The 119,777-nt window shown below is 43.1% G+C and overlaps 1 protein-coding gene and 2 long non-coding RNA genes across 8 annotated transcripts; all 3 read right to left on the bottom strand.

Annotated features, from left to right (window-relative positions):
* Positions 1–1,464: 1,464 nt before the first annotated feature.
* Positions 1,465–48,757, bottom strand: ARHGEF26 (Rho guanine nucleotide exchange factor 26). Its single transcript, XM_068692894.1, has 14 exons — positions 47,242–48,757; positions 45,798–45,837; positions 44,274–44,419; positions 38,729–38,785; positions 34,971–35,131; positions 21,090–21,242; positions 20,471–20,600; positions 19,331–19,405; positions 17,786–17,875; positions 11,972–12,126; positions 7,522–7,731; positions 2,921–2,988; positions 2,355–2,459; positions 1,465–2,048 (listed from the first exon to the last, which is right to left on the bottom strand). Exons 1-14 carry the CDS (start codon positions 48,238–48,240, stop codon positions 1,906–1,908), a joined length of 2,532 nt encoding a protein of 843 aa, XP_068548995.1. The 5' UTR covers positions 48,241–48,757; the 3' UTR covers positions 1,465–1,905.
* A 17,977-nt stretch (positions 48,758–66,734) lies between these two features.
* Positions 66,735–101,533, bottom strand: LOC137861451 (uncharacterized). 6 transcript variants are annotated; one of them, XR_011099610.1, is made up of 10 exons: positions 101,402–101,533; positions 98,423–98,560; positions 91,975–92,022; positions 83,148–83,253; positions 82,417–82,710; positions 79,938–80,263; positions 72,700–72,799; positions 71,595–72,220; positions 68,511–68,632; positions 66,735–66,988 (listed from the first exon to the last, which is right to left on the bottom strand). It is a non-coding gene; the product is annotated as an uncharacterized lncRNA (long non-coding RNA). The 6 variants fall into 6 exon arrangements; XR_011099613.1 differs by lacking the exon at positions 91,975–92,022 and having other exon boundaries at positions 66,735–66,991; XR_011099608.1 differs by lacking the exon at positions 91,975–92,022.
* Positions 101,534–109,976: 8,443 nt separating this feature from the next.
* On the bottom strand, positions 109,977–116,343 carry LOC137861452 (uncharacterized). The gene is made up of 4 exons (XR_011099614.1): positions 115,559–116,343; positions 115,255–115,345; positions 113,146–113,394; positions 109,977–113,039 (listed from the first exon to the last, which is right to left on the bottom strand). It is a non-coding gene; the product is annotated as an uncharacterized lncRNA (long non-coding RNA).
* Between the last annotated feature and the right edge of the window lie 3,434 nt (positions 116,344–119,777).

The following is a 119,777-nucleotide window of genomic DNA, read 5'->3' as shown; positions in this document are numbered from 1 at the left end:
AATGATGCACTGAACCTTACTTCATTTTTAGTGCATTTTCTTCACACACTATTTAGTGGTTGTTTGTTTTTTTTTTCTGTGAAATTCCAAAGCTAAACTGCAGCTGCAAAAATCTAGGTGGTGCAGGTAGTGCAATGGTGAGAGGGCTTCTCGGGAGCTGAGAAGCGTGTGGCAGCACCCAGCTGGGCACCCCTCGGGTGGCAGTCAGGAAGGTGCTGACAGGACACCAGGCTATAACTCCGTTACCCCAGGGGCTGAGCTCTCAGCTCCCACGTCCTTCCTCAGTGGTGCTCTTACCTCGTACAGCGGAGATGAGCAGAGACCTGGCCGCTTAGGTCCCTACAGGTCTTACAGCTCCCTCTTTTTGTGCGTGTGGCTTCAACACGCTGACAAATGCTAAAGAGGAAGGTCAGTAAACTGAAGTTCAGTTGAACTTTTTGCCTCCACAGAAGGAAATAATCAATCTCCTCTAGCACAGAAGACCAAAAAGGAAGAAAAAAAATAAACAGAAGAATGTACTTCATGTTTTCTGCAGTCTCCATCAAAACCCTTGCTCTACAGCAATAACTTAATAGAAAGACCTAGCAAAACACCTGGAGAAAACTGAAACAAAATGGACACATTTCCAGCAGTTATACAGTCCTTTAAAAAAATCAAAAAAATCCTGTGAGTCCAGACACCTGAATTCTGAACCAGAGCAGTGGCATTTAAGACTCACAGTGATGATGCTAGTGGGAAAAAACACATTGTGTTATGCAGAGGGCTACTTTTCTGCAGCTTGAAATTACTTTGTATTGAAAATAAGGTTTAAGCTTTAAAGGTGCAACCTACTGCAAGGTACTGGAAAAGCAACCATGCTGCCAAGAAGGCATTCAGAGGTAAAAGAGCCGTCAGAGTAGAGGACAGACAGCAGACACGAGACAGAAAGGTTTGTTCATTTGGCAAAGCCCATGAGCTTTAAAAAAAATTACTGGAAGAAACACCACAAGATACACCTGCCAGGGGGAGCTAAGAGAGCTAACAACTGCTCCCATCAAGGCTGTTCTTAATGAAAACAAGCCCAAGTTGAGGCTGATAGTTGTGATAAAATGGATCTGAGAACAAGACCCTCAGCGTCACTATGTACTTGGTACAGTTTGGTACTTCTTGCTTGCTTTCAGAAATCTCAACACCAAAGCACCAAAACGCCTGAGCTGCGTGACTGAGTACCCACGCCCAGTACTGGAGGCCACCACCACAAGCAGCACGTCTCTGGCTCTTACCTTGTGTCAGCTTCGCCCATGGAGATTGCAGCGATCTCATTCACTCTTAGCAAATCTGGCTCCTCCCTGGCTTTGTGCTGGAGAGGTAAGCCCTTCTGAATTACATGAAACAAAGATTCTGACACAGCTGGGAAGCATCCCCTTAAATCCCCAGTCCTGCACTGGGAGCTTACGGCTGCAGTTCCAAGGAACAGGAACTCCCCCCCACTGTTATGCTCCTGTTCACCTCCAGCTCAGCATACAGATGTGGTGAGTTTCTGGTGCTCGGTCTGCTACAGCAAGGCCCAATTTTGAAAGAAAGGAGTCAAAATGATCAAGAAAGAGTGGCAGAAGAGTAAGTAAAGAGCAGGGGTGAAGGAACTGAAGTTGAAAGGGAAAACAGGGAAAAAGAAATGCAAAGCTGATCTCCAGTGCCTAAGAAACTACTTCTAGTTGAAATCTGCTACAGTTCAAGCCAGGCATCAGTTCAGAGCTCTCAAAATGCAAACCGAAATGGGCTATCTGAAACATCAGTGCTCTGTTACCAGATTTTACACATCTGTGACCCACGTCTTCCATGTGAGAGCTGTAGTGCATGCAGCCATTCCCCGCTGACAGCAGTTAGTGCAAATCCTCTAGTACAATATGAAGAAGCAAAAACCATCTACACATTTGTTTCAAGTCCAAGTAAGCGTCCCATCCGCTCCATGTTCTTGTCGATCGTGGCACGACACGTGATTTCCTTAGCACACTCCATGGGAAACCAGCCTCTTTCACCATCCCGCAGTCGTTCTCCTTCATACCAGCCTGCAGGCGTGAACAGACAGGGAGCAATAAACCTCTTCAAGTAATTCTAAAGGCACTTTGTCAGAAGTTCTGAGTCAGTGTCACCACATACATGATTTATCTATATAATTTATGACTGGTGATGAGTTACTTTAAACAGCTGTTGCATAAACAGAGGCTGTCCTCAGAAACTTGAACCTAAATGCTCAAGTTTTTCCTGGAAGCTTAGCCTTTATTCATCATATGGCCAACTCTATTAGGAAACAAATCCTTCTAGCTGGATTCATCTGCAGTGGTAAGAGAGGGTTGCTAACAACACATACTCACCATCATTCACCTTTTGATAAACCAGAACAACATCAGCAACTTGGAGAGACAGCTCGTCCGACTGCTTTGCTGTGTAAGTTCTGATGATCTCTACCTGAGTCAAAGCTGGGGAAGGAAAATAAAAGAAAGGCTGAATTACAATATTTCCATTTCAAATCTTCTATTCAAACATGTGTATAATTGATTTGAAGAAATCAGTGTGTCTTAGCACATGCCCTGCCCCACCCCACCCACCACGCAGGTGGCAGCAAATGATGCAGATGGCTTCCCACCTGAGCAACTGCACACAAATTTGGGTTAAACACGAAGAAAGGAGCTTTGCTCTTGGTAACAGATGGAAACAACTGACCAGTGTTAATGAACGCAAACAGAAATAACTGGGCAAAACAAAACTCCTCCAAGAAGGAAGCGATGACAGCTTCATGTATATTAAAGTAACACAGCCCAGGAAAAGAAAGGTGACATTTTTAACGATAGAGCCTGTGTTTGCTCAAATCCCCGCTAAGGGGCAGTGCACTTCTATTCTCATGTCAGAGTGCTCAAAAATCTCAGTACTTGCAACTTACTTGTTCTGTCAGTCTTCTGCCCATCTCTGTCTTGCCCAAGCACCGTAATCCAGCGAGCTCTTTCACTTCTGCAAACAGCAAAAACAAAATTCAGTTTCCCAACTCATGCTCTTGAACAATGATCAAGACTACTCCCTTTTCAAGGTTCTGTATTTAAATTCTTCCTCTTATTGTGAAAGAAAAACTAAACATAACCTCCTTTCTCCTCCTCTCAAAACATGGCCAGGTGTGATACTACTTCTTGTAATAACACTCTTCAAACACAAACATTTTAAGCATGTTAGAGTAGAAAAAATGCCTATACACACATGGTTCTTACTGGCATCACATCTTACATACCCTTATTTTAATTATTTTTTAAGTAATGCAGGTAAACTTCTCTACTAGTGTCTGAGACTAATACTTATGACTAATCTAAACAAAATTAAATAATCCACTTGAATTTTCTTCTTCAAAATTTTGTCTTTAGATAACTTGAGTTTTTAACTAAAAATAGTAACATCTGTCGTCTGCAGTTGTCCATTTTTTGAAAATCTGAAACCAGTGCTAAACTTGTGTCTCAACCACAGTAAGAAAACATATACAATTTTGCACAACCTTAATTTTGTTCTTATTTTTAGAAACATGCTATTTGCAGATTCGTATTTTCCCATAACCAGTCTTAATAAGAAAATTACATTTCCTTTCAAACAACTCTTAAAAAATGGGATAATACCAGGCTGCCTTCCTATCTAAGTATGTGTTTCTTCATAAATTCACGTACACCAGATAGTTGGTGAACACAAAACAACTTTACTCCCACTGAAGTCACCCTCTCTCCAGCAGGCAGTGTTAGAGCATATGAAAAATCCAGTCCAAAAAAACACAGCTCTCAGCCAGACTAGGGAATCACAGAATTGTCTAGGTTGGAAGACACCTCAAGATCCTCGAGTCCAACCTCTGACCAAAAAAGCCTTTGTCCTTCCATAGCTTTCCGTGTATTTTTCAAGGGAATCGATGTTACTTGTGTAAACAGACAGACCGGGAGACAAACACAAAAAGATGCCAGCGCCAGTGGATCATCTAATGCTAAGTGACCCTGTAATCTAACCCTCCGCCTCCAGCAGCAGGCACAATTACAGCTGCTCCAGAGCTGTAATTCAGTGGGAACAGGCCACGAAGGACACATGAGGTTTGTGAGGAGCCTTCCCCTGATGCCACCCTCAGCTGCCGGCCATGAGCTGCTGCTGGAGCTGCAACGCCACCGCCCTCGCTCACCGGCACTGCAACGCTCCGGACCCTGCGCTTCTACTACCTGGGAGTACTTCTACTACACGAGCCACACAAAGTGACACAACGTGATCAAACTGCGCTGGAAATCATAGTCACCACAAACATTTCACTTTGAACATGCATCGCTCCGATCAGTGAGTGCTCTGAAGCGTCCAGCTGGGCCCTCCTCCTGCCGCTGCCCTCCCCATCGCGCTCGCCTCAAGTTACAAAAAGTTGGGAGTGTCGGAGCCCTGAGCACACCACACACGGTAACGCTCTATTAAAAGTTTTCAAATCAAGGAGGTATTGTCAGAGACTTTTTCCCTTGAAAGATAATCTGATGGACTGCTATTTATATCACAAACCTTATATAGGCAAGCAGTAATATTCTGTAGAACAAAATGTCTTTTTATAAAAAGCCCAGACAACTAAAAATGTGCTTCATTTTTTTCCCAATAAAATCGCATTTCCAAGCAAGTCTGAATCATCTGCTTACTTTATAATAAGATCTTTAATAGGAATCATTAACGATCTATAGTTTCTTTCAGAGTTATTCTAAACTTTGAAAGCAAACCTAAAAGTGTAAGTTTTTCCAGGCTGGGATGCGTCTGGAGCGTTCTGTTTCATGTCTTGTGTCCCGCCCCCAGCCCCCGCGGAACAGATACCATCTTTCACTTCTGTGAAGGGCTGTGTGGATGTTAATGGCACCACACAGAAGCGATGGCCTCTCCGAGACTCGCACCCCAAAGAACAAGACGCTGCTTGTTGCCCTTTTCTAAAGCAGAGCACTCCAGCACTGCCCCAGGAGAACAAGGACCACCTCTATCCAGTGCAGCTTCCCTGCGGCAGTGCCAAACTCCTCCTCCATCCCATCCTGTAGTTTCCGCTCTGGTACAGGATTCACAAAGCTGCCCCGGGACAGCACCGCTCAGCACCGGACCCAACGCACTCCGTTCAGTGTTTGCTGCCACCTGCAGTGGTAACTCCTGGTCAGACAGCTGCACATCCAAGCGCACCGCAGAAGGCAGGTGTACAGACTGCTTGCAACCACAGGACACTCGTTGCTCTTCAGGCACTTACCCCCTGGCCCCAGTGATTATTTGAGGGAAGTTCTCTGCTAACAGGCAAGCGAGGCAGAAAACCCACGTCTCAACTTCCAGCACTCAGAAGAAAATATTAGGGAAGTATTTGACCTACCACATACTTATGCTACAACAACCAACAGCGATAACTCGGCCCCATTTGTAGTTCAAGTGGAAGCAGAACCACAGAGCATCCCAAGTTGGAAGGGACCCAAGAAGGATCACCGAGCCCAGCTCCTGGTGCACACAGGGCCACCCAAAGCCCCAGCCACATCTCAGAGCATTGTCATGTTTGTAGTATTTGGGTAACTAACCTTCATTGTCCACAGTCGTCTCTGGGATCTCAACAATGATCCAGAGACTTAGAGAAGCTCAAATGAAACTGCTCCAGAAACTGAGCACTTCACAGTTTAAACTGGGAGTGTATGCAGGCAACGCAGGTCAGAAACGTTACGCAGAGAAGTTGAGCTATGCCACACACAAGTCACGTAGCTACAGAGGTATTGTGATGCTTAATAAAGACAGCACCTTAACACCAAGAGTGCCCAAGACCCGGAGCTGTGCCAGGCAGGGGGCACTCAGACCCTCTCCATAAGCTCCAAAGACAGCCGGGTCCTGAGGGTGCCTGGGAGCCTCTGAACCTCACACGGGAAAAATGCATCCAGGGCAAGGTGAAAGGTTAATGGCAGCTACACTGCTTACTCTGTCTTTAAAGTAATTTTAAACTACATTACCCGCCACTAAAGCCTGAGGTCATCCTACTGTAAGCAGCAAATAGAACAATAATTAACTTTCACTAGATTTGGCTTAATTAGAATGAGCTAATTATCTTGACGCTAAGCGAGGACTGCAAATGAGAGCACTGACAGCCTGTAGTCTGCTCTTTGCCCGAATCAGAAGGGTTGCATTTTAAGCTCAGTTTGGAAAACACCACCTTTAATTTTGTACATACAAGCTTCTCCCCACGCTCCCCCCTCCAATCCCCCGTAAATCCCTGTCCTGCAGCCCTGGCATGTTTGCCTCACCAATAACCACCAGAAGGGATTCAGAAATCCAGCATTATTATTATCTTCAGCCTGGATTACCCTTCAGATACTCTGCTGTCTTCAGCAACATTACACTGACTTACACACCTTCCCTCTGATGAAAACCCTCTCCAACTAACATGCAACAAAAAGTCTTTACTGTTTAGGAATGGTCATGTCAGTTCTCCTTTTTTTTTTTTTTTTTTCAAAAATAAGAAGTGTTAAACCTAAGATTTTTGGTTCCTGTTTATGAGAAGCATTTTTACGCAAAGCTATCACAGATAATCTTTCAGCACCTTGAAGCAATGCACGACTGTAGTTCACTGTACCTTGCATCACCATGGACTCCCTCTGCATTACCTCAATGCATTTTTTAGTTCCTTTTTTTGTTCCTTGCTGCGTTACTTGGGGAAAAAAACAGCACCACCACCTTTGTACTTATCCATTTGGCTGCAGGTTTGGAAGAGGCAGCAAAATGTTTGCAGAAAGTCAGACATGGCTTTGTGATGAGAACTCTATTTCAGACCACACCGTACAACATACAAGTGGAGCTTTGTCATCTCTCCTTTCTATTCTACCCTCTAATGGGCCCTCAATTTACTTATCCTAATGGTATTAATGTAACACACTGCAAGGCATGGCCATGCCATTACTCACTGGCTAGGGAGCTGGCAGTCTCTGAGGCAGAAGCACAGTTAATTCTTGGTATGAAGACCCAAAACAATAGCACCTAGTAACAGATACTTCAGTTTACATAATTTTAGCATGTGTACTCAATTTGCTATTATCCCTACAACATGACATCAAGAAAAGGGAATGCCAGTAACATGACAGGGACTTCAAACCCCTGAGCCCTCTCATGACACTATTATCCATAAGAAACTGAACCAGGTTTGGAGAGGCTCTATTTTATTCCAGTAAATATTTATTCCTCTATCTACGATCTTATACAAGCTGCACATTCTTCTCTGTCAATCACTAAAAAAACAGAAAGGCTTGTTCTGTTACCTTGCCTAGCTTTGGAAGTGCACACTTAATGGAATAAAAACAGTGCAAATCACAGCAGTCAGCAGGTGGAACAACAAACGCTCCAGCGTTGCTGAACAGGACGCCAGCGTGGCCCGTGATAAATACGGGGTCATTTTTAACTTAATCCTTCCTTGGTCACTGCTGATCAGATATCAACAACAACCTGTTGAGATGATCGGGTGAAAAATTACAGAAGTTATAACTATTTACTTACTGAGTGTCTGTTCCCAAGAGCATCTCCACCTTCTCTCCTGCGTGGTTACTGAGGACTGCCAATCTGAAGAGGTACACTGTAGTGCTCTGCCGCGAGTACAGCATAGCTGAAGTGTTCTTTACAGGAGAAGAGGTCAGGTCCTCACTGTCACACTGTTGTACCACGAGCTGATCCCTTAAAGAATAATCTGTGACGTTGTAACTCTCTTCACTGCAAAACAAAGGAGAAAAAGAAAAACACAACATTAAAATGCTTAGTTTTCCACCAGGTGCGTGATTTCCCCTTCCTTGTTTGTTTTTAAGAAGTCAGTTCCGTTTTTAAACAACTTTCACGCAGCAATTGCTGCCTAGCCAAGGACAGAACTAGCAAAACCAGCCAGGGATGCTGTAGTCATTGGGATCCTGAACCTAAAAAGAAAGAAAAGTAGTGCATACATTTGCATAGTAAATAACGAATGCATTCCTTACTAATTAATCACCTGAGATAAACCTCTACAAATTCCTCTTATCTCCATTCAACAGAACAGCCTGCTTTGAACTCCTGAGGAGTCTTTATCTTTCTACCCCTGTGCTCTCCGGGAGGCCCACAGACTTCTCCTGACCAGCAGCACACCGGTACGGCTGGCTGAGGGCTGGAGGCACCGCAGCCAGAGCAAGCAGATGGATGTAAATGGGGATGAAATCTTCCCACCAGGCAGTGCAGTAACAGGAGGGACATTTAACACATTTTTTAAAACGACAGTAATCAGCTAACACAGACGCACCGAAGTGCACCTTCAGTTTATGGCTGAACTTTTTGCCAAACTCTTCTTTTGACTCAGAACACAGAGCAACAGGGCTATTTTATATCCCCTCGCAAGGAAGGCCTGCACATCGTGGAGGCACTTTTATGAAGACCAGACACCAGTTCTAGGCCACCTTTTCTTTATCAGAAAGCATGTGGTGATTCTCCCTATTTTCTTTATCGCATGTATATAAAAAAAAAAAAAAAAAAAAAGCAGTAAATGTCCTTTATAAATCTTCAGCAATTTTTAATCATTTTTTTAGCATGATTACTTTAGTTACAAAATCATTCCTGGCATCGTGGCTAAAAAAGCATATTTTTTCAAGCAGCTGTGAACAGGTAACATTCCCAAGTAGTATTTAACCTTTGGGTGATTTCCAGTGCATGAGGTCCAGCTGCATTCCAATGTCAAGGCAATCTCAGGAGCTGACAAGCCATAGAGCCATGAAAACAGATGGGGTTCTAGCGGTGTCCTTAGGGGATATTATGGGAGAGAAGAGTATTCAATAAACGTATCCTCATACAAAAATATACATCTCTTTGCAATTGATCCTCTCTGAAATCTTCTAAAAGATCTCAGGACGTTGCTGGTAGCTGTTACGAGTAGCTCAGTGAGCAGTGTTGCTTTAGTTGGACACAACAGGATTTCATTAATTCTGGAGCTCCCTTGAGCTCCGCAGCATGCAGAGCCAGCTCACAGACAACTCAGCATTACTATCCAGAACATGCAACCACCTCTTCAAAAGGGCGTGCTGGAAAAAAGGAAGAACCTGACTTTTGTATAGTTCAGAGCTACCCGTGTGTCCCCTTTTTAGCAGAGTATTGTTACAGCGTAAGCTTCCAGGTCTGCCTGAGGTACCAGGGAATCACCTCCTCTGTAGCCCCGTCTCCTCTTCCCCAGGGCAGTTGCAAAGTGCCCGCTGTGGAAGCTCCACCACGCCTGGCAGCAGGCAAATGGGTATCTAAACCCAGCAGTTACGCTCGTCAGCTATGCAGGGGATGGATGATATTTTTGTCTGTGGTTTGGGATTTAGAAGAGGAAAGCTGAAAAATCATTCTGAAGGATATACAAACCTAGAAGCAGTATGCATAAAGTAAATAACCCATATTTAACAAGACAGTAATGTCATCGTACCCTGCAGTGTGAAAGCATTTCTTCACTAGCTCAAGAGAAAGCAAGTTTCCCAAAGGTGACACAAATAACAAGAATTGTAGTGTCGTCCATGTGAATCATGGGGCAGACAGAAAGAACTCTCAAGATGTGAGTTATATTGCCTGCTACTCCTCGTGGCAGAATATTACCTTCAGTGTCCATTAAAAAGGAAGAAATTGTGGTAGCTAAATGCCACTTAACCTACTGAATGGGGCAGAGAACACAGCACAACCTTGCAATTTCAACCAAAAGGTGAAATTGCAGCTGAGAAGATTATGATGAATAAAGCATCATTAAAGTTAAAGCATAAGACCTCTGGAGCACTGTAAGTATACAACACACCCTTTATCTTTTTCGTAGCTAAAATGTCATAATTCTCATTATAAAAAGGTTTTGGGAACCCTTGCTCACTCAGTATTCAAAATGCAGTTCTCGCAGCGCTGATTCTGACGCATGGAAATCGTTCCTGAAAGCAGCCCGTGAGCAGGGATGCGCCGAGCCTCGCTGCACTGGGGCTGCTGACCCTTGTCCTAGACCTGCTGACCCTGTCTGGCTGCGGGCTGGGCAGGCAGCGCCGGGCCCCGAGGAGCTGGGAGGCACAGCAAGGAGCTGGGAGGCACAGCAAGGAGCTGGGAGGCACAGCGAGGAGCTGGGAGGCACAGCAAGGAGCTGGGAGGCACAGCGAGGAGCTGGGAGGCACAGCAAGGAGCTGGGAGGCACAGCGTGCTGCTTCGACTTATACGGCAAACTGCTCCCCGGGACGGCCGGGGATTCACTTTGGGAGAAAGGATTAAGCAGCGTGACTGCAGCACTAAGTAATTAGTATTTTTAGCACAGTCGAGTGATTTTTTGTGTGTGCAATGCTAAGAATCTTTTGAGAAAGCAACTCCTCAGCTAAAACACAAGCATAGAAAGCTCAACTGTCAACAAGTGTTGCTGTCCACTGCCGTGGTGTCCACAGCAACGCCGTGGGCAGGAGAACAGATCACCAAAAGCTCAAATACTATGTATAAGCTCATCCACTCAGGTCAAGTGTAAGCTTCGTGCTCGGAATGTTTGGGATGTTCACACAAACCAATCCTTTTCCATCCTACCTAATTTGCTTGGGGGTGTTCTTCAGGTGAACAGATAAATCTGATCATTAACATCAAGTTTTCCTTAATTTTGGCTTCTGGGCCCAGTTATGACATTTCAATTTCAACAGCTGGAAGTTATTATAAATCCAAAGACTGAATAAAATATTTTGCTATAAAAATCTGTTTTATAATCTGGACAAGAAGCCATCACATAGGAAACCAATAAACACTGTAACAACACAGATAATAGCTTTTCATTGTTTTCCTAACTCGGACATTTACTTAGCTACCAACACAGCAATACGTTGAGAGCCATCCCGTGAGAAAACAAACGCGCAGTTTAAAAACATGAGGCATAACTCTGATCTGCTGCCAGGGATTTAGCAAGGGACTTTCAAAGAAACATTGCAGCGTGAACTTTGATAAACACTGAATCTCAGAGATGTGCTCCCAGCATTACGATAGCTGGGGAAAACTCTATTCGCCTTTCTGTTCATCTGCATAAAAATTCTTTGATTTAAATATACTTTTCCTTCGTTTTTATCTTTCTATTTGATTAAATAGAATATTAAATCTGGGAAGAGAATGTGACCATCTCATTCCTCAATTTCTGATTTAAATTAAGAAGTTTCACACAACGCTATCTTTTAAAAATAGCTGGTATTTGGTTCAACTGATCAATGCAAATGCAAAACTATTCTTCAAAACGGTTTTCAGCCTCAGGAAGAAAGTTTATCTATCAAATATTATTTAACAGCAATAGCAGAGGATGTCAATTCCGTTAAATGATTTTAAGCCTCCCCTCAAATCTAGAGATAAAATAGAAGTGGAGACTACTAGAAGCGATTTCCCATCAATCTCTCTCAAGAACAATCCAACATGGTAAAGCACAGAGGGGAAAGAATATCACTTTACCCTCCCACAAAAAATCTCTCTTTCTTAAGGCACCAAGGATAACCTTTGAAATTCTGACTTGTCAAACAAATTTAAATCGAGTTTGCAAAAACTAAATCCCATTTAACAAGCAGTTACTTGTAATTTCTAAATGCAGTCTGATGGAGCAACGTTAGAAACTCAAATACCTTCATAATTCATTTCCTTTCTCAGACACAGTGTATTGAAACACACAAAACGTTTCACAAATTTTGACTGTAATTAACACAAGTTTAATCCATATTTCCTCCCATTTTACGCTGCAAATGTACCAGATCTCTTTGAATCTCATTCATTCTTTCAAAAAAGCAGATGGTAGCAAACATGCAAAAATGCTGCGGATGCAATAAAGTTCGGCTGTGCAAAGCCAGGAAGTTTTGGCTCTCATTTCCCGTGTGGTGAGGCACACACAAAAGTCATGAAAATTTAACAGATAACTTAGATGCTCTCTTCGTGACGCAAGGAGTTGAACAGAAAGACGATTTTACATTGGTGAAGCTCTTACCTCTTCTTCTTGGTGATAATGAGGACATCGTTAAAAAGGAAAAAGTACACCTGCTGTTTAGAAGTCCTTTTAGAAAAAAGTCCAGTGTCTTCTACGTATGCTGTTAATTCACCCCTTTTCACTAGCCATCGTGAAGAAGAAACCAATGGAAAGGGCTACAAAGAAAAAATAACATTTTATTCTTGTATAAGTAGAATTAAAAAAAAATAATCAAGTAATAGTCTGAAATATTTGGAAAAACTGCTCAGATAAACTCAGAGCTCAGAGATTATGGGTACAAGCACAAAATAGGGATCCCAAGATTTAAGGTGTCTTTATCATTCATATAACCCACAAGTAATAGCCTGCAAATACTTGAAAATTGCTCATGTTCATGACCTAATTACTCATCTAAGACAAAAATGAACAGACTTGGCTGGTCATATGCTTCAGGATGGACCAAACTACGTGAGATCTCCAAAGGAGATTAAAATTACTGTCTCTGGGGATTATTTCAGCTTTCACAGAGTAAGCAGTCATTCTCTGAACACTTGATTTTTTCTCACAGCTTTTCTGCATAAACAGTTGGAAGGAAAAGCTTCAGCACTTCATCTCAAACACATGGGCTACAGCATCTTACACTGCTTTTCAGCACATTTCTAAAGTTAAAATGATGCTGTAACATGCCTAAACAATATAGTTTGTTCGTGTCATCATAAATCTACCAATGGTTTGAAAAATGTCTGAATCTACAGGATCTTAAGGTATGCACTTATGAAAGGCCATGTTAAGTGTCCTTCCCAAGGATGAATTTCATCTTTCCTTTTCTCTGCTCCCATTCCGTCAGGGAGGTACCTGTACGTGACCACAACCCCTTTGTAACTTGCTGCTGCAGCTGCAGGGGCAGGCAGGCCGGGCTGCTCCCGCATGCTGCTGTAACGAGGTACACGTCAGAGCATCCTCTCAGGCCAGCCTTGATAGCTCACTGTGTGCGTAGAAACAGGCAGGCTTGCACAAACCTTCAGCCCTCAATTTATGAGAAGAGAATCACCCTCCCAAGGCACTCAGCGTGCAGAATAACCTATGTTTCTTCCTTTGATAGCATGAAGTTTTCCAAGTGCTTCCTATTCTCATTAGCAGCTCCTGAAATACTGTACAATTACCAGTCCGCTGCCATAGCTTTATCAGAGATGGATAACCAAAGATATCATAAGCTCCTCTTTATCTAGCTGATGTAACTGAACCCTAAAAGTCCTCTGGAGCAGGAGCTCTATTTCTCTGGGTTAGGGTGAGGACCAACATCTCAAGTAGGTGACTCAAGCCAAAGAGGATACTAGCTGTCTAATGTAAAGGCCAGGCTTTATTGACCCAAACTATTCCCAACTGCTGGAGAAGTCGATACCACAGAAGGACCTTTTGTTTCTCTGGGTCATGAACGTGAATGGAGATGTGAGCCTGCATGCCCCGTCATAGAGAACAGATCCTCTCTGAAGCTGTACGTTGACGTGATGCCTGGAACACAAAGGTCCCTTGCAGCGCTGCCAGCACTGCAACATCTCCCAGGGGCCAAGATTCCTCCGTCAGTGATCTCACTGACAGTCAGCACTGAGCTGACCAGACCCAGTATGTGGGTTCATACAGGTTTCAGTGCCACAAAGTGGAAATGTTTCTTCTTTGCTTAGAACAGTGGCTGTTGATAAAGGTACCCCTTTCTAAGTCCCACCCATCATCTCTGGGATGACCTATTTTGGTCCTAATTTCAAAACTGAAGATGTTGACAGTGTCGTGTCTATGCACCTCCAGGTAGAGCATGCGTGCTGGATGGAGCACCTGAAGATGTCTGGCACCAAAACAGAAGACTCACGGGGTGACTTCTGCAGGCAAAGCCCAAGCTGCACGCCCTGTACCTTGCAGACCCTCCAACAGCAGGTCCACACCTGGAGAAGTGGCATCCACTTTGCCCGTGTTTATTAATGTTTGTACCTAAAACCCACAGCAGTAAAAGGGCACTTAACTGTTAACTTATGTACATTTTTCCTCACCCCATGGGAAATAACCAAATTTTTGTTTCTACTTTACACATAACAGGCTTTCAGCTTATCAAAAACATGTACATTCTCTGCTCTTGCTCAAATTCGTTATGTCTGTAATGATTAGACTAACGAAGACAACTGCTTCTTTTCCATTTAAAATATCTTTCACGTGCTTGTATAAGTACTTCTTCATTCAGCTTGTCAGCTGTCTTCATCATTCTGCTTAGACTGTCTTTTTGTATCTAATCACTCAGCTGCCCTTTAGTGAACTAATTCAGCTTGTCAATACTCGCCCTGGAGCACGATGCCAAAACCAAACCGGTGCTTTGACTGCGATTATGCTGTTGGAACAAAACTTTAACCTCCCTAATTTGTTGTGAATTTTGAGGAATGATTTTGTAGTGACTTTGAAATGGTACATGATAAAGAAATCATTCAAAAGGTTTTATTTTATTTATTTATTTATTTAGCACCGTGCAGTACCACACTCAGCACAAAAAGCAGGACCAAGCTCCTGGAAGCCTGTTCCTTGTGCTTTCTGTTAGGAGACAGCACATGGATGACAGATGAACCTTGCTCAAAATGGCAAAATTACAGACAAAATACCTGTACTGAATTTTGGTCAAATTCCCCTTAGATACTTCTTCCCAATTAACTTCAGATCACACATTGTTTTAATTTATACAATTTTTTTGCACATTTCTAGTTTTGTATTAGCCATTAGTCTACTAAATGCATTTTCTACTGTATTCTCCAGTCTGGAAATGCAGAACTGTTTCAAATCCATATTTCCTAAATGGATTTTTATCCAAGTCTCTGTTATGAGTTAGAGTAGAACAATCTGGTTACAAATCTCTTTAATTTCATTAACTGACACCGTCACTTATCTTGTATCAGCGGCTAACATCAATCCAACATTATTACTTTCTCCAAGGATTGTACCATACCATTTTTCTTATGGATGGTCATTTTATTAATACACATTATTAAACCACACAGGTTACAAAAGGCCAATTCAGCTCGGTACCCATATGTGGCAATCAGAAGAACTCCCAAATTCCATGATTGAAATCTAAGTAATTTCTGAAGTTTTATATAAACAGTCTGCTTTTTTTTTCCTCCCCTTTTTATTAAAAAAAAAAAGTCTTACTCTGAATCTAAACTCTACTGGTATGAAAATCAATTCTTGAAACAAAACAGCTCCAGTTATTTACACTTTCTGAATTGCAGTAATGGTTCCAAGTGATGGTACATGAATGCGAAACATTGGGCCATAGCCCTAAGGTTATACCATCACAGTTCTTGTGACTTTACAAATTGAAACATTGGGCTAGATGGTCCCTGAACATAGAAAATACAGAAGAGTTTGGTTCTTGAACTCAAATGCCTGTTTGCAGAAAAAAAGCTTTTCTGGTGCTAAAGTTGAAAATTTTAAGAATAAAACCTTTTGAATCTTAATTAAAAGAAATTCTACAGATGAGCTGTTTACAAAAATGACCTACATTTAGTAGCTTCTCTTGTAACTCCTATGTAATTGCTCTACAGTCACACCTAACAAAATAAAACATCCCAAAACACCAGATGAGGAAAGAACAGAATGAGCTTACCTAATTCATAATGGTTATAAAGCAGCATTATAACACCATGACGATGGTATTGCAGACTAAAACATCTTCACGATTTTCTATGAGCATGAACTAAAAATCCCTTTAATCTCTACTCCAAATGAGTTCATTTTCCTAACTGACTATATTCCAGAGGCACCTTATTTTTTCTTTAGTATTAATTTTCCTGCAATTACCAAAAGAGTACAACACGTATATCACCACCTTTTTATATAAAATAAGCCATTAGAACATAAAATGTACTGAGACTTGGCCAAAGCAGTTTGGCAAGCACTCCAGCTGGCAAGCTCTCAAACCACAGATAAGGTCTAAAACCACTAAGTGGTTATATTTAAGATGCACAGAGGAGGGAAGAAAAAAAAAAAACTTGCATAAAGAATACAGAAAAGAAAATAAAGTTGCTATTATTCCCATGAAACTAGCGAGAGTTGCTAGTCACAGCACGTCCTCTGGAAGAATTATACAGGGCCTCTTGCTTCTGCATCCTCTTCCAATAGGGAAAGTAACAGACTAAAAGTCCTTTACGGAACTCAATACATTTTAAAACTGTCAGGTACTTCTGTAGATTTGAAAATTATGAATGAATGAGGGGAGAAGGTCACCCAAAGTTTTCAGGCTATCCAAAACTTCACTTCAGAATATCCCAAATACCTGAGACTATTATCCAGCCTCGTTAGCAAATGTAGTGATGTCACTTGTTAATGAGAGTTTATTTTATTGCTGTTGCTTTAAGTAACTATTATTATTCTCAGTTTTTAGTCAAAGCATGTAAATAAAAATCCTTTGGACAAGTTGGAAACAGGATTTCCTCAGAGCAAGACTGAGGAAGATCCTTTAATAACTGTCTTTTCAAAAACATAAACCTCTACTTACTTCAAACACAATGATGATAATTCATTCATCATTCAGACATTCTGTGTTTGAACAGGAGCATTCCAGCGGAAGATTACAACATTCATTTTGAAAACTAAGACAGTATAGAATTCAATTTCATCTGCATATACAAATATGCTTGCTATTCTTGTGGTTGAAAAGTAAGCTAAGAAGTTACCTGCACTGGTTTAATACAGGACGCTTAGCTCTTACTACTTCAAAGCCCTGCCTGCACCGTCGCACAGACACAGGCAGCTTTAAGTACAACCATACTCTGCACTAGCAAAACAAAATTTGCTGACAAATGACAAAAACAAACTGCATTAGCAAAGTTTATCTTAAGTAATTTCACCTACGCCAAAGTCTCCTGTTGCACAGCCTGCTGTTCCGGGCTGGCACCTCACTCTGTGTTTGCGTATCCTACGCTGCCAGAAGTGCTGCCGTAGCTGAATTCGGTAACTCCTGCCCGCAGGTGTGACCAAGGAGCAGGCACACAAACCTACCAGGAAACCCAGCTGGGCTGATTTATTTCACACCTGCCTCCTTGAATTCAGCAGCATGCAGCACACACCACTGTCTTTCTGATTTCTATCGCCTCCCAGGTAAAGGGGAACTGGTGGAAGTGACATGTTTTTACAGCAGAACTACCAGAATCTTGTACAAATACATCGTAATTTAAAGAAACACATCTTGAGGTGGCTGGAACCACACCTTGTTTTTGATATTGTGCTGCCGTAATCCAGACAGTCACACACTGTTGGATTTATCTCATTGTCAAGTAGTAGGTCAGCCCCTCTTTTAATGGTAAAAACTTGACAGCAATTTGTCTAGCGCATCAAAGCCAGCTCACACTCACTCCGTGGAGTTAATTCATCTTACAGCTTGACAGAAATAGTGTGCTGAATCTCACTCATGATGTTTTCAGAAAATAAAATGCTAGGGTGCTAAGATTTGGTCAATTTTTATTGTTTTATTTCAGCTGCAATAGATAAATAGTCCCTTTCGTTCTTATTAAAAAGTAAATAAGTTTCCTATACTCTTTCCCTGAAAAGCCTCAGCCTGAAGCTTAATCAATCTTGGTTAAGACACAACAGTCCTCAGTTACCCTCTGAGTTTCCAAAGCTTCAGCTACCCCACAATATGAACTTGTCTTTCTTGACTGAAAGTCATGCCAGTGTTACAGCCTATGCTAATGTACTTTATGCTGGCAGTGAAGCTATCAAAATTTAACATGTAGTCAAAGCCATAGCGTGTGGTCAAAGCTAATCGTATGCTAAATGGTTTACCATCAGAAATAGCCATACCTTGATTTTAAATTCCAGCTGGGAGTTAATTGTGTACATCATTTCTGTCCTTTCCATCTTCCGAGCACCTTCATTGCACAAACGCACCAACTAGAAACAAGACACGTATTTAGCACATTTAACGTACCCAAGACTTGTAACACTAACTCTTGCTCCTTTATAAAATACACATCTGTGGAAGCGTAGAATTTATAAAGCACCTGACATTTTCCTGTTCAGCCACACCCATGATGTTTTCAAGACCAGACTGAATGCATCTCTGAGTGACCTGTTCAGACCCAACAGCTGGTTCTGCTTTGAGAAAGAGGCTGGACTGGATGACATCCTGAGGTCCCTTTCAACCTGGATTACCCAACACTATAATAACTATTTATTCTTCAGCAAAGCCCAGGTGGTACAAAGTTACAGCCAGACAATCTGACTGAAAAGGGTTATACTCTCTGATCCAAGTTCATGATCAGCCCCACAAAAACCAACATTCTGGGCTGACAAATCCATGTTGCACACTGTCCTGTCCACCACACACCTGCAACTCATTTAGAGAAGAAAGTCCCAGCACAAACATTGCAGCACCACCTTGTTAAACTAAGGCAAACAGTATCTTTGAGAAAGTTTCATTGCAGCTGACCTTTAGAATGCAATCCTAAAGCATCCTGCAGTCTGTCAGAAGTCTGTGCATGGGAAGAAGAGGAGTGTACAACAACAGGGCTCAAGACAGGCAGGAAAATGCATTCCCCTTAACCTCACAAACATCATGCAGCATTTCCCAACCATTAATAAGCCTTTTCTCCTTTCATAATCTAACACTTCACAAATCATATATATCTTCTACAGAAAAAAAATAATGATTGTTTTGGCAGCAGTATAGTGTTCCTGAATTTAGGGTATTTTCCTAAGTAACAGGCAAAAATTTCGCAATAAAACCAATCCCTAGTGGTCTTTCTTAAATAAGACAACTTACAGTTTTTATCTTTCACTGCTCTTCCCTTACATAAGGAATGTTCAAAGCCCAAGGCATTGTCTAGCCCCAACATGTAGGGAAAGGTTTTGTTTTGTTTAAATAAAGAGCATCCAATACAACACATTTAATGACAGTTTATGATGAGCTGCAGCTTCTGAAATTCTGAGATCTCGGAGGCATAAACCAGACAGTTCTTAGATCATTAAATTTTCTTTTCAAACCACAACATTCTGTTTTACAGTCTTCTATTTCCAGAATATATATATATATATATGCATATACATATTGTATGTGTGTGTGAATATGAATCGATGAACTAGAATTTCCCCATTTAAAAAGGAGAATCTGCTCAGTTTCACATAAAATGGAACTGGAATTTATTCTGAAAGTGCTGATGTATTTTACAATCTATGCAAGGAAATGGACCTCTGCTCTTCTTCTGTCATTGATTCTGATGATTACACAGTAAGACAAGAACAACTGAACAACTGAGTGCAGCAGATATCATTAACCAGCAATAAAAGCAGAAAGCATGGCTTTCTTAGTTTCAGACTTTTTTTTCCCTCTGTACCATCAGGACATACCTTGCTCACTTCTTTCAGAGCTTGCTTGCAGTTCTCGTATTTTGGTGAATCTTTAGGAGTTTTCTGGCAAATAGTCTGAAATAAAATACCAGTTACTTCAGAGGACTGAGAAGCACAAATCGTAACAAATACAGAATTTTACAAACGTATTAATGGAAATCAAAGAGGTGAAATCCCAGCTGAGTACTGGGATAAATGAGAGAACACTAGGTCACTTCTCCAGAGGCCTTGGTGACACTAAGGAATGCCTCTCTTGAGAACTTTTTGGAGGAGTGTGATGTTTTCCATCTCTGGCCAGTCTTCACCTGTGGCAATATAGTGGAAGAGGGAGGCCATATCCTTCCAGAAAAGAGAAAGGCTCTGCAGTCTCCACTCTACCTTTCTGCAAACTACAGTGAAAACCCATTGCAGCTGTACACAAATAGGTTCTTCCAATTTTAAATACATTAAGCTTTTTCTGGAAGTCAAAATATCCACTTGTGTGCAACTGTACAAGCTATAAGAAAACTGTGCCAGACTACTCTGATTGACCTCTTTGTAGGAGGTAATCATTTCCAAAGGATTAAATGAGAAAGGCTCTTAAGGCTACACACACTGTTATGTATACCATGATAAAAGATAAATAACCATATTATTAGAAAAAAAAAAAAAAAAGGAAGGCTGCTGCAGCATATGTAAACACCGGAAAGTAAAGATGAGTAAATCTGATCTATGACTTACACATGAGAGACTGAGTTTATTCTCATGAATTGGAGGTAAAAATGAATTCCTATCTATAGGAATTATAGATAATACAATAAGTAAACATTTATTGCAAAAGGATCCTTATCTAATCTATATGCTAGGAAGTCTTGTTTGTTTAAGCTGTAAGGTTTAATTTTAATCCTAACACTGTGCATTTTCTGTGCTAGGTTCTTCCTTGTCTTCTGAATCAATTATTTTTATCCTTTACAAACCTTTTGATTAGAACTTGTAAATTTTTAATTTCTGACTGCACAAGTGAGCATATGCTACTGTTCATAGTCAACAGACAAGTCAGTATCTATAGCCTTCTCTGGAATGAACTGGGAATTGAACGCAAGAGTGCTAACATTCAAAAAATATTCATAAAGGAAAAAATAGAAAAATAACTGTTCTCACATCCATTAATAAGGGAAGACGAGTTACTCTCTGCATGGGAAGAATGAGGAAAGAGATCATTGGTAAATTCCTGCAGTCTTCATGGGACTCAATCCGTGATAACACCTCTTTAAACGCTGGATTTGTAGCTCTGGTAGGAAAAAGAAGGAGGGAATTAAACAGAATGTTTTACCAAAGAATTGTGAAAGTTGCTAGACTATTAATAAAACATTTTAATAGCAAGGAAAGTACAGCTTGAAAGATTCGTATCACTTAAGCCTTCAGCTTTATTTATTTAGATATGCAAGACCAGCATCAACATTTAGGTATCTCCTCCCACAGATGAACGCGAGTGCAGACTCATATGTAACATGCAAGTAAACCATGGCTTTGACAAATCTATAAAGAGAAAATTTATCAAAGAAAAGGGAACGTAACATAGGGCAACAAATAGGATTGGACTATGCAGCCAGGCATATTTTCACTCTCAATTACTTCAAAGGAAGTTGTGCATTAAGAAAAGCTAAGCATGTAAGTACATGCTTTGCTGTAAGCCATAGGTTTTGCACCAAATACCATAGCCTTTGACTCTAGCTACAAAGGGGGGTGATTTTGCAGTCATTTTAAAATTAGCTCTTACAGCAATTTCTGAAGCGTTCGTTGCTGATAGACTTCATTAGTGCAATATTTTACATATGGATCAAACGTTGAAGCACTATGCTTTTCCACTATATCGCTAATATCATCAATAAAGATGTTGTTCTGATGTCTTGCTTCAAGTTCTTTGAAGAACCTGTGAAAAAAAGCAAAGGAATTACTCATTCTACCCCAAAATAGTAGACTTTTCTTGCAACATTTTATACTTCACCTGATACAACCCATGGCTTTTATTACCTAATGACAATTTGAATGGTTTGTTTGAGGGTGAGATCATTCCTCCTTTTGGCAAAAGAGTGTGGGACGTCTTTATATTATACATGTCAAAGGGTGGTGGTGTCACCTGGCAGAGCTCAGCAAAAGCAATGCTGGCAAATTACTTCCCATACTCTAGCTGCCAAAACCGAAAAAAGCCTTACTGGTCTGGTTGGACTGGAATTTCCAGAAACAGGGTTGAAAAGAAATGGAACAACTCCAAGCACAACATTAACACAGCACTTCCTCTTGTAATAAGGGAAGTGCAATACCAGAAATGTTCAAGCAAACAAAGTTAAGTGTGAACTGTTAAACTAGAGACAAAAACACACAGCGGGCTGAGCTTAAACAAGGTAGTCATGTACCATCAACTTTGATCCACCAATAAAACCAAACACAGACTGGGAACAGTGAAAAGGGAAACAGAAACTAAAATCCTCTTCTCTGTTGTTTGTCTTCTGCTCCATATCGAGTCCCTTTGGCCTCTGAAAGCTTCTCACTCGTTCTTGCCCTTCTAATTTTACCAGGAAACAAATGCCTTTATTTCAATGCTGCTTATTAGAAACACTTTGACTCTCCGGGGTATAAGAGCTCAAATCGGCATTAGAGCTGTTGCAGGTCATTAAAATTACCTGCACTAACAGTCTGACATCAGTGCAATCGCTAAAAAAAAAAAAAAGTTGATGAAAAATCTCTCTGATATCAGTCTTGTCTGAAGCCTTTACAAGATGCTTCACTAGAAGTATCCCAAACTCACCAGGGAAAACCAGCTAACAAAAACCTGCCACATAACACAGCAAAATAAAGGAGATACTTGGAACACACAATCTCGCATTAAGCTAAAATGTTTTGAAACATTTTCATTTTAACCCTTTATCACATTTTCTCTTTACTAACACTGGTTGTTTAGCAACACAGGTTCACTAAATTTTTGTCCAGTGGGCTTAGAAAAAGACTGAACTGAATGATTGCCAGATTCCCAAATGGTCAGTCACACAATCAAATGAGTATCTTTTTTTTGTTGTTTCTTTTTGTTTTGTGGGTGTTTTGGTTTATTTTTCCTGACACACGCACTGCAGATTTATGGACTGATGCTTATGTGTTGACATTTAATGACAACCTGGACGTTGCCTGCAAAGAGATATGACGCTGTCTGCTCTGGTTTATGGCTTTCTCCTCCCTTTTCCACTTAAAGAGGTACAGCAGTGTTTTTAATAGCACTGCCACTTTTGGAAGGCATAGTCCTGCAGAATCCTATCCTCCACCCATTTCATTTCAAAGCATGAGCTGTTTCAAGTTGTCACTAACTTGCAATATGCTACGTGCTTTTGTAGTGCCTAAGAGAGCAGTCCTAACTGGCAGAGCATACCAGCTGCAGTGAGATCTCCTGCAATCCATGGACAGGGACTGCAAGCTAACAGTCAGCTTCAAATTTCCACCCAGCCTACAATTTCCCATGAACCACAATAGTCAGATCTCAACAGCTGACCACCATGAGCTGCAGACGACTGGAATTCATTTCCACTCTGCTCAGACATGTTTATAGCTGGAAGAATTTCGTCGCACACTGCCAGCTTTACTTTGCTCAGGAAATACAGCGTTTCTCCCTCCTGTATGCATGGCACACTGACAAAGTGTTTGACCATGCTGGACCAAGAACTTACACTTCTAAAATTTATCTGGCTGTTCATCAATGACATCAGTCACAGTCATTTTAGGGAACAGTACAAGTCTTGCACACTATGAGATACTAAAAAGAAAAAGAAAAAAAAAAAAAAACAGGCCAGAGAGAAGCAGCGTCGCCAAGTCCCATCCCCCCAGAACACATCATGAGAACTATTAACTCTGGAAATCATGCGTAGAAGTTTGATTCAAAGGTTATCTTTTTGGGCATCCAAACATGGAAAAACAGACACAAAACCTTTTACTTAAAAGGTTAGAACTGATTCTTTCATAAAGATTGGTACTGAACAATTTAGTGTCAATTTAACCAACTACAAATTAATTGTACTCTGTGATTTTTATTTTTTGCTTAGGACCAGAAAAATTTGTTTCAAGCATTTGTTTCTGTTAAATACAGAACATTTTCTGGTTAGATCCAATTAAGTGAAAGTCAAACAGAATCAGAGAGAAAATGATTTCCTCTGTCCTGCCTGCGTTGTTTAGAAGAAATGTCCAAGTTGAAATACCCTCAAACTCTTCCTCTCCTGACGACTACGTGCCAAATTTAGAAATACAGATGCAATTAATTTCCTGTTTGTTTCTCTTTCTAGTTCAAGATCTAGAAACACTGAAGCACACACCAGTACAGGAGTTTGTCCTGTCCCTACGACAGGAGCTTCCCCCTCAGTGATCTGGAGGCTTGAGGTAAGGCTCTGCCCCTGTCTTCCAGCAGATGTTAACAAGCTGGTGATCATCACGTGGAGCAACATCCTAATACTTGCTCAGGCAGTTTCTTAAGCTAGCTTTTCCTACTCTTAGGCAGAGATTAAAGCAGTGCCAGGTATCCACAACTTCCTTAAAAACCCTAGTTAATTCAGCTGCGAGCACAGCGGTGTAAGCACAAGACTGCCTATTATTCCACACAAATCACCTTTGTAATTCACCCTGTCCATGTCCCTCTGCACAGCCTCCATACCTTGCTGAAGTCTCGGGTAAAAACGTAGTCTCCCTGACCCATCCCTGTCCAGTAACAGAAAAAAAAGTCACTGGAGTGAAATCAAACTGCAATTCCTCTTCTTCCACTTAGAGAGGAGCAATGATCAATTTCAAAAACAATGATCAATTTCAAAGAATTTCAGGTAACAGTAATAAAAATTTCCAATTTTTGCCTCTGCAAATGTGGATCTTCTCATCAGGGACAGATACTTAGCATCCACATCACAGATTAATTATTCAGAGAGAAGAATTTTGAATAGCAAAAAATGGAAAAAATACAGCCTTATTTCCATAGCATTTTCATGATGAATCACAATCAGAGCTTTTAGAAACAAAATGGCTGAAAAGGAGAGTAACTAAAGTGAGAGACTGCATCCACAGGTGTTTGAAATGAATCAGTTTGTGGGATTGCCACAACCTAAATAATGGAAAACAGTATGTATAGAGACATATTTATAAACCCCAAAGACTGCAAAGCTAACAGCCCACAAAAATGCCTTTTATCAGGCAATATCCACCAAGCACATAAAAGGCCAAACAACAACGAAAAGATCCTGCCAACCTATTTTTCATTCTGCAGCAAGCGAACAACTTGCAGCAGGCCTACCCATGAGTAACTGTACTAATGGTAATCCTCTTGCCTTTTCAACTATTTACAGTATTCTGGCAGAAATCCAGAGCAATAAAAACGCCATGGCAACCCTGTCAATATATTCTGTTATAGGGAGATTCCTGAGATAGCAGTGAAGTGCTCATAGCATCTCATTCAATGGTATGCATTTTAAGAAAAACTATTCAATCAATTAATACCCACTGACAAATGAGCCCACAAAGAACACGCTGTGGCACTAGAAATGTAAATCTTTTTAATAAATTACGAAGACATCACAACAAGAGTCCTCATTTTAAAAACCTTTCCCATGCTGGACAAAGTCGGGCTCCCTGTCCTCAGAAGCAGCAGTGTGTATCTGCATGGCCCTGGGCCTGAAGAGTCAGCCGCTCATTTACCACGGAACAAAATGATTTCTTTGATGTCACAAACAAAGAATTTATATGTCTTTTTGTGAAACTTTCTAACCACAGGAATGAAGCTGTTCCCATGTAACACTTGCTAAAATGGCACTGCTAACACACACAGCAAGCGAAGGCCTTGGATCGCCTGCCTGGTCCCTCCTTGGGCTCTAAGCACCTGGGTTGCCACCTGCGATCCCCAGCTGGACAACATCCAGCCACCAGCACTCACAACTACTGCCTCTGTTGCCATAAGCAAGCAAGCTAACCAGTCCTTAAATTCGGGAAGAAACATTTGTTAATATAAAAACATGAACTGTACAGAAACATAAATTAACCGCTGCTTAGTCTGCAGGGAAGTGCCTCAGCCAGGGAACTCCACCACAGCCTGGAGGTGACGGTGATGTAGGGAGTGCCCAGGAGACTCTGCAGAGGAAGGTCTGGGATCTGTCACTGTCACCTCCCCATCGGCCCAGCCACCCTCCTGCCCGGAGCACAGCGTTGGCCTGCACCGGAGGGAGACCACAAACACTCCCAGGTTTACGTTTCTCACAAGGGCACCCATGCTGAGCTGGCGACGGGCTCAGAGCTGGCAGAGAGTGGGTCTGAGGTGCGTGGTGCCAGGCAGTGCCGCTCTCAGCACCACACAGGCACTGCTCAGGAGCAGCGGTGCTGGCCACAGAAGAGGCTGAGGGCACAACAGCCGCAGGCGCAGCCAGCAAGGCCCGGCTCACGGGGGCTGCCTTGCTGGCTCGCCATGGCCTTGTCTTCACGCCTTCAGAGCACCAGCCGCTTTCCTAGAGAGCAGCAGGTGATATTACCCACAGCTGCAAACTATCATGAGTGCTTAACAGGAGGAAGAAAGTTGCAGGTTTTGATACTCCTGCACATAAAGCTGCTCTTGCTATAAAAAGCAAGGATAAATGTCTGCATCCATCATTGTCACGTTGAGACGGCCCCAGTGGAAGCTGTGGTTGATATGTGGTACCATGCTGTGGCAGCCGAGGCTTCCCAGGTACAGCCACCACACAGACCAACCTCAGGCATCCACATCTGTGGGGAGCAACACCACGGAACTCGTCCGTCTGCACTGAAGGCTTTCATCTCGCCAATTTAGTCCCGTAAAAGACTGCAGAGCTTTAAAGCCTCATCTAAACAAAGCACACTGACCCGACGAGGCATGAGAGGAGCCAAGGGAACACGCATACATCCTCCTGCTTTGACAGGCTTGCTAAACACGGCTATTTCTAGGCTTACTAACAACTTGGTGCCTTTTCAAAGCTACGCATTCTTCTTACACAAAAAGGGCGACGGCAGTTCTCTGGAACTAGGCTGACCACTGGAGTAGTTACTTCTTTCCCAGCCCCAACTAGCAGACTGCTTCTTCACCCCTTATCAGTCTTTCCATAGGGAAAGCAGAGGGCAAGCTCAAATACCTGTCGAACATAACAAACTTCACTACCAAAATTATGCAGATAAATAGTTTTCTTCTTCTGTGCTTCCTGCAGCAACGGCAAATCTGAAAATCGGAGCAAGATTCATAAGCTGCCACCAGCACAAGCCCTGCGGGACCCAGCAACACAGGCAGAGAGGATCTGTGCAGGTAGTGAGGCTCACGTGAGTGGGGCTGTAATGCTCTGCAGGAAAGGCTGCCTAACCACGGACTGGATAGATAGGGTTTGGCTACAGCTGGAAGGCTTTAAAATTTTAAGTACTGCTGCTCTACACAACAACTGTCTCTAAACACAAATATTCACATAAATAGCTCTCCCTGCAGAACTCAGGCCACAAAAGAAGAGCCAGAGGTTGCAAGAATTCAACCAGGAATGCTGCTGCTGGCACTATCTTTTTTAAACAGAGAATATGTTCACATAATACAGTGATGGGTTTCGGTACAAACAAATATCATGGTCGATGGGAGCTTCCTGCCATAGATCTGGTGATGCCAGCTGCCACGGATCTTTCCTAACTTTTTTTTTTGTTCCTACCATGCTCTTTCAGATACATCACCACAAATGCCATCTCAAAATAAGGTATTTTTTATTAGATGCCAAAACTTTCAGTTGCTGTAGAACACAAACTATCTTAGGTCACTGGTGGAGGGAAGATTTGGATTGTGTGTGTAGTAGGCTATGTGTTTTTTTTTTTCCTTTTATGAAAAGAAGCCATAGAGTTTGTTAAAATGTCATTAACTGAGCAGGAGGTAGAGAAGTATGAGTTCTTAGGCTGAGAATCTCAGCGGGAGAAATAAGAAAAAAGTATCTCCAGAAGTACTTAATGATAGAAACAAGAAAAACTGGACACAAAGTCCTAGACAACAGACTGTCAGAAGAGTTCTGACAAGTAACTTAATTACAATAGGAAGAGTTCCAAGGGGACCTTACAGTGAACCTCTCCTTATAAAACTCTGGGACACTGAGTTATGTACCATCTGTGCTGCATTTCCACAGGGAATATAAATTGACAGTATGGTTCTTCAAAGACAGTTTTTTCGGAAAAGGACACAAGGAAAATTAATTTGTCAAAATAATTTTCACAGCAAAACACATGAAGAATACTGAGAGGACAGAGCTCAGATGAAGTTCTGAATGCAAGTGCAGATAGGCTAAAAAAATTACTAACATTCTCTTTAAAGAGTTAACATAAAATAAGATTTTAATGGCCACTATTCGAGAATACTGACTGCTTTTGTTAAGTCAAAAAAGAAATTGAATTACCTTTCATCTGACCAACACTGTTAATATCATCAAGCTTTAGCCACCACCACAACAAATCGATAAACATGCACACATACAATCACGCAGTTGAGATGATATGGCAATTTAGCTGACATTTTGAAGGAGAATCATCTTTTGCTGATGAGGAAAAAAAAAAAGAACCAGAGATAGTATCACATGGGAGAGACTGCACAGACCTTAAAAGAAAACACGAAGTAACCCAGAGAACAGGTGAGTGGTTACAGGCACAGCCTGGGTCTTCACCTTTCCAGGTGAACCCAACCCTGCTGCAGAGGGGGCTGAGCAGGGCTGTTCAATGCCTTCCCTGGGCATGTAAATTCTCAAGCAAATTGAATCACATTATTTCGGGGAAGACGGGGCAGGGAGGGGTGGGGGGAAGAATTCATTGACAAAACATCCCGAATTACTCCAGAAAACTCACGAATAAAACTCATTACAAGAATGAGTTCCCCCTATACTTCAGTCAGTACTGGAGTTTCTAACGAGGGGACTTTCATCTCTTACTCTTGACCTTGGCAAGTGGTGGTCTCTTATCATGTGGTGAAAAGATGATAAATACAGGGTACATCTACACTGCCAAATAAAAAGCCCTAAAACCCAAACAAGATATTCAACGTACTGCTTCAGCATGCAATCATTCAGAAACAATCCCCTGAAGAGCCTACTCTGAGTAAAGCAGGAGGTGGTAGCTCCAAGCACGTGGAAAACAGGCAAATCAGCTGCCTTCATTTTCTTCACTTTTTTTTTTTTAAACAAAATGCTTCTACACAGTCTGTACTTTAACTACCAAAATGAGTAAACACAATCACTGAAATGATCTGAAGGTCTCCTTAAAATATTGCACAAACTATTACCATTTTAAAGGGATTAAGCTGTGTCTGTGCAAAGCTTAATAAGCATTTCAAGATCTGTTGGGTAAAATACCATGGAGACAGGATGTTAGAAAGAAACAGGAAAACAATTACATTGTCAGCATTTAAATGACATCACAAATTACCTCTGGGATATATCAGATTTTGAGTGAATACAAATTTTATGCAACTAATATTTGAATTTCACTTATGCAGCACTGGAAAAAAAAGAACAAGAAGTACACAACCAAAGGCAGTATAAGCTACATGTTGATGTTTCTTGAAGATATCGCACAATCCATCTGAGAGAAAACACAAGTTTATTCTGGCTTCTAGTCCCATCTGGTTTTTGCAACTGACTCCATACCCAGGCTCAGTTGACCAGTAAGATAAATGGCTGCAAATGCCATACACAAGGCCAGTTTCTGTTAAAAGTGAACAGCACCAACACTCGTGAACCGTACACGGTGTTCCTGCAGACCCTCAGGAAGCCCCTTTGGAAACGACCTTTCACACAGCACCTCAGCACGGGTGAAGGCACAGATCAGGCTGCCAGCAGAGAAACCTTGCAACCTAACACGAGAACTATATTGAATTTCACAGAGGACCACAAGTCAGGCAGAAAGGAACCTCAGAGGCATCCAGTTTTCTTTACTTTTAGCTGCATTCTTTCAGACATATCTGAACCAGAGACCGCAATGGGCAGCTTGAAAGGGATTTTACACAGAACATGAGGGAATATACTGAAAAACACTTTGTTTATCTTTTTCACTGTAAACAAATATTAGAGTAAAATGCTACTTAATATATATAATAAAACGCTATAACTGTCCACTATTTTAAGAGTGGAAATAACCCATCCTATTGGCAACCCCTGCAGAGATCACTATCAACAGTAAATATCTCGGGCTGAGAACATTTTCCATAGGTACCAGCCAAAAATTGCCTCCTTACATTGGTCACAACTGTTACTGCAGGTGCCACGTCAGAGCCACTGGAGAGGAAAGCTTTGATCAGTCAGGGTTACCAAGGGCAATTTGGAAGCAGGAGGAAGAGCACACTCGAACACCAACGAGGGCAGTGTCACCACTCTCCAGCCACTGTACAACTACCTTGCTGCCGTTTTGTTCTCCTACATCTGGCAACAGCTGGCCGCGGTTTAGAGACACTATGAAGGTGATGGATGGCACCTGTGAACTTGGGGTATTCCTTTATATTTAGATATTTAAGTGAGCAATTTGAACTTACAGGCATTTCGTATTTTCTGGAAAACCAGATATTTTCTCAAGGAACTTTTTGCATAGGTAATTGCTAGATACTTACTAAATTGTTATTTTATATACAAGTATAGAAATTTCTAAAGTCATTTAAAAGAGCATTTGCTCTCAAATTCTGTTCATCCAAGCTGAGGGAAATATGATTCTGTCCAGACTGGCAGTTCCCAAATATCAAAATCTTCTATCTAAACCTGTCTCAAATAATGAAGGTAAAAGAAAAACCACTGGGTCAGGCATCCAAGCACCAGCTGCATATCATTTTCAAGTTACTGTTTTCCTGCACTGCTAGTCATTTGCAAAGAACCATAGCACAGGTCAACCCAGTGAGTTTTCTCAGCTGCAGAAAGAACTCTCCAAACAAATAAGCCCTGGATATTAAAGCTGAAGAGTTCAGCAATTAGCGCTGATGTCTGAACCATGAGGGAGGCAACCTGAGGAAATACAAAAATAAACGAACTGTCCCAAGCCATCAATATGACACAAATGCCTATATGTGTTCTGTCAGCAACTGAAATTTAGAGAAAAACAAGTGGTGTTTTGGACTCACTGCTCTACAGTATGTCCTCTGGACTCCTTGGAGTCTCCTGACAATCAAAAACGGCCCCATCAGCAGCGCAAGGCAGGGAGAAAGGCAAAAATCACAATTCATAAACTTAGCAGTGCTCTACATGTTGAAAAAAGTCAGGTGTGCCATGTGGTCTCAGTGGTCACCAGCACCTGCTGGGGGTCAGTGAAATGCCCCGTCTTCTGCACATCACAGTTTGCCCGTTCCACCCAGCGTCTAATCTTAGTGTTTACATTTTTTCCTCCCAGTCTCACAAAGAAGCTAAGTAACAAAATTCTGCATTCTCTTTAAGCAAAGCTTCTAACGCCTGGTTAATGCTATATAATGCACTAATGCTCAGTGCAAACACTTCTTAAATGCAGACCAGGACCATATTATCCCATGGGGAAAGATGAAGGTACATTACACATAAAGATGCCAGAAAGAGGTGAAGCATTAAGGTAATTTACAGAAAAGTGATATGAAAAAGCTTACCTGGATCCTGACATGCCCACACACACAGAGTTAAGATGCTCAGATGAGGTGTTAAGCGACCTCACAAACCCACACAGGCACCTCTATTGGAATCAACATGCAGAGTTTGAATAGTCTGAACCTGTCCAAATGTGCTTTGTTCTTGCTTTTTTTCTGCTAGTGCTAACCTTTTGATATTCCCTAAGCTTTTTGCCTTTTGCTAGCCTAATGGCAGAGAGAGAAACAAAAGCTAAAGCTCTCTGTCCCCCTATAAATTTGCTGATTTGGCCTGTCAGACCAATTGTTCTCCAAGACATTTCTCTCATCTCCCTGCTACTCCCCGTTCCCAAGGCACGCTCTTGGGAAACTGACCTCTTTTGCACCACGTATTGAGACTGCAGAGTTTTTCTGCCTCGTGAGATGGATCGTGCAGTATTCTCAGACTACACAAGCTTTTATTTCTGAATAAGCTGACCTCTGGCATACCGACCAGTTCACATCTCAATTTAACAGCTCTCACTGGCTCTGGATGCCAGTCGTGTGATTTCTGTGCTCTATCAGTTACGAGCTCTCACACTACACTTACAGGCAAGTAGGCAAATACACAATTAAAGGCTTCCTGAAGCCACCTTTCAGGATGTTTTAATACGCAAACACGATATAAGCTGCACGGGCTATTCAGACTCACTGTCAGAAACATTCCAGTGACCTCCCGAAAGCAGAGACCGTCCTTACTGTCTGTGTTCAGCTTCTAACAAAGGCAGCTTTGTTCCATTAGAAACGGCCTTGCCATGCACTACGAGCCTATCTTGGGGTTTCTGGAGAGCATCCATTAAACATGTTCTGAGTCAAAGTTCCTAGATACAACTTCTAAGCAGTTGTGACTGAAGATGACATTTTTATCAGTTCATGCTCTTCAACTCCCGAAACCTTCGTCCGAGCAACCAAATCCACTGATAACTACACCCGTAACCTCAGAGTTATTTTGTCTTTTTAAAAAAGCTAAAGGCTGCTTAAAATACAGCACATGTGATAAATGTCCAAGTTTAGGACACTTTTGTAACAAAATGATGAGTTTTGCTACCTTAGAAGAGCTTGAAAATGAGAAGTGGCAGTTAGCTTGGAGGTATTTATTGATAAAGAGGCTTTTGTTTGAAAGCCACTCGCACTGTTTACACAAATGAAGCTGTAGAAAGTGAGCACTAAGTTTTGTTATAGCTTAACAGTATTGCATAACTCAGGAAACAAAATATGCTTTCATTTAAGTTTAAAAAGGAGTTACGAATTCTGTTTTTACTCCAAGTTATACAAAAACAAGTTCTTAAGCCACTACGCTTCCCAGACAAAAAAGAATAAGATTATAATGTTAGGCTAGTGTGGTATTTTCCATTCTTTCCTTTTTCCCCTCTCACTGCCTTTGAAGACTATTAATCAAAAGGGTTTTAAAGAATTCCCCTAAAAATACTGCTATCCCCTCCACCTCAGCTTTAAATATTTTAAGTGAGAAATTTAAAAGTAGGTTTAATGGGTTTGAAGGCTCATTCACTGAAAACACAGGAAAAAACAAATACCTATTTGCACACATAATTATACTAATATGTTCAGCTGTGTCTTCGAACCATCCCGAAGGAGCAGCAAAGTCTCCAGGCTCATTAACGTTTAGTGTCTATTAAGCTATCCAAAAAGATGGCAATTACCCCCTAACACATGATGTGGATGTAACACCAGTATTTGTCTAGCAAAAAATGGGCTCACAATAGTTTACTTTTTCCAGTCACATTTCAGGTAAACAGAGGCTTTAAAAAAGTATTATTCCTTGAAAAGATGGACTTGGGTAACCTGTACTCCCTGACAACACCACTGTCGTGTAATTCTCCGTCCTGGGGTGGGAATTACAAGCTGGGAAAATACCCAGCCTCTGTCTGAAGGCCTTAGTTACAGGAAAAGGAGAGAAGTCAAAAGGAATGTAGGGATGCTGAAATGTAGGGATACCCAGTAACTCCAGATGTACACCCATTATACAGCTCCTACCTTAGGTTTGTGCTTCACACAACACATCAGACTCCCTAAATGCAGGTTTAATGCTAAAGAGTTCAGAAGTTCATGATTTCTACAGGGAAAGAAACGGGATGAAAGAAAGATTAAAAGGTGGAGAAGACTGACTCCAGAAATATTCCTAGCCTGACAGCCTCCTTATCCAACCCCTAGCCCCATTTCTGAAAAGAGGCTGGTACTTTTTGTTCCATAGAGACAAAGCAAGGCACATGTCAAGTTGTACGATGCCAAGAAGATCAAACAATATCTTAACGAGGCCAAGTGCATCCTTAAGCCTCATGCTTTACTTCAAACTGGATATAAGGTACAAGAAAACAAGCATGAACATTTTTATTTTTTAGTTATGTCAGCCATAGGAGTTCTCCTTCCAGCACTGCTGTAGATCACACCAAGGCACCAAGCAAATGATAACTAAACCAAACCTCATTGAACAACTTTTTGAAGAGTTTAAGGTTTTCATAACCCTGAAGTATGCTGTGAGTGCACACACATCTGCACAAGAAATTTTAAACAATCCCAGCAATAATTATTAATGATAACAAAAGAGGCTTCTCCGCATTTGTGTTGTGCAAGATCTGCCAACATTTCCTTTCCATTAGGCCCCATTTGTACTGTATCAATTTCTCTCATTATTGACTTCACACCGAAGAAATTAAAAAACCAAACAAACCACAGCGCAGCTCTGAGCATAAGACACGTTTCCTTCAAAAAGAAACCCAAGTCCCTGCTGCCAGGTGCTATGGCATGCGCAGCACTGTTCACAAGCAGCAGAACTCCTATGCTGTTTACATAAAAGATACCAAAGTCACACACTATGCTGCACATTGAGTACTCAGGAGAAAGTAAACAGTGATTCAACTGATTAAGTTAAACACTGGCAAGTCAGTTCCTAAGGGCAAGTATGCAACTCTTGCTCAATTGTTAACAGTTTAATAGGGGCAGAGTAAGCTTAATTTCATAGACTGTAGAGACTAAGCACAACTGCTTCATGTATCAGCATCTAGCTTTGGAACTGTTCGGATGTGAAGGATGCTTACTCCTACTGAAATACACCATGTTCTTTCCATCCCTACCAATTTTCAGATAAATTAATAGCACATCTATCTCATGAAACGAGAGCTCAAACACAGGAACAAGGTGTGTCTGTCAGTCTGTCAAACTCACGTGCATTCTCACCATTATTTGTGTTTTACTTCTTCAAACGGGCATGACAGTTTTGGAAGAGATGGTTACCACTTTAAAATCATCTGAGATTCAAATAAGAAACTCACTTTTATGTTCACCTAGTATCATGTTAAGTGGACATCTCTAGTTCAGCCTACCTGTAAGCTCTCCTTACTAAACCAGTACAGCCAGAAAACAAACAAACAAAACCAAAAATAAACACAAACGGTCAACTTTAAAAATAGAGAGTATTCTAATGAGAAAAGCTAAATTTTTCCAAATAAGAGCAATATGACTCTTGGAACGCGAACATAGGAGAGGCACGGCCTGAGTCTGCAATACTACCATACATCATAAATAGTACTCAAAGCTCTGCTGTCCAAGGAGCTGGTTGGCTCCTCAGGTATAACAGGAAAATATAATCCAAATATAATCCAAATAAACAGAGACCTAATCATATCACAAAACCAGAATCTACGGTCAGTAAAATCAAAACCTTGGCTTTTGGATTATGTTAAGGAAATTCTCAGCACATAGATGTGAAGCACATAGATTACAGTGAGAGAGAGCCAAATTCCATTCCAATTCAATGACAGGCCATAGAAAGCCAAAGATTCTGAATATTCAACAAGTGTAACATTTGACTTCTCATTCTTAAAGCGTTAGGCATACACCTTTTACTGAAGTTTCAACCTTGTGGCTGTTGCTCTATTTTGTGATAACACAAAAAACACAATTTTGTATACAACATCTTATTACATGCTTGAAAGAAATTCTGACTACTATTAGTAATCGTCAGGGATAATTAATAAAATGTTTTTGCGTTTCTACACTTACTTTTTACTTGCTTCGTAAACATCCGTGATATTGGAGAAAAGGTGATGGCTCTCCGTTTTGGTCATGGTGAGGCTCAGTTCTCTGGAATTTTTAAACATCCGGATCAGAATCTCCAGGCTCAGCAAGTAAGAATGCTCAGAAGATATCACTTCAAATATTGCCTGCAAAGTGGAAGGGCGAAAGAAAAGACTTACTATTGACTAGGTGGGGGTAGGTTTTGTTTGGTTTGTTTTAAGGAAAATGTGTGGAAGGGATGCAGAGAGAAGTTGTTGCATGTAAACTAGAAATTGTAATGCAAGCTTTCATTTCCATGAGAGTTTTATCATTTACCTTTGGAAATTAATGATTTCATGCTTGGAAAAAAAGTGTGTATTGAAAAGACTTTTCACTACAACTGCAAACAGTGTTCGAGGACAACAACTTAACACCAGCTGTGATCACTCCCTATTCATACCCATGAGAGTTTGTTTTGTTTTAAATTTACAAACATGTCCATTTCTGCGGTCTGCCTGGAAGCTTCACATTGTAATACTGCTGCTCACCAGCCAGAATTAGCTTTTGCTCTCTTAAAAGAGAAGCTGAAAAGTTATTTACTTAAAAAGTACTTGCTTCCCCAAGCATCTGCAGAACAGCAAAATTCCAGCTTTAGTCATCTATCAACACTGATGCCGTGGAGACTTAACACATGAAGTTAGGAGCAGGCACACGAGAAGCTGAGATATCTGCGGCTGGAATAGGAGCCTGGAGGCCGAGCAGCCAGGAGGGGTGGCAGCCTCCATCTGCTTTAGTGATTAGTGAGCAGACAGCAGGCAGCTAAGGCTGAGGGGCAGACCTCCAGTACTTCCCCTCACCTCCCCCTGAGGACTTTCTCTCCAGTTTATCACCCCACCACTTAAGGACCAAAGGCACTGTAACTTCCATCAGCTGGCTGGCACACAAAGCAAACTTCTAGCAGACTCCTGGACTTTGAAATCCACATACTTGTTCCAGTGGAAATTTTATTCTCTGACATAGAAACCCCTCCAGCTTTTAAGCATCTTTTACCTCTCTAGGCTTGATTTGCTGTTAGTCCGCTGGAGTTCTTGTACATACAGAGTGGGAGAAAAATAAAACTCCGAGACCACTTTTGTCATAAGCTCCACAAGCCACATTTTGTCATCACGTTACTAACACAAAATACCATCCACAGAGACAATACAACTTTGCTCCCATTATTACCTGCATGTATAATTTCATCGGTTATTTACAATTAACTTCTCCAGGCATCCTTAAACCAAAGAAGAAGTACTCTGGATGCACTACTGCAGATCTGAGTACCTAGCGATAATGCCCACGGCTCTGCGGAGGGGGACAGAGTGTCTGCAGGTGACAGCCTACAAGAGGAGTTCACTTGGACGTCTGATGCACATGCTCTAGAGAAACCCTGATCTCCCCCAGTCAGGTATAAAACCAGAAGAGACCACAGGCATGCTGAAGGCAGTCCTCCTGAATAATCCCATCTGCCTCTCACGCTTCTCTCTGCTGTGCCCACAGAGAAAGGATTTGCCTCGAGAGCGGTGCAGTGCTTTGACTGCTTTCCATCCAGGCAGCTTTCAACACAGGAAGAACATACAGACTCCCATTGTTTTTTGGAGGGGTTTTGTTTATGCTTCTACTGAGGGCCCTCATAGACTTCGTCCAGTTTGGTGACAGAAAGTCATTAGCACAGTCAGAAATAAATGGGACATTTTCTTCCGATGTCCTAGGATGGGAGAGGATATCCTCTTACCCGTGACCCAAACATTTCAGAGGATAAAAAAGGATTAAGAAACGATCAACTTTGACATATATAACCGCACCACGATCACAGGCTGTGGTGGTATTTACCAGCTGCTTGCTAACAGTGTCTGAGTGACACATGAAATTATGTTGTGGTTAACTTGGTTTTTATCAGCACGAGCAGATACTTGAATTCTGATGGACACTCTACAGAACTTAAGAGACCAGAAGCACACTGGAGTTTGTACACATGCATAAGGTTAGAATTTCCAGCGTGCAAGAAAACTGGAGTATCTATGGAAAATTATTTCAGTCCACATCAGTCTATACATATATGATGCATTTTCTTTAGGTGAAAGATGCAGAGATCCAAGTCAGTGATGTTTGGTGAAAGATGGGGTGCCTATGAATGCTGGACACTGACATTTAATTGAGGTATAAACAAATCCACTTTTCTGCAGTGACAATATATTACGATAGCCAAAATAATGCAAGAGTAAAAAGCAATTTAAATAGATAATAAAATAATTGATAAAAGGCAATTTAAAAGAAATAAAGCAAAAACACAATAGCACAATTAAGTCTTAAGAATATTTCTTTGGGTTCTCTCTGAAAGGATGGGCCTCTAATATTCAAATTAAAAAAAAAAAAAGCCAAGCTGGAAACATTTCTGATAACATTACAGACCTCATATTTAAAAGGCATCTAAAGAACTTGTTTTCTCTGAAGAGATGTAAATCTGGCTCCAGGAAATGTTGACTAAAGGCTTCTAAAGGCTACGACTGAAATAAATGCCTTGTGTTTCAAAGCTTTTCAGCAGGAGGAGACAGAAAAGCAGAACACATAGCCTGAACTGCTGCACAGCTGACAGCCCCCAAAAGCAGAAAATAGTCAAGAAAATGTAGGATTACTACAAACAAACCAACCCCTACTGTCTCATCATGTATATGCAATATGTGTCTGTATTGGGGTGGATGGGGCTTTGGGCAACCTGGGCTGGCGGGAGGTGTCCCCTGTGGCAGGGGGATGGAACTGGATGATCTTCCAACCCAAACCCTTCTGTGATTTTATGATTCATGGAAAACCCCAGCTGGATCTCATCTGGCTACATTCACTGAGGTATGTCCTGAAGGAAATTTTGGAGCAAATTACCATGGCAGGTAATTCTACAGTGCTGCTATTAAAAAACAAAACAAACAAAACAAAAACTAAGAAAAGAAAAAAAAAAACACCGCCTTTTTTTCCCCCTATTAAAGGACATACCTCAAGAAATGCAGGTATCTAATAGCGGGCTAGGTCAGGCTATTCTTTTCAACACCTCTCATTCATTGTGACATAGCCCCTGTAAGTAAGGAAAGAGGGGAAAGCAGATAAAGAGGACAAAAGGTGCAAAAAAGAAACAGAGAGGGACAGAGACAGAAAGGGACAGAGAGAAAAGATAACTGTATCAGTTACTGCTGCTGGTTTCTGTATTGTTGATAGCACGGATGCTCCTACTTCATTTCAGTGTGAAAGACATACATTAGTTACACCAGGTGCACACTACTCATGTTCAGAATTGTTGACAGGATTAGTTACAACTCAAGGGCACTGCAAAAAGTTGTTTTATCTGCCACCTCCTACCCTCTGTGAATGCAAGTGTAATTTTACACCTTCCCAGTCCAGCACAGAACAGGGTTGCTTCTGTCTACTACTGAGTAGCCATGAGCCAGGCTACACCCGCTGCAGTGAGCGTACCCAGGAACCACTCCAGCAAGACCTGCAGGTGTTGGCAGGAGACATGCAGCAGGGATCTGTGCACATCAGCAAGAGACAGGTTTCATTTCTTTATTCTCCCTTGAGAAGACAGCATGCTTCACCCTAGGACAGGAAGCAGTGTGTTCAACTTGCCTCCTTACGAACAAATACTGAGTATTAAATCAGGCGTGTGTGACAAAACAAAAAGTTAACAATAGAAAAAGTTATCAACAAAAAAAGAACGCGTTACTTCAAAAAAGTACCTCTTGTCTTTTTCTTTCTTCCTGGCTGATTGTTTCCAATAACCCATTCTTTTTCACCTAAAAAAAATAATAATTTTTAACACATTTTGTAGAAAACATATAAAGTAAACAAAACCAAACATGGAGAACTATTAAAACACTTCACAAAGAAACAACAATTTCAGTACTGAACTAAAAATTCAGATAAAGAATCCATCCACTTCTGAAGACAACGAACCATGAGAAATAAATTTTTAAACAGCTGGATGTTTATAGTATTTATCCAAAGAACAAAAAAGTCATTAAGAATTACTACAGCAACAGCTCTCACAGCTGAATCACTGATGTCCTGCACAGCCTTCCTGGATTTCACACACACATTGAAGCATGAAAATTGTTTTTTCCTTTTAAGACAGATGTCTTGATTGATACACATTTATCATAAGGTTTATTTTCTGGTTTGCCTGAAACATCTTAGCATCTTCATTTGTGGAACAAACACACCTAAAGGTCTTTCAGGCAGGTAGTTTGTTGACCAAGAATTATTCTGGAGAAGCTCCATCTTTACGCTAAAGGGATATGCAAAGTCCTAAGTAAATACCTCTGTGTTTTTACCATCCCCAGCCCTACAATGATATTTCTGCTCCCTCTGCATCCTACAGCCAAATCAGCCAAGATGTTTGCCCCAGCTCCCCACACAGGACCGTCACAAACACCAGCCTGAGCTGCACACCCTGCCGCTCGAGGCCAGGTGCTCGGCTACCGCACACCACGCCACAGACTTGCTAAGTTCATCTCCTCCCAGGGTGATTCATCCCTTCCCAGGGTGAATCGAGGGCATCATGCCATTTAGCAGAACATTAAAAAGCACAGGAGGGTGAACAACAGGGGAGGACTGGCTCTGTGCATTTCCTAGAGGACCGATTGATCAGCACAAGACACCAACCAGGCGGTGGGGAAGAGGCCAGGACACAGCACCACGCGCAGAGCAGCAGCGTGGCACAGGACAGGGAACTCAGGCACTCATCAGACTTAACAGATGCTCTTCCATTCTCCCGTTTCCCTTTTGGATTTCTCCAAAAGCTCCTGACGTACTATCATCAACAGCTGCTTCTTCTTCCTCCGCTCGCTCCTTGGATTTTAAAGGATATATGATTTGTAATTTTATTCTTGCATACCAGCCACCACAAACCTGGATAGCAGGCTCAGCAGTAAGATGGCATAACATTAAGGGTGCTGCACTCCAGTTTGCAGGCACGTTGCTTGGTAATACACACTTACAAAGACAATGTAAATATCCCAATGTATTTGAGCAATTGCTCTTTTGAATATGTTACAGGTTCCCATGCTCACCACGAGCATACACTTCTGAATACCAAGCCAGAACTAGTTAGCTGACTTTCTGCTAAACTACCTTTCAGTCAACAGCCTGAAAGCTTTAAAGCACTCATGAGGAAATAAAATGTCTTTTTTGGATGCCATGGAGGACTTTTCTAAAAATATGCTGACACAGGAAATACCTATGAAGATATCCAAGAGATTACAAAGCTTCCTGTTAATATAGCAATTGTAAATTTCCAGTGAGAACAATGTGGCAACTGCTAAATTTATGTTCCAAAAACATAAGCTGTGTTTGTGATTATCATCTAGTCATACATGTGTGCATGCATTCAAGGTGCACGTATAAGTTAGTTGTAGAAGCAAATGGCTCTAGTTTATGCACTGAATTAACTGCAAAGCTTCCAAAAAGGAGGAGGCCCAAATACAGAGACTGCTTCTGGAATACTCTAAGAAAAAAAAATCAATTCCTATTTTTAAAGTGCCCAAAGTGTATTAGCTGAAAGACTAAAAAAAAAAAAATCATATTTGTGATGCTATGCCATCAACAATGACTTAATATAAGCTAAGAAGATAGCAAGAAAAAAAAAAAAAAAAAAAAACTCAGAGGGACAACACTCCAGCTACTACTGCTGTCTCCCCATCAGGCTGGACAGCTTTCTTCCAGAGGCTCAGACATGACTGATTCAACTATGGCAAGGAGGAGGAGGAAATGATGAAAAGAATGAGGGGTTAACTCTGCAGTTACTTACAAGAACTTCCTCTGAAATAAATAGCTACACAGAGGGGAAAAAAGAACTTACAAGAAATATTTTAGAAATATGCTGGAGTGGCTACACCATAAACCAAAATGAACATAAGCCTTTTGACACTGAAGGTCAAGGGAGCCCTGAAGATCCTTGACAGTAAAAACACATAGTTTTGTTTGATACCACAGAGGAGAAGCAGCCGTGGAAAGGTCACAGAGCGGCTCAGAAAAGCAACCTGCAGCAGCTTTTTGAGCGGCAGAGAAAAATCTCCATCATACTTGTTGCACACCAGAGAAAAAAGATCAGAAAATGAAATATGATGAGTATTTGTGAGAACCTGAGCAGCATGGGCAGTCAAATGAAAAGCAAACATGCTCCATACTCTCCGGGCTCAGAGGTAAGGATCTGGCAGGACAGGCATTTACATTCCCAGTCCAGGCAGACGTGGTGGAAGCCCCCAGAGCAGCCTGTGGACATACGCAAAACCTGAGCAGCCACAGCCTGGGACAGCTGATCCCAAGCTACATCCCTTCCAGCCCGAGCCTGTTGCTCTCTGCATGTGAAGTACACACCGTTATTATCCCGAACAGACTGCTGCATTTTTTGGGAAATAAATACATTTAACCTGACACACAAGGTAGTACCAGTGCATTTGATCTGCAGTGAATTCCAACAACACACTGCAAGAAGCTTTTGGAATATACTTTGTAAATACTGTTTATCCTTCCCAAATTAAATTTTTAAATGAACAGATGAAAGCTGGAAGGTGCAGAGACAGCAGGTAAGCTGGCCCTTAAACTGGTCACCTGCTCAGCCCCTGCCTGCTGCCCGATCTGCCGCAGGAACCCAAATAGGAAGAGGGGTCAAGAGAGCGATTTGAAAGGAACCGGGTGTAAACACCACCCTACTTCAGAGTCCTTAAATGTTCTCTGAACAGCTCAGTTTTACTTTCACAGGTGTCTGCATGCTGCAAGAGGTGAGGAACAGCTTTTTTAACATAGTCTAAAGGCTTTGACAACTCCATACACGAAGGCTTCACAACCCCTCACCCCCTCCAGTAGCAAGCCTAGTCAGAGCTGCACCAGCTGTCAGGCCTGGGCTGCCCAAGGAACCACCCGCAGAGATGGGGGAGTCGCTCTCTTGTCCTTCCCCCCGATTTCCTAGCGTATTCACTGCTAACAAGTACCATAAACCCACCATGCTTCTTCCCTACCACACGCTGAAACCCAGCACTTGGACATTCCCCAGCAGCCTCCTGCCACAATTCAGCACCCACGTTTAACACGCGATGACAACACATAACTTTTCCAGAGAGTTGTAAACAGAGACGCCGGGAGCTCTGCAGGTTCCCACACTATTTTCACAGTGCACTACCTTTTCCCATATACTTCCCACTTCGAGCCTTGTAAATCAAGTAAGGACACTAAACAAGTTTGCCACATTCGAAATGGGAAAGAACAAGTCTGGTTCGTGTAACCGTAAGCATGACACACCAATGGTCCTCTGACTGAGCCAGTCTGTGTACTGCTTTGGTCTCAAGACTAATTAGTGTTTTCACAATTATTATTATTACTGAATATCATTCTTTCCAGCTCTTGAGTATTTAACTGCTAGTTTGCCTAGAAGGCAGAAGAATACTAATTTGACTTCATAAGAAACAAACTTTTTTGTAGTATTAAGCAAAATTAACTGTATTTCAAATACTCAATTTGTTGAAAGAAAATTCAAAGCAAGTATTTTTAAAACCACTTTGTTTTGGCTTCTTTATAGTTATTGAATCAATGAGGTATTCATATTTCAATACCTTGAACTGTCAACATCTCTCAGACAGCTCTGCTAAACAGTCTAAATAGCCTGCAGAGCTTATTCAGCATTAGTTACTCGTTTATTAGGGTATACACAGCTAATGGCCCCAGCTGTCAAATACTTTAGGTGATCATGTGGTATGATAGCAATCCTTTCCTATGTCATATATAGAGATGAGAGGTTCTACATTCTACAGGTTACAAAAAATAAGTTTATGGCTATCCCCAGAAACCACAGAAATGATCAAAAGATAAAATTAACCATAGAAACACAGAATTTTTACTCTTTGGTCTCAAAAATATGCATACTAGGAAAGCCTGCAGAATTATCACTTAGTATCATTGATTTTCCAGCTTAGCAGCAGGGATGCTAGCAAGATCACAGTAATGATTAAAAGAGCTCAATGCTACTTTGTTTAACAATGCTAAGAAAAACCCGCTGCATGTGCTAAATAGGCTTTGCTAACAAAAGCAGAATGCTACCATCTGAATAGCTTTTTTAAATGCTTTCCATTACATATATGCAGTCAATGAATTTAGAGTTGGCTTGTAGCAACTGCGAGCATTTCAGCAGAAACTTGTTTGTAACTAATTAAAGCCTTTAACAGGATTCACATTTTTAGTGAATTATGGTGTTTTCTTACTTGTTTTTTTGTTTGTTTTGTTGTTGGTTTTTTTTTTTAAAAAAAAAGAATTGCTAAATTTGTGTCTTAGCAAGCAATGCAATTGAGAAAGTTCATTTTATAGTCTTGTTTGTAAAACAAAGACCAATAACTGATCAGGACTTTCATGTTGTTCTTGTAAGATTGCTACTTAAGGTTTGATCCCTACCACTCCCAACTTGTTGAAAGGAACCATAAAGCACATATTCCACTTCAAGTTTACATGCTGTTAGAAGTTAAATCTACTTTTTAAGGCTTTCTGGTGGTGGCTCATTCAGAACAGCCCGATGCAGTGATACACATTAGCCTAAGTCCTAGCTTTTCTAGGACCTGCACTGGCATGGCTGCCACCACTATCAGGCATGGCCTAAGCCACCATTTCTGGGGACTGTGGAAAGTAGAAAGGCTTATACTGAACATGCAAACAAAAGAGGTGTGCTTGATTATTCCATCCCGCACATATTAAAAAAAAAAAAAATGTATCTTAAAGGCTAAGATTATGAAATGCAAAGGAATTTGGGTTTCAAAGTTCAATTTAATTTCACTGTAAACTACATTGACATTTTTTCTTGTTAATTTCAACTCAGATCCTCTAACCAGTCTGCTGCCTGGCCACATGAGCCTACAAACACTTGTGCCAGCAAATGAAAATGGGAGATGTCAGGGAACCAGGGAAAACGATTCTGGCAGGAACATGAGTCTACACCTACTAAAACTGATGGAGAAAACATGACTTATGCATTTTTAAGCTGCTGGAGTTACTTTACACAAAACCCCAGTAAAAGCTAAACTGAGAGCCCAAGATTTTGATTGGTAACATTTGAGCAGTTGCAAATCTGTTGCTAAAAGAATATCCAGAATACCTTGTGTTGGTAAGAGAACCACCTTGTATTTTGCAAGGGGAAAAAAAGAAGAAAAACTCCAGCTGAATATTCCAGTAGCAAGTAAAAAGACTTGTTTCAGTACAGTCTCAGACACTGTTTGGCTGGCTGTGCAATGACTTAATACTCACAACTGACAGCTGACTCCACGTTGATCTCAGGGGCTTATAGTGAAAAACAACCTTTTCATCTGATTTCTGCTCTCGGGGCTCAGACTCTTCATCAGAATCTATATCCAGCGCTTTTTCTTTATAGTTCTGATATAACACATTGTTTTCTATAAAACAACAACAGCATGTCATTAATTGCTAGAAAGTTAGCTTAGTTGCTTTCAAAAAAAAAAATAAGTAACATTTAAACAATGAAAGAAACGAAAACGTCAATGTGCTGTTCACAAACTCCAAAAGACAAAGATAGTATCTTATTTAGGATGGACAATGGTGCAGTACAGTAACAATGGATCACTGTACCACTACCAAAAAAGATCCACACTGACTGAATTAAAGAACAGATGTGTCCTTTGTCAAGAAAAAACAGACAACAATTTTTTCTTCCTTGGTTTGCTGTACAATGTTTCATAATTAGCCAGCAATTTAAGAACGGAACAAGCGTGTCAGTAGAGCAGTCACTAATCCGGAGGTCTGGCTATTTTAATCGGAAGGACCATTGTAAGTCCAATACACGTCTACTTTTATTGCCAGCTTTAAAGCCTCTCTTCGCACTTCACTAAGTGAACAGAATAGCCCAAACTTCAGAAATCTCAAGTCAGAACTATTCAAAACAGAAACTTCAAAGTTTGCTTGAATAAGCATGGGGCCTATGAATCTGAAAATGAAACGTGCTTTTCACCTGTTCCAGTACTGCCAGCATTAAGTCCGTTACAACAATGGCAGAGACAGAGATGTGAAGCGTTCCCTTCCCATTTCTCATGAGGGTGAACCTGCCATCACACATCTATGGACTTACTGCCAGGCAAGTGTTTTTTTTGTGCTGAATTACTGGGAAAAGCAGCGAACTTGACAAAGCTCTGAATTAATGAATAGCATGAAAGGGCGGATACATGGGCAGTGTTCCTCTGACACCTGAACTTGAAGGCTAGGTAGCAAGAAAAGTAAAGGATTAAGGAGTCAAGGAATTCACTCCAGCGGTCCCAGCATTTTTGCTTATGACAAAGAGGGAGAAAAAGCTGCATTAACCATGAACTTTGAGAGAAACAGTTCAGGGATCTGCTGCAGGGGATGACCCTCAACCTCTACGCTGATCCACAAAAGCTGTCTCACACCTGGCAGGAGTCACAGGAAACAGGCAGGAAGACAGTCCCAACCGGAGGGCAAGCCTTACCTATGTAATTCCATAGAGCCGTAAGGGCTGAGATAGACACATCAACCAATTCTTTTAAGAGGAACAGGAGTCTAATTTGAGAAGATACCCTTCAAGCAAAAGCATGTTTGTAACCTGCCATTCCATATTCATCAAAATATTCATTGAAATATATCCAGTGCCAAAACTATGGTTCCATATTATAATCAATTCAAGTACCTAAAAACAAGGTACTTAGTCTTTGACCCAATATTAAAGAATTGTGCAAAATGGTATTTAAGTTCACTTCTCTTGTGATTGAGCATCCCATCAAGTCTGTACAGAAAAGGGCTTACCTTCCCCATCAAATGTCCCTTGTCCTTTCAGCGTTTTCTTCTAACAAATTTAAGAGGAAAGAGATATACACATTAAAAGAAGAAAGCAAAATAATCAACAATAACAACAACTTCCACTTTATTCCAAATTAAAGGCCCTAATCTATAAACCTTTTATGTTGGAGAAGTATTTGTGGAAACAACTGTTTCATCAGAGAAACTGAAAAGCTACCACAGATTTTTCTATGCATATGTTGTTTATATATTTGTCCTGAATGTTTTATTGTTTTTATGCTTTCAAAAGCATAACACATACTAACTTTACAAGAGCTCAGCGAACTTGTAACTCATTTCACTGTCTCTGGGCTTTGCTGCAAGGCTCTAAGGTGATCTGAGGGGATCTGAGTAGCTGTCTAAAGCATTCCACACACTCTGCAAAGAACAACCACATTAGGCATTTTGTAAATGAATGTTTACAAAATGAGCAAGACAAACCTTTGAAATGCAACAGTTGTTTTGGTGCAACAATCTGGGTCTATGTAGTCAATTTCAAAAGTGCTACTGGCAGAAAGATTTTTGTGTGTAAAGACAGGGCAATATCACAGCAGCCTACTTTAAACAGCTTCTTGCTGTTACTGATAAAAGTCTACTACCAAAACAATTCCAAAAAAGCTCCTTTCTCAGTAGTTCACAATTTGATCTATTGCTATTTCACCACTTGTCCCATTTTCACAAAAACTTCTGTAATTTTTAGTTTGGCTAAAAACTGTCAAAAAGCTGATAATTATTTTAACAGGTACAGCATTAGCCCTTTGCCTGGAGTACTTTATAACACATTTCCAAAACACTCTTCGGAAATTTACCAGGATGTTTACAAAAAAGTAACTTGCAGGTGTTGGAATTAAGCCACAAAAAAAGATAATCAAAGTGGCTTTGTCAATTTAAAAACCACACTCTGATTTTTTTTTAAGTACTTTTACAGTAATGTCTCAGCCAGCGTAGGGTGTAAGTTTATTTTTCTGTCAGTCCATTTTCTCTTACAGCCAGGACATAATAAACTCAATTTGACTCTTTTTTTTTTTTTTTCCTGTTTCTACTTTCTGGGGAACAGGTTTTATAATATCAATTTGATTGTGAAACTAAACCTAAACGTGCTGGGGAATCCAGCAGGAAATGCAAGCGTGAGGCTGCTATTACCACATTTTTGAGCTGCCTAGATTTCAACAGAACTGTGTCCCTGAGGTCTCTGCCACTTCACTTTGGAAGCACCACTCCTATAAGTCATCTGTGGGACTCGTCAATGACTGCAAAAAGGCTGTTGCTAGCAAAAAAAAAAAAAAAAAAAAAAAAAAAGGACAAAGGACTAAAAACAAGCACTTATGGACAACTAGAGATTGCACCCTGTTCTAGCATGCAGTCTACAACACTCAAAGCGATCCGTCACTCACTGCTCAGCACAACTTACCTTTGTCCTCCCCAAGCTTGAGAATTTCTCTTTATCTTCAACCACCGCTTTAAGGATGGGCTGCGACATCCTGTTCTTTTTCTTGAAGTTGGACGAGCTGTCGAAGTCGATGCCGCTCACTACGGCCCTGCGGTACGAGGTGGAGCGCAAGCCGCGTCTCAGCGCCCCCGGGCTGTCCACGTCCCCCTCGGCCTCCTCCTCGGCGTCGGCTACCAGGGGCACGCTGAGGCTCTCCACCATGCTGCGGACCTTGAGCACCCTCCTGTTGGCCTCCGCATTGTGGCCGCCGCTTTTGCTCGTCACCTTGATGTCGGACGCCAAGCTCTTGGGGATGATCTGCTGCGTGCCCACTTTGAGCGCGGCGGGGCTGTTGGTGCTCAGGACGACGGCTGGCTGCTCCGGGAGCTGCCCCTCGGGGGCCGGGCCCTGAGGAGTTAAGTCTTGCTCCGGGGAAATCGCCCGGGAGACGGCGGCGGGCCCCGCTGGCACTTGCTCGGGGTTCTTATAAGGCTGCCCGTGCTGCCCGCCGCTCGGGGGGCGCTCATTTCCAGCGGCCGGGAGCTGCGGGCCGGGGCTCGCTGCGCTCCGCTGCCGGGGGCTGGGAGCCCTCCGGGACCCCCGAGCCGGCTGCCGGCCCTGCAGGGCGGCCGTGCCGTTCTCCGCGAGCCCGAGGGGGCCGGCGGGGCCCGGCGACGGGAGGCGAGGGGGCTGCTCGGGGCAGCCGGGGGGCCGCAGGGTCCCGTTGGGCGCCGGGGCCGGCTCGGAGCCGAAGCAGGGGGGCGCCGTCCGTGGCGGGCGGGTGCAGATGGTTTCAGCGGGCTGGGTGACGGTGAAGGCGCACCTGTCCTCCACCGGGAAGTCGGTGACGAGCACCCCGCTGGGGCTCTGGTACGACTGCGGCCGCGGCTTGCCCCGGCCGTGCTGCCGCGGCGTCGCCCTCCTCTTCCACAGCGGCGCCGCGCTGCTGCCGCCCAGCTCGGCCTCGCTGCCCCCGTCCATCGCCGGCTCCGGCTCCTCGCCGCCGCCTCCAGGAGGAAGCAGCCCCGCGGCTCGGCTCGGCTCAGCGCACCGCCACAACCCCGCACGGCGGGCGCCGGGCCAGCGGAGGAGGGGACGGCCCGGCACGGGCAGGAGCTGCCCCGGCTCGCCCGCACCCCCGGGGCCGCGCTCCCCGCCGCCGGGCTCCGCTCCCACCTGCGAGCGCCCCGCTGCCGCCCCGGTCCCCCCCCACACCCCCCCTCGGCGGCTTCACCTCATCGCGGCGCCCCCCCCGGCCTTTGGAGGTGGTGGTGGTGGAGGGGGGGGGGTTACGGCGGCCGCCTCCCGCCCCACCTGCGGCTCGGTCCCGGCCTTTCCGCAGCCCTTTGCGGGCTGTCCCGGCTCGGCTCGGCCCCGCCGCGCGGCTCCTCCCCTGCCCTCCGCCCTCGGGCCTGCGCCCAGCAGGTACCGGCGGCTCCCCGGGAGCTCACCGCAGGGCCCCGGGGGGCCTCACCGTGAATAAACGGCGTCGCACCTCACCAAAACACGAATTAATTCACCATGGTGTTAATATAAATAGGGGTGTCCCCTGGGCTGCCAGGTCCACAGAGTTCAGTGGGGAGAGGGCAGCACCCAGACCAGTTGGGATGGGTGGCAGGGCTGGCCAGCCCGCAGGTGCTCCAGGCCTTTCCTCAAAGCTTATTACTTGTGGTAATCCTGCGAGGAATGCACCAGGACTCATCTCTCGTGCTGTGGGCAGCCCTGGTGTCACCCTGCCACCCCCTCGGCCCCCGGGGGACACCAGATTTTCGCCTGGCCGCTCCTGCCACAGCTTCACTGGGTGCTCAGGTGCTGGGCAAAGCTGGGAGCAGCTTTCTGGTACGAAAATGGGAAATGAACAGTGAAATTTACTGGCAGTTCTGGCAAATGACAGCAAAACCTGTGCTAATAGGTAACTTAGAAGAACCAAGTGGGATTTAAGAAGAAAAGCTGTGCACGTGCTTTGTGTGGGGGCAGCGTGTGCTCGGCCCCTCGCCTGCAGGCAGGACCCTGATAAGGCCCCAAGGTCAGGACACCCACGGGTTGTGGGGAGCACCCAGGACACGGTGCTGACTGCCCCAGCACCGCTCTGACCAGGGCAGGAGGCTCGGGGCAGGCAGGGTCCCAGCTGGCAATCTGTTTTACAAGCTATCACGTCACAGTATGCAGAGCATTCAGCACAAGAGTTTATTTAGTTCCAGGATTACTTGTCAAAATAACAATTTAGGATTGTTGCTTTCCTAGCCTTAAACCTCAAAACTGCGTTACTTGTTGGGCTTCCCTCAGACGCAGGGAAGCTGGAATCCAGGTCTGATTTCCATCCCTGTGCAATGCATCTGGCCAGGGACGGCAGAACAGAAATACCCTGAATACCTGAGGATGCTTGGATCCTGGCCTGGGATAGTCTCCAACCCAGAGTGTTGGAGGTGGGAAAATCAGGCACTGAAGAACGTGTGGTGCATACCTATGGCTGTTCATCTTGGCCTTCACCCTCAGCCTTTCTGCCACCCACAGCTGTGAGGCACTCCGGCCATTTACATCCCACTGAGCTCCAGGAAACAGCCAAGTAGCTCAGGCCAGCGGATGCTTTGTTACGCTGAGCACCTTTCCTCCCACCTGGCTGCCGGGGCTGCCATCACCTCCAAGATGCAAACTTGATTTCTCCCCAGATTTCAGCCTAAAAAAAGTAGCACACAAAGCTTTCATGTGGAGACCTGGGCCTATGGCCGATCTGTTTTACAGCACACAACAGAAACACCGCATGGTGAACGCTTTGCTGGCGGAGCTCTGCCACCCAGCAACCACCTTGGGGCTTTCTTTAGGGCCCCAGGCTCAGGGGTTTGTAGCAGGGAGTCCTGGGGCCATGGGGAGAGGGATGCAGGGACGGGTGTGCTACGCAGCTGTGGCACAGACGGTCCCTGTACGGGCGCACAAATTTTCCAATGCCAGTCAGCAAAACCACTTGCTTATTTAAAGATGGGCACCTGCTTGAGTTCCTGGCTGTACTTCAAGGGAGAAAAGCCAAAAGAAAAAAATAAATTGTTAGAATTTCAATTGCTCTTTTCTCCAGACTTCAAGAGTTCGTGTATCAATGAATTGGAAAAAAAAAATAGAGTAGATTAAAATTGCTTTATTACTCATCCAACGACATGTACACATGCATGAACTTTAGATAAATAAATTCTTCTGCCAGAAAAAAATCCAGGAAAAACAAAATAATTAGTAAGAATAAAATGAAGCAAAGCACATTAAGATTAAAACTGACAAATGTTTTGTCTCACTAATGAGAGAAACCTTCAAATTGCCACACCAACTTCAAACAACCAAAGCACACACGGAAAAGCCACGGGCATAACCTAAAATGCTAGTTCAGTTGTCACTTAGGATTTCACAGCCTTATGTGGTAATTATAAAGAAAACTCACACAGAGAATTCTTTCTAAAATTATCTCTTAACTTTCCACATGAAATTGCCAAGAAATTGGATACAGTTGCAGCATATTACTTAACTCATAAATCCTAATTATTAATAATTGAGGTAATCAGCTTTTACAAGATTATTCTGTCACACATACTTATTAACTATGATGCACTTACAAGAATAATTTTTGCTTCTGAATGGCCACCTCAGCGTTCGATTTCATACCCTGGATAAAAGAAATACGACTCACAATAAAATTAAAGTTGTAATAGAAGTAGAACCAACTATATAATTTAAGAGAAGAAGGAAATTGAAATGTAGTTATTAACACCTCATACAAAGTAAAGTCTCAGTGTAAAATCAGTAAGGTGCTTTTCTAGCTGAGAAAAATCTGAAATGAACTAAATAGAGGCAGGGAGAGTGTGCCTGTCTGTAGGGCTGGTTACAGACAAGGCTCAGCTGTTTGCCAAGCGTAAAACCCCAAACATTGCACACAGGGAAGAAATCTGCTAGTACAGCTTTCATCCCTGTCTTCACAGCAATCAGGTTACCCCAGTCAGTGACCTTGAACACTCACTAGTGAAAAATAAGTCAATCCTCTGTTTCCTAGCTAGTGCAAATGACCTAAAAGCTGATGTAATGAATCTGCAGCAAACCAGAAAGCATTTCTGTACCTGCCTGCCACTAAACATGCCAATATCGCCCTTGCTACCCAGAAGACTGTTTATCATAGCTACTACCGGGCAGACAATTAAAAGGCATGCACAGATCTGTTCAGTGGCGAATGCGGTTATTCCCTGAAAATCCACCAAGAAAAATGAGGGATTATTCATCTTTCCCCACATTCAAATCAAGAGCATACTTTTCTCAGCCTGATAACCTCTTCCACAAACCTCAGTGCACCGGTAACCGAGTAAACTGGGATGGCTCGTGCATATGGGAGATCAGACCGGAGAGACTCCGGGTCTCTCTTCATGCTCAGCACTACACATGTACCTCTATGCTGGAAGTTTCAAATATATTCAAAAGTTTTACCATGCTTAGCGCTTTTACAAGGCCGGCCTTGTGCTACCAAACCACAAAGCAAATGCACAGAACTGCTGTCATATTATTCTTACTCCTTATCTTCTTCTGGTACCACGTGCAGATGATTAGCTTCTTACGCATTAACAGCTTTTTCATGTTATCCCAATGGAATTTTAGAGCTGTGGAAGAGCAATCACTGCATTTATCTCAACCGTTATTTACTTCTCTAACAAGTACATAAGATGAACTAAAAGGTTTAAAATCCAAATGAATTACACTGATTTATATGAACTGAATCTCCTAAGCATTAACTCTTCCAGAAAGTTACAATGTGCAATGTGACAGAAGAGGAAGAAAAATAATTGGGCATTATTTATGTTAAGTTTCAAAAAGCTTTCATATACATTGCCGAGCTCTTGTATGTTGGGGGTCTCTAGTTCTTCAGCTTTGCAGACAACCTGGAGATATTCAGGAAAATTCTCTAGAAGTATCTTTATATAAAGGGACTTACATTGTTTGCTGCACCAATGCTTCTTAATCCATACTTTCATCAGTCCCCTCTCTCTCCCAGTTGTTTTGAGGACATAGGGAGATATGAAACAAGAACCAGCGCCCATGGAAACTGACTGCAGCAGAAATAAACGCTGTAAATTTGCTGTGAGTTACACAGCTTCAAAATTGTCCTTTTTCAAAGCCAGGTCCCATGCGCTGCACTGGCAGCTATGAGATATCAATATAAATATTCTCTTTAAGCTCTTTTCATGACTTCAGGCAGTCTGTTTACAGTTACTTGGAAAAGAGCCAACTGTTCTCAGAAGATTAGTGCCAGTCTCCATCTCGTAATTAGCATGCATGAATGAATAAGACTCTCACTGTCTCCCAGAGCCCTGCCACGACAACAGGAGCGACAGAGGTCACCCCAAACTGAAGCGCAGACCAGATGCAAGAGTGCTGCAGCCAGGCCACTGGCAGAATGCTTCTGCTACTGCTTCCTGCGCTCTGGCAGGGCCACGAACTTCAAGGGAGCGGTGCCAGTGCGAGCAGGAGATCTGTGCTGAGGAGGACACTCGTTCCCCACCGCCACAGGCAATCGCAGAGCACCGCCAGCCCCAGCACCCAGCAGGGACGCAGCCTCGCTCCTCTCCCCGCCCTGCCCGCTCTGTCCCGTACTGCTACAGACTGTGAGAGATTTTGCTCTGGGTAACACTCAGCTAAATTGTAAATATAAATCGATCAGACAGCCAAAGGTGGGTTCCTTAATTCTTTCAGTTTTTCTCTCAATCGTTTTTGCTGTTGCTAAAATGATCAGCACAGGCAGAAAGCTCTGCAGCATTAGCTAAAAGCTTTCAGGGACAAAAAACCCCAACAGATTGCACTGCAGTAATACAGAACCTGTTGGTGCCTGCATTCTAATTGCCTTCCTTTCAGCCAAGGCATATGGAAACAAATGTTTCACTGCCAGCTTATTCTCTCCCTATCCCTTGCCCAAAACCACCCCTCCTTTCTCACCACGGATGGTCCCAGTAAGGTCCAGCTGTGGGCACTGTGTAAAACCCACAGACTGAGTCACTTCAGGTGCATCAGTGTGCCTCTGAGGTACTTCAGATGCGATCTCAGCTTACATTAATGGGAAATATACAGCAGGATTTGATGTTTCCATCAAGGACTAACAACTCTGAAGCAAGTCTCAATACTTACTGCTAAACTGGGACGTAGCTTGGAACAGGACAGCAGAAAGGGAGTAGGAAAGAATGAGCACCCACTGAGACATGCCTGGTGCTTGAGGTCTGCTGCCTCCTTGGTTCTTGTCATGCAAGTTATGAACTTCCCATCTGCACCATTATAAAAACAACCCTATGTTTACTAACACTTAAGCTGATGCTACTGGTTAACCAGGTCTGTTAACAGCAACCTTCCCTAATAATGTTTGTTCACTGCCTGCATCGAGGGTGGCTCCTCAGGGCATCTCCTGCAGCGTGAGGGCAGCTACGTAGCAACCCCAGCTGTCATTGTCCGGTGCCTGGGAGCTTCCCAGCAGGAGCTGTGCAGACTTCAGCATCGTGACCGAATTGTGTGTATGTGGGATTTAATTCCGACGTGAGAACCAGTTCCTGCCTTGCTGGAATTATTTGTCCTCTTTTCCTGTTGCTTTTTATTTTCCAACAAGTTTTATATCTACAATACTTTCACTAGTAAAAATTGCACGGACTTCAGTGGAGATAATTAGTTCCACTGGGGTTAGCCTATTGTTAAAGTAGGTAATTTCTATAAAATGTTATCGAACTTTCCAAAAGTTACACCTACTTGTAAGCTTTGTTCAGTGAATGTGCAATGAATCTGAATTTTAAAGGAGAATCGAGAAACAGAAAACTGAGTCCCTTCATCTCCAATTTATTTCTATACAGTGTTTTTCCAGTTTTAGGATTGCATTTACATGTCTGCAATTCTGAAAGTGAATTTCAAATCATTAATCCAAAGAATGCCCTTTCTGTAGGGGAACAGTCAAGGAAAAGGCTCTGAAAAATGTAGATATGAACTCTTTTAACTGATTACAATAGTTCATAAGATGTTGCTATTTCAACAGCCTAGCAGGAAGATAAGGAACTTCAAACATTTCCCAACAAAAGGATTGAAGCATTGCTTGCCATAGCCGAAGACATTTTGTGGTTGCTATTAGAAACTAAAGAAAGCTTGGGAGCCTGCACAACCACATCTTTGCAGCTGAAGGATGCTATTTTCTGTCTGCTCTTTCTTTATTCCTTCTTTGCCTGCATGTTGCAGAGAAAATGCCTGAATTAATGGCAGGGGGATGAGGGAGCTGGGCGGATATTTCCAAAGAGCTAGTTCTTAGCCCTAGTTAAAAAAAAAAAAAAAAAAAAAAAAAAAGGCACCTGAAGAACCACTGTGTTTGTGGTCAACTTCCATAATGATAGATAATAGCTTATGGGTTTGATTCACTGCTGGTGTCATTCCTTACAGCTGGGGCAGAAAAAGCACCCATTTCTGTAGCCCCTTTAGGGCTGTGCCTGTCCACCTCATGCTGATCCTGCACCCCGGGACCCCCAAGAAACCCCAATGCGGTGCTGCAGCTCTACAGACAGGGCAGGCACTGGGAATGCAGGCTGAGACTTTCAAACCTGCATCTCTCTGGTTAGACACCCGAGCCCTATTTGATGGTGTACCTTAACTGGGCTGATTTTCAGGAAAGCATGGTTCACTGTCAGGCAATGACACAAGTGATTAACCCAGAGTTACTCACCTGACTTTCCCTTTGCTGTATTAAAATCCTGGAATTTTATGGCTGTCATAGCAACAGAATCAGAAAATGAGGAAATCTGGAGTGTGAGGCACATAAGCTTATAAATGTTTTTCTCTAATGAGTTGAAACTCCACAGTGTGCCTTTCCTCCTTAAAATGGAGTTTGCCATTTGTCCTCCCCACATTCAGATTCCACGCTTCGCTTAGCTTCTTGGCTGAGGTCCCTTCAGTGGAAACTATGCACCAACACATACGTAACGGGTGGGATCTGGGTTCCACGAAAGGCTGCAGGAGTTTTATTACTGACTTCAGAAAGACCCTGATTTTGGCTGTAACGTGACTAATTGCACCTCCATGACAATGAGTTTGACAGAATTCCTGCATCTGCGAAGTGGGAAGCCATTCCCTCGTTTCACCGTTCCTTCTACATTGTAACTCCCAAACTGTGTGCTGGGAGTTCTCCAAACAACGTGTAAGGAGGTTTTTGTGGTGCTTGGTTTTTTGGAAAAAATCAGTTTATGAAAGATTGCTCCTTTCCTAAACATTCTGAAAAATTGGCACTTCTTTTATTATTTTTCTTTTTCAAGCTATTAGAAGTGTTCCCAATTCAGCTCTGAACCTGCTAGTTAACTCAAATACATTTTAGTTGTCAGGATTTAGTCTGTTAGTGTGTGCTGAAATTTTCCACTATGGTTTCATTAAACTCAAACACAATTTTGTAGTTATCGCCCTCGCGGTCAGATTTCTGCTCTTATTTTCTAGCAATCACTTCAGTGTTCCTCTCATTTGGAAATAACTTCTATCATATTTTCTATTTTCTAAGCCCTTTTTATCTCCTTCACCTTGACTGACTTATTTCCTAACCTACTGTACAAAACTTCAAAGTTCATTTTCATCTCTGCTTCTCTGAAGATCCTTAGGACTGAAGAGACATATCCCAGGCTGACCTTTTGTTGCATTCTTCCATTTTCTCATCTACTACATCACCATTTTAGAACTGATTGGCTTTCTTCTTCAGTGAGCCCTTTTGACATCATTCCCATCATTCGCTTCTCTAAAAGAACCTTATGTTAATTAAGAAAGGAGGCTATTAACAGTGAATGCAATTAGATAAGCAATGCACAAGAATCCACACAGCCCTACCAAAATAATTCTGATAAATTATACAAATGCATACAGCTTTTATGTGTATATACATATGCATACATGAAACAAGTACACAAAACCCCAAAGCACATCTCAGCACTTACATGCAACAACTCCCATTAAAAGCTGAGGATTAAAACCACAGCTGAAGCATCGCTTAGAAGTATTTGTCTTATTACCTGGTCAGCTGCAGCTCTAGCATTGCCCTCTGAGCTGGAAAGGACCCATTTTTTTGTCAAGTTGCAAAGATGTAAATGACATGTCCATGACCAGCTAGGAAACCTCTTGACAGAGCAGAGACTTAAATGTACATCCTTCAGATTTCAGTTCTGCCCCTTTCTGCTGATTCTGCCATTGGAGAGAAAGAAAATGCAAGTTAGGAGTGACTTCTGCAAAATGAAGAGGAAGTCAGTATAAGAAAAGGCACACCAAGCCAAGCTTTGTGCTCTTTGGTAGTATTGTATTATTATACTTTTCATCTTGCATTTTTGATTTCTTTTTTATAGCCTGTCTAATTTGTGTGATTTTTGAAGGGGTCCAGAAGTTGTTCTATTAAGGACTGGTCAGAGAACCATACATTTCAGCCCCGCTTCTGCTACACCCTCTCCATGACTGCTGCGACAGGAAACACAGACCTGGCACCAGCAAACTGCCTTCAGCTTCACCTCTCCTGTACCAAGGAGACCCCCAGCTGTCTGTGCAGACACCTCCTTCCTGGGGGGCTGTGCTCAGTGCAAGCTACTAAAAGCAATCACAGAGAACCTGGGTTGGTTTTCAAACACCACCGAACTAGCACTGCGCCTGCCCTTGTGTCAGACAGCAGACAGGGATTTCTCCTGCAGCAGTGAGGCGTGGGTAAAGGTTTCAACAGGCTGAGACAGTTCCGTGCTCGCACAGCTCCCAGTACTGCAAAGCGTTACAGAGCACCACTACAAAGCACGTTTATTGCCTGACCTGCGAATGGCAGCTCTGGCACTGGGATACTGGAACCGATAGATGCAGTTGTGAGGAAGAAAAAAAAAGGAGAGAGGGTATGTGAAAGGGAATATTGCGGGAAGGAAAAGAAAGACCTTCAGCTGAAACAAGAGCAAGTTAGAAGCAGAGTGAGAAGTGTGAGAATTCATACAATGCTTTCAACGAGACTAAAGAGAGAAAAGAGTTGGGGACAGAGAGGCGTTTTCTGAGCCAAGAACAGATTCCCAAAAGAGAAGTCTGGATTCAAAAGGAGGGGAAAAAAAAGATGTGGACAGACAAAGTAATGTTTTGCCAAAGGCCTCTGTCTGAAGGAGAACAGCTCGTGCGCTCTGCCGAAGCAGTAAACTTGGCTTTCTGAGATTATTAATTTTATCTCTGAAACAAGTTCCCTTAGACAAAATATTTTTATTGCTTTTCACTTGGCCTCAGAATTACTGCTAGATTAATTTTATGCCTGAAATCAAACTGAAGGTGACCAAGACCTTGAAAAAGGCATTCTTCCAGAGAGGCAATGCTGGACCCAAAGTAAGCAGAGTCCTTGCCCAGCACAGCTGCGGTGAATGAGTTGTTTTATGGATGTGAATGAAGAGCTTAAATACTTTTCAAGTCACTTAGAAAAAAAAACTTACTGTGGGAGCTGTGGGGCCTGCCTTACCCCCACAGGTCGGCAGGACAGCGTGCAGCGTAACAGCGAGCTCGTGTACCTTACCTAGTGGGGAATTGCTCCGGCAGGCAGGAGCTGGGGCACGGCCCGAGACTTGTCTAAGGTTTGAGCCAGGCGGCAGTGCTGGTGGTCCTCGAGTGACTGGGAGCTCTGTGAACCGTGGTTCCTGGTACAACGCTGCTCGTAGTTATACCTGGTCTTATCTATGATGCTTTGGCTTTTCATTTCTACAGGCTGAAATGACATTTTCAATGTTGTATCTTTTCACTTTATGCTGAAGTATGCTCCTCTGGGGCGTGGCATTAAAACTGGTAAGAGTGGGCTAAGGTATGCACACATACAGCAAGGAAGTTTCTTCGCAGCTCTCAGAAATTTTTGTCTGGCTCCTTCCTAGAGACCCCTGCGTTGTTAAACACATATTTCTGGATCCATGTGTGGTGTCAAACGCTCATGTTTCATTTACATATTTATTCAAATTTTCTTAGGAGATGAAAGACAAATAAAGAGGCTGAAAATGTTGAAAAATGCAGTCTGAAAGCAAGAGAAGAAAAAAATAACATTTCTGTCATTACTTGGAAAACCTAAAAAGAGGATTGCAAGCGGCAATTTGTCTGTGATTCTGCAAAGTGCTTCCTGTTCTTGTTTCTGCATGTTCCTTCTCCTTTGAGAACCTGGACAAGGAGGAAAAGGGATGCTGGCACCCCGTGTGTCCCTGCAGCACCGAGCTGGGCGCATGGGGCTGGTGCTCGGGAGCAGCCCGCTGCCGTGCCGGCTCGCTGGGGCATGGAGCTTGCTGAGGCACGGGCTGACATTCCAGGGCAGTGCTTCGAGGCAGGCTGTGTTCTTGTGTTGTCAGTGATAAAAGACAGAAGCTAGAATGAAATACAGAGAACACATTTTTCTCTCTAAGAGAAAACCAAAGAAGTGCTACAAGCCAGTTTACCTAGCTTGGTGTCTGCTTGCTCTGTATGATAATTAATGATTTATTTCAAACAGCAAAATAACCAAAATAAATTAACTTAATCATCTCACTTTGGGTTATATAGGCTTATTGAAAAGAGCAATTATTTTCAAGACCTAGCTAAGGGACATTAAATACCAGATACAAAGGCTTGCACGTGGTGAACTCTCACGTGCCGAGTGGCAGAGAATGTTCCTTTTTGTCAGGCAGAACACTTCTCCTGCCAGATGCTCTCTATGGATTGCAGTGTGTATCAGTTTGTGAGTGCCTTTACGGACTCCTGTGACTTGGCAGCAATCATACAGTCAATCTCACAGGAAAGGAATTTGGCCTTACATTGCAGCCGGAGCCATGGCACAATCCACACCTCTCCAGCTGTATAACGAACAATTCTTTATGATCCGCTCAGCTCAGCCTGTCCAAACTCCTTTGTAAATACTCATAAACGACTTTACTGATTTAGAATTAATTTTTGAGCTCCACCAATACATGCCAGCTTTAAACAGATTTAAGTGCATGCAGTGGGAATACAACAAAAACGACAGTTCGCCATGTACAATGGGGATGCCGCAGAGGGGAGTTCTGCAGTAGCTTCAGCGCTGAATTTTGGCCATCTAGAGAGGCAGCAAAGTGCAAACCAGCTAGGATCCATTATAAAGAGTATGACAAATTCAGTTTTCCAGTGGAATAAAAATAACTCCTCAGAAGAATTAACAGTTGTTATAATAACTGCAAACACTAAATAAATGGATGAACATTTTCTGCAGAACAGAGATGTGCACATGCCGTAACGGACAGACACGGGATCCTCTCGTGCCCCGGTTCTCTTTTCTTTGCTGTTGATGTTTAACTTCATTCCAGTTAATGATCACATTCACTGTAGTGCCCCAGCACGAGGACACGGAGCCTGAAGCAGCCTCGTATGGCACTGCTATACGTCCCCAGCGCATTGGAAGAATGGAGACACTCGGTCCCCCTGCAGACACGGAGTAGCATTTCCCCAAACCGTCAGGGAGAGGTGCGGGTGCTTGGCCATACCCAGCGCTGTGCCACGGGCGCTGCAGCCCCATGTCATGCTCTGCAAACTCAGCTGTGTCCGCTGTCTGTCCCACAGGCACGGCTAGAGCCAGTGGCCCCAGGCAGGCTACGATTCATCCTGATTCAAAGTCTCAAATGCCTTTACCAGATATCCTGGGAATCCCAAGAGGAATATTTAAAGCAGAAGCAGGCAACATGAAAAGGGACAGCCGGCTACAGATGTTCTTATCCTTGTGAGTGAAAACCTAGGAATACTTGAAATACTCCAGATAGTTATGACTGGCCAGCGAACGCCACAGCAAATACCTATCTTTGTTTTAAGTAAACCATTAACAGAAGAGTCCAGTCACAATGATAAAAACCACACCAGTGTTCTTGGACTAAACTACTTACCCAAACTAGCCAACAAAAACTAAAGCTACAAAAACTGAAATGGTTCAAATATAGGAGAAAACACAGAAACGGCAAGCTTCTATGACACAAACATTTTGAAAGCTGATCTCCAAAACATGGGAGATTTATTAGAAGTACGTCATACTACAACAGAAGAGGTCTGCTCCAAAATTTCAGTCTAAAAATAGCCTTTCTCACAGAGTCCTACTTTGGATGAAAGTTGTATTTAAATTACAATATAATTAAATGCCTTGCTTTGCCCTTTTGCTGGTACTCACTGCAGAAACGGGAAAGAGGGATGCGTTATTTTGAGATGAACATTTAAACACCGCTTGTATGCTACACACTTCCATGAATTAAATATTTGGGCACTTTAGGCACATTATTAAGACAGTTATATATGTTTATAGGCATCAATACACATATTTTTTTTTCCCTAGTCTAGATCCAGACTTCCCTCTGCCCACAGCCACCAAATGCGCCCACAGTGCCGGCTTTCCCAGGCACCCAAACTGGCAGAGAGCAGGCTCAGAGGCAGGTACGCAGCCAGGAACAGGGCACAGGACGGGTGTCACCGTGTCACCGCACCCTTCCCGACACCGTCCTGCATGCCTCCCGAGCTGAAAGCACCGACCCCGACCACCATGTCCCATTTGCTGAGGATGGGACCGCTGCAGAGGCTGTAAGCGTGCCATACAGAGCGGCCCCAAGAGGCCCCTGGCAGCGCTCTGCAAGCCTGTGGGAAGTCCTGGTGAATGTGGGGCTGAGCGGGGAGCGCTGGCTTTTTGCCCGTTCGGCTCCTGGTTTCTTTACTGAGACTGTACAAAGAGGTACAAAACAATGCCAAGCACGCTGCTCTGCAAGCTGATGTTAAAGCTAGTTCCTTTCTTTTTCATTACTTATGCACCTATCTGTATTCATATATTCATGTACACATTTCTGTAAAAAAAATGGCTGGCTTAGAAACCACTCTGTGATTATTTCTTCTCTCTTTGTTCTCAACCCATCATTGCTAGTACCTGCAAGAAGAGTACTCGGCATGCCTCGCATACTTCCAGTCCTCTGGATAGAGCAGCTGAGGTCAAGGATATGTAGCAGACCGCCAGCATATATGTACAGCGTGTTTGTTTGGGGAAATACATATTCACAGCTGACTTGTCACTGACAAAGAGTCCGAAGCCTCTTTATCAGGAAGGGTACTACTTTCCATTGTCCCTGTCCCTCCCAAAGGAAACAGAGGTTTCTCTCATTTAAGCACAAGAAGGACAGGCAAATAATGAATCAAAAAACGGGTCGCTCCTTCCAGGAGCATGGAAATCCTGCTCCTAGTAACCAGAGGTAACGCCAGGATGGTAGGGCTGCCTGCTTCTGACACACAGAGAGCTTTGCCCAGGACTGGAGAACAAGATAGCAAATGGAAGGCAGCCACTGCACATACATAAAAGCTCTTGTCAGGGCAAAAGAAAAGCTCAGCATGGTTTTAGTTCTGTATTTGAAAAATACAGTATGAAAAGGTCTTCACAAAGAGCTAAACAGAGGCAGCGGAGCTAGCAGTCCTAATAGACCCACATTAACAAGCAAGCAAGCAGGCAACTTCTGAATCCATTATAAGAGAGATTTCAATACTTTTTTTTTTTTTTAATTATTATTTTCTTTTAATTGATCTCCTTTCTCCTCTGGGCTGTACACCATCATTTCACTTACACATGCTTCACATTTTGTCCATTCTCATGCTCTTTGGAGAAAGAGAAGTGAAAAGACTGTATTTGGAAAAAACAGCATGGAACAATAGATTTAAGTGCACATTTGCCATGAAGAGTGCTCACTTAATAAAGACCAAAAAGACCAATGTTAGTAAAGGAGTCCTTTTAAATAACAAAAATAACATGTAAAGTAGGGCCGGCTGCAGTGACTGTGAGACTTGGGAAATATTTCACGCATATCAAGGCTATAAAGGTGAGACGAGAAGCACAAGTGTCCCGTCTCCAACACCAAATTCCTTCACACTGCAGTTGCTCAGCAGGCAGTGTGCTCTTATGGGGAAAAGGATGTAGCTGGACTAAAACATGACCGGAGTGAGAATGGCTTAGACATGGAAAAAAGAGCGCAGAACGGGCAGTTCCAAATCCTGCATTCACAGACCAAAAACATACTCAATGAAAATGAATACATGACTTAATCATTTTAATAAATAAGGCCTCTGTTTGGATTTCCATGGTTTGAGAGGAAGTTTGTCTGGCTTTAGTTGCCTTCTACCACTCCTAGCTGTGGCAGGGGCACTAGGAACACTCTCCAGACTGTCCCCTACTCCCAGAGCTCCTCTCGGCCCCCTCTGTTTCCAAGTTGTGGACCTCATGCTGGCACGGGGACACCAAGGGTTGTCCCCAGCTAACAAGAGATGCTGTTCGTGCATCTCCTTCACCTCGTGGAAGAAGTATGCTTAGCCACATACAACCGCAGCACCGTTTTTATGTACAAAGAAACTGGATTATAGTCAGCTGGCTGCTCACGGATCGGTTGTGCTGTATCTACGGCAACAGGCATCAGACTAACGCATGTGTGACATAAAAATCAGAGCCCCGTTAATCCTTTGTTTCTTCTGCATTCAAATTCCCAGGCTAGATTAAGAACTGAAGAAGTTTGTGATTTACATTCCTGGACTGATAAGCTCATTTCCTGCTAACATTTACAAGCCTCCATCTGAAAATGTAGTGTGACTAAAACTTGGAAGGTAGAAAAGTGTGGAAGTGCCTGACCTTAGCTACTGCTTCACCTAGGCACAGGAGGACACGTTTGTGTCACACACACACTCACATGTCTGTGTGCAAGTCGTGTATTTGCACTTTTTGCTTGAATAAATCCATCTGTGGGAAGGGGGCTTTAACTCATTTCTGCAACATCCAAAGTTCTGAGAGAAGAACCTGGAATATTTCACATCATTTTTTCAATGCAGAGATGATTAGCATCGTGTAAAACTGTACCATGTGCATCTCAGCAGGAGTTGCCTCTGCTAATCCTTGCCTCTTCAGCTGAAGGCTGGAAAGAAACATCCTCGACTACTACAGAGGCACAGGAACACAGCAAGTGTCAGCCTGAAAATGACATCTGTAGCTGGTTTAGAAATCTAAGATTCTCCCCATGTATTTTTAACAATTCAACTCAAATCCAACATTCTTTAGGTTTTGAAATTATGTAGGAAAATGTTTTTTCAGGTTTCTATCTGGGACTACCAGCACAGCAGTAGGAAACCACCAGAAAATGTGTAGCTATATGGAATTTGCAAAGTGGCTTGGGAGAACTAAGAGGTTCACAAAGTGTAGCTGAACCACAGACAAGCATCCGAACTGCAATTTCTTTTGCAGTGTAAAATATCTCTTCCCTAATATTTCTTTCACATAGAGGTTGAAAGACTTAAATTTTGTACGTGTTTCCAACAGCACTGCTGATGTTGGCTTTACCAAACATGATGGGGGCTGAGAGCACACCAGCCTGCGGAGAGGTGGAGGTGCTGCACGCCGCAGAGGGGAGGGCTGAATGATGCACAGGGGCACAAAAGCAGTGAGAGGGGGACTGAACAACATGCATCCACAGCTCCATGGGGGAAAGAAACCTCACTGGTGGTGCTTCACACTGACCATGCAGCAGTGGGTACCCTGACTGCCGTGAATGCTGCTCATGCTGCCACTGTTGCCACAAATACACAGGCTGCTTACTTTACTATGTCTTTGTTCACCTTATTTTAGCCCAGAAAGGAGTGTAGCAGCTGTAGAAAAATGAGAAGCAAATGAAGAAAAAGCTAGCTTTCCCAGCCCTGGAGGAGATGTAATCCTTGGATTACAAACGGAAGAGCTTTTCTCCCCGAGCCTCCCTTGACACTTAAAGCTCATTCCTAGCAGCATTTTTCACCTACTTCCACAAACTGCCTCAGTTCATTTCACAGAGGTTTTCCACAACTGACTCACCCCACTTGGAGACAGATGATAAAGTTAAAATATAAAGGGACAGGAGAACTTGAGAGAAACCTACCGCTTTTCTTTGCCGGTTTGGTGGAGAAGCGCAATCCCCACCTGCTGTACTCTGCTCCCAGGTGCTGTTGGATGCGAACCTAACAGCAAAGGAGCCTCACCGAGGCACATCACCCTCAGGTGACACCTTCCCACAGACAGGTTTATTCGCACGGGCAGGCGTGTGTGTGACACTTCCATGCTGGTGCAGCAGAATGCCATACCTGACTGTTTTTCACAGTAAATAAAGAAAAAATATCAAGAGAGCACCCAGGCAAACCTGCACCTGATAACATCTGACAACACAGGCAAAGCACCAGAATCTGGTGCTTTGCTTTATGCAAAATGACCTGCACCACTGGACAACAGGAAGACAACTTGTGTCCTTTATGTTACGCAAAGCATGCAATAGGAAACACAGTCACCATTATCCCAATTTTGTTCTCATCAGGTGAGAGGCAAGATTTGTATCCTTGCTGGGAATCAAGTTAAGCCGGCAATATGAGTTTTTGAGAAAATCCTCTCCTAGAAATCACTAATGCACAGTATTATGAAATTTGCCACACACCAACTTGCACAGTACACGTTTCCATCCCTTTTGCACCGTATGGTGAGGTTATTAATTTGTCAATGCAAATAATTCACAGATCACTCAATCACACACATATTTCCTTACCTGCCCCTTTCCCTTGCACATAAAAGAAGAAGCAGATGCTTAAAGAAAATAGAAAAGGATTAAGTTTTATTCTCATTTACTTCCACGCAAGTTCTCTGCCTGTGTTCTTTTCAAATCTGTATACAGCTCAGCAATAACCAAAAACCACATCCCTAATCAGACTAAATTACTGCTGACCCCAATCCTATTTAAATTCTGCCTGCATAAAATAGAGCTACTGCTAAGACATCTAGCTGATAATCTCTGTTGGACACTAACTAATAGTTATTTTCATTTACAGACGAGAATAATATACATTGTAGTTTGCCAATCCTATTACTCCAGAATTAATGCTGGATATTTGAGGGAGACAAAAGAAAACAATGCTTTAGACAGTGATTTATACGCAGTTGCAAGCAATCATTAAACCAGCAATTACATCACTGGCAAAAATCAGTTTGTAAGAGAGAAACTTGTTTAAACAGAGTCAACGAGCAACCTGTATTATCTGCAAACATATCAACTGACCCTGAGATCCAGATGCTGCTCTTTCTCGTATTGCCTTTGACTCCTGAGAAGCTGCTACTGTACACCATCCTTATCTGCTAGAGCCTTCTGTCTTGCATTCCTCCCTGATATTCTGTCTTAATTCCTACCACTGAGAACACATGCAGGAACAGCCTTTTTTTTCTGATCTTCACTTTGCATACCACAGTATAATCAACCATTCACTGCTTGCTCTGGTGCCCCATTGCTGACTCTTCTTGAAGAACGCACCCAGGGAGGCCCTGATACAAAATCAGCTGCTCCATCAGATTTATCCTTCAGCAACATTCAGTCTGAGGTTCTGGGACATTTCAGCTTGCTCTGTTCACTGTGACTGCTGCAAAGAGCAACCAGCCTTAGCAGAGTGCTTTAGACACAAGCCCAGTTAAGCGACAGTTACACTTACAGCTTAGGGTGCCTTTAATTCGAGAATTGAAGGAGCAAACAAATGCTGGTTGGTTTACATGGATCTCTGGAGAACAGCACTCTGAGATTTACATGTCAAACTCCACTTAAGGCATAGTTCCTTTGGTAGTCACTGCAAGCCTTCAAGCTGTGATGAACACATCTGGTATTAATAAGAACCATAATGTAATTAAATAGGAGTCCCACTGCTGTCAACTGCAGCTCATGAAAGTAAGCATAAACAGTTATTTATAAGAACACTGAGTTATAAAGAAAGCATTTGAGAATCAGTAACAGAGAGATCTGCACAGTCGGTCACTGCAGGCATCTCTGTTCCCGCGAGGATGAGCACACAGCTGTGTGAAAGGCAGCGTGTGTTGGCTAGGAAGGGAGCCAGTGTGGGACTGCTAATCACCAGGCTACTCCTGCTCCGGCACCAATGTCTGGGAATTAAATCTTTCTGCCCACACAGGAACTGTGTGTGTAGAATGGAGTTTGTGCTGTTAAATATATACATACACCCCGCACATGTATATTATATGCATGTATACAAATATGAATATAGGCATCCTCACCCAGGAAATTTGACGAGGGTAGCATTACTACAAAAGAGTTTATAGGTATCAAATCAAGAGAAAGAAATAATAGTGTATGAGTTATGTGATCAGTCACAAGTGATCAATATGATAAAATTGCTATGCAAAACAAAGGCAGAAAGATCTGAATTTAAATATGAATATAAATAATGATCCTAAACTTGTTCAGCTTAGTGGAAAGACTTACAGCTTCTCATTGACTTAGGCAATTTCTGAGTCTGGCACATAAGGTTATTCCAATTATGCAAACACTATCCAGAAGTCAAGGCTGACTTATTACATGCAGAAAGAAGGGGTTATATTTGCAAAGAACATTCATTAATGAATATCTGTATGGCATGTTTATACAAATGTATAAATGGCTTATAAAGAACACAATATTCTAGTCTAAGGATAAAAAGAGAGTTTTATTCTCTATTTGTATATTTTGTTATGTGATTATTACATTAGTTATAATGAGCAACGTGAGCTATGGAATTACTGCCTTAATACTACAGGTTAAGAACCAAGCACATTTTTGTCCAGCTACTAAGTCAGATAGGGACTTCTCATGAGGACTGGAGCAATGCATGTGCAGGCCAGCAAGTTCTTCTGCAAGTGTGTATGTATCTCTAGATCCACAGTCTTCATCTCTTTGTGTGCCTGCTTCCCACAGAGATCAAGACAGAGTATGAGAAAGCAATTGTGACCATTTAACGTTAACATGTGCAAGTTTGTTTTATATGTGCTTGACATACACAGTTTGTTTCATAAAAAAAGCAGGCAAAGTAGCCGTTTGGTACTAAATGGAGCCACAAAACCAGCAACACAATTTCAAGAGCAAGCAACTTCGAGGAAGCCTTAGAAACAAATTTGTAAGAGAAGCTGGTTTATATACAACCACATTTAATAATTTGTTCTCCCCTCCAAATTAGCTTGCTTTTCTTATTCAATTTTGCACAATTGTATGTAGGAAACACCCTTTACAGCAAATGGGAAGAACAAGTTAAAACTGACAGGATAATGCTTCCTGCCAACTGTTGCCTTCCCTCAGTTTGTCACCAAGTGGAATTTTTAGCATCTATCAATCTTTGGAGCATATTAAAACTTTGCATGCTGGGTTACCCACAGATCTTGCTGTTCAGAGCAGCAGCTGAGAGACCCTCATGTGTTGAAAATGACCCCAGGAGCACACGGCACCTGCCCTCTGTGCTGCCCTACTGAGCTCAGCGTGCTCCACCTCAGGCTACAGAGCAGTCTGATTTGCCTTGTGCCTGGAGAGAGTTCAACTCAGGGCCAGAGGAGAAACCATTTTAAATATTAAAAGGGAGAGGAAATAAAAAAAATAAAAAAAAAAAAAAGGAAAAATTCTCAAGAGGGCAGATCCTAGAAATCCTGAAGTGTGAAGTCTGAGACTCGGCAGGCAGCCAAGAACCACAGTGCGTGGAGGAGATGACACGGGGCTTGCAAGGAATTGGCAGGCAGTCGTGATGGGAGATGCCAACACCACACAAAGAGAGTGAATTGAGTCAGAACTTATAAAAGGAGATGTAAGAAAGAAAACCCAGCTCAAGGGGAGAATGAGAAATAGGAGACATGATCCAGGACTTGCAGCTTAAAAAACATCGGACAAAAATAACTGAAAAACCTAATTCACCGGATTCAGTCTGGTATATGGCAGAGAAAGGCAACAAAGAGATGGGGCACAAAGAAAAGCGCTTACACAGAACTCAGATAAAGCAATAGTCCAGAGACAGCAGTTGAATCAAAGTCCTGAATTCTTTCTGGGCAGGGCACTTTGCAAACTGCAGGTTTCTATTATTGCTTCTCTCTCCTTATCTTCAGCCTTTGCTTATGCAAAAAGCAAGTCAAGGCTGCAGGCTCTGACTGGAGGTGTTGCAAGGGAGGAGACAGATTTAACAAGAATGCATTCCTTTTATAAAATTCTGTTGGCTTCACTGGAGACTTCAGACAAACATGCAAGTTTAGACTTCACATTAAAGCTCTGCTGCACATGACTCTTCCAGCTAGCCACAGCTTTATTTCTGTTTCTACCTGCTTGCCCTGAGATTAAGAAATAAAGACTGCTTGCTTAGAAAAAGCAGAGTTCTTGTTTCAGGAGAGTTTTACATATAAAAAAACGGTGCCATTTGTTTTGCAGTCTACAAGCATCTTCAGCTCTTACCTCCGGCTGCAGCACCAACATGCTATCGGTGTTTGTGGGGCGTGCACTTCACCTGACATCTGAGCAGCTCCTAGTGAAGTCACCTTCACTCCTTCAGGCTCCGACCTTTGATCCTCTGCAATCTGACATCATTAGACAAGGATAGCGTGCTGAGTCTTTGCCTCACGCAACTTCTTTATTATTTCTGCTTACTTATTTTGATTTACCACAACTAATGTAGGCAGTCTGACTCTCAGATCTAGGCTGTACAATGCACGGATGCATATGCACATACATAACAAACACCAGTATACAAATCAATTATAATACCAATAATTTCACTAATTCTGCTCCCTTCACACCTATTTTCCCTTTTTATAAAGTTGTTTTTTTTTTTTAACAATCAATATAATTAAAAAACAAACAAAAAAAATTCTTGAATTCTTTGAAACATTCTCCAAGATCAAACAGGTAATGATGAGTGGGTAGGTGTGCAGCAGGAGGGTGGGCTGGCTCTGGGTTTCAGAAATCTCTTTATCTCAATGAGCACACACCTGAGTGTGACAGAACAAGAAAAGCAAGACCAAGTAGGTGGGTGTCAGGCTGCTAAACTCTAGAGACCAGAGATAACACCTTCCCCAGTGCTGGGAGGCAGTTGGGTCCCTGCTCGCTGCTGCACCCACCCTGCAAACCACCAGCTCTGGGCCAGCCTGCCTTATGGGGTGATGGTGTTTTAAAATTATGAAAAAGTCCCTTGGGTTTCCCATCCTCGCTGGGCCGTCCGCGCTATTGCCCCTGTCCCCACCAGGCTCACCTTGAGAACCGGGTGCTGCTGGGCCCAGCGGAGCAGCGCACGCAGCAGCCCGCAGAGAGCCCTGAAGTGGGGCTGCTGCAGGACCTGAGCTGCGCAGGCGGCGATCCCAGCAGAGCCTGCCCCTTTCTGCAGGTAAAACCTACCTCCAGGAGCACCACGGGACCCACAAGAACCCAGAGTGATGCAAAGTCTGCTCCCACACGGCTTCCAGCACAAAGACAGCTTCCACTTGGGAGCCCGAGGCAGGTTTTGGACCTCTGGCACTGAGGATGTCCAAGGGGAGGCGTTAGATCCAGCCACAGCTTGAGAAGTGGCAAGCCATCAGGGAGTTGTATTGGTTTGGGTGAAAATTAAATAAAGGCAGCTAATCTCTTAGGAGAAAGCTAATGGCAGAGTACGGCCTCACATGTTTATCCAGGGTCTCTGGAGAAGTACTTGGAGCATTTACCATGTAGAAAAGCAAGCCAACCATCTATTTTTAAACTCACTTGATTCAACACATATGGGGCTGAATTCTTTTAGAAGTAATGTCCTTCTGATGTAGTTATTGAAATTGCCACTAGACAGGGCTGTTTATCTTATTTTTAACCTCAGAAATATTTATGAGCCCAGCGATGTGCTAGAAGGCCAAGAGGAGTTTGTGCTACAGACTCCATGAAAAGGGCACATGGCTCTGCAGCTCACGGCGCTGGCGCCAGGCTGCAGTTTTTGCATTATGCTATTTATAAGCTTCTCGCTGGAGCCGAGGGGCTACATCTGCAATGCATAAATTCTCTAGTCATTTACCAAGAGCTAGTGATAAAGAGATGACAGATTAAAAAAAATATATCCAGTTCTTCCTCCGTTAAACTACAGTGTGTGTCTGTGGGATGTGAAAATAAGCAACACATCTGGAGATCTACGCAGACTGTGACAAGGCACTGATTGTGCAGCTTACTGACAAACACATTTTGCCAGGAAATATTTGGAAAGGTGCCACCAATTGTACCTCTGGGAAACAGAAAGGTTTCAGTTCCAGGTAGGTGACACACAGTCAGTAAGTCATCACGTTAGTGCCAGCACACCGGACTCAAGAGCTAGGACAATGCAAACTTCTTAAAATACTGTACTGTAGTTTGACCACTAGGTAATGACATGTCTCATTGCATATGCCTTGCTATCCCTGTGCTCTGATGCCCCTCCAAAGCAGCGGTTCCAGCCATCAAGTAATGCAGAAATGGGGTTAAATGCCAGTTGGCATCCGTGGAGCTATGCCAGTTTGTATCATCCAATTATCCAGCCTTTTGTGATAAACTCAGGGTAAAACACATTGTCTTTAAATAGAAGTAAGCACTCATTTTGAGATGAAGCAGACAGAGACCAGCATTTTCCGAGGGCTCACGCCCTGATTTACATTGCAGGCAACCGTGAGCAGGAACTTCTGGAATTTCTGCAGCTGTAGCTACAGCACTGATTTCATGTTGTGATTGCAACTCAAACAGCTGTGAGCCACAGCCAGCACTCGTGTAGAGTCCATGTAGATAGTAAGAGAGGTTGGTGTGCTATCCGAAGTTTTAATTCACTTCCCTGCTGGTATGGGACACAGGTTATACGGTTCCGTTTTAGTGTCAGGCACAGTAAGTGTTTGGGCAGGCACCGGCTGCTAGGCTCTCTCTGAGGTCCTGTGAAGGCTACAACAGGACTTGAAGTGCCTACATGCTGCACCACAGGTAATGCATTTGTTGCTTCAGAACACACTCATAAAGCCTTTGGCTCTTTCTCCTCCCTGACTCAGCTGCATCTCACTTCCACACGCATGGCCCAAGGCCGGCAGTGCAAGCAGCCAGCCCCGCGCTGTGGGAGCAGGCCCGGGCGGCCGAGCTCCAGCAGCACCCCATGTACACACACCCCTTGCTCAAAGCGTGGCCGTGCCAAGCTACCAGCCTGACTCAGGGCTCCTCGCCCGCCCTGCACGAAGCAGGTGCTGCATACACGGAGTTTGGCATTGCCCTGCAGCCCGTTCCTCCTCCCGGAGGCACACCCGAGGCCCGAGGCCCAGCTGCGCCATGCCCACGCTCACAGGCCCCGGGGAGCAGGAGGAGCGGGGCAGCGGGCAGCCGCCAGGTGCCAGGATCCTGCCCACTCCCACTCGGGACAGAAGAGCCGAACTGCACCTTCTGCCCCGGGGCAAAGTGCGCAGGCACAGCCCAGCCACCAGCACGTAAACGGAGGCTAAGTCATTATCTGCTATTCCCAGCACTAATCATTTCTGTGAAGCTTCGGAGCTCAGTGGCAGTTCCTGCACCTGTTACCTGGCTTGTGGGTCACTCCTCAACTCTCGCAGAATTTTTGGCTGACAGCAAGGAGGGTTCACGGCCGTCTGTAAGCTGAATGCTCATATCCAGCTGCTGGGCACAAACAAGGAAGTAATGATCCTTTTGTCAGCTTCACTGATGACCTTTGGACATTGGCAAAGGACTGGTCAGCTCTGGCAGATGTGTAATGCAGAAATACGCTTCTGCAGCTGTGTAAGGGAAACACTGCAAGAAGATACAGACAGGAGGACGGACCCAGAAAGCAAAACTGACAACATAGATAAATACAGGAGCATGGGGCATGCCCGTGAATTATTGTGCTTCGTGCAGTTTATCTCTGGAACTTGCCACTTGTCCATACAGAACCTTGGGCCTCTGCTGAGTTCTGTGTTTCCTGCCTGCCCCTAGACTTCAGTTCTGTAAATGAGTAACTGAATATCTCAGCTGTCTGTGCAGATGAATACCCTGCGGACCGTGAAGAACTCTGATCTTGTGGGGACAGGAATGTATCGGTGAGGGGAGAGCAAGCTGGGGTTCAGCTTCATCCTGTCCTGGGGGTTGCTTCCATTCATTTTGTATTCCATCCTGAGTTTTTATTCCTGCTGCCACATTTGTATGGAGACCTGTGAAAACAAATTAAAAACCTGCTAATCCTAGTGCCAAAGCCATTTTCACATATAATCTTTTGAAATATATACATAGAAATATGAACTTGGAATGAAAGTTAGATCTTGAAACATGAGTGCAATGAGTTGATTTACTCTATATATACCCAAGGTATCAGATTTTCATAATCTTCAAGGAAAATGCAGATTAGAGATATTCTGATTCTGTGACATTGCCAAAAGAATGTCAAAACAGAAGGTTGTTTATTATCATCACTCAAAACAATAACTCGGAAGTAAAAATTAACTTTGTCTGGAACATCTCTCATTCTTTATTTGGAATTAAGCTCCTGATGTGTTTTTCAAAATCTGATCAAAGCACAAGATATAAACTAACATTCCCTTGTATTCTATCTAGGAAAGAAATGTTTCACTTTATTCTAGCTCATTCTCCTCTGAGATAGCTACATGGAATGGTGTCAAGCCTTTACTCTTACCTTGTATTCCCAGATCTTGGTGTCCTGAAACACAGTTCTGCCGTGGGACTTCTGCAAGAACACAAGCTTCTTATCCCTGGCTTTCAGTTACAAGGATGCGCTATAAAAGCACAGGAGGAGATTAAATCACCAGCAAAATGAAACAAAAATACATAACTCTTAATTCTAAGTACTATGGTGACATCTGAGTACAATCTGTCTTAGAAAATTACACATTCACATTCTACTGGACTGTTGTTTTTTGTTGTTTGTTTGTTTTTTTCCCCCACTAAGATTATATGGGTATTTGAAGAAGTGGCAATCACAGCAACAAAATCTCATTTGTAATATAAATACCTATTGTACCATTGTCTTCAGTGAAACTCAGCAATTCACACTGGATCAGGGTTTGCTTAGGGTATTATGTAGCACAGAACACTGGTAAACAAAAAACTAAATCTCCTATTGATGTCTGTCTGGAACAATTAATTGCACAAATGACCCTTGGGATACAGGATTCAGAAATACCCAAAGGCAGGGAATTTTCAGTTCTTTACGTGTTTGCCAGGTTTGCCAGAGTTAAGGACTGAGCACACTTCTGTGTGGGGTACAAATGTGGGCTCTCCTCAAATTCTGTGCTCTTCTTTCTGCTTAATTATAAGACCAAGACCCAAGCAGTCACTCCTGCACCATATAACAGCTGGGTAATCCTTGTATTTTTAAAGATAAAACCCTAATTGTGACACCACAAAATTCAGTCACAACTGCATCCAACTGACAGGCTCCTGCTGCTCCTCTGGTGCAGGCCATTGCTCTCTCCATTCTTTGCTCCTCCCAGGCATTTTTGTGCCTGCCCACCTGCCGGGACACCAAGCTGATGACTGGATATTGCAGTCATCGAGACCAGACCAATATCTGATATGCCTAGAAGACCACTATGGGTAAGCAGTATCTCTAGATTTTTTCCACAGCCTCTGGCAAGCAATAAAATGCAAAGCTCACTTTGAACAGCCTCAACAGCTATGGCTGGGAGTTGTTGTCTTTTGACAATTAATCTTGAGCGCTTTGTTCCAGATTTACCAGCAATCAAGGCTTGATTTAGGCCACTTCTCCTTGGCAATCACACTGCAAAGTATCTACCTGTTGACTTTCTGTCATCTGTCATTTAGCAGGAGAGAAGAAAAAAAGGCTCAGAAAAGATCTAGTTTTCTCACAATAGATAAGCATGCAAACAGGGCAATGTGTTGAACGTTTCTTACTGACATCTTGAATCTACCCAAAACAACATTTGAATGCTTTTGGAAGAAGAGAATGTAATAAAGAACCACCCACACGGTATCTACTCTGAAACGCAGATTTTGCTTGCGTGCGAAACAAACCTCTGAAGGCAGAATAATGCCATGAGAAAGGAACTAAGAAAAAAAAGTATCTGGGCATTTGGTAAATGGCTAATAAGCGTGGAATGAAGTTACTTCAGATTAACTGAGAAGACCGCAATTTAACAGTTGCGTCGACCAAGCTTTAGGCTTTCATGAGGTATATAACAAAGTGATTTTTATTAGGAGGTTTGATCCCCTGTGAGATGCTCCCAGCTTCCCTAGCAATAGCCCTACACCTCAACTCACAGCTCAGCCACCCCGAGAGTACAGCCCCTCCCCAAAATTGTTCTCCACTCACCCGAAAACAGTCACAGAGGTAATCAGTGACACACTTCCAGGTGTTTTCACTGACCTTAACCCTGAATTTTGAGCCCCAAAGGGACTGTCAGCTTGTACTGGATGGAGAAGCTTTAAGAGCCATGGTCAGCGCCCCAGGCAGTGGGGGAGCACACGGTGCTGCTGCCTGTTATCCTAACCCAGCTCCCTCCACCAGGAAGGTGTGGATAAAGAAATTGGTTCATGAGTAGAGTGTGAAGGAAGTTCTTGAAGGAAGGGAAGAAAAGGCCTTAAAATACATTTTAGATGTGGTTTCTGTTTTGCAGTTTTCTGGGAAATAAGGCTTACCAGTTCCCTGTGGCAGTCTGATTGAGGAACAAGCATTTCAGCACTACTTGCTTCCCTCAGAACAAAGTAATGATGTCTTTGAGGTGATACTTCTGCAAAACACAGCTCCTAAGCTGTTCGTGTGCCTTCCTCCCACCTCTCTGAGCAGATGACTTGATCCAAGCAGCCTTGTACTGGCTGTGGAAGGGGTGAAGGTGGGGATCTTGTGCTCTGCAGCATTTGTGGTGAATGTGCTCAGCTGCTCATGCCAGCAGGCAGACAAAAGAAGAAATCCAAAGCTTGACCGTGCTTCTCATCCTTTTGTAGAGTACAAAGGACAATTCAGTAAAACAAGTGACTTGTTTTTACCAGCTCCTTATAACCACTTGAACATGAGAAGCTAACATAAGCCTTATCCCAGCTTTTCCTTTCCTTTTTCACATCCTATAGCTAGAAAGTATTTTTAAACAACGTGGCCCCACAGGAGAGCTTTTAAACAATAAACTGGACACAACATCAGACTAAAAATAAAAGCAATAGCAGTTGCAGCAGCCACACTCAGCCAATGGACACTTCCCTGCATTGTTCCTACTGAAGTGCTGTGATTTTGTGAGCAAACCACAGCTTGGGTGCTGCCCTGGGTGCCTGTGTCCCCATGGGTTCCTGCCCAGGTGACAGTCACAGCCAGCTGGGCTCACTGCAGTGCATCACCCCCTGCCAAGCTCAAAGGATGCTCTTGCCAGCGTGCCCCTATAAGCCTGTATTTCCTAGGGAAAGTGACTCCTCAGATGCATCACATCTGGGAGCAATAGCTTACATGTGTTAATTTAATTGCCCTTGGGTAAGGAGTTAAATAAGGCAACTGGGAAATTTGTGGCAAGGGAGGTGTGGTGAATCACCTTTAATTTGCATTTACAGCAACAGACCAGGGCACCTGGAATTACTACCATAAACAGTTTTCATTTATAAAAATAGAGAAAATTGATTCCACTTCATTTAGTTTGTGTTTTCTGCACTTACACTCCACTGGGGTTGGCCATGGATGGAGAATTACTCCTGAATAGCTAAGTAATTCAAATAATGATTGCTGTTCTTTAACATACTTTGATATTCCTAATCACGTGCACCCTCACCAGCCCTAGCTGTTGCTGCTTCTGCTGTCAGCCTGTGCAGGTTGAAAAGAGACTGTAAAATTTGACTTGGCAAGCAATTCTTCCTTTTATTGTTTTAGAAGACTTCTGAAATGGCTCTGTGGCCTCACTACATCCCACCCTGCTGCAGCGCATGAGAGCCTGGCTCATCAATAGGGCAAAAAGAAATGAGGGGATCCTCTTAGGAAATGTAGGAGACACGTTTTCTGGCTTAAAACCTGGAAGGGAGAAGGCAGTATAATGGGCAATCTTCTGCCACTAATCACATGGAAGGCCTTGAACACAGCACAGCTCATGCCGTTCCCTGGAAAGGGCGTGAGAAGGGAAAGGCAGGACTTCTCTGCAGGGACTATGAAAAGAAAAACTTAATAAGAGGTAGTAAAGAAAATCAATTAAAAAAAAAAAAAAAAGAGAGAGAGAGAATGAAATATGCCCCATCTTTTTGGCGGACTTGTAGTGTTAGATGGCGGTTGCACTTGATGATCCTGAAGGTCACTTCCAACCTGGATCATTCTGTGATAAACACTCGAGCTCAAGAGGCTGGACATTTCCCTGCTCTCGGAAGCTTTAAGGGTGGAACCAGCTGTGGGTCAGCAGTGCAGGAGAGCACCCCTTGGCCAAGGAGGTGGCCTGCTTCCAGCGAGAGGCTGTGTCCCTCCCTGCTGCAGGGCTGGTGGCCCATGGGCTCAGCCGAGTGGCCCAATGGCACCAAGCTGGGGTGGGGTGGGCCACAAGGCAGGACCTCAGCTCCTCGTTCTGGAAACTTTATCTGCAGTTTTATGTTCATCTTGTTCCCAGTTTCACCACAAAGTGGCACTACAGTAACTGGCATTCATTTCAGTCAGTGGATAATGAAGAACTTGTGACAGCCAGCTTTTTTTTTTTTTCCTCTCCCCCCTGCACTGAGTCACCACTAATTCCCCTCTGCTCATGCCATAATAACCCCCACAGAGGGCTCACTTCGTTAAGCATGCGTTAGATGGGAGTTTACTGCCTCAAAAACATTTGCGTGCTGAAAACATTTTGTTGCAATACTTTCTGCTCAGTCCGTTTTCCAACATTTGGCTAATCTGGAATAATAAAAAGTAAAATGCTATGTTTGCTTTAGCAAAACATCAGCCCATCATACTAACATACAAACCATCAGAGTAACTAGCTACTGAATAGTCGAAACAAAACTCTGGGAGAAAACTAAGAGCAGAGAATCTTTCTCCGAGGAGTGCACTTTCCTCTGCAAGGATGCTTGCCTTCTTTTTCCCACCTATTCCAGTACGATTTCTTCTAGTGCAGGCAAGACCTAAAATAGCTAACTGACTCATAACAATTAAAACAAAATTATTAGTTTGGAGCCTATTGAATGCCACAAAAGCAGTGCTCCTGACTGTTCATTCAGGCTCCCCGTGCACGCCTGCTTACAGCTCGCTGCTCCCGGTTAGCTGTGAGCTAACTGCGCCGTGCCAACCTGCCTGCAAGGGCCAGTTTTGTCCATGAGGAGTGTGCAAAAAATGCTGTTAGCCACACAAGCAGCAATTTCTGCAAACAAACCTGAACTCTCACTGTGCTCTTTTTGTGCCCAATGTCTTTAAGGCACTTCATGCACCACACTTTGGCTGACTTTGCTGTCCATCAAACATGGCAAGCAGCAAACGCGCTGGCTAAAGCCAATGCACACAAACTGCCCTGCGTGCACAGTTGTGGACAGCCCTAGAATTCAAAGCTGGTTCATTACTGATTTGTAAATAGATAAGAGAGCCATCTTCTTCAGATAAAGTACCTGTGTAAACAGTTATATTAGCTGGTATCAGTTTTATGGTACTAATCAGCTTATTGTAGTAAGAATTCATTTTTGCTGTGTATGAGTAAAGACAGGGCAAGCTGGCCCTTGCCACGCAGGACAACCCAGAAATAAAACCTAATTGCTTTTGTTGCTCAGTCAACTAACTGCTGCTCACACTCGCTCATTCTGGAGCTGACTGCTTTAATAGTTGCTGTTACGCCATGACTGGTGGCAATTTATCCTCAACCAGTCATTTTCTAATTTCATTTGATTAAGACCCATGGTTAGAGGTATATTATGATGATAGTGTTATGACAAACTGATATAAAATACTTTAACGGAAATTGAAGTTTACCTCTAAATAGGAAAAATGTTCACTATTAAAATGAATACATAAACTATATGTATTTAAATAGAAAATATTTTCAGATGAATCAGAAAATGTAGAACAATTTGAAAAAAAAAAAAAGCAGGTATGAGGAAGGATGAAGAAAAGGGCTAGAGGCAATATGAAGATGCAGTTATTAACTAAGGACAAGTGCTGTGTCTAACTAATATACCTGTTCACTGTCCTCTGAGCTCATGGTGACTACACTGCAGTCTTAACTTTTTTCAGTAAAATTGCAACAATTTCTATTGAGCAACAGTTGCACTAAGCAGCAGCAAAACAGCGCAGGGTGGAGGAACTCCTTCCTGACCCATCATTCTTAGCAACCTCAAATATACCATGGGTTATATTTGAAAATAGAAGAAATCTTAACTCTGAGCTAATTTGTTTTTCGAGGGGTTCAGATGTCTTTTTTTTTTCTTTTTTTTTTTTTTTTTACTTTTGTAAATTTAGATGCGATGTTTTCTTATGTGTCACATAATTTTGTCCGTGCTTAGCTGATTATTTGAACTGAGTAACAATCACCACAGAACAGAAAAGTGAAGTAACTGAAGTGCCTGTCCTCTGGCAGGCCTTGTGCCAAGTCTGTTTTTTCACGTGAAATTCACAGATCACTCTGGGGGAGCCAAGCAAACCTTCTGCTCTTATAAACCTGCATCCTTCCACGCTGCCCTTCTCCTTCCTGCTGGAAAAGCGTAAGAGATTAGTGCCTCACCGAGCTGCTTTTCTTGTTTAGAAAGCACACAACCGCTTTCGAAACATTAAATCAATGGAAATCAGTGTAAACCCAAATGGCTTCATGCCAGCTTTTCCTTTTAGATGTGACTAACTGGCTTCCTGCAGCAGATTTTTATCTTGCAGCTACATATGAATGTCCCCAGCTAAAATGTGTAAGGCATTTGATTATACATAAGACCTAATTTTTTCTGGCAACAAGCTGTAGTTCCCACAAAGTGTAAAACTAGCAGTATGACATGATAGATTCCTCACACGTCACTATCTATACTGAATTATTGGTACTTTTTACTTCTTTTTAATGTAAACAGTCTTTATAAACACATTATCCCAGATTAAATATTATTCAGCTGGAAAAGATATTTCAAATTTTCTTTAATTATAATACACACAATGAAAATCGGGGAAAATCGGACTAAAAATAAAGTGATTTTGTTACCTCTAACAATCAATGAATCCCAAATTTACTTTCCAGGTTTTTGAGTCAGAACACATCTGACACTTCAGTTAGGAATTACCAGCATGTGATAAATAAAGCAATAAAATAACATCGTGCAACAAACCTGGCACAAGATTTCTAATAGGGCTCTGACCTCTCAATCTGTCAAGCTAATTAGGAAGATCAGACAGCCATTAACAATGCAGTCCCCCCGGGACACGGGACGTGTTATTAACACAGCGCGACACGGGAGCGCGCAGTGGTGTGAGACTGCAGAGGGTGTCTCCGTGCTGAACCGCGGCGAGCGCGAAGGCGGCCACGCAGCTCGTCCATCACGGGCTGTCAGCTGCACCTCCCTGTCAGACGGGGTGCCATACAGGATTAATTACCCGGAATCAGCAGCCCCAGCAAAGCACTCATCATCTTCCAGTCACTTTTCATTTATAACTACTAAACTTATCTTCCCCAACAAGGAAGGTACGTCCTCGGGAACACCCGCAAGCGTGACTGGAAGCGTGATGGAAACCTTAGGGTTCAGCAACTGCAGGTGGTCACCCTGGTGCTGGGGGAGATGGGAAGAGCACCCGTGTGCCCTCTCCACCCCCAGCTAGCCCGCAGGCTGACCTGCCATGGGGTTGGGTGGGCTGTCCCACATCCAGCTGGAGTGGGCTCTTCCATGGCTGGGTAATGGAAGTGCAACGTGCCCTGACACTGAAATGAGGGAAGAGGTCCCAGAGCAAACACCTATATTAAAGATGAACAGTTGCTAAGTCCAAATGCTACATACCTTGAGCTTGAGACTCTGGAATGGCTGAAGGCTTGAACGTGTTCGATTCAGGGGCCTTTTTGGTGATGATACAAAGTACAGAGGATGCCGGGATGATTCTCCTGGAGTGCCCAAAGGGTCGTGCTGCCCGGAGCAGTCACCAGGCAGCAGCTGAGGTGGTGCCAGAGCAGCACAGCAAGAAGAAAGTCCTTGGCCAGTAGTGGGGACAGCAGCACGAGGAAGACAGGGTGCAAAATGCAGAGGAGCTCTGGGTGGGCTCTCAGCTGGCATCGGAAGCTGCTGTCATTCAACATGCTTTGAATCTACTGGGGTTCATTTAATTTTAACTAGGAATGAGAACAGTAATGTTATTTTTACTTGCTATTGCTTTGTTACACTTGCCATCTAACTTGATTCATGGTAATCCTTTTACTGCAGCCATCTGCCAATTTGCAGTAAATTACTCAGACATGCTGAGCCTCTTTGGTGGCACTAGAATGTTAATCGCAACCATCTAGGCCTGCTCTCCATCAGCCAGAGCAGTGTGTGCCCTTTCCTTGTCACTGCTGAACACATTTCCCAAAATGTGCCCTCGTACCCAACTGTACAAGGCTTTCTTTGGACATATCAAGAACACCTTATCCTTCCTTTCTCAGTGATTAAGCTGGGATATGCTACACTGATTTTTAGCTGAGGTTAAATGTATTTTTAGCTACAGCTTATTGTACGTTTCTCTAAAAAGGCATCCTTTTGGTATAGTTATTTTCCCCATATCATTACAAAGCAATATGGATTTCCAAACCTCCAAAGACTAATGTGAATAGTGCTCTGGATACTTAAATTCATTTACTGCTCATTCAGTTAATGAAAGTGCAGATTCACTCCTTGCATTGCAGCTGTTCAGCGCCTGCTGTGCCTGTGCCTGCTCCCTCATTTGGAGAGACAGGTTATGATTTACATCCATGGAGAAGTGGAAAAGATTTTTTTGTCATATTTTTGTCATCAGCAGTTGGAGGCAGTCTGCAATTGCAGACCCTTCTAAAGAAAACAAAGAGTTTTCTCATGTCAAAACACGGCCAAAACTTTGCCGCTGACTAAGCAGATGTCTTCCACATGAAGGGGGTCTTCAGAGATGAAGTGGTAACTAAAGGCTGTCTCGTGCAGCAGGCGTGCCAGGAACCGGGCTGACATCTGGAGCTGAGCTGTGAGGGGCCAGCTTTGTTCTGTCAGCAAAACTACCCTGAAATATAGGGGTGCATTCCTGCAGAATCAGAAAGCCAGGACAGCTATGATTCAATGATTAGGGCCTGCAGAGCGTATATCCACCTAGTTTTGTTTTAGCTTTCTGATTTAAACTGCTTTGGCATAGGGTGGTGCAGAATAGACTGGCTTCATTTAATACTCAACAACATTGAAACTCCAGTGACATCTGAATAAATTCATCCTCAGCTAAGTTCCCACCCTGTACAAAGGAAGGCTTTGGGCATGCAAAACGAGAAAAGCTGCTCTGGCCCAACACACAAGATAAACTGGATTCATTAGTTCTATCTTTGTGTGTGCTTCTAATCGTGAATGACTTCTGTTCCAGAGATGCTGGCTGGGACCGGAGGGTTGGATTAATCCCCAACAGTCCTCCTCCAGCTCTGGTCAGGAGGCTCTATTCACAAAAGCATTTCACTTCCTATAATTCTCTTTCATAAAGCCACTGCTAACCCCAAGCAAATCACACCGAGTCGGCAAGAGTGCCCGAGAGGCTGAGCAGGAGACGCTTCTCAGCCTTAATTCATGGCGTGGATTATTGACACATCAAGGTTGTCTAAAAGGCTTAGTTTGCCCTAATGCCACACAGCCTCCCGCTACTTGGAACGCCGTGAGACCTACACAGATGTACATTATGGGATTTTCAGTGTTTGAGGGGGAATAAAAGGAAACAGCAAATGCTTTCCAGCTGGCTTATTTAAATGCTCTTCATCTTCATCTGAGCCATGTGCAGGTTAATTTCAGCTGATGACAGATCCCTCATCCAACTGTCGCTCCAGATAACACGAAGCGTTACACTTAGCCTGCAATGAACCTGAACAAGGGAACATTCCTGAAATCATATGTCCGTGTGACTGCAATCAGATCTTCCTGAAACATATTAACTTTAAGTACAGAAACAAGGCTCAAGGTTTGAACCCCCAGCCTTAAACTAATTACACCCTTTCATAAGGAAAGCACCACGAGTTGAGTACGGAGGGAGTTAACACCTTCGGGACCAGCTGGTTTAGGTTGTGCTATCTACATCCTGCTGCTTACCATGAGAGATAGGCTGGCTGCTAGAGCTAAGTGCCAGATACAGGCCATATGGCAACGATGCAATGTACAATTAAGAATAATATATACACAGAAAATTAATGTCCCACACTTGCCAGAGGCTCCCCACACACTGAAGAGGAAACAGAATGGACCCCACAGTCCTCCAGCCCATTAAGCTCATTTTCGCATTTCTGGTACCCACCAAGCTCTCGACATACAGCAGCGTTATGCACTGTGGAGAGGAGCAGCCAGCGCCTTGGGATCCTGTCCCTCATCACCCCGGCTCACAGCCCTTCTTCCATCATGAGGTCCGGGCCAGGCACCTGCTCAGCACCTCACAGCAACCCCGTGCCGTGATGGATGTCCCGAGTCACCGCGCTCACCGGGCACTGCCACCCTGCTGCCATGACCAGGACCCGGTGCATACATAATGGGGACTAGACCGATAAATCCATAGGGACCAGAGGCACAAGGACTTAAGTACATAAATATGAACCTGAGAAAACAGGAAAATTTAAACCAAGCAGTTCTATTACTTATTGGCATTATTTTCAAAAGTTGTAAACTTTCCATGAGCATTTAAAATGAAATTTCCAGAAACCATAAAGGCTCCTGAGACAATCCCTCTGGGATAAAAAGTACAGGATGGAAATAAAGTGTTTTTTACTTGCCATCTTCTCTAGTTAATGAAGAAAAAAAAAAAAAAAAAAAGGTAGTTTATTTTTGGTTTTGTTCACCAGGTTTTACCTATACACTCTTATAAAATAGGGAAGATGTAAAGTTTTTCATCTGTCAAGGCAGAAGGAAACTTACAGTATATTAATTATGGGGCTAGACAAATATGCTCCGATAGGAAAGTGAAGAGTTTAAAAACAATTCCTCCCAGGATAAACTAACACCCGTGTGCCTCCATCTGCAAAAAGAGCACCACACCTCACTGCAGGTCCTGACTGTACGTGTCACCTCTGGTATCTCTTCCTTCGGTGTTTTCCTCATGGAAGTTTGGCAGTCACTCCAGGCATGATGTTAACCTTTCCAGCTACAAGTAGAGGCAGAATCAATTTTTATTCCTTACACAAAAATGAAATGCCAGTGGTTTTCTAGATCATTTGTCTAAATAATAAATATTAATGAACTGATTTAGGCCTACAAAGATAAAACCTCTGCAATGCAATTAGCCAAGGCAATTATGAGAACAATAACACACAACAAAATGCAAAACCCTTTTTATCAATCAGTGCTGATGTCCTTTCATCAGTGCAGTCAACAGTGATTCATAACGTGCCAAACCAAAGAGCTACTGTCACTAATTAAGGTGAGACATCCTAACAGAAAAGTATGGAAAAGATCTGAAAACAGGAAACCTGAAAAACATCATAAATTTCAAGCCAAACATGCTCACGTATAATTCAAAAAAACAAGTCCAAGTGGACTATAATGAAAGTGCGTGGATAGACAGAAACAGAGGGAAAAAGCTGCAGCACAGATAATTTTACCTCCAGCAGGATAGCTGGGGTCAGCTTGCTGCAAAGCGATGAGCTCCAGGGGAAGGAACAGCTTTTACAATTACCACTTTGTCACGCTCTTCATTAAATAATTCAAGAACATATAACACCATTTGCTTATTTTAAGATTAAATTGCGAAATAAATCCTCTGAGGCCAAAGCAATATTGCAGCACCACTGATGTACCCCCATAGTTCCCTTTATAACTCCAGGGCATCAGATCTCATTATAAACAGCCACGTATTTTTAAATGCCCCATCAAAGCTATTGTTTTAGGAACTCTGACTGATGACTCCATGGTAATAAGTGATGTGCTCCAAAGAATCTGGTGTCAGCATAAAGGAGACAGGATGACACATCGTCCTGACCGTCTGGGTGAAGCTGGGCACCGGGCATCCTGAGGCAGGCTGGGGAATTCCCCTCACGGCAGCCTCAGGGTGGAACAAATGGCACCATTAGGCAAATGTGCTGCTGAGCGGCTCAGGGACTCACAAGGTGAGGTGCAAACCTCAGGGCATGCTGAGGCCGGGCCGAGCAGGGCCACAGGGGCCAGCCGACAGTGGGCTGGCACACGGCAGTGCCCCAGGCACCTGCAATGCTTCCACAGCATTCGGCCCTGGTGGAAGACACACCAGGCACTGCTCAGGGCTGGGTCCGTCAGCTTTCCCTCACTCCTCTGAGAGGGATGGGCACTCAGCACAGACTGAAATTTCATTCCATGCTTAACTAATTAAAACAAATACACCATAGCGTGCATGGGCATCACGGACTTTGTATCGAGCAAGTAAGTGTTCATTCATGCTCCCTGTGGAAAGGAGAGGAAGAGCTATCAGGGCCTGCCGAGGGGGCTCCTGCCCTCGCAGCCCACAGATGTCCTGCAGGGCTGGGCAGGGCAGGTCCAGCCCCTGGGATGGGATCCCCGAGGTGCCTGCACCCCTCTGGCTCTGGGATGCTTGCAGCACAGCCCCGCTGCTCCCAGCCGCACAGCGCTCTTCTGCCCGCATGTCCCACACAGTGCTTGAGCTCCGAAATTTGTGAGCTTGCTGTCACAAGATACAGGCAAGCATGCAAACAGGGGAAGGGTAATCTGTCTTTATGGAAAAGGATAGAACGGAACAACTTTTCCAACCTTAATGACTGTATGATTCCATGATAACTTACCCTGAATTAATCTGCCCTTAAATACTGTTAACAACAGAATGGCTCATGACAGCAGTCATTAGGTTATGTGAGGTCTAATACCATTTCTTTGAAAACCCATAATTAAACAGGTATGGCAACAGATAATGTAAAACATTAGCTTTAGACTACGTGACTAAATGCAGAAAAGCAAACGTGCTGCTCTTGCTATGAAAATGCATAGTCTGTCTTTGCCATAACGAATATGGGCCAAGTAATGGGAAGTTTGGATCGCGTGGCTTTGTTTTTCGAGAGAAACCTGGGAGCATGAGGCCAGCAGAAGTGTTCCTCGTGTGCTCCCTCTGCCAGCAAAGACCACGTGAACTCACGCTGCGGCGCGCTGCCTCCCGGGGGACCAATGATCCTGAGACCACACAAACAAAGCTGGAAAGCAGATGTAGCTCTTTGTGCCTCGCAGAAACGCAGAACAATGAGAAAGTGGAGCATGCAGACACAGGCTGCCACTCGGATCTTTGTAACTTTGCAGGGCATTGTTCTCTAATTTCCAGAAGTGCGATAAATCAGTGACAGAGCTCCCTCTCCAACTGCTGTGCTGGAGGTGGCGATTTGACAAGAACAAGATGAGTGAGAACATGGAAGTATAATGGGACCCTGTGGCAGAAAAGGTGCAATAGCCATATGACCACAGACACAGAAAAAGGGCGAGGAGACAATTACTTCAAACTGGGAAAGGGAAGGGAGAAAAGAAAAAAAAATGTATTTGTCATCAAATTAACACTAATCCCTAGGCCCAAACTGCCAGTAAAACATTTTGCAATGACTCCTCAGTGGGCATGAATGGCACTGGGGAATAAGCGATGGGGTTTGCAGACTGCAGAGAAACACGGTCAGCGTCTGGCCCAGGGCGTAGTAACAGAAAGTCTCCTCACAGCTGTGCAGCAATCTATGTGAAATATCAGTGACTGCAGATGATGGAACTGGTTTAAAATGAATAAACAAACGGGCCCATACAGGGCTGCGATGGATCATTTAATATGAGAGGGCTGCTGGGAGGATATTTAAGCTGAACATCATGATGAAATGCAGCACCAACAGCCCTACTCCTGGACTTTTTATTACAGTGCATTTGGACAGAACTTCAGGTTTCTCGTTTGCTGAATGACACATAAGGCTCTATTGTAAAACTATCTTGAATAGTGATTGCTGTCATGTTGGCCATAAAGAAAAGCTGAAAAGAGCAGTAAGAGAAGCACACTGAATTGGCAGAACTGATATCTGACTTTTCATTTCTCCGCCTCTAACATTACATACCTAACCAACACAGGCTCTGCAAGTCGATAATTTTAACGGAGAAACAGCCAACTACAGGTTAATGCACTGTGCTCCACCTGGGTCCAGTGAAATCAAAGACACAATTCCCACTGCCTTCAGCAGACAGGATCATGCTCTGGTGGCCTGATCCAAAGACAACAAAAGCCAACAGAAGATGCTCATTAATTTCAGCAGGCTTTAGATTGGGTCAGGATCTCAACCAGTTGCCACCTCATGTATGGGAATTTTGACATCAGAGTGGCAATAAACTATCTTTTTCCCCTCACATCATCGTGGCATAACTGATGGGAGGGCAAGACTTAGTCAGAAAATCTTTGCATCTCGGAAACAAGACCTCTAAAAAGGACCATCCACAAGCAAAGTGCTTGGAATGAAACTGAATACTAACCATATGCTGAAGAAAAAAGCAATGCTGACTCATAGAGGAAGCTGCACTAAGGACTCATGCTTCACTGCAACATGCAGTCAGCACATAAATAAGCATCTTCTAAGCAAAAGAAGTCTTTGCACTCACCTGGTTTGTTGGAGAGAGAACTGTATAATGAATACCAGAACCAGAGGTACTACGTACGGTATTGGAGGTACTACAATGGGAAGACTGAAAAGTTGGTGAATGAGCAGAAAAACAAAGCTACGTCTGAGTACTTAACTTCTTCTTGCATCTTAAAGCTTATTTGATCAAACAATAATTTGATCTACAAATATAAATCTAATTTCTCCTACAGCCTTGCATAAAAGTCGTGTGTACTACATCAAACAGCCTCTGTGTCTGAATTAATCACAAAGACCAGAGGTTTGCAGTGTTGCAACCGTTGCATCTTGAGAATACAGTTCTGTTTGCACCTCTGTCTCTACCAGTCCAAGCCACTGGGATGACTGGGGCAGCAAATCAGGGCAATCTTAAAAGGAAGCAGTACAGAAAACATCTGTAACCAACATTGTTTGGTGATACTTACACACAAATGTTTACGCTGTAACCTCTCTGCTGCTCTTCAATTGCCATGCAGTTAAACATTTTGTCATGGCTTTGTCAAGTAGGGGATAGGGTTGGGAGAGGTAAATCCTGCACTACTGTTCTCAGTCTCGTTTTGTGCAATTTGTACTCTAAAGGTGCGAAAGCAGATCTACCACATTTCAAAGCCCATGCTCTGGTCCCTGCTCACTGACACGTCTCTCCACGAAATGGCATGCTCCTTGCTTTGTCCCCATTGGGATGCGATGACAAAGCCGTCAGAGAAAGAGGTAACGAAACTTGCTGAAGCTACACCGCACACAACGAGTACAGGCTGCAGAGAAGAGCCAGCAGCTAATGAGGAAGTTCATTAGAAGGAGGAACTGGATCTGATTAATTTCTTTGTAACACTGATTGACTTGGACAGCACATTTCACTAACATTTATGTTGCAGTGAAACCTAATTATGATTTCACTGAGTGACAGGATAAATTGACACAAAACATACAAACATACAACCAAGCTTTGAAAGGGCAGATTAGGTGGTTCTTTCTAATTGCTTGGGAACTATTTTTCAGGATTACTTGGGCAGTTCAGTATACATACAACCAGATGAAAACCTGGAACAGCATCCCCAAGCCCTAGTCAAGGCACATTCCTGCACTCCACGGGTTGCTGCTGCTGTTGCCTGCCTGCACAAATGAGCCAGATGTGGAGCTGGTTCCTGCCCGATGGCCTCCCCTTATGCAACAGCATCACCTGCCAGGCCTCCTCGGATCCCCAGGGACACATTCAAACATATTCCATGCTACCAAATCCCTCCCTCTGCTAACCCTTCTGTTCCTTTGGTTGTGACGCTGATCAAGAGATTAAAGACGCCACCCTGCCGTCAGCTCAGCGAGCAGCAGACGCCTGACTCTTAGAGCTGAAGGTGTTTTCTACAGACTGGCTGAAAAGGGAAGGTGAGCGAGGAGAAGAGGTTCCCTGCAGATATGTGTCATCTTAATGTTTTGGTTTTAGTTTTGACAAAAGCATTTGTGAATATATCAGAGGGAGGAAGAGAAACAAATGCACACAGGATTTAGTAACCTCTGAGGGCACAGAGCAGCACACCTCTCACGTTACCTCAGAGGAAAGGACAGCTGCTGAGAACAGCTTTTTATTTCCACTACTGTCCCCCCTACATGACACTCGGTCAGTACCATCATCAGAGCGATATCTGTGATGCTGAAGTGTGCAAGCTTTTCCTCACGGGCTGAGCCACACAGAACACAGCAGTGATCTTTGTGTTCGCTGGTGTGAAGATGTTCCTTTATAGACAAAATTCTGTCTTCATGGAAACAACATGCAGGACTATGATATAAGACAACATCTAATTACAACACATCTATTACTACAGAATAATTGATCAGGTTTATGCCCCCAGTGGCTGCCTCGCTCAGCACCTACACACCCTGCGCCCCCACAGCTCTGCGCCCCCCTGCCAGGCTCTGCTGAGCTTGGTGCTTGGATGGGTGCTTAAGGGCTGCTGCTGAAAATGGTCAGCATTGCCTCACTTAGTTTTGCATTTAAAAAGTAAAACATCACAAGACACATGTGAATTTATCATCCAGCATTAGACCAGCATTGACTTGTGTTTGAAAAATTGTTTGCATTTCAAGTTCAGAACGAGATTTGAGTTCATGGGGGTTTTGTGCAGATATGTGCACTGGCCAGGAATAGCTGGGGCTTGTAAGACAATTCTTGACAAATCCTGAAAAACCCTTTTCACACTGAATGTGGCCCAAATTCCTCTTTGAATCTCATTATGACTTATCCTACCAGCACACTGCTACACTGCTCAAGAATACTAGAAGTGTCTAAGCCTTCTTTTTTTTTTTTTTTCCTCACCTGGAAAAATGACTTTATCAGATGAATTTATATAGAAGAGATCTTTCTAGATCAAACTGAAATTTTATACAAACATAAGATCCTAACTTCCAAATACACATCTGTTTTTATCCTTGAAGCTGACCTATCATTATCATGGACTGCTGGTGTTTAATATGCAAGCTTCCCAATTTGTCTTTGAAAAGTTATCAGAGGAATATCATGCCACAGAATATATAATGACTTATTTAGTCCCTCAAGTCCTCCATGTATGTGAACCAAAGAAAAATGGAACAGAAGATTCCATACAGCACTAAATCAAATGCAAATTGACTTTATAGCATGCTTACAGCTAGATTAAAAAAGAAGGTGGTGGAATTTAACTGTATTCAAATTCCCTATCATTTCCTAAGATGTTTGTAAGCTTGTGTTTAAACATTGCCAAGCTCTGCTGCCTCATAAGAGCTCCCATTGCTTTATGCAGCACCCGTTTAAGAATAGCATCAGATTTGCAAGCAACAGAAGTTGAGTTTCCATGCTTTAATGTCATTGAAAGGAAGCATTTCAGAGAGCTACTGCTCTGAAACCAAAACAAAAGATTATTGCATTGGAGTCGCTTACTCCAGGCTGTTTACCATTGTGTTCCTGCTACCTGTTAACAAAGCCCGCTCTGCTCAGAAAAGCTCATGTGTTAATTTGTGTGTAATGACATCAGGAAATAAAGAGGAGATTATCTCTTTGTCTTAGAGCTGATCTGCAGGAACGCAAGTACTGGGGGAGAGTTCAGCCTTCTGCTTTTCTGTGCTTCCTTGGCAGACAGCACATGCAGACTATTTGACAGGTATATACAGGTGACTATCAAACAACAGACCAAATTGTGATTTATACTTCCTGTTAAAAGAGTCTGAGGAAAATAAAATAAAATAAAAATAGCAAGATTTTTTTTTTCTCCACTTTTCTTTACAAATACCAGGAATTTAGTCCAGATCTCTCGTCTTTCTTGGAAACTGTGTTTCATGTATACGTCATAGCTATTTACTGCAGAATATCACAGCTGAAACATGGTAAAAACACCGACATTTTAACAGAGATGCGCTCTCTCTGACTCACTCTTACGGGCTGGAATTACCTCAGTGGTAAAAAAGCTTTCATTTAGAATCAAGGAACTTGAATAATTCTCTTATTACTTCTAAAAGTGGTGAAAGAGTCAAAGAGAACACAGCAGATGGTAGATTACAGTGAGGTGCTATTTACAATAACAAAATTCTGAGGTACGTGAAGCCTCTTTGAGCAGAAAGAGAAAAAAAAAAAAAAAAGAATAAGGGTGTAGATGCCTCCTTTGCAAAGGGACTGCCGTTCTTAAAGGCTTCAGCTAAGGCCCAAAGCATGGATGTTAAGAGGGTTTGACCTAACACATAACAGCAAATAGTTGGTTTTGAAAGTACAGGCCAATATTTTAAGTGGTGTGACTCTAGAATGAATATGTGATTCTTATTAATGTTTCTATAATAATAAGTCAAATTTAGGAGTTAGACCATGGCTGGAGAGGAGGATTTTTTGCACCAAGGCTGAGGTGAGCAGCTCAGCTCCTTCCCGCTCCCCCAGCTGACCACCTCTGTATGGAAGTGTGCTCTTCTAGAACCTGGAAAAGCACATTGTGCAGGTTCACCAGATGATTGCTGGCTTCTGAACAGTGACCATTTTCCCTAATCCACAGATTCTCCTCCAAAGACTTTTTTTTCCCCAGCAGATGTTGAACAGATGCGTTTTATTATAAACAGATGGGGAAGATTTTTCAATTACCAATTATTCAAAGTGACAAAAAAAGCCTGTTGCACAATTTACAGACGATACTGAAATAACATTTATGCACATTCAAAAAGAATATTAAAATAATATTATTAATCTGGATGATATGGTCCTTATCACTCTATTTTCACAAGGTTTGGGGCTGTACCCTACTTGCTGCAGGCGCAGCACTGCAGGGACAGCCGCACCCTGCCCTGCAGCTGCCCCTCTGCAGCACCAGCCCTGAAGGAAATTCCTGGTGGCTTTCACAACATCCTGGCAGCACTGGGAAGTCAGAGAGCTCCAGCTGAGCAGCAGCATTACTACACACCAGAGCAGTGCACTCTGACTAAAGCAGCTGCTAAGTACGAGCTGCCCTTCTCACACCCCAACACCCAACACTACAGTTCCGAGGAGAACGAGACCCTGGCTTAACATGAAGAGATACATCCCTATTTCCCTTCTGTGGCAAACAGTGTAAGTGGACAGGCAGCACATCATATTTGTCATATAGCCCTCCGGTAGGTTTGAGGTGCAGATGCAGGGGAGCACCCACTGCTCTCATCTATGAAGCCATTTTTTTGCAGGAGTGTCTTTGAAACAGTGCAGCCAATACAAGCACCCATTTCCAGCACTGCTGCCTTAGTGAGGAACATGACTTACATCAGAAAAGTTTAATTTATTCTAAAAAGCACTGTCCTGAGTCTGAAGAAGAGAAGGACACATAGGAGAAAAGGCCAAAAAACTATTAGAAAAGAGGGAACTCCTAATCTCTTGGCCAGCACACCTCAGCTACTCTAGGGAATAGTAAGGGAAACCAGAATTACCAAGTGAGAAAACTTCAAGCATTTTCTATTTTTTAAACATTGTCTCTTTTGAATGTCTTATGGTCATGTGAGTATAATCTTAAATGAAGCCTTTGTTTGCTCGTTAGCCTTGGTGATGGTGTGGAGACAGAAAACCAATTGCAAGAAAAGCCTGCTGAGGTCCTGAGTCTCACTGCAGGTGCTGCTACTGCTTCCCTGCAGCAATTCGACAGCAACACACACGAGATGGGAGCAGAACAAGATAGAGAAAACACAACAATGCCCTGTGACAGCACCACACTTTCATGTACATCAGCAGGAGAATGAAAGGCAGGTGGGCAGAGGGGAGCTGCTGGCAGAGCACTTACCCGCCTGACGAGCTGCAGGCAGCTGAGAACATCCTCCAGGTTGTGAAGCTGTTCAAGAGGGAAGTTTCCATTCAGCACTCTTTTTAAACAGATGTGCTATGCCATGATTTTTTTTTTTGTTGTTCTGTGATGGTACTTACATGTTAACTAGAGTTCCCATATAGCTCAGTGATTTTCTAAAGATTCTCTTACAGTACTGACATTTTCAATTTCCTCCAAAGAAAATCTTCCATCTTATACAATGACTCCCCCAACCCCGATAACAACTGGAGAGGGATAACAAACTGACGCTTGTTCAGAAGCTAAATCAATATCAATATCAAATAATTTACCATTATTGTCTCTGTGACTGTCTGGGGTACTTTGAAGAAGGTGATGCATTTTCCTGCAGTCTCATAACAAATGCTCCCGTTAGCATAAGTCAAATATTTTAGTACTGTTGAAGCCCTGTAAGGCTTTTACAGTGTGTGCTCCCTCTCCCAGTCACCACTGGGAGCAAATGTAGAAAAAGCAAAGGAAAATCACCGACAGGGAGTAATCTTTTGGCTTCCAATCACTCTCATCAATGCCTCCGGCAACTGTAATTGCCTGATTTTCAGCAGATTTCTTTTTCAAATATTAAAACAAGAACATATTTTCCTCTTAATTCCTGTTTGATTGCAGAGGGAATTTGTGTGAAAGGATATTCCTGGATATTCAAATGAGCTGTTAGAAACGATGTCTCATGAAGTGTTTAGAAAACATACAAACAACGTGCATTCTTTGGGATTCTTTGTCAGGGCAGATGCAACAATAGACCTTAGGAAACATGAGCAGATGTTATTCTGCACACTCTACATTTCTGAGTCTTTAGAAATTCATGAGGTCTTTTGTAGGTTTTATGAATCTTCTAATAACCCTGCAGCTGTTCAATTCAGAACTACAAAGATGTCCTCCGACGTTCGCTTGAATCTGCAAGCACAGAAGGCAGCACTGGAGCAGCCAGCACTTCTCACAGGTCTGCAAGATGTTGTCTGGAAGGGCCGGCCCGGCCCTGCTCTGAACGCAGCCACTTTCCTCACCCGACCTTCACAACTGCCACGCCACAGCTTTTGTAATCCTGTCGCATAGCTCCCATCCCTTTTAACCAGACATCTCAAAGACAGTTCAACTTTTTCTGAATATTCCCATTTTCCACATGGCCAGCACTATGATTATTTTCTGATTTTATGAAAAGAATCACTTAAGTTGTCAACAATAGCACAGAAACTCATTTACTGCATCACACTAGTGCATTCTCATAAATATATTCTGGTCAGGAAAGACACAAATCACATTGCAGATGGTTTCACTAGAAAATGTGTATTTGATCAACAACAATTGCACTGCGCTGCGCTTGGTTTGATTGCTGAGAGTCAAGCTGTTTTACGCTGACCCTCTTCTGACAGAGCTGCATTCCCTTCTGGATTGCGAACAGCCAGATGGAGTGCTCGCGTCTTTGCTCATTCTCCATTTTTGTTGTCTCACCTTGCATTTAGTTTAAATTCATTGTTGATTTTATTTAGTTCACGGTATCTACTGTTAATTTGGAAAAATGCTACTTGATCTTACTCATGTAGTAACTGATGTAGTAATTGGATGGTCCTCTGGAGAAAAAGATGTTTTAAATATTATGCTTGGCTACTCTCCAAAAGGTAGGCAGCAAATCACCAGCTTCTGTCCTTGATCCACCATTTGAAAAATTCACTTCAATTACCTTTAGAGTTCCTTGAATGAGGCAAATCATCACTCTAAATGCAAAGCATCTGGGTGATAATTGATCAAATACGGTAACCGTTCAAAAGAATTATTTCTGTGCATGGCAATATAAGTTTACTTTAACAAGAGCAACATTTATTTTAGCAAGAAAATTTGCAGTCTACATTCAATATATTTATTCCTTAAAATAAGACCTATCCTGCTGTATGTATTAAGTATTGTCAGTAATAACACATGGGAAAATACTAAGAGTGTTAACTGGATTTGATGTTCATAAGCACAGAAGAGAGAGGCATGAAAGACAGCAATATGTAATGCAGCTCATAGAATGAACTGCCTTAAAAAAATGCTGTGAAGTGAAGCAGACTTGAAATCATGGAGGCAGTTCTTCAGAAAATAAAAATGTAGCCTACCCAGAATTTCTTACAGGTAATGCTTTTACATCAGCATGTAATTCAGAAACTCACTGGCAGAAGTCGTCATTTAAGCTAAGAATGCATGGTCCTGAAGGATGTGTATTACAACAAAAACGTTTCTGGTATCTTGTTATCCTTCTCAACCATAAGTTATGCTTAGGAAATAGTAACCTATGATTGCACAGATTAAATCATTTTTTACAACTGCAATTCCCAAACTATAGCCAGTTGGCTCCTCTTGGTCAATGGAGCTATGGTCACCAGTCTGCAACAAAAAGTTGTACGAACTCCTTGGTTCCATGTGGCTGCGCTCTCGGTCCACCACTAACACAAAACTTTATGACCAGGGGGTCACAAATGAGATGAGAAGACATATTGTTGTCTTGGGACTGCCTCCTGAGTGCTTCTTGCTCTTGCACGTGGGGTGGCAGCCAGCAGCTGTGCCCGGGTGGCCAGCCCCCATCCTGACCCCCGCCACGCGGCGCAGTGCAGCTGGCGGGCAGCACAGGTACCCTGCTGCCTTTGTTTGGCTTCAAACACATCCAATGCAATGAGACAAGATTCAATCAGCCATGTATGAGTACGACTCTAAAATAACATATAGGAGCTCTTGTAAAATGCTGGAACACTGCAGAACCTCTCCACGGACAGAATTTGGATACAGGAAGGTTGGCATCTGCTTTGCAGATATTATAGTTAAAGAACTTTTGGTTTACCACAAGAAACTGAAAAAAATAAAATAAAATCAAGTAGCAATTAAAGCCATTAGAAAGATAGATAGATTCTATGGCTTTAAGAAAAGGAAGGCTTTTCCTGCAAGCCTGTAAGTTTATACACTAAATACAAACACGTTGCCATAACCAGTATGCAATGCTCATCGTCACAGAAAAGCCATGTATGACGGGTTTCAGTATGCTTCCATCAATTTATTGCAGAAAAAAAACAAAGGACACTGCCCATATCAGAGGGGGCAGAAAGCTGCTGTGTGGCCCTGGGGGGCAGCAGGAGGCTGCAGGGCACCTGGCGGGGCTGGAAGGGCGCTGGGGCTCTCAGGCTGCTTGTGGGGTGGCTGCAGGCCCCACGCTTAGACCTGCTTTGTGGCAAACATGTTGATCACAGCATTCTATAGAGTTTGTAGGACTCACTCTAGTTGAGACTTATTCTTGCCACAGAAGATAAAATTAGTGTTCTGTTTTAAATAAGCTCAGAATTAGTGGCGTAATTGCTTGTCTGGGGCAGCACTGAAGCACTCAGAAGGCACCAAGGGTGTTAACTCCCCTGAGGGGTCTCAGCTCAACGCTGAGATGGACAAAGCTTAAGGACACGTCTCACAGACCAACCAAAGCAGGGATTGGGCACGCCTTGACAGAATCGTAAGGCACAGCCCCATGCACCAAGTGTCATAAAACCAGAGAGCTCCTCCTGGCAGACCCTAAGAACCTGCATTTCTCTTGAAGCAGTATGGCAGACTGCAAAAAGGGAAGCGATGGTTCTTGTGCTTCCTGGAGAAGGAAGCCTGGAGAGCCTGCTGATTAAAAATAGAAGAAAAAAGTAGAACAACAGAAAAAGAGAAGAAGCTCAGGCTTCAGCCAGGTGCTGATCAAAGAGCTTAGCCGCGTTCTGGGGCATAGCAGCGGACAGACACACGTCTTCCTTTCTTCCTGCGTCCCAGTCAGTCAGACGAGACTTCTGCCAGGTTGGACACAGCTGAATGAAGCAGCAAACTCCTACCTTGTCCCAGGGTGGGCTGGTTTTGTTGTAGCGACTTATCAGTGAAAAGTAAAGAAAGGAAAAACACCCTGCAGGCCAGTTGCTTCTTTCAGGTCGCAACCACCTCTGTCAGGCAGCACACTGCATTCACTTGTTAGCTTTGTGCTGTTACAAAGACCACTGCAAAGAGCTGCTCACACAGAGGGATGTCCCAACAAACACTGGCTGCATGGGTCTGTAGGCAACGCACATGGAGGAAGGAAGGAAAGGGGCAGCAGCCGGCCAACTGAGGGGCTGCTGTTCGCTGATGCTCAAAGGCACACTGAACAATTAAAAAAAAATAATGCTTGTAGGAATATGTTGTAACTTAAGTAATAAATGTTTTCCAAACTGCTTTCATACTTGGGTTTTACAGAGACATTGCTACTGATCTCTGCTTTCCACAAAGACGACAAAAATAAACTCTGCAAGGCACAGAAAACGAGGAGGAGGGAGATGCTGTGAGGAGATAAGTAATGGTTTTCAGTCCACAGACATTTCTAACAGCTCGCACGCACTTCTGCGCCTTTCTCCTCTATGTTCACCACCACCAAACGCTCTGCAGCACAAGGAGGGGACAAGGTAAATACATGGACTGTCTTTCAAACCCTCCCTGTGAGGGAATGCTTCAAGCATTCAGCACGGTCAGGGCTGTAATTTCGGGGATATTTGCTCTGGTTTCGTGCTGTGCCGGGCAGGGAGGTGAGCACTCCTGGAAGCTGCCCCTGGTGGGTCCCCAGCCTGTGCTGGGGGGAGGCAGGGCTGGTGAGCCCCACAAACTTCCCCATTGTCTGCTAGGAAATTCAAGCTGCATGTTCCAGTTCTGCTGAATTACCCATCCGGGGAAAAAAAAAAAAAAATCAGGTCAAAACACCCATTCCTATTTCCAGTCTCATTATAACTTATCAGCTTGCCATTCTCTGCTGTCTATTCAACTCAGAAAAGATCACATCCACACGAAGAGCTGTTCCAGTTTTCTAACTAGCAGCAATATGGGACGTGATTCATCAGGTGGGCGAGATTTCACATGAGGAGCAGCTGTAGCGAGCAGACTCATCAGCATCCCAGCTGCATTTACTCTTACAAATCAAAGGCACATCTCCTAAACATTTCACTAACAGTAATATTACACATAAAAATCCAACCATGAAAATTTTGTTAATTTTGTAACAATTAGAGAGGAAATTCTAAAGACTCCGCTAAACTACATTCACTTGGAAAAACATATGCAGAGATTCAGAAATATTTTTTTATACCTGTTAAGTCAGTGAGACTTCTGCTATCAAGGTAGAAAAGACACTGGAGGTAAAACTTCCACAGACTTCAATGTGGCCAGGATTTCATCCCTGTAAATCATATCTTGGCACTCTGGCTGCAAGAAATCCAAGCAGACCAGAAATATGACAGGGCTTGAAGCCTGTAGCAGTCCGAAGCTGCCAGCTGGCATTTCAGCAGGTGGCCTGCCTGCTAGCTGGGCTCTGCAGCCAAACGAAAGGTAGAGGCGACAGCTGGACGTACAAACAGCTTCAGCAATGCTTTGCAGGCAGTGCTGGAAGCGGGTGTAACACTACTGAAGTGCGCTACTTCAGACAGCAAGAAGAGGGAGCTGCCCAGACCTTAGACCAAACCGAAGCAATTAATTTAAAAGCAGACCTGTAATCACCACAGAAGTGGGTCTGTAGCAAGACCAGGTGATCTTTCTCTTCTAAATCTTTCAAAGCTTCCTGTGAATTGTAACAGCTTGGCTTAAAGCTTCTATCAAAGACACACATTGGCTTAAAGCTACCTATCAAAGACACACATTTCAATTTTACTGGCTTTGAGCTTTGCTTTAAGCTAACACATTTCACCCATTTTTACTGTCAATGAGATATCGAGAAATGTTCTTGCAGGAATTCCTTCTTGCAGTTTTTTCCTACTGCAATGTTCACACAGTCAAGGGCACGCTTTTACCACGGGCAGTTATAAGACCCTTCAAACACGACCTCAGGAATACACACACAGAAAATTCCTCGCAAGAACAGCAGTAGGCTCTGGGACTGGCAGGCTGTGCTGTGCATATACATTTAACTGCATTTTTCATAACGCTGTTAGCTCATTAAGACGTACAACACACGAGGCAGGTGCAAAGCTAACCAGGCAGAAGGCTCAGGTGCTCTCGTGAAGGCCCGTTGGATGTGAATTGTAACCCAGGGAAGGCAAGGGCCACCAACACTGCAGCTTCACCTCCTTACATCTGTGCTCTCCTATTCCCAGCAGCTTCCCCTTTACCTCTGGACCATATCTCCATTGAACCCATATTTACAGGGCTCTCAGTAGGGAGCCCTACAGGAACCCCTTGGCAAAGCAGAGGCTGTCCCACGAGCTCAGCATCAACCCTGGAGCCAGAGCTGCTGGGCACAGGGGCGGCTGCACCCATGGGTGCTGGAGGGGCAGGGAACACCCCCACCCACGGTGCCCAGCACAGGCACAGCCCCGCCTGCAGCTGCTCGATAAGCCATGCTCCAGGAGAGAAGGGCACTAGAAAGGCCAAGACCAAAAGATACCAGGAAGTGACTCACAAAGACTCCTCTCCAGATGCAGCACAGAGCTCAGCCCAGGGTATCTGGATGTAAAGCAGTGAGAACAAACACATCCCCGGGTAGTAACGAGGCTTCAGCAGAAATTGGTTGGCAGTGTTTGGGCTGTAATATAAGCACAGATTAACATAACCAAGAGGTTACAAATTAAGCCTCTGAACAAATTAAAAACGCTAGCAATCAATGGGAACACAACAAGCCTTTCAGCTGATCTATTAGCAAAACAAGCACTAACCACATTAAGCTGCTTTTACAGAAATTATCGGGGCCTAATAAAAACAATCGACCAGTTCTCAAGCCAATGAAAGCGACCCAGCCAGCTGCAGCAGTTTAACCTCCCTTAGCTAGGGAAGGGGAGTGCCAGCTAAGGCAGGGTTGTGCTGAGGGGTTTGTCATCCACACTCAGCAAGGCACACGCTGCTCCTGCCCAGCAGGAGAGGGAAGCAAAACTGGAATGCCCCAAAAAGTCTTTATTTGCGTTTGAAGAACCTTTATGCTTCCAATGCTGTATTTTTCTTCTTAAGCATTAAACAAACCCTCTAAATAAAATACCCTCAATATCCTAATTAAGGGTCTGTAAATGTCTTTACTTTCACAGGCCTTTGTCCCGACTGTTTTTCTGTCTAATAAGTACTGGCAAAGCTACTCTGTAATTCTGATTTAAAAAATATCTGTAAACAGAAGAGTGTGGTAGATGAAGCAAAACTGCATTTCCAACATCGGCATACACATGACCACAGAATAATAAAGAAACAATAGACTTCATCCAGAACTTTCCAAAACATGCTGTCATTGTGCCTGGGGCTCCAGCTGCCAGCTCGCAGTGCTCCTCGCTCTGCATCCAGCTTCAGAGGAACTTCCCTCTCCAGTGCTGGCGCCCAGCAATCAAACCCAGCCCCGCTGTGTTCTGGAATTAACTCGTGTTTAACATTCCCTTTCGTTAAGGCATTTCTCCCAGTTACAGGCTCTGTGTCTCTCCATGATGCCTTGTAGGAGGACCCTCTCCTTCCTGCAGCGGGCACAAAGTACCTGCCTTGGATGGGGAGAAATATGTGTTCAACACACTTTTTGTAGGCTCAGCATCTCTTGGAAAATGCCTGAAGGGCCCACTGGGGCCTTTCTAGCTCTAACCAGTGCTGCTGCAGTGCATGCAGGTGCAGTGGTGCCCCGGAGAGCAGGGCTCCGTCCATCCAGCCTCTGCTACATCGGTCCCTGAACACCTGCTTAAGGCTCTGAGTCACTGACACCTCAGCCTTCAGTCTCTGCTGCCACTCCAAGGGAAAGTCATACTTCCAGCAGTACAACCAGCAGCGAATTCTAGTGACTGGAACAGTGAATACTCAGCTGTTTTGGCTGGGCAGGCATTTGGGATTATTCCAGCCTTTTGGGGCCTATTTTGTCAGAGAAAGTTGGGAGAGATTGGATCAAGGCTGTTATGATCTATAGCCGAAAAGTCATTTCCAAGGTGAGCCTTTTCTTTGAACAACAGACTATGGTGAAATTCTTGGTTTGGATCTGTTTTTTTTTTTTTTTTTTTCTTTTCAAAATGTTCCCACTGAGCTTAGAACCAGAACTTCACCAGTTGCTTAAAACAAGCGATCTTAACAGAAATGACATGCACGGTATTTCTAAACACAGGCTCCAGATTCCCACCTTCTCATGCATTCCTTCTTGTGAAAAATACTCTTTGCATTTCAATATCAAAAAGCTTGTTCCCAGACTAATATAAGTATCTTCTAAAATGCTTTCAGACATGAGCAAATATGTCACAGCCTGTGATTACTCTGCAGAGTAAAACAGAATAAAAATGCATTTATCTACAGGAAAAAATGCCCTTTAATCTTAGTACAAACCCACAAAATGTAGGTTGCATCTTAAACTGTTCTGAGCAGCTGAACTAGGTTAAAGAAAACTCCTTTGTACTCTTCATTTCTCATGCTTACAGCATTATCACTCACAATTAGGCGTGACATTTCAGTAAACATTGCTTGCATTGAGTTAATAGACAAAGCACACAGGAGACAGCTATCAGCTAAAGACAAAAAGAAGGGAAACAAAGCACTGATGAGGCAGACTTTTATGCTGGCAAGAGAAACTGCAGAAATCTGTGGATTGTCATTTTTACCTCCACCCAGACTAAACTCTTGGTATGTTGCCCACATGTACTTATGCACTTTCAAAGAATTAATATTAAGAGACTCAGCTGTAGAAAAAAAAAAACTCTCAGCCTTAAAGTAGCCCCTTTCATCTAAATTTTTCAGACATCTTAGGAAAGGAACCAAGTTTTAGTGATTTTAGTTTCCTGAACTTCTTAGCTTGTATACCATAGATGAATAACTTTTATAATCATATTCACTAATTTTATTTAATGCTGAGTGGATCAGTGACACCTTACTGAACATGGGCTATTTGAGCATGGTGTTGTTTCCATTCAAAGTATGCATGCTGAAAAAATAAAATTGCAAACACGATACCTGTATGGAACAGATTTGCTGCTAGGCTCCATATTGTTTGAAAGGTTGTGAACTCTGACAAGATCATTTCATCACTGAGGGTTAGACCACAATCCCTCCATGTCGGATGGGAATTTACGCCCTGGGGACTTTCTGCCATTAGTTACAGTTGGGTTACTCATAGCATAATCATGCTATGAACAAGGCTACGGGCATCACTCGTACTTGGATCTAGGTTGCTAGATCTCAGGTTTAAGGTCATTTTTAAAGAACAAAAGATACATGTTGCATTCAATTCAGAAATGAAAACTGCTTTCCTTTATCTTTAAAAGTGACATAAAGAAAGACTACTCTATCTGCACATTAAGAAAATGTCAAAACGTTCCCCAAAGGTATCCAAATTAACATGTATGTAAATGATCTGTCACTTTGATTGCTGATAACAGTCAGTGTGTGCACAGCACTAAGTAGTTCAAGAAGAGATATGACTTACACTTTGTTATGTTGGGAGTAAGGGCAAGCCTTAGAAATAAATGCCATGTTTGCAAGCAGTCCTCAGTCTCCAGCCCCGGGGTTAGGCTGTGAATCATTCTCCCTTCTTCCCAGTTCACTTTCAGATACCGATCCAGACCCCAGGCTAGGAGGACGTGTCACTGCCTTGCAGCACATTATATGACTTTAGAATAGATTCTCCTTTGGTGAATGCTTTAGCTGTTCTCAAGAAAATCAGTTTCAAAGGACCATTTAAACACCATCTGGACAACAGGTTTATTCACAAAATATGCAAACCTATAACCATTAAATAGTAATGCAGCCAAGACAGGGGATTAATTAACTAAAAGCATTATTTCCTTTCTAATATACACACAATCTTGCATTTTTCTTAAAGCTCCCCACTGTGGAAATTCTGCAGCATTGCCATATGAGAGTTTATTATCATAAACTCTTTCAAAAGCCTTTGTTTTCAGGAAAGAATCAGCTCTGAATATAACACTGCTTCCAGGCACAATGAAAACCTCAGCAGGAAAAGGGTCCTGCAGTGCTCTGAATAAACATCTTGGTGCATGTCCTCTGTATATACGCAGCATGCAATACACAGTTGCTACCTCATATTTCCAATATGCCTGGAAGTTATTGCTTAAACAAAATAGCGTTAGTAAGAACACGCAGTTCCCAAGGGGGATATTCTGACACCCACAGTGCTGCTCATGAATGGGGCTATTACCATGGAAAACAAGCTTCAGCTTTTAAAATTCAATATTGATTTATGGTTCAGACTGTTATTATAGCATGCAGCAAAACATAAAAAGCCCCTAACTTTTTTAGTATTTAAGCCCCTTGAAGGAAGACCTTTATCTGCTCTGAAACTCAAACGAGCATCCTCTCTGAGAACGCAGTTTGATCGCATTGTGTTCAGGTTAAGGTCCTGCCATTCGCCCTTTCAGACCCTAACTGTAGGCAGGCTTCACAGTCCAGACTCCAGTTATCAGAAGGAGAATGTAATTCTCCTACTTATTATCACGTCTTCCTCTAAAAATTCAGAACGTACAACCAGGGTTGCCCAGAACCACAGCCACCCATTTGCCAAACTTTTTCCCTTTGAATGGATGAGTACATTTTAATCCTATGCTGTATTTGTGCTCCTATAAACCCTAGGAAAGGCAACCAGCTCCTTCATTCAAAATGCAGCCTTCATTCTGAACCTAATAGCAATCGCTACCATAATCATATATTGATTTTAATTTGTAATGGACAGAAAATTCACCTAATGCAAATATACATCTCTGTCAAATTTTATTTTCTTCTTCCTAATTCCCTTTCCAATTAAATATATGCACATCGGCATTAACAGAGAAAGGTCTGGTGTCAGAAAACTGAAGTTTAATCATGTATTATTGAATTCCTAAGCCAGAGATGTGTGAAACCTTTCCTGGTAAACTTGGCCTTCTGGAGAGCAGAGAGCAGCGGGGCCTCCTGGCCGGCCAACCCACTGCTGCATGGCCACGCTGACCACGCATGGGATGAACGGGTGACAGGAAGAAAAATACCTGGTTCATTAAGGGCAAAAATTATATGGACACCACTGCTGAAACGCTAACCATAAATCTCTTGTAATATGCCTGTATTTTCAGTTGAATGTAACTTTACCAAATGCTAACCATCTGTGCTAAAGTTCCTCATGTTAGACACTGGGGTTCAGCAGTGGACAGAGAGCATTAACAGATAGATGGATAAAACAGGTATCAGAGATGGGTCAAGCTTTATGAAAGCTTTTTAGAAGAAAATCGTGTTTCACATATGGTTGAGTTTTTTCATCAGTAAGGATGTAGCACAGACAATAAAGTGTTTGAGCTTTTTCAAAATGCTTTTCTTGAGATCCCTCAGCAAAGATTCTCGAGGAGCCTAGTCTGTCACGCAAGATGAAACGTAAAAAATTGTAACTCTTGCTTTTCACTTAAGAGAAAGCTGTTCTCTAAGGGTGAAAACAAACACAGAATGATTTTCTTTCAAAGAAGTTGTTCCTACTAGCTTTCACAATTTTGAAACCTTAATAGCCATATGATGGATAATACCAACTTGCAATGGCAAAAGGGTTTAGGATCAAGGCGTGCGTCTGTCCTGTATCGAACTACTGATCATCGTCTTTATTTTTTTACTGGAATTGCAGCTGTCCTGATTTTTTTCTGAACTCTCGCTGACAGTGGGAGCAGTATTTTCTGCAAACACCTGAGAGAGGCTCCTAGTCAGTGCCACCCAGCAGTCACAGTTAGCATATACTTCCATTTTCATGTGATTCGTCTGTTTAGAAACTCGCATGTGCAAACCTTGCATGTGGCACAGCTCCATTACCATCTGTTCCAATGTCTCCAGAGCACAGACAGCAAGGAGCTCTGACAACCGAAGCTGGAACATACGGAGAGGTTTTAGTGCGAGTTATTATATGAAAGCAGGCCTAGGAAAGAGGGTGAGATAGTTTGGACTGTCCTTTCACATTAACTTGGGTATCTTCTGATGCTTTGGTTGAGTAAATTGAGTGCTAAGTTTAAAATTCAGCAAAAAGAAAGTAAATCCTCTAAGTTTCTCTAAGGAAACAAAACATGTTTTCAGGTTTTCCCTTGGAAGGTAAGGGAGGAAGACAAACAGGGTAAGAGCTACTAGCTATAATGCTCAAATATGTAGTTTCAAATTATTTTGGCACAGGAAACTGTTTTAACAGTTCCAGAACATTCAGACTGTGTAGTGTGGAGATCTCCTGCCCTACCTGCACATCTGCCTTTAGCAGAGGAGAAAGGTTGGGCCGTATCTCTGGGCCATCATCCTGCTTTCCGGCCTCTGGAGCCAGCTCATGGCTGCACACAGAAGTAGAATAATTTAGGTCAGAAGGGACGTCTGGAGGTCATCTAGCACAACCCCTTGCTCAGGGCCATCTGAACCAGTTATTTTCCTTGGGCTGTTATCGGTGACATAAACAACAAACACAGCACGCGCCGTTCCTTACCACACACCCAACGTGGGAGCCCAGCCCCACTCTCACAGTCAGGGGTTGGAAAGTGGAGCTGATGCACACTGAATACAAATTCACCCTTACAGAGCGTGTGGTGGAGTCTCCTTGGTACCCTGCTGCAGATCACGTTTGTTCCTGAACAATCACTCAGCGATGTTCCTTCAAGTGTTGAGCTTGAGAAGCATCAGAGCAGGGTGAATATGCTTTAATGTGAGAGAGCAATTTATTAGATTTTTCAGAGCTTCTTCCACAGCTGAGACAAAAACACTGTGTGGATTCACCTGGAAAAGACATGAGCTGGCAGTAAAACCATTATTTAAAGAAACTCTTTTTTCTTATTTATTTTTTTTCTTTTACAGTGACCACTGCTATCTCAACAATTATCCCGAAGCTTCCTAAAGATTCCTGAAGAACAAATCCCTTTTAGTTCAGCTGGTACATACGCTGATTTCACAGCACATAATTATGCAGGAAAATGTCCTTATAAGGATATTCAATAACAATATTTTGTGGCCATTTCATATTTTTCAGCCATGTTCTCAAGTGTTTTACAAAGGTAAGCAAATCTCTGTGCACACAAAGATGACAAAATGAACCCAAGGAATGCACGCGCTGGGCTGCATGAGGGCCATCAGTGGTGGCAGAGGAGGGTAAGTGGGGGGGGGGGTAATGCTGGGGGTGGCAAGAAAAGCCAGGCAGCAAATGGCCATGGGCATGGCATCCCCATTAGCATCTGACAGCTTGGAACAAGCTTTCGTTTTCTCCACAAAAACGCTGCACTTAGCAGAGAACTGCACTCCAACCAATGTGCAGGATCTGTTCCAGCACAAAACAGATACGAAAACAGACAGAAAGGTCTGCTGTGCACTCCAAGTACCTATGCATCTGATCACTGCTCTTAAGTTCAGCCAAACCCACTGGGAACAAGGGAGCAGTGAAAAAACTGTCAGTATTTAAAAACTCCTGGAACGGCTCCATTTTTTAATCATTTCTAAGCTCCAAGTAAGCAAGAAAGGGCAAATGAACAGCTCTGACAACGTTCTGACTGACAACGTGTTAACATTTTTAAAGCACTCCTGGGGTGCTTTCCAAGCAGGTTTTGGGAGGTGGGAGCAGCGATCAGAGCGCGGCGCGTGCAGCCGGCAGCGCTGCTGGATGGCGTCTCGGCAGCTTCGGCAGCACTGAACGTTCTTTCATTTGCACAAACTCCAACAATCTGTCTCGGAAGAAGCAGCTCCAGGATGTTGCGACAGGAAGGAAATGTACTCTGTAAATGCTGGATTGTCCTGTGGAACTGCGAGATGCTGCATCTGAAGAAAACTAATTAGCAAATGCTTAAGATGCATGTCTAAGGACCAGGATTGATGTGCCCTGAAACACAGAAAGCTGATAAAGTTGAAATTGCAACAAGACATATGTCTGTTACCCTGTCCATTACTAAAGTCATCTCACACATCAGCTGGCTTTTATGATTGCTTTCCATCACCTACACGTCAGTGATGGAACAGCACTGGTATGCCAGAAATGCGATTCAAGAATGAGAAATGGGTCGAGTTTGGAGTAATGTTCACTTACACAGGAACAATCAGCCCCAGACAGTTCATTCCTGCAGCACGCCAGGAGCCTTGAAACAAGGCCTCGGAGCTTATCAGGCTCCCACACCTTATCAGGCACCCGCAGCAGCGCGGTCTGTCAGGAAATGCAGTCATGGATTCAGCCGGGAGCACAAGCGCGCGGGCTCCTCTGACAGCAGGCGGTAAGTCAGACCTCGGTGTGTCACAGCAGCACTTGTGTCAGGCAGAGGGCCACAACAGGAAAAAACAATGGACTTGGGAGAAAACTTTCATGCGGGACCTGTACACTGATCCACTGCCATAATGCTCTGCCGCTTCCTGCGATAGCGAGGCACCAGCTGTGTGTGCTGGTTACTAACACAAAAAGCTGGCTCTTCGGCTTAATGCACACACTAGATCGAGCTGCTTAACCACCACCAAACACTTACACCAGATTATTCAAATGGCATGCGAATCCCTCACCTGAAGAGCTCAACTTTCCTAATATTTGGACCGTCATGAATTCAGGTGGCTCAACTTTGAGCACATTCATTCAAAATAGAATATATTCTTCCACACAGTTGTATTAACATGGAAACACTATTTATCAAGAGCCTTATGCTGTTCCATACTGGGATTTCAAATCCAGTGTTAACAAAACCAAGATGACCTCCTTATCTTTTCAAAAATAAAACAACAGCGCTCATATTAGAAACTCATTTTGCAAAGGTGTTACGTGATCCTCTGAGCAGGGCCTGAGGTCTGCACCCCACTGTCCTAGGCTTCTGCTCAGCTTGGCATGGCTTTTGCAGCCCTTACCTTGCAGCATTTTATGGTTGCGTCATGTCCTTACTTGTGTCTAAAAGACATCTTTCCTACTGAAGCAGAAAAGCTTTGGAATCACTTGAGAATCAGAACCTGATGTGTAAATAGTAATTTCAAGGGGCAAGTAGAGCAACTATGAGCATTGTGAAGAACATTTTCCCATCCTTTACAGCTGCTTATTTAACTGAGAGATACACCCAGTGGCAGAACAGCAATGTGCTACCTGAGTGACACCTAACGTTACTTGCACAGGACGCTGGTGTGCCAGAACGTGGCTGTGCAGAGCACTGTGTGGAAATCCAGACTACATTTTATTGGTTGATTATAATTGCAATTGAGATAATGAATGAAGTGAGCAGTCAGTCACATCTACAACAGCTAGCAGACAACAGCTAAGAGAGAACTGACAAATCTAATACACTGGTAGAAAATGGTGCCAAAGCAATAAAGATGCCAGCACAAAACGAGAAAAGTCAGTCCTGGACCCACAATTTGCTCTGTTAAGTTAGAAAGTACCACGAAAAAATACCAGGATGTCACATCTTTACACTTTATTCAGTGGAAACCTGAAAAGAAGAAAGCCTGCAGGGTTAGAAACCTAAGTCAGGGTGGGTGGGGATGGCAGATGTCTGGAAGGGAGCCTTGCAGAAAGCTTGGCACTCATCCCGGGCTGGCAGCTCGGGCGCTGCGGCGGGAGGCAGCGCGCACAGCCAGGCAGAAGCTGCTGCCGCAGGCGGCTGGGGGTCCCCAGCCCAGCAGGGCAGGCAGGCCGTGAGGCTCCTCATGTGGGACTGCCCAGCAAGCAGGTGGGTCAGGGAGATTTTTGCAGCCAGCTTGCCTGAGGACATGTTAAATAACAAGCAATCATGCCAGGCGAAGGGAAATGAAGTAGAACTAACAAAAGCACTTCGTGCTGCAGACAAGGACGGCCAGCCCCAAGGTCTCGGAGGAGCACCACACGTCCATGAGACTCTCCATCAGAAAGCAATTGTATGACTGAGCTGATTGTTTGCTGAAATTCGTCCATTAGTAGAGATTTTTAATCATCACTATGTTACTTTGTCTCTGAGAAAAAGAAGAGGGGACGGTATGTACAGACAGCTCTGAGAAGCCTTTGGTGATAGCGCTGTGCAGGGCACGTACTGGTGGCCATGGAGAACAGTTTACCAAAGGTTAAAGGAAACACTTCCAGACTCAGCTGATTACTGACCAGCCAGTCTGCATGCATAAATGTATTCCAGCTCTGCAGGACTTCATTCCCTCCTTTATTCTCCACCTGTTGTCCAAGCAAAAGGCAGTGACAGTATGTTTGCTTCAATGCAGTTTAGCGCTGGCCTTCATGTTGACCTCAAAGAGTAAATGAAAGAGGAACAGGAGATAACAGCAGAGGTATTTCAAAGCAATTTAAAGGAGGTGTTCATACAGTATATTAGTATGCATTGAAATTAATAGAAAATTACAAGTTGCTGAAGCCACCAGACTTGCTGTATGATCACCGATACAGTACCTATGCCTTTAATTCAAAGATCTGGAAATACTTTGTAAGTACTCATTTTACACTTCCTCTGCAAAATACCCATTACTGTATTTACTTACAAACAGGTAAGCAAAGATTATATAAAAACAAACTAGGAGAGTAAAAAACAAACTTTTGAATTGTCACTGCAAATCCCCCATTTCCTTATCAATATAAGATAGGATCTTTGCAGCTGAAGGGTTAAAAAAATCAGAATGTCATTAACACTGTTTTTGACATTGTATTATTGAAAAAAAAAAACACAACAAAACATTCTGGATGACAGAAATTACTCCCTGTTTTAGGAACATCTAATTTTGTTGTTGTTTTTCCTTTTTACAGGTCCCCATTTCTGACAACAAAATGGCATTGATGAGTGTATCACCTCTATCCCTTTGTGTTCACACCTCCGGATCTTAAACAAAACCCCCACACTGGTGAACAGACATGATGAAAAGCCTTTGCTCCAGTAGCACGCTGCAGCTGGCACAGCCGGGACTCAGCCAGCTTTCAAACCGCAGTGAGCTCAGTCCTGCCCTGGCAGTGCAGGGAGCTGAGCCCTCTGCCAAACCTGACACGTCTGCTGCAAGTAGGCGTAACATCACTATGTGACCAGTACAGCCTGAAGAATGCCTGCTCAGAGCATTAACTTCAGATCATTTCAAGTTCATCTTGGGTATTTACTGTCTTCCAAACAGCATATTCCAACCATGCTATCAGCATGACTCATTAATCCTCTGTCTACTGTGACAGCACAGTCATATCTCTGGCTTACATATAAAGGAGTTGAAGTAGTCATTCAATTTAACTCCAAGAAGAAGAAAAAGCAGTTTAAACCCAACATTTTTCAGCTATTTAGCTGCTTAGCTACCTGAAAACATCATACAACACATGACTGTTTGAAATCTCCACTCAGATTGGGAGGGTATGAGAAGCAGGTGCTCCGTAGCATTGCACCCAAGATGAACACTTCTGTACCTGCTAAGCAAAGTGAACTTGGTGGCTACATCCCAGAGCCAACACAAAACTGGCACCTTCCAAGAATGTTTGGGGTCAGAAGGAGCAGAAGGCCTGCAGGAGGATGGTGCTGGACAGGCTCTTGGACAGCACAGCCACCGCAGTGCAATGTTTGGTAGGAACTGCAGGGAAAGGGGCACTTCAGAACAGCGGGTCGACCCCTGCTCAGGGTGTAACCTGCAGGCTGACATCTAAAGGCCCTGCTCTGCTTTGCTAGCTTGGTAGTAAGCAATCTGACCATCTGACTTCTGGAAAACATCTGCTCTGCTCCGGGGGAACTACATAACCGAGATCAAACGGCCCGTGTCCGCCAATTAGGAAAACAGCTCCAAGTGGAAGGACATCGAGCAGGGCTGCCATGGATCAATTGTGCTCTGATTTTATCGATCACCTGAACCACAATTAAATTAGCAATTTTTTTTTTTATTAAGCTATCTCTCAGATGGCACACACAGATGGGCTGACAGCCTTGATTTCCAGGTTTATGCAGGGCACAGTATACCAGGATCTTGATCTCAGCTGAAGCCTCCAAACATTGAGATACGAGAGTAATTAGGCCTTCACAAGATCATGACCATCAGATATTGTGGAAGAAAAAAAAAATTGTATCTTGAGACCAAAATATCAATATTCCTTCCCAAAATAAATGGATTTTTATTAACTGTCTGAAAATTAATATATTAAACAGTACAGGCCCATCCCTGTACATGTCTAATCCTGAAAGTCTTTTCAGAAATCACTCCCTAACACACCATCCAGCAGGTGAACGGCAACAGAGGAACACTGTGCCTGCATCCAGTTTCCACATTTGAGTTTTTAAGGGGCATAAAGTGTAGCCTACACACACTTCACAATCCGATTCATTAGCCCTGTGAATCAGCATCAACCCTTATGATCATTTTAGGTACTTTGTATGATGAAGATCAATTGATTTGGTAAGGGAAATGTCTCATGCTTTAAAATCTATTTGTTATTTGTAACTAAATCAATAGCTGTTTGTCAAAGACTTTTAATGATAACTTGATTCACAGAGGAAAATATTAGAGTTTTAAAAACTCCAGTGAAATTTGAGCATAGCTATGAAAGGAGAAACAAAATGTTTTCCTGTTTCTTTCCCCAATTCAGCTGCTAGGCTTTTGCAATAACATCCCTTTAGGAAGACGATGAGGCAATGGAACCATTTCCCCACTGCTCCAGTTCATCTGTGACAAAAAGTGGAAGCTGTTTCTCTTTCAGATAAAAAGCCTAAAACAAACAAAAAGAACCTTGCTAGTTTCAGGCCACAGACAAATTTTCCCATGCTGCTTTTTCTTCCCAAGAGGGCCAAACCAGTTAGCTCCAGAGGCACTGGCGGAACCTCTGCTCTGTAGCATGACTGCCACAGGGCACTTACTCCAAGCTAGCACTACACCCAGGCAATCAACCTGAATTCAATTTTTTTCAAGTAGAATTGGACTAATAGCAGTGTGCTTGTAGTTAGAGTAAATCCTTACTGCAGGTCACTCAGGAATCTCACTCCCTTCTTCGCATCCGCTGGACTCACCAACAGGTATGCCACCTGAAGACACACACAGGATGTTCCCTGCCCTGCCTTTGCTGCACGTTCTGCAGCTCCCCAGGCAAAGCACTGCGAGCACGAGCCCCTGGAAGCCCACCCTGCCCATCAGCCTAGCTGGCCTCCCCACATGCCCAGCACAGCTGGACAGCCAGCGCTTCAGAGACCAGGAGCACGCCAGGGCTCAGCCCTGCAGTACTGTCCTGGGGCCAAAATGACCTCTGAGGTCCAATACGTGCCCTCAGGCTGCCCGTTGGTGCTGTCAGCACTTTGTTCCCAGCACCTGCTGCAGGCTGAGACTTCAGTGCCCCGTGATGAGAACCTGCTCACTGCACCACCAGGGTGCCAAAGTCACCAAATAGATCATCTCCAGTGAAAACGCCTGTTCTTCTCCTTTCTTTTCCCCTTCCTCCCCAGTTGGCAGCTCAGCAAGATATATATGCAGATAAAAGCAGCATGTTCTAAAGGGACTAATTTTATAAATAATGCATTATGCTACCACTGGTGCCCTCACTCCTTGTGTTCTTTCCTGAATACCGACTGATTTTGTGCAGCTCACTGTATCAGAGTCTGGGCCAGTCTACTCCTTTATTAAACAGTTCATTAAATAATTAGGTCAAATAGATACTATTAACATAATGGTGCTTGTTTAAGTCCTGTAAGAGAGAAAGGCATTAAGAAATAAAGGGGACAGGTTTCTTCCCAAGCTTTGCTGCCTCCTGGGTGGTAGAGCATGGTCAACACGGCACCTGTCTGCATTTCCACTCCAGGTCAGCCTGGAGTGCCTGCTTGACATCTGTCTGTCATTCCCACTCCCATGCTACAATTTACACCGAGAGTCCAGTTTATGGGCCATGGGGATTGCTCTTCAATCTCTTTACTAGTATGGATCATTTCTAGTGAAGAGAAATAGAAAGTGATCTCTTCAGAAGTACAGCTGGCCGGCAAATGGTGAAATGGTCAAAAGCTGCTAGAGAAGAATATGCCCCTGCTGTTGTGGGCAGCTCTTCACTGAAACATCCACATCCTTGGAGAGCAGGCAGTAAGAGTTACTAAGTCCAGGACACGAAGCTCAGCTTAACAGTTCACATACTTCTCATTTTTTGACTCTTATTGTGGAGCAGCAACAGTACATTACAAAGCTTATTGAGGTAAGATCTTGGATTTTTACCTTATATTATTTTTTAAGTTATGCCACTTAATGGCTACCAAGTACAGAAAGCCACCAGTTAAGTTTCAACCAAAGTCCCCATATAGCTGACCATTAACACACCAGTAGGTGTGTGGACACTGTTCAGCAGCATCAACACCAGCAGCAAAAGAATTATTTGCATGTCAAATTTGCAAATTAAAAACGTGAACAGATGACTACTGAACATCTTGATTCACACTGTGTTTCTCCTGCTTGTCAGTTTCTGGCAGTTATGAATAGTAACTTGAAAAAGTGCTAAAAATAAAACAGATTCAAGCCCTGGCTCAAAATTCCTTCCCCCCCTTCCAATTTGCCTTTGGTACTTTGTTTGGTATTGCTAATAATAAAATCAATATGACTCATAAAACCACTGCTTTTATTTTAAAATAACAAATGTCTTACCTATGAAAAAGGTGCAAACCATAACCTCCAGAACTCATTCTGGCATTCAGTTGAAATGACACAGAGCCACAGCTCCAGCAGCCCGGCTGCAGCAGCCTGCCATGAGCAGGAGGCAGGGGCAGCCCATGGCCACCCACTGCCCACAGGCACCCACCTCCTCCCTGCCCCCAGCTTGGGGACTGGCCCTACCGCTGGTAAGAAAATCACTGGTCAGAAGCACAGATTAATAAATAGGAAGGTCCTTTTCCAAAAGTGACAAATCACAACTAAAGGCTGACTGAGGGAATCCTGAATTAATCTTACTGTTAAAGTGAGTAATAGCATTTATTGCGTGCATTATTTCTAATAAACACAGCAACTTTTTCTGTAAAATGATTAATACCATATTCAGTTTAAAATCTTCTTCAACCATGGCTGTCATAGAAACCAGGATTTTGTTTTCCTCTTACCTTCAGATGTTTGTTTTGGAAAACATATTCCAAAAATCTTGAGTGAGAAGTATTATTTCACCTGGGTTTAAGGAACAAACTGCACTGCATCAACTTGCACATAGCATTAAATAGCACCTGCACCAAAAACATCCAAGGCCAGATTTATAAAAACACTTTGGTGATGGACAGTGTGGATAGAGGTTAAATGAAATTTCCAGAAACTTCTGTGCCCCACACTCACCGTGATTCTCCTAGAAGACAAGAGTCCCATTGCCACTGGAAGTCCCTCTATAAATACTCAAGGGTGGTAACTCTTAAAATCTCACTTCACATCACTATCACAAAACAAGGGCTCTCCAACCCTGTAGTTTAAAGGATCCAAGTGAATGGTGTCATACTGTAAACCCCACTGCAGCTCTGACCACCATGGAACAGTCTCTCTCAATTTCCTCTGTATCTGCACTGCTATCACTGACCATGGCTGTGGCATCTGTTAACAGAAAGAACAAAAAGGCAATGAAGAGAGCTGCTGAACACAAATAGTTAGGTTTTGAGGACCGTGTTTCTGTAGGTGCTTTGCATGTTAATCTCAATTCATCATTAAGGTATGCTTCAAAAGGCATAAATTTATCACTTCTAATATGGCAAGAGACTCATAAAAATTAATCAAACATCTGGTTCTGATCTTAAGACAACCTTTGCTTTGCCTAGCAACTACCATTAACTGTGAAAATTAAAGTATCTTTACAAGAAACGTAACATGAAAATTTATGCCCGTTTAGCTCTATGCCTGAAATTCTGCTGCTAGATGAGTATTTCTGCTTTAATTCCGCAGACAATGGCAGGAAGGAGGCAGATGCTAGTCAGAGCAGGCAATGCATATATTTACACGCACATGCCATAGTAGCAATGGGGTTGGAACGGGTGGCAGGGTTGCTAAACAGGCCATTTAAAATCAAAGAGTTGTGTTCATCCGAGCCAGAAAATAGAAAATACAAAAAAGTTTGGTGTGGAAAACAGCCTATTTATGTTAGACACTTTATGAGAGGTCTTTATGAGAGAAAGATTACTTTGTTCAGAACCAAATGTTCTACACATTAAGCATCCAAACAGCGTAAGAAGAAATATTAGCACACTTTATGGATCCTGCCACGCCGATGAAACCAGCTTATATAAGTTTATTCACGTCATTCATGCTTTATTGTTGACTACTAGCTTCATTTGTCTCTTGTATGAAATAAATCCTCTCATTTTACCTCCAAGAACTCCTAAATTCAGTTTTACCACACGAGCATCTTATAACGGTGAGGTTTCCCCATGCACACAAGCACTGTTGCTTCAGACAGGCCGTGCATTTACTTAGTGAAAGAAAAGCAGTGGATCAATGAGCTCCTTTCCCTTCCTGCCACCTCAGTGAATCTGCCACAGCCTCACAATCAGATTCAGCAGGATGCTGGCAGCTTGGAAGAGGTACAACGAGTGACCAGAGTTTTGCTCAGGGTATGGCAGGACTAGGGCCCAGTACAGTTACTGGGGAGCTGTGCAGCACAGCCTTGTTTTCCCGAGAGCAATAGCAGAGCAGACAGATGTTGGGGCAGGACATGCACAGTGCACGTGCTGTAAGTACAGCAGGTGCTGCTTCTGAAGCTTCCTCCCGGTGTCTGGTGGTTGTGTTCTGACAGACTGATGCCTGCCTTCCACACAACGCACCATAAATGTTAGGAATCCACTTCCCTGCTGTACTAAACAGCCACTACAGATACCACCCACGTGTGCCTCTATTTTAAAGGCTCCATCCAACTGTAGTGTGGATGATAAACTTCTGAATACATTATCAACAACCTTTACTGTAACAGCAGAAGTTACTGAAAACTGAGGCAAAGAAGTCATTGAGTTCCTCAGCTCCATGCACTGTCACAAAATCACCCACTGGATTCAGCAATGAGCCCACATTTTCCTTGCTCAGCCTTTACTGCTAATTTAGCAGTAGAAGTTCATCTTGTCGCCCTTGATGTCCCTTGCAAGTCTCAACTCCAGTTCTGTTTTGGTTTACCTAACATTAACCCATGTTCCTGGCCAACATTTCAAAATTCTCCCTTTGCAGCTTGTCCTCTTTTCCACCCCCTGTACTCTGTGTTTTGTGTCAGAGCTTCATCATACATTGCATCGTTAGCCAAGCCAATCTCTTGATACATCTAAATGTCTTTGTGCATATTGGGATGTGTTACTCTTGCACTTGAAGGATGCTGTTCTGGAAGGTCTTCCAGCTTTCCTGAGCTTTTTGTGCTTCAGAGCTGCCTCCCATGGGCTGCCAGACACCAATTTCCTGAAAAAACTCAGAGCTGCTCACCCCATGTCCGGTGTCTCTAATGGGCTCCTTGCCTTTTTCACTCCCCCCAGGATCTTTTTGGATTGCTTTTCATGCGTTTCTTCTGATGTTCCTAGAGGAATGAATGTTTCATTAAACAAATATGCCACCAGCACAATGAAAAGATGTCACAAGGTTCTTGCCACCATTTACAAACACCAAACTCATTTAAACTCTGTATACAGTGTTTTTTTAAATTTAGGACTAAACTATTCATTGCTCTGTATAGTTTCAAAATTTAAAACTCACAGAACATACAGTATATAAATATATAAAATACTCTTACCTCTTTCACGCCTTGAAAATATTTGAGCACATGATCAGGTAGGTGGTGAGGCCCCTCAGGAGGATAGCACCAACACATCCATCTGGAGCAATCTCTTGATTCTTTCAGTACCACATCTGTGTGCAGACACAGCTCTGCCCCGTACACACTACATACGGTTAAGAGAGCAGTCACGTAACAGGAACAGGACAGTTTTTCTGACTTTTGTATTTCTGTTGTTGTAGCAGAATTAAAAATCTGTAACAAACGAGGATTTTGGGATGTGTTTATACCCTTCCTCTGAACTCAGCAGGAACTTTACAAATGACCTTGAACATGCAAGATGAAGTCTATGACTTTCAAGGACAAGCAAAACAAGGTGAAGATGTGATAATTAGCTCAACTTAGGTACAAAAATGGCTGCAGGAATTAGAAAAGCATAGCTGTAAATATTTGTTTTATAGCCTCAAAATATACAATGAACTAAAAAGGCAAGAAATTAATTTACCACGAACTGCACAATCACCAAAGACTTTTACTGCAAACTGTAAAAGCTACAATAAAAGTAGCAGCGGTTTTACAGCTATTATAAAGTTTGAATTCATGCATATTGCTTCTCCAGTGCCATTAAGAGAATATAATGTAAAATTCACAGTGACTTTGTTTAGTTATGAAAATGATAATTTATACAAATGAAATACAGACAAAAGAGAAAGATATCAAGAGTCTTTAATCTGAATTGATTTCTTTACTTGTCCTGTTATTTCTGCTACTTTATGCTACAGGTTTATGTTGCATTTGTTCAAACAAAAACACTCTTCCCCTCCCCCCCTCCCCCCCCCCAAGATACCACACAAACAGTTTGCATTCTTCTAATCTTTTCATGCAAATGAAGAGATATAGAGAAAACTCGTGAAAATGTTTGAGCTGTAAAGTTTTTAAAAGGAAGATTTCAGATATCTAATTAATTGCAGTGTTTTTCAGAGTCAGATAGTTCAGTCACACTATTCTAAAACCAACTTTTCCCCTCTAAAATTTGACTTTTGCTTTTTTCTTTTCTTTTCAATGTCCATAGCCTAGTTCAATGAGGCTCAGGCTCTAAATTGCTTTTGCACATTAATTTCATAGCAGCTGGATTTGCAGAAGCTTTGATCCTGGTATCTCTTTGGCATCTTTACATGCCCTTATGCTGACTTTTTCCTCCCTCAAAATTCTCATTAAAAAGACAGGATTGAGTTCTATGTGCTTGTTTGTTTGTCCCCCTCTTTATCTAGTTTTGCTCTCAGAAAAGTCAGCAGGCTTGCTGGTTTCAGCTGTACAAGACTAGTTCACATGAAAGAAAGTCGGTGACTTCATTTTACACAAAATTGGAAAAGTAAAGTTAAAACATCCAAATAAGTAGATGACATGATTAGCTAACTTATATTTTTCCTTAGTGTTTAGGCAGAAAAGTTTGCTGTTTCACAACATTAAAAAAAAAGAGTCTCTTAGCCCTAAATTAATAGTAGTTTTGTGGAAAATACATATATAAAAAAATTCTAAAGCAAATCACATACAAAATCACTATGGATTAGTCACACGATGTATTTGTCAGTATGGTATTTTGTCAGTATGGTATATTTCATACATAGGCATATTGTTTTGTAAACTTCGATTTTTGTATTTTACCGCTTTCATGCTTTAAAGTGTGACTGCTGACTGAGAAGAATACAGAAAAATGATTTGTTTCACTATCTAGAGAATCTGGGTACCTGAAGAATGCCATGCTGATAGGTACCGTGCCTCCTGTCTGCACTTCATGGCATACACCTCCCAAGCAAACAACCTGAACGACACAGTGGTCCCAAAGGTTAATAGGGACGGTGACCTCTGCCAAGTGTAATTCGATTAATGTACTGCCGAGATAACAAGAAGATAATCAGACACTAAATTAAAGTGTGGAGCGACGCCTTTACGCTTATCTTTGCTCAGTGAAAACAGAACACAAAAATAAAACAATCCCAACTGAGTTACTCATCTCTGATGCTTTTAAAATGATAAACAGGTTAGAAATGTCTTCCAGAAAAAGAGCTCAAACCAGACATTTTGGCACCCCTTTTGCAAGCTGCAAAATGGGATGCATGTCACTACCCAGCCAACAAATTCATCACCACGCATGCCGCTTTGATTCACCACGTATTTCCAAGGGAGAAGGACCACAAAGAGGCAAGGGAATGTAACGGAGGGGCAGAGAAGCAGTCTCAGGAGATGCGAATCTTACACTGCTCTCTGCCATTTCTTTCCTAGAAATCTAACTTTTTCTTGCTTCATTTCTTCCTTGGCACTCTGGGACTGACACCGCTCTCACCTTCTCTTTTGTTAAATGTTCTGAAACCCCCTGGGAAAAGCAGCACGAAGACACAGCTGAGTGCATTGTGCCGGTAACTGGGGCTTCGAACTGGGCTGGGCCCGAGCAAGCCTTGCCCCCAGGTGGCACCTCCGGAGGTGGCTTTCTGCCTCCTCGGGCTTTCTTTGTGGCGTGCCTTTTTAGAAGGAAAAATACATTTCCTTTTCAAGCGAGACATTTCTCACGAAGGAAACCACAATGTCAAACTTTTCCTGAAAAGACAGGAACACAGCGAGGCATGCTCGGCCACCGCGGTACCAGGACGCCCCTGGAACCAGGCGCGGGCAGCGGAAAGGGGCACTGAGCCCCAAAGGAAACGGGTCTGCTGCAGCAGGGGCAAGCTGCAGAAACATCTGTAAAGGCTGATAATAGATCCGCTTCCTGAAATTCTTCCAGAACTGCTGTGAAAAGCAGGAAGTATGGGCAAGGGAGAGGAAGAAAGTTACAGATGAGAAAAGAAAGCTCTGTTCCCCTCCTTCCATCCCCCAAACTGGCTGGGATTATGGATGCTGCTGGTGTCATTAATGAAGTCTCTATATCCCAGAACTACAAAGGGCCAGCAGGGTTCTTTCTGCCATGAGCCAGTCCTTTGCCTCCAGTTTGGGTCCACGCTCCAAGCAAACGGGGATGAAACACAGCCCCTTCCCATGGGGGCTACATGCCCCAGCAAGCCTGCTCTCCTCCAGCAACCAGCAAGGCTGATCCGGACCCAGGACCTACAAAGCTCTTACCTAGGCTCAGCTTTGGGCTACTGTAACCAAAACTGGCACTTTAGGAACAGCATTTAATTATAAGGAATACCAGCATTTTGAAAGACTGACCCACTAAACCAAAGCTGGCAAAGCCAGCTTCAAAGACGCTTCCTCCTTCCCTCCAAGAAAGCCAAAATTCTCTCCCAGCTCCACAATGTCCCGTGAGAAGGAAGCACAATAGGAAGCAGCACATGGTAGCACCCTGAGACATGGGGCCAAGAGCTTGGCTCTGTCACAGCCGCTGCTCAGCCACACGCCTGTGCCTGGGACCTGCACACCTCGGTACGCTCAGTTAAGATCCTCTACTGCAGGCCAAAACCCTCACATTGATTTGTGTCCAGAAATGAAATAGTAACCAGTGTTGTCTATTAAGCAGAGACAGGCTAATAGCAAGGAAAACAATTAGTAACTATCATGCAAATTCTGAATTGCCTTTTTCTTTTCAGCCACTTTTTTTTTTTGGCATCCATGAAAATTGCTTTTGTTCACAGTAATATTTGGAAAAGAGGTTTTATTTATGCAAATAGATGCATTTCTAAAAAAACAAATTTGCATGTAAATGAGTGTATTTGTGCATCAATTAGTGAATTTGAGTTCTTCTTTGCTGCAAACACACATCCATTTAGATGGTTGTAAATGACTAGTGAGAGGGAAAGAGGAAACATAAATGAGTCAATTTTCCTGAGCACTTGACAGATACGCAAAATGCCTATTGTATGGGAGACAGGGAAACTATACAAATGCATAAAGACAGCAGCACAAAGCAGTGTAGTCAACAGAACTGTAATTCTTGGTCAACCTTTTAAGTCTTCTGAGACACAAAAGAAAAAAATGGTACTCCAAAAAAAAAAACAAAGTTTTTTCTGTCTACATTCTGCAGGCACGCTAATAACACTTCATTGGAAAGGGTATCAAAGACAACTAGATCTTTAAAAACTGACAACAGATGGAAAAGGGATTGCTGGTAAAACCAATCCCTTGATAGGACCCCTACCTGGTGTTAGAAGATAGAACAGTAAATCCAGGTGTGACAACAAGCATAAAAATCACTGAACAGATTGCCTTGACTTAAGAAAGCAAGCTTGAGTAAGGAAGGATGTGA

Source organism: Anas acuta, chromosome 9, assembly GCF_963932015.1.
Source record: "Anas acuta chromosome 9, bAnaAcu1.1, whole genome shotgun sequence".
Taxonomy (NCBI): domain Eukaryota; kingdom Metazoa; phylum Chordata; class Aves; order Anseriformes; family Anatidae; genus Anas; species Anas acuta.
The sequence above is the reverse complement of the archived record's forward strand: the minus strand, read 5'-3'. Positions and strand labels throughout refer to the sequence as shown.

Bases quoted from the DNA above. Each gene is read 5' to 3' on its own strand.
- ARHGEF26 (XM_068692894.1), bottom strand. From the start codon at position 48,240: ATGGACGGGGGCAGCGAGGCCGAGCTGGGCGGCAGCAGCGCGGCGCCG. The intron at 19,406-20,470 runs GTGAGAACAGTT...ATTTTATTTCAG, and splicing joins GTCTTCCCTTATTAATGGAT to ACTATTTGCCAGAAAACTCC. The intron at 2,049-2,354 runs GTGAGTATGTGT...TCACGCCTGCAG, and splicing joins TTATCAAAAGGTGAATGATG to GCTGGTATGAAGGAGAACGA.